Consider the following 144,179-nt stretch of genomic DNA (forward strand, 5'->3'; position numbering starts at 1 on the left):
TATTCGCCCGTCCTCGTCCCCTTTGGGTGCGGGGTTCTTTTTTGTGGCCAAGAAGGATGGTTCTCTGAGACCCTGTATAGATTATTGCCTTCTAAATAACATCACGGTCAAATTTCAGTATCATTTGCCACTGTTGTCTGATCTGTTTGCTCGGATTAGGGGGGCCAGTTGGTTCACCAAGATAGATCTTCGTGGAGCGTATAATCTTGTGCGTATAAAGCAGGGCGATGAATGGAAAACAGCATTCAATACGCCCAAAGGCCATTTTGAGTACTTGGTGATGCCTTTTGGGCTTTCTAATGCCCCTTCTGTGTTCCAGTCCTTCATGCACGACATCTTCCGAGAATATCTGGATAGGTTTATGATTGTGTACCTGGATGATATTTTGGTCTTTTCTGATGATTGGGAGTCTCATGTGAAGCAGGTCAGCATGGTATTTCAGGTCCTGCGAGCCAATGCCTTGTTTGTGAAGGGCTCTAAATGTCTTTTTGGAGTCCAGAAGGTTTCCTTTTTGGGCTTTATTTTTTCTCCTTCTACCATTGAGATGGATCCAGTCAAGGTCCAGGCTATTTATGACTGGATTAAGCCTACATTGGTAAAGAGTCTTCAGAAGTTCTTGGGTTTTGCTAATTTTTACCGTCGCTTCATCACTAATTTTTCCAGTGTGGTTAAGCCTTTGACGGATTTGACCAAGAAGGGTTCTGATGTGACGAATTGGTCTCCTGCGGCCGTGGAGGCCTTTCAGGAGCTCAAACGTCGGTTCTCTTCGGCTCCTGTCTTGCGTCAGCCGGATGTCTCTCTGCCCTTCCAGGTCGAGGTTGATGCTTCTGAGATTGGAGCTGGGGCTGTCTTGTCACAGAGAAGCTCTGATAGCTCTGTGATGAGGCCATGTGCTTTCTTTTCAAGAAAGTTTTCGCCTGCCGAGCGGAATTATGATGTTGGTAATCGGGAGTTGTTGGCAATGAAATGGGCATTTGAGGAGTGGCGACATTGGCTAGAGGGAGCCAAACATCGTGTGGTGGTCTTGACGGATCACAAGAATTTGACTTATCTCGAGTCTGCTAAACGGCTAGATCCTAGACAGGCTCGATGGTCGCCCGTTTCGATTTCGTGGTTTCATACCTTCCGGGTTCGAAGAACGTAAAGGCTGATGCTCTTTCTAGGAGCTTTGTGCCTGACTCTCCGGGAGTTTCTGAACCGGCTGGTGTCCTCAGAGAGGGGGTGATTTTGTCTGCCATCTCCCCTGATTTACGACGGGTACTGCAGGAATTTCAGGCCAATAGACCTGACCATTGTCCACCGGAGAGACTGTTTGTCCCGGATAGATGGACCAGTAGAGTCATTTCCGAGGTTCATTCTTCGGTGTTGGCGGGTCATCCTGGGACTTTTGGTACCAGGGATTTGGTGGCTAGGTCCTTTTGGTGGCCTTCCTTGTCGCGGGATGTGCGTTCCTTTGTGCAGTCCTGTGGGATTTGTGCTCGGGCCAAGCCTTGCTGTTCTCGTGCCAGTGGACTGCTTTTGCCTTTACCTGTCCCGAAGAGGCCCTGGATGCATATTTCCATGGATTTTATTTCGGATCTTCCAGTCTCTCAGAAGATGTCTGTTATCTGGGTGGTTTGTGATCGTTTTTCTAAAATGGTCCATTTGGTGCCCTTGCCTAAGCTGCCTTCCTCCTCCGATTTGGTTCCACTGTTTTTTCAGAATGTGGTTCGTTTGCATGGTATTCTGAATCCTGAGAATATTGTGTCTGACAGAGGATCCCAGTTTGTGTCCAGATTTTGGCGGTCCTTTTGTGCTAAGATGGGCATTGAATTATCTTTTTCATCGGCCTTCCATCCTCAGACGAATGGCCAAACCGAACGAACTAATCAGACCTTGGAGACTTATCTGAGATGTTTTGTTTCTGCGGATCAGGATGATTGGGTGACTTTTTTGCCATTGGCTGAGTTCGCCCTCAATAATCGGGCTAGTTCTGCTACTTTGGTTTCGCCTTTTTATTGCAATTCTGGTTTTCATCCTCGTTTTTCCTCAGGTCAGGTTGAGCCTTCTGACTGTCCTGGGGTGGATTCTGTGGTGGATAGGTTGCAGCAGATTTGGAACCATGTGGTGGACAATTTGACGTTGTCACAAGAGAAGGCTCAGCGCTTTGCTAACCGCCGTCGCTGTGTGGGTCCCCGACTTCGAGTGGGGGATTTGGTATGGTTGTCTTCTCGTTATGTTCCGATGAAGGTTTCCTCTCCTAAGTTCAAGCCTCGTTTCATCGTTCCTTATAAGATTTTGGAAATCCTCAACCCTGTGTCATTTCGTTTGGACCTTCCAGCATCATTTGCCATTCACAATGTGTTCCATAGGTCATTGTTGCGGAGATATGTGGTGCCTGTGGTTCCTTCTGTTGACCCTCCTGCTCCGGTCTTGGTCGAGGGAGAATTAGAGTATGTGGTGGAGAAGATCTTGGATTCTCGTGTTTCGAGACGGAAGCATCAGTACTTAGTTAAATGGAAGGGCTATGGTCAGAAGGATAATTCCTGGGTTGTCGCCTCTGATGTCCATGCGGCCGATTTGGTTCGTGCCTTTCATTCAGCTCGTCCTGATCGGCCTGGGGGCTCTGGTGAGGGTTCGGTGACCCCTCCTCAAGGGGGGGTACTGTTGTGAATTCCGTCTGGGTTCCCTCTGGTGGCCTTTAGCGATACTGTGGGTCTGGAGCTGGGCTCAGCTGCCTCATTTCCTGCTATGCTGGTTCCTATTTAACTCCACCTGGACCTTTACTTGTTGCCTGCTGTCGTTGTATTCAGTACTGGTTCTGACCTCTCCTGGATTTTCCTGGTGACCTGTTTATTTCTGAGAAGCTAAGTCTTGCTAGTTCTTTTTGCTCATTGTTTCCTTGAATATGTTTCTCAGTATATGATGTGTTCAGTCCAGCTTGCTTATATGTGATTTTTCGCTTGCTGGTAGCTCTGGGGAGCAGAGGTGCGCCCCTCACATCGTGAGTCGGTGTGGGGGTTCTTGTACTTTCTGCGTGGATAGTTTTTGATAGTTTTTGTACCGACCGCACAGATCCCTGCTATCTTCTGTCTATTTAGTGTTAGCGGGCCTCATTTGCTTAAACCTGTTTTTCATTCCTACGTTTGTATTTTCCCCTTAACTCACCGTTATTATTTGTGGGGGGCTGTCTAAACTTTGGGGTTATTTCTCTGAGGCAAGTGAGGCTTTGCTTTCTCTCTAGGGGTAGCTAGTTTCTCAGGCTGTGAAGAGGCGTCTAGGTTTTTAGGTAACGCTCCACGGCTGCCTTTAGTGTGTGTGGATAGGATCAGGATTGCGGTCGGTATAGTTCCACATTCCCGGAGCTTGTCCTACTATTCAGGTTTACCTATCAGGTCAGTTTGGTGATCCTACCACCGGATCATAACACCTATACTTGGGAAGCCCTGGGGACTCGCTTCACCTGTGGGAAGCGTCACCATCTTGCTGCATACCATCACCCCACAGGACCCCTTTAAGCAGCATCGGTCCTCACTGACCAAAAACCACAGGTGGCATCACGAACATAGACATTACAAATCCCCTTAAAGACCTTTCCCTTTAATTGGGTGCCCAGGGCCACGGACCGGGTCACAGCCACCGTGACATTCCCTTTAAGACCGGATCTGGTACCAAGTACCGCGCTGCCCTAGTAGGTCGACTCATTTGATTTATGTGTATGCTAGTATATATGTTCCGTATGGTTCTGCATGCTGTTCCCCTTCCTGATTTCCTATTCTTTGGCATGTATGTCACACTTAAATGTTTCAGATCACCAAACAAATGTAAATATTCGACAAAGAGAACAGAAGAAAACACAAAAAGCAGTTTTTAAATGAAGGTCTTTATTATTAAGAGAAAAAGAAATCCAAACCTACGGGGCCCTGTGTGAAAATGTGATTCCCCCTAAACCTAACAACTGGTTGGGCCGCCCTTAGCCGCAACAACTGCAATCAAGCATTTTCAATAACTGGCAATGAGTCTTTTACAACGCTCTGGAGGAATTTTGGCCACTCATCTTTACTGAATTGTTGTAATTCAGCCACATTGTAAATATGTCTGTGTGTACCATATGTGTATAAATATACGTGTATGTATATAAGTGGATGTATGAGTAAAATACATATCTACTGGTGATTTTCTTTTTGAAAATGTGCTGTATATGCATATATGTGTGTATAAGTATATGTATGTACAGTATGTATATACATGTGTGTGTATGTGTGTATATGTATGTATATGCATGAATGTATGTGTGTGTATATGTATATAGGACTTCCAGCCGCTGTCCCCGAATCCCATAAGGCACCACGGCAGTGTCACTTGCGCAGGCGCAGTTCATGGCTGCAAGGCCACGAACTACGACTGCGCAAGTAACATACAGGGTGTCCAGCGGTTGCTGGCTGGTGCTGCTGGTGTCTCCGATGCCCAGCAGGGCTGCGTGGGTGTCCGGCGCTGCCTGAGGCTCTGCTGACATTTGCGACAGGCCAGAGCCCCGTCACTTCTATGGTTCCATGTGCGGTGGTCTCCAGGAATATGGCCGCCGCTGGAGGCGGCGCATGCGCACATGGTGATCTCTGGACCAAGATCTGGAGAGATGAGATCTCAGCTCTGAAATGCATACAAGGACGGGGATAAGGAGCCATGCATACAGGGGCGAAGAGCCATGCATACAAGGACGGGGACGGGAGCAATGCATACAAGGACGGGGAGCCATGCATACAGGGACGAAGAGCCATGCATACAGGGACAAAGAGCCATGCATACAAGGATGGAGATGGGGAGCCATGCATACAAGGGTGGAGACGGAGAGCCAAGCATACAAGGATGGAGACGGGGAGCCATGCATACAAGGACAGGGATGGGGAGCCATACATACAAGGACAGGGATGGGGAGCCATGCATACAAGGACGGGGACCGGGAGCAATGGATACCAGGACAGGGATGGGGAGCCATACATACAAGGACAGGGATGGGGAGCCATGCATACAAGGACGGGGACCGGGAGCCATGCATACCAGGACAGGGATGGGGAGACATGCATACAAGGACGGGGAACCATGCGTAGAAGGACGGGGATGTGGAGCCATGCATACCAGGATAGATATATTTGTGTTTCCTCAGATACTTTGTTATACCGTGCCTGATGAAGGGACCTAAGTCGTCTCGATAGTTTGCTTTGTAACATTGCTTATCTTATTTTTCTTAGGTCTCGTAACTACAAATTCTTACTTTGTTTCTCCCACTGAGAACAATCAATGTTACGTAGTTTCACATCGTTCACTTGGATATCTCCAGTGGTCAGGTCGTTCCTATGATTACAAGAGGAATAACAGAGGAATGGTATAATGCAGAGTTTTAAGTAAAGAAATTCGGAAATTGTTATCTCAAGGGCGGCTCATACCGACCGGCACTGATGGTGCACAAACGATAAATGGTTGTCAGTGAGACTTATCAGACTAATGTAATTTACTCTTAAATCCAGTTGTATATTAAGATGTTCATTATAAATAATACAGTCTGTGATGTGCATTGTTGTAAAGCACTATAAAATCTAGTGAACGCATATATACACCTAATGCACTCACACATGCTACAAGCCTCTCTACGAGGACCTGCTAATGCCATTACTTGCCTTCCAATCACCATTAAAGCAATAATATGTCATAAAAGTAATATGCTCGTATAGTAAAGCGCAGGCTTAATCACACACGTGTCTTTAAAAGTTTTAGCACTTTAGTAGAACTTAATTGCACTTCGTGGAAGCAGCGTGACATCACATTGTAGCTTTCTGACCCAGTGATTATAGCTTTTAAACCTGATGGGCACATATTAAGAACTATTAAAATTATCCTTACATAGCAGTACACACGGATCTCATTTAATGACTGCTGTGTTACAGCATATAAACCATGTTTAGAGCATTGATTTGTTGTAATCTCATCCTAATACTTCAGCTGTTTCTTCATAGAGGTCATAGATGGTCAATTACATCTAAGATCTCCGCCAGTCTGAAAGAAAAACATTCTCCCCCTAACTTACATCTGTGTCCTTCCTTACCTTTGTTCTTGGCTTAACTTATCCTAAGCTGAGTGTCGAGAAATGACCATATTTTAATATAAAACACAATTTTGTTGATATTCTGTTGGGAGATGTTTATGCTACATGTGTCACTATGGGGCCACCCAGTGGTTACGATGTGAATCGCACATGTTAATTGCCAAATGTGTCTATGTGTCAACCCTTTTGTTAGACTGGGTGGGTTCAGGTTCAGGGACCTTACAGTTGACTAGCAAGTGCAAGACTATCTAGACATTAAGGATGCTCAGGCTCCTCCCTACAGGTGACGGTGCCTTATATTCCTAATGTGTCCCAGCTGTAGGCTGGGGACACTTAAGGAGTATGCATGCTGATCCTTTAAGAAGCGGGGAGGTCATGCGCACCCCAAGTGCATTGCCAGGAGAACTGTGCTGGAAGCTGGGAGCCAGAGCAGCGGGCATAGCAGAGTGGTCATGGTGGTGAGCATGTTGGCGTCCATGCCGAGATGAGTGAGAGGGGTCCTGTAGGGATGCTGGTGTTGCACTGCAAGGGTCGCTAGGATTAGGTGAGTATAAAGTTTATTTTTTGGAAGAGATGACACATAACCAGCACTATTACTTTTTCAGGGGGCATTAGTACTTTATTAAGTGGCACTCGGAGCATTAATACTGGGTTAGGGGTCTGTTATTCCTTCTTTCCTCGTTCAGGTGTTGGTTCTCGGTTTCATACCCTAGGGTCAATTTCCATTGTGCCAGTCCATGCTGGATTACTGTAGTGACCCAACAAACACAGTTGACATCACCACCAAACGCCTTTTAAGGCTGATTCAGAAAGCTATCGTTCAGTAAGCACACTAGGCATAACATAGAGTTCCACATTTACCATAGAAGTTTGCCTCATTATCCACTTCACGTAGCTGACTAATCATCTTTTCAGCAAACTTCAACTAGTTTATTAACTATCTACATTTACTTCCTAGCTCAAACTTGCAGTTAACCATTTGTCTGCTGTGTGCATAACAAGCTCTTCACTGCTTCAACAATGTCTAATCATTTTTTCCTGTTTGCTTGTCCATCACTGCTGCCTGAAGGTTAACATTTGTCTGATATTTGGATAAGTCTCTGCATTTGACCATCTGTCTGTTGATAGCATGCAATTATGCCTTTACCATTTGTCTGCTGCAAGTCCTAAATTGCAATTCATCTTCAGTTCTTGAGTTTATCCAGACTCCTGACTCTGTGTCTTATGGCATTTCCTACACTGCTTGTCTACTTGTTGTCCTGCAACCCCAAAGTCCTGGTCCTTGCTGATTCACGTGCCTTTCAGCTCTGCTGTGCCATCGACTTTGGTCTGAGCTGCACTCCTTGACCCACAGCTTAGAGAATCCACAACTCTATGGGAGCCATTAACAGTCTTTCTACAGGCACTGGCAACCCACACTACACAACTGCTTGTATGATAAATAGATTACATTGATGCAAAATCAGTTCCCATCAGTCATAATATGGCCACATCTTTATGCTTGACTGATAGACCTATATGGTCCACCTATATCTTACCCATCAGTCATCAATGTCTTTCTGAAAACAATAAAAAAACACTTAGGCTCTTAGGGGGCAGTTCATGACACAGGGATTCTCTCATTAGTGATTTTAGAATCAGTGTGTCAAGCTCCGCCCCTGCAGAACCTGACATTACACAGTGTATTCCCTAGAACGCTGCTTTAATTGTTGCAGTTTGATATACAATTAAAATGCATTTCTATCCCTTTTGTCTTAAAAATCTCAACTACGTAACATTTATTACACACAAATACTCGAAAGGGTTTCTGACATGTGCCGTACATCAGTTCCAGCTCCACTAACATCTGTTATAAAGAAACGGAAGAATACATATTTCACATGCAGCAAGTATGTTTTTCTCATAGAAAATGTAGAGGAAATGGAGCTTCTTCCGAGGGTGATGGTTAATACTTAAGTGAGGATTTATTGAACCTAGCGTTGTCTTATTTTTTTTTTGCATTGGATAATTGCAGTAGAATAACAGTGTACAGTACAGCGTGCTGTAAAGCAATCTGATAAACTGCAATTTAGTATCAATTTTAAAGAGTAAGAAGCAGATGTCTTCCATTCCCCAAAGGTTTAAGTGTGCTGCGTCTTCTGCTACCTACGGGTATATCCAGATGTTTCCGATGTTAACACCTGTACGTATCAGTCTTGTATCATTAGAAGGCTTTCTGATTGTGTAATAAAACTCGTGGGAATGTGAAACAAAAACTGGATTGTGACAATCTAGATCCTTACAGCAAAACATTCTCAGCTATTTACCGAACATGGTAGTCTATCAGATAGCAGGCACAAAACTACTACAAATGTAATGTGCACTTACCTACAATGACTAACAGGAGACACCTGGAGGTTTCACTTACATCACACAGATGTGTCCTCCCTTACTTTTACGTGAACTACAATATCTCACTAAATAAATTCTAGCAAATAACATCACAACTGTCCAGTCAAGAACTCTGAATCCTGCAGTTCACATCACAACCACTAGGAGGCCACAAAGAAGCACATAGATATAGCGGAAACTTCTCCAGACAAAGTATCACAAAATCATATATTTTTGTTTGTTTTTTTATAAATCTGGTCATCTTTTACCCCTCCTCAGGATATGTTGTCAAAAGCAAAAATAAAGAAAAACACATCTTTATATCATGAAAGGAACAGCAATAGGTAATGCAATTGGGCTCCACCCTAGTAACGGAGGAAATGGAGCTTTTTCCGAGGGAGGAGGATGATTAATACTTACGTGAGGATTTATTTAACCTAATGTTGTCTTATTTTTTATTTCAGAGAGTAGCTACTTTTCCATGTTATTCACCTTTTTAGAGCCAAACTGCACAAAAGGGGTCATTTAGTACCAACTATACTTTTGATGCGTATAGTCCCCAACGACATACTTCAAATCACAAAGCAGCCATGACTTGCGTACATATCCTTCATATTCATACTGCTTCTGAAACTGGAGTTCCTCTACCTATTAATGGCAGTCAGCCAGAAAAACTAGAAATGTCTCAGTGACTTTGTTAGTTTTACAGTGAAATTACTACTCAATTTAATGGAGCATTCTCAGCATCATAAACGGATACCATTGTAAAGTGCTTGTAAATACTCTGAAGCCATCTGGAATGCTACATCGTCCAGCTTTCGTGCACCTGTGCTCTTCTGATGCTGCCTCTGCTTGTAACATCCTCCTGATGCTACAAGCAGAGGCAGCATCAGTAGAGCATAATTCTAGCCAGTGGCTCAGAAACGCTTCTTTTCCAAATTGTCAGCCATCAGAAATGCACCACCCACTGGCAGGAAGTCAGGAGCCTGGGGAACGGTGCTTCACTCAACTGTAGACATAGACATGAGAATATCCCTTTAAGATCTTGGCTTAGGCATCAAATTGCTGCATAAGCTAAATCTGAAAGGTTTGAGCTCTGTATAGAAATCAATAAAAGTAATTTCTATTTTCTAGAGAGACCTTTTATTTTAGCGGAAGGTTGAATACAGAGGAAAAAATGGAAGCCATTTTTTAGTTTGGTTCCTATTAACAACACTTAATGGGCATGACCACACTCACCTGTGGAAAGTTGGCGACATAACCCTGAGGCATTTTCCATCATCCCTTACTTAATAGGGTAGTACTGCCATTTGTATGGGTTTATATCAGCCCTGAGACTGGTGGTGTTGTGCCTAATTGTGTTAGATTGGGGCAACCTTCTCTATGCACCCCAGTGAATCCTCAGGGGCAGGACACCTGGGTGATGTCCTGCCCCTGAGGATTCAGGGCCCAGATTTGTATGTGTGCATTGCATATGTACAGTGGAATCAGGAGCGGAAATCTAAAAAAAAATAAAAATATAAGAAAAAAATCCTATAAGTCTAAATCGCTCCTTTTTCTGTAACTTATTGAAAATCTAAAAAATTAACATATTTGATATCGCCGTATATGTAACTGTCCCGAATAACAAATTGTCATAATATTCATCCCATTTGGTGAACACTGAAATAAAAAAAGAAAAAACTAGCAAAATTGCAAAATCGCTATATCATGGTCATTTCACCTTCCCAAAAAATAGGACGAAAAGAAATCATAAAGTCTAAAGGTAGCCTGACAGTTGATACATGCTGCCCGATGTACGAGCAGAATGTTCCACCCTTTGGTTGTATGATTTTAGCCATATATGCTTAGACTAATTGGGCAGGTGAGTCCCTGGCGGCTTCTCCCTTCCCACTCCCTTGAGTGACAGGTCTCTCCCTGTGTCACTCCAGGCCAACGGTCACGGAGGAGCCACCGAAAACCCATCTGTCTGACTAGTCTCCCATATAACTCGGTCCCCGGTGGCTTTTTGGGTATGTGCACAATTCCATTGCGGATTTTTCCACGCGGATTCTGCGTTTTACCTGTGGATTCCTTGCAGGTTTTCAGTGGATTTTGTTCAGATTTTGTGCGGAATTCGTCTGCGTTTTTACACCTGTGGATTCCTATTATGGAACAGGTGTAAAACGCTGCGGAATCCGCACAAAGAATTGGCATGCTGTGGAATATAAACCGCAACGTTTCTCCATGGAATTTTCCGCAGCATGGGCACAACGGATTTGGTTTTCCACAGGTTTACATGGCACTGTACAATGCACGCAGATCCGCAGGGCCAAATCCGCAACGTGTGCACATACCCTTAAACTTTGAGACATCATAGTGCTTCATAGTTAAACATATACGGCCACAATCTGATACCGGCTTCCCATGGATCGGCAGTAATGTATCAGCTGTCGGGTTTGACCCCCCAAAAAACTATCAACTGGAGAATAAAAAAAAGTAATCGCTCAGGGAAAATTCTAAAATGAAGAAAGTCTGGCTGGTGGGATAAAGAACAACTTATAGATTTTAGGTTTCGTTCTTTTTGTGTTCCAGCCTTTTCCGAAGAACCCGCATCTTCAACCCAGCCAACTGCGCATAAAGAGAGATCGTCAAGTGTAATTTCCCCTCCTTACACAAGCTCCTCTCTGTGTATTCACTGCCAGAAGTATCTAACATGAATGCACCAAACTGCTGTAAGTTCCTGCCGGAATCATGACAAGATGAGACGGAAATAAGGAAACTTTCTACAATTTCCAGTGGCGGCACGGAGAGCTTTATGACTTATTTCTAATTTGTATTGATGGCCTTAAAGTCGCATGCTTTGCAGTTCTATGAAAGAAAAGATTATAAATGGAGATTAATTATAATTTTGCTAGCTCAGTACTTGTAAAACTAAAGCAATTTATATTCTTTCCCTTAATGATCTCCATTCCTGATTGCAGTAATGTAATCTAATTGTGATTATGATAGTATCTGAATCATGTGGGCCTCAATGTGATTGAAACTACTTTTTGCATTAAAAAGTAATTTTAGAGTAATGATGAAAAGTTACTGTGGAAAATTGGCAAGTAATATATTTTACTCAGTATCTTAAATTTCTGTTTTTACTTCTGATTGTATCTTCTACGCCGGCTGGGTCAACGATACCTTCGCAGGAGCGCCGCAGGCAGACATTAAAAGAATAAGATCCATAATTTACGCGTTCGTTTATAGCAGAGGAAATCTGTTTGCGGGAATCTAAATCTGAAAACGACTTAAAAAAAAAAAAAGACTAAAAAACAAAAGCATTTTGATATTACAAAAAACTCCGGAGTTTTTTTTTTTTTGTAAACGGCTCAAAAACTTGCAACTTAGAGTGATTCTCGAAGAATTATTTTTTTTTACTATTGAAACATTTGAAACTGTTTTATTGGGATTCGCGCTGTTACAATTGCCGGAGAATTCAAAGTCTGGCACGCTCGACATCATTTTGCTTTGGCAAAATGGCCATACATAAGCATTTTTAAACCTAGCTATTTAGGGAATGGTGTCATGAAAAAAAATTCATATTGCTTTACAGGGCAATAACCGTAAAATCAACTGTGGTTTCTCTGCAGTGTTTATATATTTAGTATAAAAATTCCGGGATATAAAACAGATTCTTCTTCTGGATGTATAGTGACTTTTTATGCAATGATAAATCATATCATATGTCTTAAAACAAATATTAGGATTATGTGTACCTCTACAGACTTACATGTCACATAAACATGTCTACGGAGAAGCGGCCAGCACCGTAATGTCTGTCTTTACGTTGCGATCGTGCAAAAAAACGAAAAAGGCTCTAAAAACAAATACATTTTTATTGTCCTTCAAAAACAAAGAAAAGCGATATACAAGGATGAGGAGATTACACAAATGCTGCTTTTAATTTAGCTGGATTTAAACAGAAAGGAACAAAAAAAAAGGAAACGTGTAGAACCGATTTGCACACTTTCCTCGTGGCAGATTTTCTTTTTTCTTCACTTTTCATGATGCCGAGAATTGTGAAAAATAAGAACTTCATCCTATAATTTTATTTCTAGAGCATTAAAGATATTAATTAAAATTAGTGGATAATTTTTGGATTTTTTTTTATCATGCCTACAGTTGCTTTAATTAAAATTATTGGATAATTTTTGGATTTTTTTTGCTTTAATTTTTGTCCGTGCCACAGATGACCGAGAAGGAAACAAAACACTGACAGAATCCCTCTTTTTTTAAGTTTTTCTATCCATTGCCAATGTATCTTTCATCATTGCTCTTTTTTAAAGGAATTGTTCATCGTTGACAACTTTGATTTTTAACTTAAATGTATGTGGGTTTTAGAATAATTTTGCATTTGTGTTTCATTAAAATTTTGCATCGTTTGGCTTTTACAAGTTCTTTGGTTCCTGCACATCAAACTTTGATGTGGTCCATGGTCAGCTGGGAGGAGCTCAGAAAATGACAGATAAAGGAGTTTCAAACGCCATGTAAGATCATTAGCATGAGTTCACTGATGGTCTCTTAGTTAACTCATTCTGCAGCCAGAATAAGGCAGTGCAACATAAAGGATAAAGAAGTCAAATAGTGCAACTTTTTTTTAATGAATCACCTAATTGCAAAAATTATTTTTGCTGCAAGTCCAAGCATTTAAGTTAACAATTGTTTCGAAAGGTGGACAACCCCTTTTAAGATTAAATTGGAACAGATAAATATGGAAAAGAACAAAAAATGTAACATGTAGTATCAATGGTGATACAAACACTTTCTAAGCAGAAATGGTTTTTTTTCCTTTCCACTTTCCATAACGGTTCATGCAGACATCTGTGCTAATCGGTCCGAGTATGGATCACTAATGCAAGGATTGGCCGGGGGTCTCCCGACCGGAGCACGACAGCTTTATGTATTTGTATGAGGCTGTCACGCTCCAGTTGGGAGAGCCATGGTCAGTCCAGGCATTGCCGGCCGATAATTCACGCGTGTGAATAAGAAACTATTTTTTGTTCTAGAGAATTTAAAATACTAATTAAAATTACTAGAACATTTTTGAATTTTGGACCTTTTTTTGTCCATTCCTTTTAATCATTGACCATTAAAAATTGGGCATGAATGGCAGAGAAAGCAAAAAAACTTACAAATTCTGACCGTAGCCCCTCTTATTTTGAGTTTTTCAGTCTATTCCTGACATGGCTTTCATCCATTTAAAAGGTTTAATTCAAGTAAAAATGGGCAGAAATGAACATAAAGGGAAACAGTATCCAAAATTTGGCACAGTTTTTTAACACTTTTTTTTAATACATTAACATATCTAAGATGATGACCAGGTGTGAGAAAGTATCTCAGCTCTTTCTCAAAAATACAGATCCTATTCACGAGGTCAGTAACGCAATCACCTTCCTGTTCCCTACACACGAAAGGGAAATATATAACCTACTGCCACAAATTACAGTGCGCACCACATTTGCACATTTTTCATTGATTTCTCTTGCAACTTTTGAAAAGTAATGAAAACAAGTTGATGGGGTTTTGTAAAAGCAGCCAGGACCACTGGTAACCCGAGAGGTTAACTTTAATTGACTCCATAAATTGGAATAAAAGCAGGCGCCTCTGGATAAATTTGGCACATCTTACTCCAGCATATTACTGTTTACGACTGGCATAGAAAATTCCAGCCTTAGGAAGTGTCCTTCAAGGAATTTATTAATACATGTTCACCAGGTTTCCTGGGTAAAAAGGTTGCAAACTTTGATGCGTTGTTCTCACAAATATTTGTGACTGTTTTTGCATTTTTGCACTCTGTGAAGAGATACGTGGGTGGGTTTCAGTGGAGGAGGACATGGCTTCTGCTTGACTGAGGTGGAGAATAGAGGGTCAGTGGGTGCTCTCGTCCTCCGGCCCAGATGTCTTTAGATAGACCGCATATACCAGGGATCATCCCATTGAATGCCCGCACTCCTTTCCCGTGGGCAGAACACTACTCAGACAACACAGGGTGAGGATAAAACAGCATGGTAATAATTTTTTTACTGAACCACGGACAATAATGTATAGAACAGTCCCAGCAAATACACAAGATGGTGCAAATTACAGAGTATCACTCTTCTGCTGGGTCATCGAGATTAGAGCAGCTACGACTTCGGGGCTTTGGGGGCCGACTACCCTCACCAGTGGCACCCCACTTTAGGCAGGCACCCACAGAGAAGAGGTAACGACAAGCTTAGGAAGCTGACAGTCCATTGAGGTATGTGGCTGGAGGGTCCCAACCAGGCATCTCCGAACATCTCCATGGGTTCGGTGATGGTCAATGGAGCAGATCTGCATTCCTCCAGCAAGGGCCATGGTACCTAAAGCTGGCTTCCTGTAGAATGTCAAATGTGTAATTGTCTTGATGGAACCATGGTGCCTTGGCTGTTGTTCCGTAGAGTGTCTTTACAGAAGAATAGAGATCCTTTTAATATCCACAGCTGTCCTACTGACCATCATCCACAAGTCAGGGGAAAGATGGGATGAGGTTAACTTTCATTGTTTGAGTAATTAATCAATCTGCATAATTTGTCCTTCACTGCTGCAGGTCAAGAAACTTCATGGACTTATACAACAGGTAATCAACATATTAGTAAACATTGATTGTTCAATGACCCTGCGTCCCTGTTCTCCAAAAATAGCAACGCAATAAACTGTAGGAGCTGATATAACAGGTACACAGCAGCCATTCAACAATTCACAAAGTTCAATTCAAGCGTCAACATTCAGACTCATATGAACTATAGTCTATGTCTCCTTGCCTACTGAAAATATATGCATGGCATGATTAAGATTAAATGCTGTGTCATCACAACTGCAAATATTGGAATTTAAAACAGAAAGGGCATATTTTTAGCAAAAATCTATGCCTGCTCAAACAAAATGTTAGCTGGCATATATTTTCTGTGCTCTAACCCTAACCCTAACCCCCTCTATAAATTTGCCATATTGCGGTCCATTGCACTTTAGGCTAACAATGGTATATAAAACTGGTAAATTACCCCCATGAAAATTTCCAAAAATATTTTTTTTACATACTGAAAACTTCATCTACCAATCAATAGTTACTGTTTCCACTCACGGCTGATTTTTGTGAGCACAGTGAAACCAATCAGCTTATTGTCATGGTATGCTAATGAGACCATCAAGGTGCCTTTATGCCCTGGAGATACTTTGCTGCACTGCAGCCAATCACAGAGCTCAGCGACTCTGAGCAACTGGCGCCGTCAATTCAGGAAGCGCTACTTAGCTCGGAACCAGTGCATCGGCAATAACAGACACCGGGAGCGGCGGTGGGAACTTAGTGCTTTTAACCCTCAAAAATTCCCCAAAATATTAAGGTAATTTTAATAGCTATCATTCCTAATTTTCCTATTATATCAATATAAATTATGATGTCACTTTGTACCACCAAGTGAATATTGCTCCATACCTCTCCCGTTTCTTCCTCGGCAGAGATTTGTTGACGAGTCTGCATCCATCATTCATTAAACCACAATAAACACCTTGGTCACCTTAGATCCTGACCCTTTACCCAAGATAAACCATAGGCATAATTAGATCATTTTTCTGTGCCACTTTTTGACAGGCTTTCACGTTGACTTTGAAATACAACAAACCTTTATTCTTCGAGTTAGAGGAAACTGAACTTTCACTCATCTCGTACAACAGTAAATACAACAGTAAATATTGGATATTGTTATTTCTCGTATTTCTCTCCATTTTGCCATAAATATATTATAGATCTCATATATATATATATATATATATATATATATATATATATATATGCATTCAATTTTTTCTTTCATACTATATATCTAAAATAAAAGAGCATAATAATGTATCCATATAACATTGAGGAAACATATGTCGTTTTGTGTATACAGCTCCTGTGCAGGCTAATGTATGTTTTACATCATCAATAAATCCTAGACCTGTAATCAGGTGTTATTCCTTCCCATCTGTAAAGCCTCGTATCTCCTGAAAATAAAAATGTGTGAATCATGCAGACATGTTATGTGCTTTGTGTTGCCCAAAATGTGGCGCACTTTGTTGGCCCTATGTATAGAGTGCTGGGGGAGCTGCACGGGACATTGTCTCCAGACCCTGCTGCTGTCATAGGAGTAAATTCCAGGCATCATTGCTGGATCATGCAGACATATTGTAGTTGCCAACAGTCCTAAATTTGCTGTGATTTCCATGATTTTTCAGATAACATTCTGGCTTTTTTGACAATTTTTTGTCAATCTCTAAATTATTATTTTTTGGGCAAATTTTGGTCAATTTGCAAAATTTAGTTTTTTTGTACATTTTTGGCAAAATTGGTTATTGCAGGGATTATATAGACAACACCCAAAAATGCGTATTCAGATGGGGTATTTCCACGTGGGGTTGGTTATCAGGGGCCAGATGTGACGACTACGTATTTACTCACTCTAGTTACACTCCTAAGTTGGTTCTCATATTAAAAAGCAAACATGTTTTTTGTTGGACACTATGGATTCAAATTTGCCACATCTCACCACTGCGTTAAGACTTACATGCAAAAATCTAGTCTTAAAGGGAATCTGTCAGGAAGATCATCCCCTCCCAAACTGCATTTATGGGCATGCAGGTCTTTGCAATGTAAATCCATTGACACCTTTACATCTTCTTTTTGTTACTGCTTACCCCAGTGATTAGCGCTTCAGTCCTATGCAAATGAGGCGTCAAGTGCTCAGAGTGGGACATAGCACTTCCCAAGCCAATACCTCCCTGAGGTTGTTTCCCCGCTCAGCACCAGCCGTTTTAGTTATGTCTGTATGATTTCAGTAGCCCGGAAAAGAAATCAGACAATCAGCTGTCAATCAAGCTAAAGAGGCTGGTGCTGGACGGAAAGACAACAAGTGGCTTCTTAAACGGAATAGGTCATCAGTGTTTTCCTATGTAATCTGACACCAGCATGATGTAAAGGTAGAGACCCTGATTCCAGTGATGTGTCACAGGGCTGCTTGCTGCAGTTTTAATAAAGTCACTGTTTTATCTGCTGCAGCTCTGGCAGTGCTCAGAATGCTGAGCTCTGAATAACCCCGCCCACACCACTGATTGGCAGCTTTCTGTGTACCAATCAGCAGTGAGGGCAGGGGTTATGCAGAGTTCATGAATATGAAGGACTTGATGGCTGCAGATTTACTAGTCCTCTAGTGATAATCTCCTGCTGATAAAACTGTGATTTTATCAAGACTACAGCAAACAGCCCAGTAAGTGATACATCGCTGGACTCAGGATCTTTGTCTCTACATTAAACTGCTCTCAGATTATGTGGCAAAAACCTAGTGACCAATTCCCTTTAAGTGCTCTGTCACACCCAGAGCACTTAACATCTCATTTGCATAAATAAAAATGCTTTTTTTCTAGGTAATGCAGCAACAGATAAAAGATATAAAAGTGTTGATGGATTTACATTTCAAAGACCTGCGTGCCCATATTTGCTGTTTGGGGAAGGGGGCAGGAGAGGACTGATCTTACTGATATATTTCCTTTAAGACATTTAATGTATGACAGTCTTGATCCAGAGAGGGCAGGGGTAAGATGGGGAAAATTAATGGGCGAGCATCTCTTTCCTGAATTTGTTGCATATTTCAGCTAGGTCTAGAAGTCTACTTTATGTTTTGGACTGAAGCACATTCCTGTCTGGATTTATGCCACTTTTGTGGTGTTAAAAAGTGAGTCTACTAGGCCACACTTGGCCATACTTTTCTTACTAAGCTTTGCCAAAAGTTGACAGAGCTATCAGAAAGCAGCAAAAGTGAAAGTTGGAGTTGCACAAAAAAATCAGACTATATATACCGTAGGTGCTTATTTCTTGCTTTTTTGCCACTTTTTTACTTGCCTTTTTTGGTGCAGATTTTTTCTCACAGGCATGGGACTTCAGGATTCTCTTTCACTTTGATGACATCAAGAAACCCTTCAGATTGTATGACCAATCTGTGCATAAAAAAACCACAACAAATCTGCATTGTGTGCACAGACCCTAAGGCTAAGTTCACACTGGACATTTTTTCAGCTTTTTTTATGCAAATTTTCAGCTGTGTTTTCACATTTCACAGATTTCAGAAATCTCATGCACACACCTTGAGTTTTATGTCATCAGTGTTTTGTGCTTTGCGTGACTTTCTGTTAGGCTGGTTTCACACGTCAGTGGCTCCGGTACGTGAGGTGACAGTTTCCTCACGTACCGGAGACACTGACACACGTAGACCCATAAAAATCAATGCATCTGTTCAGATGTCATTGATTTTTTGCGGACCGTGTCTCCGTGTGCCAAACACGGAGACATGTCAGTGTTCGTGGGAGCGCACGGATTACACGGACCCAATAGAGTCAATGGGTCCGTGTAAAACACGGACCTCACACGGACATTCTCTGTCTGGGGTCCGTGTGGCGTGCCGGAGACAGCGCTACAGTAAGCGCTGTCCCCCCCACATGGTGCTGAAGCCGCGATTCATATGTTCCCTGCAGCAGCGTTTGCTGCAGAGAAAATATGAAGAATAGTGTTTAAAATAAAGATCTATGTGTCCGCTGCCCCCCACCCCCTGTTCGCCCCCCCGCTGTTCAGAAAATACTCACCCGCTCCCTCGTTGGCTGTTGCTCCTTCCTGGTCTGGCCGCGGCTTTTACTGTATGCGATCACGTGGGGCCGCTCATTTACAATCATGAATAGTCTGCTCCGCCCCTATGGGAGGTGGAGCCACATATTCATGACTGTAAATGATCGGCCCCACGTGACAGCATAGACTAGAAGCCGCGGCCAGAGCAGGAAGCAGCGAGGGAGGCGGGTAAGTATTTTCTGAACAGCGGGGGGGGGGGGCGCATGGGGGGGGGCGCACAGGGGGTGGGGGGGCGGCGGACACATAGATCTTTATTTTAAACACTATTCTTCATATTTTCTCTGCAGCAAACGCTGCTGCAGGGAACATATGAATCGCGGCTTCAGCACCAGATGCAGGGGACCACACGCGTGGGTACCACACGCTCCGTGTGGTACCCACTCGCCATACGGGCGGGACACGTGTGCCGCACGTATGGCCTACGTGAGTTCCCAGGCACACGGACACGGATAACTCCGGTACCGATTTATTCCGGTACCGGAATTATCTGGACGTGTGGGACAGCCCTTATGGCTTTTCCAGTGTTTTTTACCCATGAGCATAAAAGGGTGGTGAAAAAACGCCTGGTGTGAACTTGTGAACTTAGCCTTAGGGTCTGTGCACAGGATGCAGATTTGTTGTGTTTTTTTAAGCACAGATTTGTCATAAAACCTGAAGGGTTTCTTGATGTCATCAAAGTGAATGAGAATCCTGATCAGGTATCAGGTTTTGCTGCGGTTTTTGTGCCAAAACCTGATTCTGTAGAAAAGGACTTTTTTTTTGCACTAAACTTTTATTTTTTTGCTGAATGTAGCATGTCAAAAAACACACACAAAAAAAGCAAAACTGCCACAAAAAATGCAAGAAAAACCAAGCAAAACCTGCTTATTTCCTGCCAAGAGATCAGGTTTTGCTGCAGAAAAAAATGCCTAGTGTGAAGTAAATTATGTTTTTTTCGGTCACTTAAGAAAACTTATTTTTTTCAGTTTATATCAGTCTGAAAATTTTTTTTTTTAATCTACGGCATTTTAATTTTCATAGTATTTTACCTTAATATTTTTTCCCCACTTTTTCTTTGTTCTCTTTTCACCATGATTTTTTGCACATTAGAACCGGCAGGAATAATTTAAAAAATAAATAAAATTCTCAGTGTGAAGAGTCTTTGGAAGATGTCACAAGTCGGAGTCCTTTTGGCTTCTGTTCGGGAAGTTCCGTCAGTGTCTTTTCCACATGGAGTGCATTGTGATAGTCCCCCGCCTGTCACCACTGTCCCTTTAGGGAACTTGACAGATTGGAAAAAAAAGAAAACAATTTTCAGCTCACATGCCCCAGCGGGCGCCATAGTCACTTCACACAGGCTGAAAGATGACCAAGCCGACAGGATTTGACTTCTTAAGGTAGAAAGGTGACAAACGCTATCATGTGAAAGGGGCGAGCGAAAGCCTCGGAGGCGTAACCTGCTCTCCGGATCTGGGGGGCCCTACTGTTCTATTGAAACCTATTTATCTCTTTCAGGGGTCTAGGTACCACAGGGGGAAAAAAAATGGTTAAAAAAAAATAAAAACTGCTGGCAGAATTCAGGGGTGTAAATGATGAATTACTTTTCATCAGCTGAAAGGAAACATACTCCGGAACAATACTGAAAGGGAGCAGGAGCGTCTGACCTCCTGTTTCAGAGCAGCCAATATCTTCATTCAAGAAGACAACCATGAAATTACACAGAAAATGGGATTGTCATGAACAGGCCCTTGAAATTTCAGTATACAGTCATTACTGCATGGGAAAAAAAAAAAAAAAAAGCTTCATCCACTAATCAAAATGTGAAACGGACAAGAAGGAAAATACAAACAGGCTTAAGAGTTACTCGTAAGAACATAAAAAATATTTGTCGATTCAAACTTTTACCCTCAAGTAGCTCCAAATCATTACACGGACAGAACAATGTACTTGCCATTGTGTCGTCTTTTGGGGATTTTGACAGAAACAATTATTTCTGACCTATTTTTGGAAAAGTCGGAATGAAAAAAAAAAGAGCAACAAAAAATGGCAAAAAAACTAAATAAAAAATGACGATGATAAAAAAGAATAAAAATAAAAAATAACTCACAATAAAATAATAATAATAACAACAACAAAGAGACTGACACTAGAAAAAAAATACAGAATAACAATAATAATCAGGATTTAATATTTAAATGAGTTTTCCAGGGATAAAAACAAAAACAATACAATTGTTTAAAATGTTAATGGTAGACTTCTTAAAGGGGCGGTACAGCTGTCTATTTATTTTAAGCCTCATAGTGCTATTTAACAAGTCAGACTGACACTTAAAGGAAACAGAGCAGGGGGAGCTAATCAGATTGACATAAGTTATTGTGGGAAAAGTTTCAATAACTTGTACTTAATTCATTAAAATCTCTGGTGTTTGAATTGGAGTCCAGTGGGTGGTCCTGTTGTCATGCAACATGTAGGAAAGGTTAACCCTGCTGTTCTGTTCGGGTCATAGTGACCCGAACAGACTTTTTGCGGCCCTGTAGATTTTTTTCTGTAAGTCAATAAAACTTGAGACTCCTTGACTTTTCCTCATTTGGGGGGACCTACCTATGAGTATTTTTTTTTTTTTTTTTCGTTTACTTTTTGCTACACGCAAAAAGTTACACTTGTTGTGTTCGGGTCATAGTGACCCGACATCGTTTTTTCCAGCTGTGAGGCCATATTTTCAGTGAAATAAAGGAGTTATAACCTCAGTTGGGTCTATTTATTGCATCTACTATTGTATATCAATTGATTTTTTTCCTAAATTATTTCAATGGGGTCGTACGCGCGCTCTACCGGGGGTATGCATTGAGATCTGCGCACCATAAAAATGGCTTTATATTGATTATTTTTGGTGCGCAGTCTATTCTAAAATGTAGAGTGCATCCGGAGAGATCACTAGGTGTGCACTACACGTGTATATTATGCGCAGAACGGACTGCTCAGAACGCGCTGTCTAAGACGGTTTTTTTTTGTAAATCTGAGCTGTAAAGTCTTGCAAATAATTTTTTTGGGCAAGTAAGTCTGTCTTCCTGGCTTATCTGCTTGTTTTCAGAAGTTTTCAAAATGTTTGATTTGATTGTTTTGATTTTTTTTTTTTTTTACAAAAATATGTGTATTTTTCTATTTTCGTTTTGCTCATTGATCTGTTTTTTTCAGCATAAAAACAAAAAAAAAAGATTTCTAGTTCATTTTTCTTTTTTTTTACTACCAAACATGTTCACAAACAGTCAAGTAAGCAAAAAGTATAAAAAAAATGGAGTTAGAATGTCTAAAATCAAGGTTTAAGATAAGCCGGGTCATAGTGACCCGGAACACTACAAGTGTATAGTAAATGCGAACAAAACAGCAGGGTTAAGTGCAACACATAGGGATAAGGGGAAGGGGGGGCCCAACACTAGGGAAGCGGGGCGTGGAGACCCCTAAGCAGATCTAACGTCATCCCGTCTGCCCGAAGAGACCCTAAATAGGTTCCGCACCTATCACAGAGAAGGATACCTAATCTCTGCCAGACCCTAGCGGTAAGCCCTGCTTAGGGAAAGAAGGGGTGAACTGGTCGAACCCCACTAACACTAAAGACAGCAAGGATAAATGAAACAAGAGAGAGACTAAGCTTGTGTAGACTCAGAGAGAAACACCAACACCCTCCAAACTCCAAAGAGGACACAAGCAGACTACAACAGCTCCAAACCTCAACAGGGAAGTGCAAATAGAAAATATCACTCGCAGCTACCAATAGCAAGTTATAAACACCCAGATCCAGGTGTGATTATTAGAGCCAAGGAAGGTGGCCACTGGGTCCTAGCATCAGAAGGACCAAGCAGAAGTCTGCAAAACAAACTGCGGAGACCTTCTGCAAGCAGATGTAGTGCAATGGACTGCCGCTTCTGACACATTCATGACACCTGTTCATGACAGTCTTCTCTTATCATTATGCATACAGAGATAGTGGTCAGTTACTGAGTAGCACCGCACACCGGACTGAAACACAAAAGATTTCAATGGTTAAAATATAAGTTATACAGAGTCTTTTCCAACAGTTCTGTATATCATTCTGCTCAGCTTCTTCCTCTGTTCTGTGCTGTCTACTGATTGGACTGCTCTCTACTGTATCAGACAGGTGCAAGATATTTGTGGGCTATGCACACCTCCTGACAGGCATCCGTAGGTGGGCTATCTTATCATTTACACTACAGATGAGCAGATCTGGTGGGATTCAAATTCCCCATTTTACCCCACTGCTCACCATCCCCGGCAGCACCAGTGTCTGGTGATCATTCATCCAGTCCTCAGGGCCTTTTTTCCAAAGTCATGTGTTTTCAGTCTTGTACAGGACTTCTGGCTGTGACCGGGCCTTAGAGGTCATGGCACATTGTGACGTCAAGTCCTCAAAGGCCTTAATTCTTCAGCTCCAAGACCTGGTTGTGGAGGAAGGCATGTTCTAGAGTGAAGGCACCAGCGCGCAACTCCAGAAAGAAGAGGCTTTTAGAACCTTACGAGAGAAAGCATCAGGGGTGCCGGAACAGGCAAGTGTTTTAAGGGCTCACCTTATAAGGTGGATCCTCTAAGCCCTGGTCCAGGTGTGCTCATGGATCCCTGGCATGGATGGAGAAAGGACATGAAGCACTGGAGGCAGCAGGCAGATAGCACACAGGAAAGCCCAAGACAACGCAGGCAGTGGCTGGCCAGGAGCAGGTGATGATGCACAGTGGAGAGTCTTAATGCCAAGGAACAGGTATGTGTCTCGGTGGGCCTTCTGTAGGCCTGGGCAGATAATGACATGGGAGTAACACAGACCACTTGTAAAGCTCAGCGTGTAGCACAGCGTAGGGCATCGGCCATTGAGGAAGGTGATGAAGCTGTGCCGACCTGAGGATAGGGAAAGAATTATGTTTTTTTTTATTTTTATTCTTTTGGCAGCCTTCTTCAGTTAAAAAAAAAACGGTGAATTCATGCAGAGAAAATTACAAAAAAACGTATTCTGGAAAATACACATTTTTGTCAAATTCTGGCAAAATTCAATTCCGCTGGAATAATTTCACCCATTTCTAATTTATGCTACTCATCTCTTGCTTAGGAAGAAAGCAATCCTTTCTCCTGCTTCTTCCTTTGTGGCGCTTCCTGCGACTACTGTTCCATCTGACCTGTGACCTCTGCTGCCAATCAATTTTTTTTTTAGACAGTGATGTCACTTGAGTTGAGCAGCTTGTGATTGGCTGGCTGTCTCATGCATCATCACCTAGTCATATAGGTGTCAATACATATGGCGGTGGACCCCCAACATAGGTAATGAGGGAACCATGAAGAGCAGGTGAGTATATTGCCAAATTTGAATTATTTTAACCTTTTTTTTTTTTTTTAGATATTTTTATTTGTTTTTTTTCAGTAGGAAAATCCTTTTAAGTAAAAATATTAATCATTTGACAAAATATAATAGTAAGATTACAATTTATTCTTACAAGAAAATAAATTTAAAAAGTATATATATATATATATATATATATATATAAAAAAAAGAAAATAAATATTTGTGCAGGCTGATGACAATTTTCTCCTGCAGAATACGTCTTGCAGGAGGAATCCTGTGTGTAAAACCATCACTTTTCATCCCGGAGCAGAATCTTGTAAAAGCCTCTCATGCATGTCTGCCGTGTTGTTTGTGTGTGCGACCTGATCTCACCAGGGGAATCAAGTTCACGATGGGGATGGATTTTGAGGATCTCGGAGGACTATTTATGCAATTTCCTAAGCTCTAGATTTTAAGGCAGGATATATGAGTTTAATTTGGGAAATAAAGGAAATTTCCCTTGTATCTACATCCATATCACCCAAATAAAGCAGAGGGTGAATAGTTTGGAAACTTCTGAAAATAGTGGAAGCAATCATAGAAACCTTTACCCTAAAAAAGTTAATTTTAACAACTTTTCTATTACTATACTATAAAGAAATACTAACAAAAGTAAAGCCAAAATATAAACCAAAATTTTAAACAATTTCTTCATTTCATTTTGTAAAGTAAATGAAGTTAAAGGGTTTGTACAAGATAACAAAATTAGATGCATTTTCACAAAAAACAGCGCCACCCCTGTTCACAGGATGTGTGTGGTATTGCAGCTCATTCCTATTTTCTTCACTGGAACTAATTGTAATAGCTGACACAAGAGTGACACTGTTTCTGTAAATATATGCAGTGAAACTTTATTAATTGAAGATTTGATAATTCAGAATTTCACTGCTGATCTGGAATTTAATATGGATTAAAAGCAGAAGTCATCTAATCAGGGAATTCAAGATTGAAGAAAAGCTATAAGAGGCATTTATCAAAAACTGAGTAATAAAAGAACTGGGCTTAGAAATTAAAACTGAGCTCTGTTTATTTTCTGGTGGTAATAAGGTTTTGTAATAGACAGTCTTGATCGATGTCCAGCACAAAATGTATTCCCTTCTATACATTAAAGAACAGCAGCAGAACGGGGGACATATACCGAGATGCGGAATATATACTTGGATGGGGCCCCGGATGAGTGTCATATAGTAGAATGGACAATGTATATACCAGGATGGGGCCGGGATGAAGGACATATAGACCAGGATGGAGAATGTTTACATACAGTGTATATATATATATATATATATATATATATATATATATATATATACATATATATATATATACATTTATTTAGGATGGGGAGTGCCCGGTCCAAAGTTTACATCGGGGCCCATCATACTCTACAGTGGCGTAACTACAAAGTTATGGGCCCCGGTGCGAACTTCCAAATGGGGCCCCCCCCCCTACCCCCCCCTACCCCCCCACCTTCCCCCGCCCCCGCAACCCCCCCACCTTCCCCCGCCCCGCTTCCCCTAGATACGCCTCGGACTGTTGCAGGAATCTCCTGCACTGCAACATGGTGTTGGGTGCCAGCACAGCCCGCACAGTGGTATATCCAGCACAGCCCGCACAGTGGTATATCCAGCACAGCCCGCACAGTGGTATATCCAGCACAGCCCGCACAGTGGTATATCCAGCACAGCCCTCACAGTGGTATATCCAGCACAGACCGCACAGTGGTATATCCAGCACAGACCGCACAGTGGTATATCCAGCACAGCCCGCACAGTGGTATATCCAGCACAGACCGCACAGTGGTATATACAGCACAGCCCGCACAGTGTTATATACAGCAGAGCCCGCACAGTGGTATATAGAGCACAGCCCGCACAGTGTTATATACAGCAGAGCCCGCACAGTGGTATATACAGCAGAGCCCGCACAGTGGTATATACAGCAGAGCCCGCACAGTGGTATATACAGCAGAGCCCGCACAGGGATATATACAGCAGAGCCCGCACAGGGATATATACAGCACAGCCCCCACAGGGGTATATACAGCACAGCCCGCACAGGGGTATATAGAGCACAGCCCGCATCTCATCTCATCCCCCCCCCGATAATGGCCCCACAGTCCGGTTAAAAAGAAAAAAAAAAAAAAACTCTCCTCACCTTTCCTTTTGCCCGCGCTGCTCCTGGCGGCTGCAGTCTGCCCAGGACACTGCAGGTGCGCGATGATATGACGTCATCGCGCACCCGCAGTGTACTGTCAGAGGCAGAGCGGGGAATGATGGGAGAGGAAGCGTCAGGTGACGCTCTCTCCTCCCATCATTGCATTGAACTATACCGGTGTCATAGACGCCGGTATAGTTAAATGCGGCGGCGGCGGCGGCACTGGGGGGGTTCCGGGGGAGGAACAGTGCAGCGGCCCACTACTGGCATCGGCTCTTCTGGCATTTGCCAGAAGTGCCCGATGGCCAGCCTGGCCCTGCTCAGACCTGCCGGCCCGGGGCCCCTGACCTGCGGGGCCCGGTCGCAATGGCGACCGCTGCGACCGCGGTAGTTACGCCCCTGATACTCTAGTTACGCCACTGCTTGTCACGTATCTCTAAAGGGCGTGAAAAACTTCTGGAAAAAGGGACACCTCTGAGACTCCCAGAAGAATCGGCAAAACTCCTGGACTCCTCCTTTGCCTCCTAACATTTTCCAGACTCTAGTGCTTTTTCATGTGTGACACCAAAACCTCTTATTATTGGAGCACATAGAATATATGCTGTTCTGACGTTAAAGGGCAGTCACCAAATATTGATGTGATTTAGCTTTTGTTCAATCACTTTTATTAAAGGGAACCTGTCAGCAGGTTTTCCCATTATGAAGTACGACCTTTAAGCCCTTTTTTACAGCATTCTAGTATACATGTCCCCAATCCCCTTTTCAGATCCCAAAAATACCTTTTATCACACTCAAAGACGGAGGGATCCGGTCCAATGGGCGTCTCTGGTCTTGATCCGGCACCTCCTCTCTTCTTGCGATCGCGGTCCTTCTTGCCTGCTTTGTGTGGATGACGCATCTTACATCATCCACACAGTGTCCCCCATCACGCTCCTGCACTGGCGTACTTCCGAGTGCAGAGCAAGGTACTGTAGTGCTCATGGGTGGAGGACGTAGGACACGTCATCCATATGAAGCAGGGATGGAGAGCGGTGATTGTAATAAAACAGGGGAAGCCGGATCAAGACCAGAGTCTCCCATCAGACCAGACTGTGGGTATAATATCAGGTCTGTTTAGGGATCTGCAAAGGGGATTGGGGAAATATATAGAACACGGTAAAAGAGGCATTAAAGATGGTGGCCTTACTATATATTGGGACAGGTTCCTTTATAGTGATACAAATAAACCATTAACACTTCCATTTTTGAATGCATTCTTAGTTTGCAGCATTTTTCCGCTCTTGCCTATAACTTTTGCTCAGTGCTGTACATGTATTTTCCAATTTTTTAATACTATAATAATTATATTTATGCAATCCTATAAATTCATCAGAAGCACATTTTCTTAATAACCCACTGCACATAATGATTGGTGCGCACATGTAAACCTCATACGGAGTAATCTCTGCACAGAGTCAGAGGTAAGCAGGCTGGCGTGTTGAATATCATGTTCGCCTTCAATCTCTGAGCTCAGCGGGTTCAGTAATTGGGCATCTGAAAAGTTCCTATATTTCTATTTCCAGCTGGTAATACACAAAAGGCAGGAAGTTATCTCATTAATGGGGCACCGGCTTTATGCAAATGATCCCACTAAGAAGCTTCTTTTCATACGTTTTCATAAATGACCTAATAAAGTTGGGATAAATGGCCATATTCACGGGTCTTTGTTGTATTTTTAGAACAAGTCTCTTTCTGTTACAGAAAATATGACTAAATGCGCCTTGTTGTAAAAAAAAAAAAAAAAGGGGTGTTTATCAAATCCGAAACACTCAGACCTTTTATTCCTCAAAGCCTTCGGTTAATTTTATTGCAGAAAATTATCATAATTAGTTACAGAAAACATAGTGGAGAGTCACGCAAAAAAAAAAAATGGACGCTATCTAAGGAAGGTGGTAGATCAGAAATGTTCAAAGTTCTGGACACAAGTTCGTTTTATGCCTTCAATGCCTTAAGACACGTTTTTTTTTTTTCTTTTTCTATTTTTTTTCTCGTAACCATGAAATTCCTATAATGAGATGCAGAGGATACAGATGACATTAGCAAGGCGCTGTAAGAAAGAGGTCAGTCTCCTCTGAAAGATAGTCAGTGTTCTTGGCCGTCATTAATTTACAGCTTCAAAGAGCCGAGCATATGATAGTCTGGTATGTTAAGCAAGATCTAGTTATCTTTAAATAGCCATTTTTCCAGTTATTAGGACCCAAAGATTTTTTTTTTCAACTTCTGACTAGCAGCAAAATTAAAGAACTCTGTTAAAAAATAATAATAATAAAAAAAAATCTACTTCCAGATTAGATAGAAGAAGATTGGTTTCGAAAATGAAGTCGGCTGCTTTATAACGAAGGGAAAAGCGTACTTTGAGCAAAGTTGCATAGAGGAAATCCAATCCGTGCAGGGTGAAGCATAAACTTAGCGCTCGCATGGGGACATTTATTTTTTAAATGCTTCTAATATTAATATAGATCTGTGATCTAAATTAAAGATACTGTGCTACAGACAAGAAAAAGTGCAGCAGTGCTCACTGCCATTATATGGGGATAAAACAGTCTCCAATCTTTCTGTAATACAAATTTTCTTTTTCTTATCTAAGTTTTTTAAAGTGGGTTTTAAACCCCACAAAAATGGAATATGGATTGAAGCCTCCCTGTCCTTTCACACAAAACCTGTAGAAATGCACAGATGTTTTGCTGTCATTCTCCACAACAAGATAAAACTTGTGTTATGGTGACAAAGACCAGCCCCACTTACTGCAAAGTGAAAAAGACCTACCCCCACTTACTGTAGAGTGACAATGGCCCTCCCCACTTCCTGTAGAGCTATAAAGATCCTCCCCCACTTACTGTAGGGTTATAAAGAGCCACCCCCACTTACTGTATGGTCATAAAGATCCACCCCACTTACTGTAGGGTTATAAAGAGCCATCCCCACTTACAGTAGGGTTGTTAAGAGCCACCCCCACTTACTGTAGGGTTATAAAGAGCCACCACCACTTACAGTAGGGTTATAAAGAGCCACCCCCACTTACAGTATGGTCATAAAGATCCACCCCACTTACTGTAGGGTTATAAAGAGCCACCACCACTTACTGTAGGGTTATAAAGAGCCATCCCCACTTACAGTAGGGTTATAAAGAGCCATCCCCACTTACAGTAGGGTTATTAAGAGCCACCCCCACTTACTGTAGGGTTATAAAGAGCCACCCCCACTTACTGTAGGGTTATAAATAGCCACCCCCACTTACTGTAGGGTTATAAAGAGCCATCCCCACTTACAGTAGGGTTATAAAGAGCCATCCTAACTTACTGTAGGGTTATAAAGAGCCACCCCCATTTACTGTAGAGTGACAAAGGCCCTCCCCACTTACTGTAGGGTTATAAAGATCCACCCCCACTTACTGTAGAGTTATAAACATCCATCCCCACTTACTGTATGGTCATAAAGATCCACCCCACTTACTGTAGGGTTATAAAGAGCCACCCCCACTTCCCATAGAGCTATAAAGATCCACCCTCACTTACCGTAGGGTTATAAAGATCTACCCTCATTTCCTGTAGAGCTATAAAGATCCACAGAAAAATTACTGTTGAGTTATAAAGATCCACCACCACTTACAGTAGAGAGACAGACCACCCTAACTTTCTGTCAAGAGACAAAGATCCACACCACTTACTTTATAGCAACAAAGACCAGCCCTCACTTACTGTAGAGTAAGAAAGACCCAACTTCCGGTAGAGTTACAAGACCCACTCTCACTTACTGTAGAGAAACAGACACAACTTAACTTGATGCAAAGACAATGACCTAACGCTTGTTCTTGCATTGTGACAAAGACACACTCCACTTTCTGTACAGTTGCAAAGACTAACCCCCACTTACTGTAGAGAGACCGATCCACAACATTCCTGCTGAGAGACAAAGACCCGCTCCCACTTCCTGTAGAGAGATATAGACCTATGTCCATCTTGTAGAGATATAAAGATGACAAAGACACACCCCAATTTCTGTGAAGTGATAGACTCAAGCCCCTTCTTGTAGAGTGACAATCACCCACCCCCACATCAAAGAGAGTGGCAGATACCCTCCCATTTTTGAAGAGCAACAATGATCCAATGACAATGATCATCTTCCTCTAGAGTGACATTGACCCTCCCCGTTTCCTATATAGTGACAATGACCCACCCTATTTCCTGTAGGGTGACAATGACCCTCCCTCACTTCCTGTAGAGTGACAATGACCCACCCCCACTTCATGTAGAGAAACAAATACCTGCCCCTTTTTGAAGAGTGACAAAGAACCACCTCCACTTTCTGTAGGGTAACAACCCTAAGTTCATGTAGCGAGACAAAGGCACACCCTCACTTTTTGTAGAATGACAATTTCTTGTAAAGTGACAAAGACCCATCCTTCTTTCCCATAGAGAGATGAAGACCTACCCTACTTCATGTAGAGAGACAAATATCCGCTCCTACTTACTGTAGCAAGGCAGAGACAGCCCTATTTCCTCTATGTTGTCTTGGTGGCTTTGTTGCTAGAGACAAATAATAATTGACAACACGCTGTTGATGGCAACTTAGAGGGCAGACACCTAGTGGCCGGTACTTTGGAGGGATTTTCAGGGATAAGACAACATAAGTTTTCAATTAATTAATTTGCAGATTGTATATTTACCACATTATCAAATTTAAACAAATTATATGAAAGTACAGGGAGCATTTAAAATTACAAACTACAATGATCCTTCAATTGGTCACTGTGGTGGCCAATTGTTTATTTGGAGAATTCATGTGTTGAGCTGATGATTTCATGTGTTGAGCTGATGATTTCTCACTGGGACAAAGTAAACAAATATTGTAGGGGAACAGTCCAATTTACAGATTTGTAGGCTCTATATAGGCCATCATATGGTGTCAACTGTACCACCAACCAGAATATGGATCATGCTACAATTTTTTCCAGGAAATGTTCATTTGATGGGGCTAAGCTGTCACATGTAAGAAGTGGCACTGTGGCTTGTACTACACAGGAAAGTCCAAGTACCAAAGCCCCTTCGATCTTGTGATTGATGGGATCCCGGGGGATTCTATATATGTAATGAAATAATAGCACTGAACCAGTTTCTTCACTGTTAGTCTCATTAGGACAATGAAGGATTCATTCAACGGTCAAAGTTGTCTGAGACTATGCAATATAATGCAGGAAATACGGACACATGGCAGGTGCATTGGCAGGCTGAAAAGCCGTGACTTCACTCAAAGTGTCCACAGGAAACTCCACACAATGTCATCCATTCATCTCTCATTATAAAGTCCTGACAAAGTTATAAGTGCAGTGACCATGAAGGGCATCTTTGAAAGAAAGAGAGGCCTTTCTTAAGTTACTGGGGGGCACAAAAAGGGGTTTCAAGTCTTCACTGTGATATTTGTTGTTTAGTGTAAGTAAATCAATATTATCCTCCTGCATACATGTACATCATCAAGTTACCCCTTAAAGGGTCGGGTGATTTTCCTACATATTAAGCTAATTGCCAATAATATATAAGTGACAATCCCATAACTTTACGTTAAAACTAGTTTGTGAGAAAAGGGGGTTACATAACCACAATGCCTACATTAAGGTGCAGCTGAGGAGTAGATGTAATAGATGGAAGGGTTGTATGGAAGTGATTACACCTGGATCCTGACCATTGAACCCTGGTGTTAATGACACCCAATATCAGACTTTTGGAAGTGTCTGTAGATGCTGGGGCTCCATCTGAAGACTAACTATCCAAGGAAAACCTTCCAAGAATAGTTACTTTCCAAGAAATTCTTGAAGGCTTATGCAACATCGATATTATCAATACCATGGATGGCAAGAAGAATAAGCAAATTAATTTTGGAACAAATCAAGCCAGACATGTCACTCGAAGCAAAGATCACCAAGCTACGACTTGCCTACTTTGGACATATCATACAAAGAGAGCAATCATTGGAGAAGGACATCATGGTCCGGAAGAATAGAAAAATCAAGGCAAAGAGGAAGACCAGCTTGATACTATCAAGATAACGGCAGAGAACACCATGGTGGAACTATCTAGACTTGTACAAGATTGATCTTCCTACAGGTCATTTATCCATCAAGTCGCCATGGCTCGAGATTGGGCCGAAAGCCGTTACATAGTAATAATATGCAACATCTCAGAGATTAGCCAACTCTTTAAAAAGGTCTTTCCTTCATCCGGGAGCCCTCGTGAAGATTTTTAATTTTGGCCCAGAAGTCTTTATCACGTCACGCAATGTAGATATACAACTGCTTTATCCCACCTGATATGCACAAATATATGAACACATAAATGTGGGGAATGGATATTATTATTATTATTATTTATTTATATAGCACCATTGATTCCATGGTACTGTACATCAGAAAGGAGTTACATGCAAAGTACATATGTCACAAACTAATATGTAAACAAACATATGTAAGCAAACTAATAAAGATAGACTGGTACAGAGGGGGGAGGACCTTGCCCTAGTGGGATTACATTCTACATGATTATGGGGAAGGCGACAGTAGGTTGGGGGTTGCAGTAGCTCTGGTGGTGTTGAGGTGGCAGCATGGTCATTGCAGACCTTTTCTGGGCAGCTGCGGGTTGCTATTTTTTGGCTGGGGGGGGCCAATATCCATGGCTCCTTATCAGCCTGAGAATACCAGTACCAGCTGTCTGCTTTAGCAATGCTGGTTGTCAAAAATTAGGGGGACCGCATGCCGTTTTTTAAATTATTTATTTAAATAATTAAAAAATATGGTCTATTCTTGATAACCAACCTTGTTGAATCTGACAGCTGGGGGTTGCAGCCCCCAGCTGAGAGTTTTGCCTGGTTGGTTATCAAAAATGCAGGGAAACCCATGGTGTTTTTTTTTAAATTATTTATTTACAGTGCAGGAGCCGGCTAATGAATACTCCCATCAGTCACTCCTGCTCTTGCTATTATTAGCAGCAGCAGGTGTCGGATGATGGGGCAGTAGTCCCATCAGCTGACACCAGTGACTGTAGGTAAACTTTATACCTCCAATCATAGATGAGCTCTCACGCTGTCTTTGACAGTGTGGGAACCATAGCTCTCTGACTGACGGGGATGAATTCACCGCCGATCAGAAGTGGTGTTTGCCGCGCTGTCATGCACATTACAGTACGACAGACACCCGGTGTTCGGGCAGCTGAACCAAAACAGTAACAAGGACTGGTGGAGTCCACGTTCAGTGTCCGTGCCTGAACAGAGGTGTTCGGTACGGACGCCGAACTTTACTGTTCGGGTTCGCCCATCTCTACTGAGTAACTTTTTATTGAAGATTATATGAAAGAGTTGGACATTCATCAGAGGTCACCCAATAATGAGCTGACCGCGGCAGTGTAAACCCGCTGCTGACAAATGGTGCAATAGTTTTAATTATACCTAATTTCAAAAAATAAGTTTAACCAGAAATATGTTGAATTAAATAAAAAAAAGAAAATTGTTCTCAAAGATAAACAACCCCTTTTAATTAACAACTTTTTTTTTAACAGAGTGGCTATATTACTCAACAAACGTGGATGAGGTTTTGGCAACATGGGGCTAGAACTTTGTAAAAAATCCAGTCTTGGGATATAATTACGGTACATAAGTGGCTTTTTTTAGTAATTTTTTATTTTTATTTTGCCAGCCTCTGCTGAGTTCACGTGATCTTCTGCTACCGCTATAAACCTTCAATAAAGGGATGATCAATCAGTCTGAGTAATAGTTGCCTGAAGTGAGATTGTGGATCTCCATAAAGGGAGCTTCTAAAAGAGATCCTTCAATTTTACATGCTTAGGTCATCTTCGTAGGGCATATGGATAAACTATTGCAGAGGAATAAGCGTCACAGACGCCAATAAATATTTTGCATCATGGGGGGAATTACTGTCCACTTTGCATAGGCAGATTGATCTCCCCCCACTAATGTACTGGGCTTATATGTATAATGCCAAGGTGGACAATGACATGTAAATAGAATTGTGCCCTTCACATCGCATGTATTTCTTCCATCAGACCTGCAGCGTAATCTACTTTTATCATTACAATTCCTCTGATTTTATGTATTGCCGTCATATGAGACTTGGAGATTCAGCCATTTATAGTCACTAATCTGTTTTGTAAAAAATGGGCAAAGGGGTATGAAGCCTGATGACATAATGGTACGATGGATGATGACCATTTTATGGAATGTAAAGAAATGATACAGAAAATATTGAAATATTGCAGAGCTGAATTGCTTTTTTTACACAGGTTTTTAGCTCGTGATAGTAACCTACTAATTGTAATAGTGGAGGGGGTACTACAAGGCCGGTGGAATATTTAAATGGAACCTGTCACCATATTTTGCCGATATGAAGTACGGCCATCACTTTTGAGGCCACATTTAAAGTATTCTAGTAGCTGTATGTAAGTCTCCCATCACCTCTGCAGAACCCAAAAATGAGCATTTATTATACCCACAGACGGCACAGTCCAGTCCGATGGTCATCTCTGGTCTTGATGCGGCGCCTCCTTTCTTCTTGAGATCACCATCCTCCTTCTTTGCTTTGTGTGGATGACGCATCCTACATCAGCCATATAAGACGCCTCTCAATTACTAACCCCATAGTCATATTCTCAATAAAAAAAAAACCCAGAATAAAGTGCTTTATTTGATATACAAATACACACCATTTTGAAAATGTATTTAAAAATAACAAACACAGTTATATTCACCTTACACTCATTCCATTTAAGCCCTGGTCTCCTGTAAAAAAAAAAAAAAGAAAATAATAAACAACAATAATACTCACCTAATGCCCATTCCATTAAAGCTCTGGTCTCTTGTAAAAAAAGCAAAAGTAACATTATCCCTCACCTGTTCGTTGCTCTGTCCCACACCGTAATCCATGCATGCGATAATTGTTTTTCAACCTGGATGGTGCCAAGATGCAAGACTGAAAACCACGGGAGAAAGAGCTGGTGCGAGCGTCAGTGACTAGTGGTGACATCATCGAGGTTACCACAGGTCACTGAGGCTTTGTTTCCAGCTCACTTCAGTGTGAGCTATGGCCGATGAGCTGCGGTGACCGCAGTGAGATCACTGTTGGCACAGTTAGAAAAAGTATCATGGTGCGCTGAACTCAGTGAGTTCACCGCAGTTCATTGTGAGAAATTTCTTATGATGAACTGTGATGAACTAACTGAGTTGCAGCCCACAGCTGTCAGTTTTGCCATACTGGGTATCAGAAATAGAAAAGACCCCATGTAATTTAAAAAAAAATGCATTTGCAGAGCAGGCACCTGCTGAAGAATACTGCCATCAGCTGCGTCTGCACTCACTGTTATTAGTGGTAGCAGGTGTAGACTGATGGGAGTAGTACTCACATCAACTGATGCTCTGTGATCGGAGGTAAACTTTTCACCTCCGGTCACAGCTACAGATGACAGCATGGGAACCGCAACTCTCTGACCACCGGTAGTAATGTTACCACTGATCACAGGCAGTGATTGCTGTGCTGTCATGCACATGACAGCATGGCAAACAACGGATGTTAGGGCCCAGAATGTTGTCCGAGTACTGTTCTGGTACCCGAATCAAGCTCTTTTTAAATGTTTGGCGTAACCCACCGAACCAGAACATCCAGGGGTTCACTCATCATTGTTCATCACCAATGCAGCAACTTTAAACTTCATTTCACTATCGGATTATTTAATATTTCCAGTGGAAATATTAAGGGGAGAATTTGTGGGATCATTTAGCTTATAAATAATGATCTTGTACGTCTGCATGGGGAAATATCTATTCCCATTGCACATTTGAAACAGCAATTAATATCAATAAATGCTGAAGAAAGCAAATTTCTCTGCACTTTGCTCTAGATCAGTGAGCATTACAAAAATTCCATAATTCCAGTCATATTTACTATATTCATGTGATTTAAAATAATTAACGGGACATTGTTAACGCACTTTTTTCTGTAATTGTCTAGTAATAAAACACCTTAAGGATCATTTGTGAGTGGAGGATAATATGGATGACAGCAGATTGGAAGTCATTTCATTGGAGGAGCGATCAGTACTCCATGAATATTAAACCTTAGGTATAAAAAAAAAGTTTGGAAACTGCCCTTGCCAACTAATTTTATATGCTTCATTTTCTGACCTATGCCACAAAAAAGAAATGGAAACGAATTGGTTGCAGTGGACATCTGCTCCACTTTTTGTCTACATTGGTGTTTATCGTTTATATGTAGGATATACTGTATGTATATGGAATACTGGGAATTATCTGTCTCCGCCCAGAAAAACAAGAACACCAAAAAGGACTGCTACTCAGGGGGCATATTAATATGGTAAAAGGAGGAGATTAAAGAACTTATCAAGGCAATAGAAAGACTAGACAGCCATATCTGGATGAGGATAAGCACCTCAATCCTCACCTTTCAGCAGGACATCTAACTCTGTTCAGCTTACATCCCTCCATCAGAATCCCCATACCTCAAGCCGGACATCTTCGAGGACGTACAGAGGGAGGCAGCTCAGTTCCAGTCCAAGGGCAGGGTTCTCATCTGTGGAGACCTCAACGCCAGGATGGGTACAGAGAAGAACTACACGGCACCTGCTGGAAACTCATACATAGTGGGAAATTAGACTTTTTACAGCGACTCAGTACAGACCGCAAGAAACAGCTATGACAGAATCGTGAACAAAAGTGGCAGAACACTGCTGAACCTGCGCTGGAGCCTTGGGCTCTATGCTACTCATTAGGGAGATATACACTAAACTCCCACATGGACAGCAGTGTGGTACATTATACCATAACAGCCATGGACCCAGCAAACATAAATGCCTTCATAGTCACCCCTGAAACACACTTGTCAGACCATAACCAGAGACTGCTGTACAAAAGATCCATGGGCAAGTCACCCACACAAAAGCCCAAGTTGACTGGTGTCCACAACTTGCCACTGTCCTTCAAGTGGCCCATCAGTTAGCCACTGAATACACCAATATGACCTACAGAACTGAGATTCAAGAGCTACTTGTGAACTTTAACACAAGACCCTATTCACCAAACCAGCAAAGGGTCAACCTAGCAGGGAACAACTTTAATAACATCCTATATGCCATGGCATAACTAGCAGGACTCAGAAGGACTAACCCCAAGAGACCAACAAATAAACAGTGCCAAAAATGGTACAACAAAGAATGCAAAGCAATATGCAATTCCTTGAGGATAGCCTCAAATAAAAAGCACAGAGACCCACCAACAACAGGGACCTAAGAGAGTCCCATGAAATCATACATAAGCAATACAAGTGCTGTTGTGAATTCTGCTCTTGGGCTCTCTCCGGTGGTTGTAAGTGGTAGCGCTGCTGTCTCTGAATCACAGCATTTATCAAGTGTTTTCACTTTTTGCAATTTGGAAAGGGCTATTTAGTCTTGCTTCACCCTTTAGTCAGTGCCAGTTGTCCATTGTTCCTGGAGGATTCACATCCCTGCCTGGTCTCTTCTGCTTTGCAGTTCTTTTCATCAAAGATAAGTTCTGGCCTTGATTTTGCTGTCCACATGCTGTGGTCTTATTGTTCAGTTATTTTCCATGTTTTGTCTTGTCCAGCTTGGTCTGTATAAGGATTTGTTTAGCCAAGCTGGTATCTCTGGAGATGCAGATATACCCTCCATGTCTTTAGTTAGCTGTGGAGTTTTTGTATTTTCTGTGGTGGATATTTTCTAGTGTTTTAATACTGACCGCATAGTACTCTGTCCTGTCCTTTCTATTTAGCTAGAAGTGGCCTCCTTTGCTAAATTCTCATTTCAGTCTGTGTATGTTTTTTCCCTCTCCTCTCACAGTCAATATATGTGGGGGGCTGCCTGTTCTTTGGGGATTTTCTCTGAGGCAAGATAGTTTTCCCTTTTCTATCTCTAGGGGTAATTAGTCCTCCGGCTGTGTCGAGATGTCTAGGGAGCGCTAGGTACATTCCACGGCTACTTTTAGTTGCGGTGTTAGGTTCAGGGTCTGCGGTCAGTACAGGTACCACCTTCTCCAGAGTACGTCATTATGCTCTTAGGCCACCAGATCATAACAAAGTGCATCCTCAAGCAGAAAACACAGAGGTACATCTCCCACAAACTACAGCAGCATGAAGACTCCCTCCAGGATAACTCATTCTGGGAGACCTGGAGTCATATCGGTACAAAGCCCAAGTAGAGCACCCTCCACATTCAGAACAGCAACATCTGGCACAGATACTTCCAGGGCCTCTACAGGAACATACCAGAAGAAGATGTAATCCCAGAACAGAAGCATCTAACCACAAAACTGAGAAACATGGAGGAAAATCATGGACTTCCAAAATCCTCTGGACACACCAATCAATGTAATGGAAATAAAATACAGAATCAAACTGATGAAATGCAAGAAGGCTGGGGGCAGCGATGGCATCTTGCCAGAGATTATCAAATACAGTTCCCCAGACATACATGCAGCACTGGCAAAACTATTCACCCACATTCTGAATGATTGCTACTTCCCCAAATATGGGAATCAAGGTCTCATAACACAGAAGGTCTCAAACGACAGAGGGATATATGTCAACAGTATTTTGGGAAAACTGTTCAACAGCAGGATCACCACCTTCGTCACCCAACATGACATCATCAGCAGAAACCAAGCTGGATTCATACCGAACCACCGCACCACCGATCACATCTACACTCTGCACAGCCTCACCAAGACCCACGTACACAGCAAAAAAACAAGGTAAATTATTTGCATGTTTCATGGACTTCAAGAACGCCTTTGACTCAGTGTGGTACCCTGGCTTGTTCTTGAAACTCCTGTATAGCGGAATGCGCAGCAGAACCAATGACATCATCAAGAGCTCATTCACTGAGAACCATTGCAGCGTGAAGGTGAAAAAGACAAGGTTGGCTTTCTTCAGGCAGGAGCGCAGAGTCAAACAGGGATGCAGCCTGAGAACAACCTATTCATCATCTACATAAATGAACTAGCTGCAGCTCTGGAATCCTCCTCCACCCCAGGCCTCAGTCTGCACCACCAGGAGGTGAAGTACTTCCTGTACATCCTGCAGATGACCTCCTGATACTCTCCCCAACTGAGAGAGCCCTCCAAGATAGACTGGCATTGCTGGAAACATTCAACAACACATGGACGCTGCCCATCAACCAAAAGAAGACCAAAGTCATGGTGTGTCAGAGAAGGAACCAGAACAAAACCCCCACTCCCTCCCTCCTTCACAATAAATGGCTCCATGCTAGAGAAGACCATCAACTATCTACCTTGGTCTGGAGCTAAGCCAAACCGGGAGCCTCAAGCAAGCAGCAAAGGCCCTGAAAAGAAAAGCTTGCAGAACTTTCAACACCATCAAAAGACAACTGTACCATCTCAAACCACCAGTGAGAGTCTGGATTAAGATATGTAACAGCGTCATCACCCCTATGCTGCTGTACGGCAGTGAGGTATGCGGCCCAGCAACCTACCCAGAACAGAAAACGTGGGATTTGAGCTGAAACAAAAAATTCCACCTGGAGTTCTGCAAGTATCTCCTCCAGGTCCATTGCAGCATGCATACATAAAGGGATGGAAAAGTGGATTAGAGAGGGCCCAGAAACTCACCATCTATCGGTCACTAGGGAGGGACTGCACTTTGACCCCATATAGGGAGAGGTTACGCCACCCCAAAGACAGGCAAGCCCTGAGTCTGTACAGACTGAGTACCCACAGGGCAGCACATACTGTGCCAGCACTGCCAGCAGGGGGCCCCAGAGGATGAGGTGCACTTCCTGCTGCACTGCAACAAATACTCAGCAGTGAAGGCCTCCCACTTCAAGAGACTCTCCACTCACATCCCATACTTCCCATCCATGGACGAGGAGAGGAGACACCTCATCCTACTAGGGAAAGAGGAATAAACGGTGGAGATCGCCACCCAATATGTCACCACATGTCTTAAGGTGAGAGGAACATAAAACCCCTGAATGAACTATTATTGCCCAAATTGTGCCCCCCAACATCCCATCCCCATAACCCCGGTCCCCTCCCCTATCACACTTATTTTTTCTTGCTTTACCAACACTAATTGTATTTTGATCTGGCCAATAAAGCCTATTTGAATTTGCCAGAGAGACAGAGAAAGAGAAAGAAACAGAGAGAAAAAGAGAAGTGAGAGAGAAAGAGAGAAAGCTAGACAAAGAGAGAGAGAAATAGGGAAAGAGAGAAAAAGCGAGATAAAGAGAGGAGAGAGAAAGCCTACAGCCTGCAGTGATCCTCAACCTACTGAACCGCCACACAACCAGCTCTACCCTCTCCTAGTGTATCCTCACCCATCCCCTGCGGACTGTGAGCCCTCGCGGGCAGGGTCCTCCCTCCTTATGTACCCGTGTGCCTTGTTTTTTGCTCATGTTTAATGTATTTGTCTATATTTTCACCGTATTCACACGTAAAGCGTCATGGAATAAATGGCGCTATAAAAATGTATAATAATAATAATAATACAAAAAGAGAGAGGGAAAGAGAAAAAGAGAGAGAGAAAAAGAGAGAAAAAGATAGAGAGAAAGAGAAAGAGAGAGGGAAAGACAGAGAAAGAGGATCATGTTGACCATAGAAGCTTACACTCTAGAAGAATTCAGGGAAAAACAAAAATATGGGCTAAAAAAAGAGCTGCCAAGGATACAAAAGAGAAGTTCCCTTATTTAAAAACTTGTTAAATTTATTGATCTACGAGTTACGGAGCCGGTCCAGCTCCTTCATCAGGTTTTTACAAACTGAATAATACATGCCGTCATTTATACTATCCATAGTGACATCATAACCTTAGTAATTGGTTGGTCTCTCGAATCACAATGATTAATTCACCTGTGATCAATATACATAAGCACTGATGCCCATGTGGGCTAAAATTTCCAAATTTTCTTAAAGGAATATACATACAAAAATTATATATACATACGAAACTTGTTTTAGTATTGCTACAGACAAAAAAATATACATATAAAAATAGTATATACATATGAAGTTTGTTTTAGTATTATTACAGACAAGAAACAAATATATAAAAACAAATAATATTCCTTTTTTATTTGTTTCTTGTCTGTAATAATACTAAAACAAACTTCATATGTTATGTTATTTACCACCTCCGCTTTTATAATGAAAAAAAAAAAAGCGGTAGAAAAAGTTAGTAAAGTCAGCCTCACTTTTTGGCAGATATAATAGATACATATATTGGTTTTACACCAGAAACCCTGTATGATTGCATTGATGAATGTCAGATAGTGTGTTCATGTTCACTAATGTATAGTCATTTTAGAAGAAAAACACATATTTCTAGAAGTGGACCAGGATTGGGTTTACATATGGGGCAAATAAAATCCACCTCTGTGACTCTGTTACGTTTTCACACTATGTAATATGCAGAACCTGGAAGGAAATATTCATTACTTTAGAACAAGAAAGTGTCACTGAAGTAAAACAGATATTCTTTCGACCATGTTTGTAATCTCATACTAAAGGGAGATCATGACCAAATATCTTTCCTCTGGGCTTAAGTAGTGTCAATGGGATTAAAGGTCTACTCTTGTTTTAGGATGTGGACAGAACTGTTCTCCTCTCCGTTTTGAAGTTTCTGATACATCTAATAAAAGGCTTATCAGTAGCAGGGTCATACAGTAACTTGAAAAAGTATTCATACCCCATGAACTTTTCCAAATTTTTTTCATGTTACACCCACAAACTTAAATATATTTTATTGGGATTTTATGTGATATAACAACACAAAGTAGCCAGTATTTGTGAAGTGTAAAAAGAAATGACACGTGATTTTCAAAATATTTTAAAAAATATGTAATTCTAAAAATTGTGATGTGCATTTATGTCCAGCCCTCTGTAGTCTGATGGCCCTACATAAAATCCTGAGTGACTAATTGCCTCCAGAAGTTAAATTAAGGCCCCCTGTGTGTAATTTCTTCTGAGTATCACTACAGCAGTTCTGTAAAGGTTTGTGCAAGAACATCAGGTATCAAATAGTATCATGAAAACAAAGGACCACACCAGACAGGTCAGGGATAAAGTTGCGGAGAAGAGTAAAGCAGGGTTAGGTTATAAAAAAAAGCTAAAGTTCTGAACATCTCATGGAGCACTGTTCAATCCATGCTCCAAAAATGGAAGGAGTATGGCATAACTGCAAACCTACGAAGACAAGATATTTTGGTTGGACGACTATACTGCCTTCTTTGCTGTTGGCGGAACATGTTCGATATTACTTTTACTGATGCATTTGCTTTCTCTAGAGATGGATCGGTGTAGCCGTATAAATAATCGGTTGCGATTGAGATACCACCTTCTTACCCAAGATAATTTTCCAGTAATTTGCTATTATATGCCATGGATTGAATCTTCTAAATAATTAAATTTATATAGCCTGATAAGGAAAGGCTGTAGGAAAAAAGTAAATGTAAAGTGATCATGTGGGCATTGCTGAAAGACCAACCAGTCTACAGTGGTCTTTCAGCACTGGAAGCGTTGGCCCATGTGAGCAGAAGGAAATGGAGGAAACGTTGGCCCGTGTGAGCAGAAGGAAATGGAGGAAACGTTGGCCCGTGTGAGCAGAAGGAAATGGAGGAAACGTTGACCCGAGTGAGCAGAAGGAATTTAGCTAGAAATTATCTGAAGACAATTCTGGTTGATTACTTTAAGGGAGCTGACCATAAAAAAGTCTGTTAGTAACTCAACACAGTAAACTAAATAAGTAAATTAGACTTTCAGATATTGAACTTTTGCTCTGTTTTGCGGTCGCACCAGCAATCCGTTCCCAATTGGCCCTGATTCATCAGCTGGAAGTAAACAGACAATTGTTTAATGTTTCTGTTTATCGAACGGAGATGAAGAATCTATTGGAGACCATCAAAATAAACAGAAAATCGTCGACAGAACGAAAACTGGCAGGTGAGAAACGCGAAAGTCTCTAAAGATGACTTTTGCTCAAATTTAAAAGAAATTTACTGGAAACAAGTGGAAAAATAGATATCTGGATAGTTGATACTAGACCAGGAAAGAAGATTTCGTGTAGGATGTTCTCCATATCAGCAGTGTTATATTATGGGTAAAGAAAACTTTAGAAGAAGAATAAGATACGTTAACCCCAATTTAGTTTTTTCATTTTCATTTTTTCCTCCCCTTCTTCCAAGAGTCATAGCTTTTATATTTTTCCTTCCTCATAGCCATACGATTGCTTGATTTTTGCAGGACAAGTTGTACTTTTGAATGACACCATTTATTTTATCATGTGATGCATTGGAAAGCGGTGCAAATAATTCCAAGTGTGTCAAAAGTGCAAAAAACCTGCAATTTCACAACTGTTTTTTGACTTATATTTACCATGTTGACTATGTGGTAAAATTGACCTGGTAATATGATTCTCCATGTCGGTACGAGTACGCAGATACCAAATATGTATAGTTTTTTTTATTTAAGTGGTGAAGAAAATTTATGAAGTTTATAAAAAATTTAAAATTTACCTGTGTCGCCACACTATTTTTTGACACCGGTAACGTTTTCCATTTTCGGGATATGGAGCTGTGTGAGGGCTTATTTTTTGCTCCCTGAACTGCCATTTTTACTGATACAATTTTGGGGTAGATATGATGTTTTGATCTCCTTGTATGGCATTTCTTATTGCTTATTATAGAGTATTATGATTGTTTATTATTTTCTGTTTTGTACAGGTGACATGGGCATCGGTGGATTAGGCATAAGGTGAGTATAAATGTGATTTTTTTTATTTATAAAAAAGGAGTGTTAAGGTTGGCGGAACGCACCGAGTATATATATACATATTGAGTAGTAGGTGCGTTCGCAACCCAGGGTCCACTGTGCAGGAGAGAACCTGCTGCTAGTAAAAGACAGTACTATATGGCAGTATAAGTGAACTCTGTTGCTTCACAGATTCGCTTGAGAAAGAAAACGCTGTGCCCTGTTAACCTCACAGGGGAACAGCTACCTAATAGAGCCGACAGTGGTCATGCAGTCAGCAACACACAAAACTCCTCACCGAAGGTGCCGGTATTCTAAGGGCTTATTTCAGCCAAACCCTGAATCCACATACACAAACTCCTCACCGGAGGTGCTGGTATTCTAGGGGCTTATTTCAGCCAAACCCTGACCACATGCAAGCATGACCACACTGGTGCTGAGCTCATAACTTAGGTTAATACTAGCGCTCGGCTGTGCGGCCATGCAAACCTTTTATAGCTGCAGCATCTTCAGGACCTTCCTAGAGGACCAATGGGAGCTGCTACAGTATCTGAGCAACTTCAGGACCTTCCTAGAGGACCAATGGGAGCTGCTGCAGTACCTGAGCATGTGACCCTCGATCTCCAATGAGAGGTCTTACCCTGGGCATGCTCAGAAGGGGAAAAGCAGGACTTAGTCCCAGAGATGTCTGCTCGCCGCTGGCCAGTACTGGCTACAATGGCTGGCCCTGGAAAGGCAGCAGTAATCATCCGCACAGTATCAGGCTGAGCCAGACGCTGGGACCGACATCTCCACTGAGCAGGTTCCACTGTGGAGAAGAATGGGAGACCGCAGCGGAGATGGCTCGAGATTCCCCCTGTGCAGAGGCGGGAACTCAACCCCTAACAAGGAGTCTGTGTCTTTCTTTCAATTAAATGATTTGATTCTGACGGTGTCATTTTTACAATCTAATTATGAGATTAGTAATGGGGACATTTTATAGACGCCTCTCCGTTACTAACCTGGGAGCTTGATGTCAGCAGCCATAAAAAAGCTGACATCAAACCCACAAATATGACACCACTTGCTGCCACACCAAGGCAAGTGAGAGGAGCCAGGCAATGCATCAGAATTGGTGCATCTAATGGACGGATTTTTTCTGGGGTGGCTCTGGGCCGGGAGGGTGCAATATCAATGACCCCTTACTAGTCAGAGAATATCAGTCTCCAGATGTTTGGTTTAGCTTGGCTGGTTGTCAAAAATGAAGGGGATCCCACTCTGTTTTTTTTTATTATTTATTTAAATAATTTTAAAAACGGCATGGGCATGCATCTATTGTTGATAACCAGCCATGATAAAGGTAACAGCTGAGGGTTGCAGCTCGCAGTTTTCAGTTTTGTCTACGCTGCTTATCAAAAATATAAAAGACCCCATGCCATTTTTTTTATTATTTATTTATAGCACAGGCGCTGGTTGATGAATATTCCCATCAGTGACACCTGCTCTCACTGTTATCAGGGACAGCAGGCATAGACTGATGGGAGTAGTACTTTCTCCTCAGCTGACGCCTTTGACCATTGGTAACTTTTTTACTTGATCTTACCACTAGTGTTGAGCATTCCGATACTGCAAATATCGGGTATCGGCCGATATTCGCTGTATTGGAATTCCGATACCGAGTTCCGATATTTTTGTGATATCGGAAATTGGAATTGGAAGTTCCCAGTGTATTGTTCCCAGGGTCTAGAGGAGAGGAGACTCTCCTTCAGGCCCTGGGATCCATATTCATGTAAAAAATAAAGAATAAAAGTAAAAAATATGGATATACTCACCCCTCCGGCGGAGCCTGGACCTTAGCAGTGTAACCGGCAGCCTCCGTTCCTAAGAATGCAGTGAGTGTAGGACCTGCGATGACGTCACGGCTTGTGATTGGTCGCGTGAGCGGTCACGCGAGCGGTCACGTGACCAATCACAAGCCGCGACGTCATCGAAGGTCCTTCACTCTGCATACTTAGGAACAGAGGCTGCCGGTTACACCGCTAAGGTCCAGGTTCCGCCGGAGGGGTGAGTATATCCATATTTTTTATTTTTATTCTTTATTTTTTACATGAATATGGATCCCAGGGCCTGAAGGAGAGTTTCCTCTCCTTCAGAACCTGGGAACCATCCAGGATATCTTCCGATATTTGTGTCCCATTGACTTGTATTGGTATCGGGTATCGGTATCGGCGAGATCCGATATTTTGCCGGTATCGGCCGATCCAATCCGATACCGATACTTTCGAATATCGGAAGGTAACGCTCAACACTACTTACCACCAATCAGAGCCCGTGTTTTCTGCGGATGTTCAAGTCCCGGTTTGAATTCGGATTTAGGTATCGTTCTGGTACTCAAACTCAACATTTTTTTGATGTTCAGCTGAACCCTCTGGGCACGAATATCCAGGGGTTCCAGTATCTCTAATTGCAATGTCTAATTATGTATATTTATATCCATGTTACACTGATTGCACAAAATTATCTTTTTGTCTCAATGATGTCTAGCTATTTGTCTAATTGGTATTCCTTTATATACATGGCTTGTGCACATCTATCTATCTATCTATCTATCTATCTATCTATCTATCTATCCATCTATTATCTATTCATCTATTATCTAATATTATAAGAGTGGCATGTACGGTAGAGTAGGACCCATCAGAGGGAGATCACTTTGCTGTGGTTGATGGGCACACATGAATTGGCCAATTTATGCGCTAAGAATCTTCATTACTGTAAGTTTTATGAAAAAAATTTTTTGAAGTATAATTCATATTGAATATTTGTCTGTGTTTTCACATGGCCTAGATTCATGTACATGTGCTGCTGTGTTTTTTTGTCTATATGATGCAGCTTGCAGCTTTGCACGTGTTCACATTAGGGGTGCTGGTTGGTTTTTTTCTCTATCTATCTATTATCTATCTATTATTTATTATCTATCTATCTATCTATCTATCTATCTATCTATCTATCTATCTATTTATCTATCAATCATCTATAATCTATTATCTATCTATCTATCTATCTATCTATCTATCTATCTATCTATCTATCTATCTATCTATCTATCATCTATCTATTATCTATCTATCTATCTATCTATCTATCTATCTATCATATATCTATCTATTATCTATCTATCTATCATCTACCTATCTATCATCTATCTATTATCTATCTTTCTATCTATCTATCCATCTATCTACCTAGCTATCATCTATTATCTATCTATCTATCTATCTATCTATCTATCTATCTATCTATCTATCTATCTATCTATCTATCTCTGTCTGTCTATCTATCTATAATCATATATCTATCTATCTATCTATCTATCTATCTATCTATCTATCTATCTACCTATCTATCATCTATCTACATATCTATTATCTATCTATCTATCTATCTATCTATCTATCTATCTATCTATCTATCTATCTATCTATCTTTCTAACTATCTATCATATTATCTATCTATCTATTATCTATATTTTGATCTATCTATTATCTATCTATCTATCTATCTATCTATCTATCTATCTATCTATCTATCTACCTGTCTGTCCATTCCTTTGCTGTATGTCTATCTATCATATAAAACATTTTTTCTGCAACTCCTTGGTAAATCATTAAATTCTCACCAGCCCGGGGGGATTGCACTCTGCCTCCCATGCCAACCTGCCCCTTCAATTAAACCCCTAAACTTCAAACCATGTTTGTTACGTTGAGTAAATAATTTTCCTGATGTGAAAAATCAAAGCTCCGTGCTACTTGCTCCTAGTAAAGCTGATTCCTGTTGAGCAGTAAGTCAGGACTTACAAGTCATTTCTGCAGCATTTCACTTTGCATGCAGTGATGTAAAAAGTTCTGTACAAATTCTTCTGATAATCCCTATCATAAGCAGCCACCATATTCCGGATAAATGTAGCAACAAAGTGACAAGACGGCCTGTAATAGATGTCATGTAACACGACTCACTATCTAATGCTGTGTGTGATCAATGTAACAAGCTGCCAAATTACTGTATCCAGACCAGAGGGGTTTGTGTACGTAACATGAACATGGACGGACACAGCGGCTCATATTTACTAAGCAGTTTAATGACAGTCTTTGGCATAAATTGTTCCAACAAACGTCACTAGTGCTAACATGGGAAAAATGTAAACTATTCATATTAGTAGCAAAAAAAGTGCGGTCACTAGGGTTGAAAGAAAGTCAAACTTTCCAGTTTTGTAGAATTTTTCTCAAAAATGTGATTTGCCGTGAATTGCAAGTACTGCTAAGCCTCCGTGAGGTCTCTAAGGACCATATTGAATACTTTTCAAGCTCTTTAACTCAAATAAAGCCATAATAATCTGAAAGTGTCATGTATTGATAAGCGTATGATAGTTGTTTTTTTACTGATGTCCTGTCACACACCATATATTATGTTTATTCAGCATTTTAAGGCTGTCTCTCCTTTTCTCTATTACTAAAATGTGAGCTATTACATCCTCTCACTATCCAGATTCACTACAAAGTGGCTGCTGCATTCCCTGCCTTGGCTTTTACACAGGCTATGATAGTCTCTCGAGATTGACTGTGTTATACCATGTGATAAGAAAGCTGCAAGGCATTAAACGGAAGCCAGTGTGTCTGCCTCTGAGGTCACGTGACCTTTGTCTTCCTCATGCACCCTTCTGCTTTATGGAAAATGGCGGCGGGCATTTTTTAGGACTAAATTATAAGACTTTTCTCAAATACATGTTGCTAGCAAATCAGATCATTTCTGTCAAAATTACAGTGATACTAGTGCTATATTCATCTTACCAGCATGAACACAAAATCTGGGGAGAATACAGTAAATATGGCAAATGGAGCTTTGTGCTCAGATACCAAAGGATTTGACCGCTTTTGCCATTTTGAATTTTTTTTTTATACATTTGACAAAATGAAAGTACAAATGGGGCAAATAAATTCATCAATGAATGTCAATGTGCTGTTAACCAGCAAAATGTAAATCAGGCTAAAATTTCCTCATCTCCTGCCAGAAACCTGAGTTTTTCTTTATCAAGATTTTTTTTTACATATCAACCATGATATAAGATGTTTCTGTGTATTATATAATCAAAATAGATGAGGAGCATGCAACTACTTCTAAAGGGTTCATTTGTAAACAATAGGAGAACACAGCTGCTTCTAAAGGGTCAATCTGCAAAAGGATATGCTTGTTTCTAAACTGTTAATCTACTATAAGAGATATCTACTTGTAAAGGGTTAAACTACTGTGGGGGGCAACAGAGCTGCTTCTAAAGAGTTAGGGCGCAGTCATACAGCCGTATAAATCGGACTGAGATCTGATCGCAATGCTCAGGTTGGCCACTGCTCTACCTACCCGAGCTTGATAGCTGCATAAAAATAAATGAAGTGTCATGCTCAGGATTGTGAGAGCCACCAGCCAGTGTGTGTATTGCCGTCCGATCTCTGTTGGATTTATACAGTAATTGGACTGAACCCAAAGTCTACAAAAGGAGGATATGATAGCTTCTAAAGGAAAATCTTCTAGAAGTAGAAATATCTGCTTTCAAAATGTTAAGCTACAGTGGGGAGACATGTCTGCTACTAAAGGGTTTATTTTTAAAGGAGGACATTATTGCATGTAAAGGGTTAATCTACTAGAAATAGAAATAGCTACATATTCTGATATGGAGTACCATATGAGAAAAGAAGTGATAAAGGGATTGATATTAAAAGGTTAATTTTATTACATAAATAAATAGATTTACATAGAAACAATAAAGTATAAGCTGAGGGGAAGGGGGAATAAAAAACCACCGGACTACAACGGGAGATAGCACAGGCACAAGGAGACTCCTAAAGTAAATAGATACAACCAGCCCTCAACAATACTGTGTGACAATGAGGGTTGTGTGGGTAGAAAACACTTAATGGCACAGCCTTATATGTGTGTGCACATATAATTGAAGAAGCTAGTGCGAAACGGCGCTCGTCGGGCATGGGAGCCTAGCCCTGGCAGTCCACATCACGCACGGCTTTTTTCCTCTGACTTACATCAGCACTACAGGTAATTAACCCTATGTTGTTAAGCTGTTCCTTTTTTATTGGCATTGCTGGGTATATATAGTGTATGCACTTACCAGTTCATTAACAACCTCGGTTGTATTCTCTGGATTCTCTGCCCCACTTTTTTGCCTTTACCTCTAGGAACCTTTTTTGCTTTGGGATATACTAATAGTTATCCTGTGCACACACATATAAGGCTGTGCCATTAAGCGGTAATTTATCAGGACTATGGGAATAATGAATTAGAAATAGAAATAGCCTCTTGTAAAGGGATAATCTACTATGGGGGGACATACAGTAGCTGCTTGTAAGAGTTTATTTCAAATATTGAGGATCTGTTAAATTTGTAACTATTTCTAACTTACTCCTCTAACTGCTGCTTCATAGTACACAGGAATCCATCTTACATTACTTCTTATATCAATACATTCAGTAACAAGAAGGACAGCAGCACAGATCTCTATTTTCACACAGTCCCTGTCCACAAAAATATATCTCATATCTTTGAGGCCAGATATTTTATTACGAAACTAATGAGGATATTTTTAACCCTATAAAGTTTCCCAAGAAGTGATAAGTCATCTTTAAGTTTCTGCAAGTGTTAGATTAGTCTCCTATAGGTGTTATGTGCTTGGTGTTCACACAGGCACAAAACTAGAATTCATAGGGTCCCATAGGATGTCAAAAATGAATTACTAGTGTTAAACATAAGAGACAGATAGGGCTAATGATACATTCAGACGTCTATACAAATTGGTCCTAGATAGGACTGCAATGCACGGACTGGCTGTTGGTCTCCCAATCCGAGTGTAACAGCTTCATATATTTCTTTGAGGCTCAAGCTCAGGTTGAGAGAGCCACAGCCAGTCCATGAATTGCAGTCCGATCTCGGACCGATTTGTACAGACATATGAATGAACTCTAAGACAGAATGGATTGGCTAATGTTTGTCCATTCATGCCCATTTCATTAGATCTGGGTCCATGTCTCAACTCTTTGTATGGTAAGAAGGAGTTCTTGTGCTGACAAAGCCCCACTTTCTTTGACCTGAGGCTAATAAATACCATATTTCGACAAATATTGCCTGTTGCTAACACCTAATCGGATGGTTTTCTGGTCCTGGACCTACAGCACACAGTTGATCGCTGGAATGGCGTCTATATTAAAAAAAGATGTTGGTGAGCCCGATCCCTTCAGTTCCATCAATGGGATTAGAGAAGTGGTCTCTTTTTAAAGAACAGAACTTTCAGGAATAAAGCAGACTTTTCGAAATATTGCATGCCAGATAAAAAATTAATTTCACTGTAAAAAAAATGCTTATACGAGAATTAAAGATTCGTATTAACAGCAAATAAGAGAAATTTATGCTGCTGATTTTATGTGTCTCCAATATATTTTTTTTAAGGCCGTTATTCATAATTTCCTTAAAATGAGAAAGAAACCTTTTGAACGTTCATACACATTTTCATGCTTCAATTAGTTTATATTAGATATGGAAATGCTAGGAAATGGCTGCAAATAACTGAATTATCAGACAATATCAATTTTCATGTACTGTAAATTCATGTAACTGGATCCATAGCGTTCTGCTGATAAGGTTTAAAGGAAATTTATAATCGAGATTAAATTATATGTAAAATGTCCCAAAAAATTCTCTGTACATTAAAAGTAAATGTTTGATTTTTATGATTATACATTAGCACTGAATCATAATTTTCTGTACAATTTGCAATATTTTAATTTGCTCTGTATTATGTGTATTTTTCTATTCTGGAAATTGGCATTATCTATCAATGGTCAGAAAGTAGAGACAAGCGGATCAATCCATGGACGATCAAGTTTGAGTGGAAATTCTAAATTCACAATTTCATGTGAATTCGAACACTTGCTCGGCAACTTGCCCACTACCATTTCCCACACTGCTGAAGCATCAGAGTGACATTTTGCATTGCTGCGTGCTTCTCCCCACAATATCCTGTAGCTATGACTAGGGTTGAGTGAAACAGATCGGCACTTTTCAAAAGTCGCCGAATTTTAGCAAAGTCGGGTTTCGTGAAACCCGACCCGATCCCACTCTGGGATCGGGTCGGCGGTACACGATCTGTAATCCAAAGTCAGGTTTCGTTTTATATATATATATATATATATATATATATATATATATATATATATATATATGTCATAGAGACACATATATATATATATTTATATTTACTTCAGCGCGATAATGTTGAAAAGCCGGTAATTCAATTGCCGGCTTTTCATTTCTCCTGCCTAAACCCGACATGATATGAGACATGGTTTACATACAGTAAACCATGTCATATAACCCTTTTTTTTGCATATTCCACACTACTAATGTTAGTAGTGTGTATGTGCAAAATGTCGGTGCTGTAGCTATTAAATTTAAGGGTTAAATCGTGGAAAAAATTGGTGCGGGCTCCCGCGCAATTTTCTCCGCCAGAGTGGTAAAGCCAGTGACTGAGGGCAGATATTAATAGCCAGGAGAGGGTCCATGGTTATTGGCCCCCCGTGGCTAAAAACATCTGCCCCCAGCCACCCCAGAAAAGGCACATCTGGAAGATGCGCCTATTCTGGCACTCTCTTCCCACTCCCGTGTAGCGGTGGGATATGGGGTAATGAAGGGTTAATGCCACCTTGCTATTGTAAGGTGACATTAAGCCAGATTAATAATGGAGAGGCGTCAATTATGTCACCTATCCATTATTAATCCAATTGTATGAAAGGGTTAAAAACACACACACATGATTAAAAAGTATTTTAATGAAATAAACACACAGGTTGTTTTAACTGCAGCCTGGGAACTTTTTCCCACGCTCCAGGTCATATGAGGACATCCACCAGGGGGCGCATCACCGCGACTGAAGGTAACTATAGGTCATTGACCTACATTTCCTTCATTCGCCGGGATTTACAGGCACGAGCACAGCTGCATTATAGCAGAGCTCCTGCCTGTAAACTATTTTAACCCCTTCAGATGGATTTACCTCATGGGACGTGACAGTTCATCAGAGGGTATGTATATTGTTGGTTTATTATTTTTCCCAGCGAGGGTCTTCAGGTGGATAGAGAGCAATAAAATGTTAAAACAACCTGTGTGTTTATTTCATTAAAATCCTTTTTAATCATGTGTGTGTGTGTTTTTTAACCCTTTCATACAATTGGATTAATAATGGATAGGTGTCAGAATTGACGCCTCTCCATTATTAATCTGGCTTAATGTCACCTTACAATAGCAAGGTGGCATTAACCCTTCATTACCCCATATCCCACCGCTACACGGGAGTGGGAAGAGAGTGGCTAAGTGCCAGAATAGGCGCATCTTCCAGATGTGCCTTTTCTGGGGTGGCTGGGGCAGATGTTTTTAGCCACTGGGGGGCCAATAACCATGGACACTCTCCTGGCTATTAATATCTGCCCTCAGTCACTGGCTTTACCACTCTTGCGGAGAAAATTGCGCGGGAGCCCACGCCAATTTATTCCGCGATTTAACCCTTAAATTTAATAGCTACAGCGCCAAAATTTTGCACATACACACTACTAACATTAGTAGTGTGGAATATGCAAAAAAAAGGGGGATATGACATGGTTTACTGTATGTAAACCATGTCTCATATCATGTCGGGTTTAGGCAGGAGAAATGAAAAGCCGGCAATTGAATTACCGGCTTTTCAACATTATCGCGCTGAAGCAAATATTAAAAAAGTATGCTTCCCCATTGAATTGCATTGGGTTTCGTGTTTTGGCCGATCCCCGACCCCGTCTTTTCAATAAGATTGGCCGATTTCACTCGACCCGACTTTTGAGAAAGTCTTGAAACCCGACTCGATCTCAAAAAATGAAAAGTCGCTCAACCCTAGCTATGACATCTAACGAATTATCATAGCTTGTGCAGTAGTGGTCAATACCGGGGCCATCACAGATTAGTGGCTCCTAGTGGAACAGAGATTGTGCGACAGAGACGTTTTCATTCTCCAGAGTCACTAGGTAAGTCTCTGTCTCCTGTAGAGTGTAAGCTGTTATGATCAGCATGTTACTCCCTTTCTCTCTTACTCTCCTTTAGAGTGTAACCTCTTATGGTCAGTGGGGTCCTTTTAATCTCTTCTGGAGAGTGTAAGCTCTTATGATAAGAAGGGTCCTCTCTCTCCTGTAGCGTGTAAGCTCTTATGGTCAGTGGGTCTTCTCTCAGCCGGGTCCTCTCTCTCTCCTGTAGTGTTTAAGATCTTATGATCAGCGGGGTCCTCTCTCTTTCTCTCCTGTAGAGTGTAAGCTCTTATGATCAGTGGGGTCCTCTTTCTCCTGTAGAGTGCAAGCTCTTATGGTCAGCGAGGTCCTCTCTCTTTCTCTCCTATAGAGTATAAGCTCTTATGGTCAGTGGGGTCCTCTTTCTCCTGTAGAGTGCAAGCTCTTATGGTCAGCGGAGTCCCCTCTCTCACCTGTATAGTGTAAGCTCTTATGGTCAGCGAAGTCCTCTCTCTCTCTCCTGTTAAGTATAAGCTCTTATGGTCAGCGGGGTCCTCTCTCTCTCCTGTAGAGTGTAAGCTCTTATGGTCAGCGAGGTCCTCTCTCTTTCTCTCCTATAGAGTATAAGCTCTTATGGTCAGTGGGGTCCTCTTTCTCCTGTAGAGTGCAAGCTCTTATGGTCAGCGGAGTCCCCTCTCTCTCACCTGTATAGTGTAAGCTCTTATGGTCAGTGAGGTCCTCTCTCTCCTGTAGAGTGCAAGCTCTTATGGTCAGCGAGGTCCTCTCTCTTTCTCTCCTACAGAGTATAAGCTCTTATGGTCAGTGGGGTCCTCTCTCTCCTGTAGAGCATAAGCTCTTATGGTCAGCAGGGTCCTCTCTCTCTCCTGTAGAGCGTAAGCTCTTATGGTCAGCGGGGTCCTCTCTCTTTCTCTCCTATAGAGTATAAGCTCCTATGGTCAGTGGGGCCCTCTCTCCTGTAGAGTATAAGCTCTTATGGTCAGCAGGGTCCTCTCTCTCTCCTGTAGAGCGTAAGCTCTTATGGTCAGCGGGGTCCTCTCTCTCATGTAGAGTGTAAGCTCTTATGGTCAGCGGGGTCCTCTCTCCTGTAGAGTATAAGCTCTTATGGTCAGCAGGGTCCTCTCTCTCTCCTGTAGAGCGTAAGCTCTTATGGTCAGCGGGGTCCTCTCTCTCATGTAGAGTGTAAGCTCTTATGGTCAGCGGGGTCCTCTCTCCTGTAGAGTATAAGCTCTTATGGTCAGCATGGTCCTCTCTCTCTCCTGTAGAGCGTAAGCTCTTATGGTCAGCGGGGTCCTCTCTCTTTCTCTCCTATAAAGTATAAGCTCCTATGGTCAGTGGGGTCCTCTCTCTCCTGTAGAGTATAAGCTCTTATGGTCAGCAGGGTCCTCTCTCTCTCATGTAGAGTGTAAGCTCTTATGGTCAGCGGGGTCCTCTCTCCTGTAGAGTATAAGCTTTTATCGTCAGCAGGGTCCTGTATCTCTCCTGTAGAGCGTAAGCTCTTATGGTCAGCGAGGTCCTCTCTCTTTCTCTCCTATAGAGTATAAGCTCCTATGGTCAGTGGGGTCCTCTCTCTCCTGTAGAGTGCAAGCTCTTATGGTCAGCGGAGTCCCCTCTCTCACCTGTATAGTGTAAGCTCTTATGGTCAGCGAAGTCCTCTCTCTCTCTCCTGTTAAGTATAAGCTCTTATGGTCAGCGGGGTCCTCTCTCTCTCCTGTAGTGTAAGCTCTTATGGTCAGCGGGGTCCTCTCTCTTTCTCTCCTGTAGAGTGTAAGCTCTTATGATCAGTGGGGTCCTCTTTCTCCTGTAGAGTGCAAGCTCTTATGGTCAGCGAGGTCCTCTCTCTTTCTCTCCTATAGAGTATAAGCTCTTATGGTCAGTGGGGTCCTCTTTCTCCTGTAGAGTGCAAGCTCTTATGGTCTGCGGAGTCCCCTCTCTCACCTGTATAGTGTAAGCTCTTATGGTCAGCGAAGTCCTCTCTCTCTCTCCTGTTAAGTATAAGCTCTTATGGTCAGCGGGGTCCTCTCTCTCTCCTGTAGAGTGTAAGCTCTTATGGTCAGCGAGGTCCTCTCTCTTTCTCTCCTATAGAGTATAAGCTCTTATGGTCAGTGGGGTCCTCTTTCTCCTGTAGAGTGCAAGCTCTTATGGTCAGCGGAGTCCCCTCTCTCTCACCTGTATAGTGTAAGCTCTTATGGTCAGCGAAGTCCTCTCTCTCTATCCTGTAGAGTATAAGCTCTTATGGTCAGTGAGGTCCTCTCTCTCCTGTAGAGTGCAAGCTCTTATGGTCAGCGAGGTCCTCTCTCTTTCTCTCCTACAGAGTATAAGCTCTTATGGTCAGTGGGGTCCTCTCTCTCCTGTAGAGCATAAGCTCTTATGGTCAGCAGGGTCCTCTCTCTCTCCTGTAGAGCGTAAGCTCTTATGGTCAGCGGGGTCCTCTCTCTTTCTCTCCTATAGAGTATAAGCTCCTATGGTCAGTGGGGCCCTCTCTCCTGTAGAGTATAAGCTCTTATGGTCAGCAGGGTCCTCTCTCTCTCCTGTAGAGCGTAAGCTCTTATGGTCAGCGGGGTCCTCTCTCTCATGTAGAGTGTAAGCTCTTATGGTCAGCGGGGTCCTCTCTCCTGTAGAGTATAAGCTCTTATGGTCAGCAGGGTCCTCTCTCTCTCCTGTAGAGCGTAAGCTCTTATGGTCAGCGGGGTCCTCTCTCTCATGTAGAGTGTAAGCTCTTATGGTCAGCGGGGTCCTCTCTCCTGTAGAGTATAAGCTCTTATGGTCAGCATGGTCCTCTCTCTCTCCTGTAGAGCGTAAGCTCTTATGGTCAGCGGGGTCCTCTCTCTTTCTCTCCTATAAAGTATAAGCTCCTATGGTCAGTGGGGTCCTCTCTCTCCTGTAGAGTATAAGCTCTTATGGTCAGCAGGGTCCTCTCTCTCTCATGTAGAGTGTAAGCTCTTATGGTCAGCGGGGTCCTCTCTCCTGTAGAGTATAAGCTTTTATCGTCAGCAGGGTCCTGTATCTCTCCTGTAGAGCGTAAGCTCTTATGGTCAGCGAGGTCCTCTCTCTTTCTCTCCTATAGAGTATAAGCTCCTATGGTCAGTGGGGTCCTCTCTCTCATGTAGAGTGTAAGATCTTATGGTCAGCGGGGTCCTCTCTCCTGTAGAGTGTAAGCTCTTATGGTCAGTGGGGTCCTCTCTCTCTCCTCTGTAGAGTCTAAGCTCTCTTGGTCTGTAGGGTCCTCTCTCTTTCTCTCTCTTTCTTTTCTGTAATGTGTGAATTTCAGGGGAAAATTCAGATAAGTCATCAAATTTCGAATTTCAACAGATCGGCTCATCTCTAGTCATAATGTTTTAGCCATATCTTCTCGATAAATTCAGATGATGGAAGATAGCAATTTGTTTGCCTCAATTTTTGTAGCAAAAACTGGTGCAAAAGCAATGTGTGAACAAAATTATGAAAACATTTTTATATTATAATTTTTTCTCTTGACAGAATTAAAGTAAGCAAATGTGACTATTTTGGTCTACGTATTTCCAACAAATGGCTACCATTTGAATGGTCAGATTGCAATGTTATGTTTCCTCTCAATTGCCACTATAGGGTCTAAAACCATGAGTATCTGATGAGGTGCTTCAGCCTCTCAAATGGTTTTCTTCGCAATCCATACGTCAAAAAATGAAACAAAGATGCCTGCATTCGTCATGTAGTATTTACTTAATCGGAAATTGAGCTGCAAATACAAAGCAACACAAGTTCTAAATTAGCAATGTGGAGCCAAGGTTCATCAATATGTAAAAGGCAATTAGAAAGTACAACATTTCATTAAAAATATACTGTCTCCAGGCAACTGAGCCTGATTACAGAAGAACAATTCGCAACAGAAGTTGGTTATTTCATGACAGCCTCTACCATTGCTGGACTTCGTAAATCCCCTGCTCGATGGACTGCTGGAGGCCAGCTGACAACAGTTCCATCCACACTTTCCTTCTGGCTTGGCCTTACTCTCTTTAGCATGTGTAATGCGTTCTTGACCATAAGCATTGAATATCCCACAATGGCATGGACTTCATTAGTAGAAACATTGTTATTCCAAAATTATTTATTTAGAAACCTTGGAAGCAAAAGAATAAAAACAAAGTGAATTCAGAATACGGCAAAAGTGATATCAATTGGAAGTAACAAGGACATTTGCATGAGCGACGATACATTAAAATGGGCATGGACAGTTCATACCCCAACGGCTGAGTGGCTACATGTAGACACATAGTATAAACAACTCCTGACAGAGTATCGCAAAATTATCTTTGTTTTTCAAAGCTGCTCTTCTCAGGATATGCAAGGATAAGGATACACCTGCGGTCAATTGTTTTAAGGCCTGGATCACACGAGAGAGAATCGGGCTGGTTAAGGTAATGACACTCGGCTCAAACTCTGATCACAGTTTGAGTCGAGTGTCAGTTTACTGTGATCCAATTCTCTCATGTGAAAGAATCGTATCACAGGTGTGGAGAAGATGGAGAATTTAACTTCTCCATCTTCTCTATTGTTTGTATCCTCATAAATCAGACTGTGATCAGATGACGTCCGAGCGCAGTCCAATGTTTAACATGCACCCATAGTCTTCATTGAGTGCCAGTGATCTGATTTGTGGAGCCACTAGCAATATGCTGCTATTTTTTTTTCACGACAGAAAAAATAACAGATCTGCTCTGCCCCATAGTATAGCATTGGGCCAAGTGCTATCCGATAAAACATTGGATAGTACTGGTCAGTTCTATGCTTGTGTGAGTGAGCCCTAAAAGGAACATGTCATCACTCTATTAAATATGGATGTAGCAGTATGGCTGAGTAGGCATTTGTTCCCCCATAAAAATGATACTATTTTTGTAGAGATATGATGTGCCCATCATGAGAAATCTAGAATAGAAGATATATGCAAATTAGGTCGGATGTGCATTGGAGTTGGGTCAATGCACTTGGAGGAAGCAATGAAAGTGCACTGTTACCCCCAATGCACTATATGTCTCATTTGAATATGGTTTCTGTGTTACATTTCTCAATACTAGAACATCAGATCTGTACAAACGAGATGTGTCATTTTTACGGAGGACATGTGCCTATAAAGCCATACCATTACCCCCACATGTAAAAGCATTCCTGCTGATTGGTTCCCTTTAAGAAGAACCCTCAAGATCTGAAATGGATAGGTCTATCAGAAGCTATTCAAAGTCTTCAAATATGGGAAGAATTGCCACTTTTTGCCCAAGCATGCTTCATGTTATTCCCAGCCATTTTGAACTATTTGACTTCTATTCCATTCATGGATAAGTTCTCAGGGATTAATCGTATAAACTTCTCAAATGCATTCTATTAGATATATATTTTATATCTGTTACTCGCACACCATGGCCTTCAAATCGATTGGCATAATGGATCAATTACCTCCATGAGACCATGTAACCATTCCAGTAGCACAGTGCTCCCCATATGTTACCCTTTCTATGTTCAATATGTCCTTTAAGGATGCCTACAAGCAAAAACTTTGGCTGAAGGACATTAAAAGTCACTAAATGAGACCACGCAATTTGATTCAGGAACCCCAAAACTAGGAAGCCCAATGTTCGGAAAGGTTATATAGCAATAATAATATTAATATAAAATGGCAATTAGTTTAACAGTTACAAAATGTATTAGATAAAAGTCTTATTCAGTGTTGAGAAGCCCCATTTTGTTGCAAGTTTCCCCAATCCTAAGTTGATCACAGGGTTCTTCATTGGTTGGATGAGTAACCAGCTGTAGAGTAACACTGCTGCAGGTGTTGCATTTCCCTACAGCACTCCCGCAGGTGTAATGAAGAATTGCACAGCTTCAGTTACAATCAATGGATGGACAAGTTATGTAGGCATGTGTTGGATCCTCCAGAGTAAGAGACCCTTTTAATAGCCACTCTCTACTCTGACAATTAGATAAATGTCCCAAATGTAGAACTTTCCTTCATTAACTGGAAATTCTCTCAGCATCTAAATGAGTTTTCTAAACCTGACTGGCTCTTTAATATTAGGTAACGGAACTGTGAATAGATAAGTGCGTGCATGTCGCCATGTGCTGCCAAGTCTTTTCTGCTGCATGACGTTGTGGTTCCAAATTCCATTGCATTTCGAGTGTATTAAATAAATATACAGGAAGGTTTAAATATTTATAATGTCTAAATAATTAAGTCTCGTGCACAAATCAAAGACACAAATTAAGGTTGAATGAATCGGCTGTCAATTTCAGGTTCACAGAAGACAGTGGCATTTCTTTCGCACAGAGATTTCAGTTATGGGCAAGAAAAACATTTTGTTTCCCAAAATGACCACTTTCCAAGAACAAGCATGGATTAGCTTCAGTTGGTCATAGAAAGCTGAAACTTGGCATTGTTATACCATAAATATGAAGATTACCATAACCATACAGAATAAATATTCCTTCCTTAATTTCTTCTTTAGGAGAGAGACACAAAAAATGTTTTCCCTACCCAACTGATGAACAATTCCGCAGTCAGACCATCACCGCAATACCATACTAACATTTTGGAACCCTTTCTTCCAGAATGCATTTATGTTAGGAGAATAGGAGCTGATATACCATTTCTAAAAGTGGCCAGTGCACATTGTATGACGCTGTGATTACTGTTTGCAGCCGGAGCTGATAACAGCTGATCAGTTGAGGTGCCAGTTGTCAGACCCCCCACCGGTGTGATATTGATGACCTATCCCAAGAATAAGTAATTTTATCATTAGCCTGGAAAACCCCTTTAAATCTATATAATAATAAGAGACGGTTCATTAAACAAGTCAGAGATTCGCAGTAAATCAAGTAGATTTGAAATTTGAAGAATCAATTATAAAAAAAATATGATTTTTTTAAATATATAATAATGTTTTTTTTCCCGTGGCATCGACTTCTAATATTCATCATTGTAGATTTTGCTTCTTCGCCATAGTCGGACATTTTGAATACCTTTTGTTAGGGCTTACCTGCAGGTAAGGTTAAGCAGAAGGACTGAAAGCGATGGTACAGCATGCAGGACTTGCTGGATGGATGTGGAACAGCAAGGACTAGGAAAACAGGGTAAGCTGGACGGTACGCAGTCAATCAAAGCAGGATACACCAGAAGGCACAGAGCTTGGGGAGCGGGTAAATGTAGAAACTGAAGATGCACAGTAAGTTCTGGAATTAAAGCAGCTTTTGCAGTGTGAACAAGTTCAGTGGAGAGTACATAATGCTTACAGCAAACGAAGGGTTAGTCAGAAAACAAATTGATAGATGCTGGCAGCAAAGGTGAACTTTTTTACAGAGAAGATACGCTCTGAGGGTATGTGCACACGTCCGGATTTCTTGCAGAAATTTCCTGAAGAAAACTGGAAATTTTCTGCAAGAAATCCGCATTTTTTTTTGGCGGTTTTTTTCCATTTTTTCCCGCGTTTTTTTAGCATTCTGCAAGCGTAATTAGCTTGCAGATTGCTAGCGTTTTCCAAGCGATCTGTAGCATCGCTTGGAAAACTGACTGACAGGTTGGTCACACTTGTCAAACATAGCGTTTGACAAGTGTGACCATCTTTTTACTAGACATGCTGCCTATGCAGCATCTATAGTAAAAGATAGAATGTTTAAAAATAATAAAAAAAATTAAAAAAAATGGTTATACTCACCTGCAGGCGTCCGTTCCTATAGATGCCGGTGTGGTTCAGGACCTTCCATGACGTCGCGGTCACGTGAGCGGTCACATGACCGGTCTCGACCAATCACAAGACAGTGACGTCATCGAGAATTTTAATTCTTTTTTTTGGACCAATTATATGGTGCCCAGTCCGTGGAGGAGAGTCTCCTCTCCTCCACCCTGGGTACCAACCGCACATAATCTGCTTACTTCCCGCATGGTGTGCACAGCCCCGTGCGGGAAGTAAGCAGATCAATGCACTTCCAGGTGTGCGGAATCCCCTGCAATTCCGCATTTTAATGAACATGTTGCTTTTTTTTCCGCGATGCGATTTTTTCGCGGAAAAAAAGGCTACATTTTCACAAAAAATGCGGAATACACTGAAAATAATGGGAGGCATATGTTAGCGTTTTTTTTGCGTTTTTATCACGTTTTTATAGCGAAAAAACGCGAAAAAAACACGAACAAATACTGAACGTGTGCACATGGCCTGATGCTCCAGCGTTTGAAGTGTTACCTAGTCCAGATAACACTTTGTAATGCTTACAGCAGACGAAGGGTGAATCAGCAGGTCCTAGCCAGGAAATAGATGCAGGTTGTAAAACCCACAGGAGTTTTCAGGGAAAATAAGGCAGCTGGGAACACTGAGGAGGCAGCTTCCGAAACATAGAGTAACTGAATACTCAGACACACATGAGTGAGAGTCAGTTTTAAAAGACCTTGTGGGATAATGTCACTGGAGTCTGCCAGGCTGCCTATGTGGACACAAGAAGAAAGGTGGCCGTGGGGGGGAGGTAGCCAGGATTGGTGTGTAACAAGCTCACACTTTGTCTTTATACTTGGCACTCTCAGTGTCTCACTTTTGCTGCACCATCTCTATGCATTCTCGTTTTTCCACCAATTATATATATTAAATCTATTATATTTTTTATAATGATTTTCATTAGCTAACTACATTCTATTGTTAAAACCTTAAAAGATATGGACATCTTTGGGAAACATTTTTTTTTACTTAAATGTATATATTTTGGGCTAAAAAAAACTTTTGCAATTGGTTTTCATTCAGGTTTGACCTCTGTAGCCTCTATCTGGCTTTGGTTATTGCTGGCTACAGAATGCGTTACGGTAACTAAGTATCCAAGGGTAATGCAGAGATTTCACAACTGAAACAAATGAATTGCATTTTTTCCTAATTTTGAGACTAGACTTCATGTACATTTTATGCGAGGGAATTTTTTATCTGCAAAGTTGGTTAAGTCGTGTGAACAAGCCCTATAGTACTCTGCACATTTTAAAAGGGTATTTTCATCTTAGATACATTTTGCATGTCCTCAGTCTAGAACCTGCATCTATCTCCACAAAAAGACACAACAGGTGGGACAGTGGGGTTCCCCATTTTGGACATTGATTTCGGTGACTCCTTTAACTGTAATCATGCATTTAAAATAACAAGTATAAAAATGCAAAGGAAAAAAAATCTTCCCTGCTTAATATACGTTTTAAGAAAAAATATATAAATGATACTCTTTTGTCTGAAGAAAACACAGACCCATGTCCTTAAGAAAGTCAATCTCTACAAAAGACCAGATCACTTTCATTTAAGTGTGTAATACATCCTTTGAGATGTCATTACTTCATAGAACAATTGTTTAAAAAGTCTTCCTTTAAAAAGCAGGTTCAACTTATTGTGCTAAGGGGCCTCATCAATATCCGCACAGCCGCGCAGGCAGCTAGGAGGCCAGTCCATTAATGAAATGTTAATGACTGAATTAGACCTGGAATCACTGATGTGGGATGAACTGCTGTGAGTCCATTAGCATCAGACGAGCCTGCTGGGGAGAGAGTAAACACAAAGCCAAGGAAAAGCCAAATTGTGAGTGCTGTCAAGTTTACGTCAAGTACTGTAGGTGCCTCACACATTGTGAAATGTAAGAGAAAAATCCATGATACTGTCTATCTGTCTTGTAATCAAAATCTATCTATCTATTATCTGTCATCTATCTATCTATCTATCTATCTATCTATCTATCTATCTATCTATATATTATCTATCTATCTATTATCTATCTATCTATTATCTATCTATCTATTCTTTATTATCTATTATCTATCTATCTATTATGTATCTATCTATCTATCTATCTATCTATCTATCTATCTATCTATCTATTATGTATCTATCTATCTATCTATCTCTTTCTATCTATCTATCTATTGTCTGTCTATCTACTCTAATATCTATCCATGTATCCATCACTAGCACCCACACTGTTATATGGGGCACAATGTATGTTATTTTCGTGTGTCACACCGTGTACAATCACATGGGGCCTATTAATTGGCTGGAATACAGACCGTATAAGGAAGATAGAAGACTGAAGATAGGAGAGCCGATAGGAATTCCATCAACAGCAGGTGGATCAAGGAGAAGAGAACATAAGATTTTTTTTTTAAACCCCTTCCTGGCACTCTACAATCCTCAAAAAAATGGCAATCTTATTCTGATGGATCAACATTTTTGTAACAAAATAGCCTCTAATTATTTTCCTATTTTCAAAACCTTTCTATTCTGGGCAAATGTACTTACCTCCAGTGTCGAAACTAGAGTCCAATGGGCCCCGATGCAAAATTTGGACATTGGCTCAACCTCAATTTCCCTATCCTGGGCCCCTTCCTGGCATAATGTCCTCCAACCTGTTATAATGTCCCCAATTTTAGTATAAGGCCTCCAATGTGGGCCCCTTTTCTTTCTTCTCCATTACATTTTAAAAAGAAGCAAACAATTCTACTCACCTTCCCCCGCTCCCACGTCATGCTGCGTTCTCTTCTGCAGGAGCCGACAACTGATATCGGCATGCCGGCATGGGCAACACTTGACGTCTCTGGCATGTGCTGTTTATCGCTTGCCCATGTTTGCTTCTGGCTTTTGCTTGGCCGTCAAGGTGTATTGCAATGCAGGAATTAGGCGGGATTCTGTGTCGCAATACGGTTAACTTGGACGCACATCCAGGTGAAATTGGTGTTGGTGGGGCCGATCACACTTTCACACTCTGTGACTGCATTCATTGTGCCCCTGCTTCTCTTTCTTACAATTTGCTTTAGAAAATTGATAACAATTTTGTAAAAACTTTCAAAGCAAAAATTTCAACTTTCCCATTTCTGTGAGAATAAATTTCCTATGAACCTCTACAGTGTATCTGTCATTACAGAAAGACATTTCACATAAATACTAATTTGGGTAAATAAACAATAAAGAAGAAACAAGGGAGGCCAAATGTCAGCTCCCTGCCTTGTTTTAAATATCGAGATTTCCCCTGTGATTTCCACAGTGACATGTGTATGTCATATTAAAGAAGCCGTGGGTGCTTAAATATCATTTTAAGTTTTCGAATAATATACAAATGAGCCTTTACCATGTCAACATTTCACCTCGGATGACTTTTCACCATAAACTGCTATTTGCAAATATTGTGATGTTGCTAATATTTATGTCAAAGTCGAGCGCCATCATGCTAATGAGGCGTAATGGAATGAGTCAGACCGGGCGATGTATTTCCTTCATGCGGACAGAACGTACAGTGCTTATATTCCCGGACACAGGGATAATGTCACAAAGAAAAAGGGATTTCTACAAATGAGATTGATGAACAATTTACAAGTAAACTCCATGTAAGAGACTCTATGTCATATTTCCCGGAGTTAATGATTAACTACGAAATTTAGCAAAGTTCAAACTCATATAAAAATCAATGAATGCCTGTTGGCAGAAAGGACAACCATTGATTGATATTGCTTTTATTTTATTAAACTTTTTAAAGATATTTTTTAAATAACATTTATTCATAATTTTAGATTAATTAACTCGTTTGCTAAAGTTAAAAGATATTCAATGAGTATGCATGGATTAATGCTGACGTAATCTAGGAAAAAGAAGATACGATGAAACGTTAATGGTGAAAAGTATATAGCACGATGACTGTCTCTGCAAGCCTGCCCTCCATTTGATGATTTTAGTAGAAAGTATAGGTAAAGAACCTATTGTTTAGTTTTGGGTGTAGATGGATATTATTTAATATTAAAGGGTTCTGCGAAATAAATAAATGCTATGATCGTGCTCACACACTCTCACGGGTAACAGAGGAGAGAAAAATCTACCAAAGAGAGAAGATGCACCTGTACCTAACTGGTCTCTTACAGACTAGAAAAGGCCCTAGCTGCACAATTAAATACGCATCCTGGGACCTGGCTCCCTAAAAAGGCCATCAGGGGATTTCTCGTTCCTTCTGAGGAACCACAGGGGGACCACAACAGAAATCCAACAAAGGTAGAGGAAAGTGTGCAGGGAGACACGAGAACCCAGGATGAGATAGTAAAACACGTTCACAGAGGATTAACAGAGAGAACCAAACAACAAACAGGATAAGTAGTATCTCCCAGACCCCCAAACATGGGGAAGGAAAAGTTGCTTTGGAGAAAAATTTACAGACTTGCAGCAGGAAAAACAACTGGGGCTTTCCAGATAATGTAAACCCCTAGCTGAGGAGCTCAAACTCCAAACACCTATCTAAATAGAAGTATAACCAGCAAGTGAGATAAGTGAAAGGTGAACATATCAAGCCCATTACAAAATGTGATAGGGCAGAGCCAAAAAGGAAAGCACAAAACACCTGGAGAAAAGCCAACCAAGAAAGTAAAACCAAGACAAAAGAAACCATCAGCATTTGGATTGAGACGAAAAGGACTGTAGCCCAGCAGAGAGGGAAACTGACCAGGCAGCAAAAGGTCTCCAGATCAGACCTCAAAACCGAGCTATGACAATAAAATCCACTATATCCTAAGTCTATAGAAGGGGTGGAAGATCCTCATGTCTTTGACATAGTTGAGAGCCATTGCAAAGAGCGTCTCTTGCTCTGGAGGACCTGTTCTGTTGTGCATTAATACAAACAATCGATTGATTTGAATGAGCACCGTGTAATGCTTTGTTCCTCTCCTGGTGGCACTGCAAGATTTTCATTTTTATATACCTAATTTCTTTGAGTCTCAATAAGCAAAAACTTTGTGTTGAGCTTATTATTATTGGACCATTCTATGAAATGTTGTTAGTTCAAAGCAGAAAGTAAATTTTCAATGATATTATTCAATTATTACTATATCATTGGAAGACCCCAGCAACAAAGAAGTTTGCCCTTATTATAATAGTTCGGTCACAAACCTTGGAATTGACTGCTTTTCTAGCAACAAATATTGATTATAATGGTCAAACATGACTAATGGGCAAACTAGTAGCCCAGTGAATAGCGCTGTTCTGATTTATCCACAGGCAAACAAGCAGTTCTCCTACAGCAGAAGTAGCATAGAAATCACAGGGTCTCATAGCAAAAGTTCTAATTGATCACCCCTCCTTTCTCCCCCCCCAAAAAAAAACCCATATGGAAGCCCCTTAGTGTTCTCACCAGCGATACCTCTTTTATGGCCATTTTAGAGTATAATGCTTTAAAAAATGCCACCATCCACACACGCACTGAGTATGGTATGCCCACAGGGAGTCATCCCTACATAGTTTCACCCCACATATACAATGTAGTCGTGGTAACTGTCAGTATGATGACCCCACCCAGTATAAGAGCCTCCACAGCCCACTAATAAGTAAGAGGGTCCCCACAGCTACTCACACAGAAAGAGAGCCTCGAAAACCTCCACACCAAATGAGGGTACCCACAGCCCTTCTGCACAGAATGAGGGTCCCTACTGCCCTCCATACAGAATGAGGGCCCCCACAGTCCCTCACTGAGCCCTACACTTAGTATGAGAGCCCCACAGTCCCCTTTTCAGTATGATGGTGCCGACAACCCCCTCACTAATGGACCTTACAATGGCTCACAGGGGAAGGGGCTCAGGGACCCATGATGTTGTAATAGGTCATATGGATGGGGGTTGTCATCATAAGACAACTCTTTCAAACCACGATTGAGAATAAAATTTATTTTATTTCCAAATGATGTAAACGATCTAGTTTGTTGGGAAAAATACAGAAAGTAAAAGGGCGGATGACCAGCTATGATTCTGTTACAAAGGATTTATGATCGATCTGTCAAATCTGTAAAAGCTCTTGTGTTACATGAAACTAATAAAAATAGATAAGAATCACAGAAATCAGGAAAATGTAATTATCAATGCTACTGTTTTGTAAAGTGAAATGTTATTGATGACGACCACCAAAAATGTAAGAGTGAAATGGTTGTCCTGTAGGGTGGTCAACTGGCCATCTAAAAGTGGAGGGTCATTGCAAATAGGATATAGGAAAACTAAAAGATAAAACCTATTTGAAAATCCATTGCGAAAAGTCTAGTCTAGACTGCGGGTTGTCCTTTGCAAAGTTCTGCTGAGTGTTGGATAGAGTCTCCTTGGGCTTTGCGGAAGAAAATATTTTGAGGACAACCCTCTGACAATACAAACTTGTGTACAATCAATTATAATTCCACTGAAATATCCATATTGTTAACATTAAACACACAAGACATATCATCGAAAAGGTCTAATTTGTGAATAATGTCATAGGGAATAAACCATAGTATCAAGTGATTCATTCAAAAGTCTCCTTCAAATGGAGTTGTCTTCTCCTGGACCTTTGGGGCTTATTGGTGTAAGTCCAACCATGGTTCTGCTGATCCAAACTGCACCACCATAAGGTTGTATAGATATCTGTGGATGTTTGTTTTGTAGAACCGGTATGAAGTCCACAGAGATGACTTGGATGTTCTTTTACAGAACTTCATCATTTTGTGCTACAGAGATAATAAGCAAGTGACAGAAGTATAGTTTCTGTAGGGTTAGGTTAATTAGTGACACAGCCTTTCAAATCTCCAGTTTTGAGGTCTAGAAATTATATAAATATGTTCACATGAGAGAGTAACTCAGTAGTAAGGAAATATGGGTGATGATGATCTCATATGTATATATCACATATTTATCCTTCATAAAGTGACCTACCAATCATATCTTCTAGCTTGTAAGACTTAGACATGTAGTTTTATATCATTATTCATTTTGTTTAGAAATAATATAATAATAAAATGTGGAAAATGAAAACTAACAAAATGTTTCATCAAATAATCATTACAATTTTTTTTAAAATAAATATTTATCCCTGAAATTAATGCCTTCATATGTTCAACCTGCTCTGGAAACCACCGAAGAAAACAATATGTACAAACTTGTAGTTAAGCAATGCAATGTGTTTGCTTTGTTACTTGGCAACCGCAAGACTTTTGTAAACAAGTTTACCGATTGCCAAAATTCCAACTTTTTGAGGCAAGAAAGCTGTTTGATCTGCTGCATGTGAACCGAGTTTTGTTTTGTCTCCTGGTTTATTTCACATCAATATAACACAACAAGGTATTTTAGGAAAGTGATGTTTGTAGAAGGATTATTTTATTAAATTCCAAATCGAAATGGCTAATAAATGTGATTAAAGAAGTTTCGCACTTGTAGCTTTTTTACTCGAGTTGATTTAGGATGACTTTAGAATTACTTATGTTTCTGATACGAGTGGTTCCAAAACAAACGAATGTTGAAGGAATGCATGCAAGTCCCTGGCTCGGATTGGAATGGTTTGACTTTACTTACAGTTGAACAGATTTTTTGAAAGTCAGATAAGTTCAGAAACTTCAGTTCTAAAAATGGCTAATATTTAAAAGGAGCTTGTCAAATATTCAACCTGGTCAAATCAGAGGCAAAATAATAAGAGAGCAGCTCCTCTTCCCAAACCGTGTATGTTTCACTCTGAAACTCAGTGGCGTTTTAGAAAAAAACACAGCTGAAAACAGTGCTGGGGAATAAGAGACTATTCACAAAGGCAGGTCTCTGCTGGCTTCCAGAGATGAGAGAATCAATTAGATGCAATTTAAATTTGTGTAGAATTTTAGGAAATTTGCTAGACCGTATTTATTCATTTATTATGCTTACTTATATAGCGCCATTAAATTCTACACCTCTTTAACCCCTTCATGACCCAGCCTATTTTGGCCTTAATGACCTTGCCGTTTTTTGAAATTCTGACCAGTGTCCCTTTATGAGGTAATAACTCAGGAACGCTTCAACGGATCCTAGCGATTCTGAGATTGTTTTTTCGTGACATATTGGGCTTCATGTTAGTGGTAAATTTAGGTCGATAATTTCTGAGTTTATTTGTGAAAAAAACGGAAATTTGGCAAAAAATTTGAAAATTTCGCAATTTTCACATTTTGAATTTTTATTCTGTTAAACCAGAGTTATGTGACACAAAATAGTTAATAAATAACGTTTCCCACATGTCTACTTTACATCAGCACAATTTTGGAAACAATTTTTTTTTTTGCTAGGAAGTTATAAGGGTTAAAATTTGACCAGTGATTTCTCATTTTTACAACAAAATTTACAAAACCATTTTTTTTAGGGACCACCTCACATTTGAAGTCATTTTGAGGGTTCTATATGGCTGAAAATACCCAAAAGTGACACCATTCTAAAAACTGCACCCCTCAAGGTGCTCAAAACCACATTCAAGAAGTTTATTAACCCTTCAGGTGTTTCACAGCAGCAGAAGCAACATGGAAGAAAAAAATGAACATTTAACTTTTTAGTCACAAAAATGATCTTTTAGCAACAATTTTTTTATTTTCCCAGCGGTAAAAGGAGAAACTGGACCACGGACGTTGTTGTCCAATTTGTCCTGAGTACGCTGATACCTCATATGTGGGGGTAAACCACTGTTTGGGCGCACGGCAGGGCTCGGAAGGGAAGGAGCGCCATTTGACTTTTTGAATGAAAAATTGGCTCCAATCTTTAGCGGACACCATGTCACGTTTGGAGAGCCCCCGTGTGCCTAAACATTGGAGCTCCCCCACAAGTGACCCCATTTTGGAAACTAGACCCCCCAAGGAACTTATCTAGAAGCATAGTGAGCACTTTAAACCCCCAGGTGCTTCACAAATTGATCCGTAAAAATGAAAAAGTACTTTTTTTTCACAAAAAAATTATTTTAGCCTCAATTTTTTCATTTTCACATGGGCAACAGGATAAAATGGATCCTAAATTTTGTTGGGCAATTTCTCCTGAGTACACCAATACCTCACATGTGGGGGTAAACCACTGTTTGGGCACATGGTAAGGCTCGGAAGGGAAGGAGCGCCATTTGACTTTTTGAATGAAAAATTATCTCCATCGTTAGCGGACACCATGTCGCGTTTGGAAAGCCCCTGTGTGCCTAAACATTGGAGCTCCTCCACAAGTGACCCCATTTTGGAAACTAGACCCCCCAAGGAACTCATCTAGAGGCATAGTGAGCACTTTAAACCCCCAGGTGCTTCACAAATTGATCCGCAAAAATGAAAAAGTACTTTTTTTTCACACAAAATTTCTTTTAGCCTCAATTCTTTCATTTTCACATGGGCAACAGGATAAAATGGATCCTAAAATTTGTTGGGCAATTTCTCCTGAGTATGCCGATACCTCATATGTGGGGGTAAACCACTGTTTGGGTGCACGGCAAGGCTCGGAAGGGGAGGCGTGCCATTTGACTTTTTGAATGGAAAATTAGCTCCAATCGTTAGCGGACACCATGTCGCGTTTGGAGAGCCCCTGTGTGCCTAAACATTGGAGCTCCCCTACAAGTGACCCCATTTTGGAAACTAGACCCCCCAAGGAACTTATCTAGATGCATAGTGAGCACTTATAACCCCCAGGTGCTTCACAGAAGTTTATAACGCAGAGCCGTGAAAATAAAAAAATAATTTTTCTTTCCTCAAAAATGATTTTTAGCCTAGAATTTTTTATTTTCCCAAGGGTAATAGGAGAAATTGGACCCCAAATTTTGTTGTCCAGTTTGTCCTGAGTACGGTGATACCCCATATGTGGGGGTAAACCACTGTTTGGGCGCACGGCAGGGCTCGGAAGGGAAGGCACGCCATTTGGCTTTTTGAATGGAAAATTAGCTCCAATCATTAGCGGACACCATGTCGCGTTTGGAGAGCCCCTGTGTGCCTAAACATTGGAGCTCCCGCACAAGTGACCCCATTTTGGAAACTAGACCTCCCAAGGAACTAATATACATGTGTGGTGAGCACTTTGAACCCCCAAGTGCTTCACAGAAGTTTATAACGCAGAGCCGTGAAAATAAAAAATGTGTTTCCTTTCCTCAAAAATATTTTTTAGCCCAGAATTTTTTTATTTTTGCAAGAGTAACAGGAGAAATTGGACCCCAAAAGTTGTTGTCCAGTTTCTCCTGAGTACGCTGATACCCCATATGTGGGGGTAAACCACTGTTTTGGCACACGTCGGGGTTCGGAAGGGAAGTAGTGACGTTTTGAAATGCAGACTTTGATGGAATGCTCTGCGGGCATCAGGTTGCGTTTGCAGAGCCCCTGATGTGCCTAAACAGTAGGAACTCCCCACAAGTGACTCCATTTTGGAAACTAGACCCCCAAGGGAACTTATCTAGATGTGTGGTGAGCACTTTGAACCCCCAAATGCTTCACAGAAGTTTATAACGCAGAGCCGTGAAAATAATAAATGTGTTTCCTTTCCTCAAAAATATTTTTTTAGCCCAGAATTTTTTATTTTTGCAAGAGTAACAGGAGAAATTGGACCCCAAAAGTTGTTGTCCAGTTTCTCCTGAGTACGCTGATACCCCATATGTGGGGGTAAACCACTGTTTGGGCACATGCCGGGGCTCGGAAGGGAAGTAGTGACGTTTTGGAATGCAGACTTTGATGGAATGGTCTGCGGGCATCATGTTACGTTTGCAGAGCCCCTGATATGCCTAAACAGTAGAAACCCCCCACAAGTGACCCCATTTTGGAAACTAGACCCCCCAAGGAACTTATCTAGATGTGTGGTGAGCACGTTCAACCCCCAAGTGCTTCACAGAAGTTTACAACGCAGAGCCGTGAAAATAAAAAATCATTTTTCTTTCCTCAAAAAAGAAGTTTTAGCAAGCAATTTTTTATTTTCACAAGGGTAACAGAAGAATTTGGACCCCAATATTTGTTGCCCAGTTTGTTGTGAGTATGCTGATACCCCATATGTGGGGGTAAACGACTGTTTGGGCGCACGTCAGGGCTCGGAAGGGAAGTAGTGACATTTGAAATGCAGACTTTGATGGAATGGTCTGCGGGCGTCACATTGCATTTGCAGAGCCCCTGATGTGCCTAAACAGTAGAAACACCCCACAAGTGACCCCATTTTGGAAACTAGACCCCCGAAGGAACTTATCTAGATGTGTGGTGAGCACTTTCAACCCCAAGTGCTTCACAGAAGTTTATAACGCAGAGCCGTGAAAATAAAAAATAATTGTTCTTTCCTCAAAAATTATGTTTTAGCAAGTAATTTTTTATTTTTGCAAGGGTAACAGGAGAAATTGGACCCCAACAGTTGTTGCCCAGTTTGTCCTGAGTACGCTGGTACCCCAAATGTGGGGGTAAACCACTGTTTGGGCGCACGTCGGGGCTTGGAAGGGAGGGAGCACCATTTGACTTTTTGAATGCAAGATTGGCTGGAATCAATGGTGGCGCCATGTTGCGTTTGGAGACCCCTGATGTGCCTAAACAGTGGAAACCCCTCAATTCTAACTTCAACACTAACCCCAACACAACCCTAATCCTAATCCCAACTGTAGCCATAACCCTAATCACAACCCTAACCCCAACACACCCCTAACCACAACCCTAACCGCAACACACCCGTAACCCTAATTCCAACCCTAATCCTAACCCTAATCCCAACCGTAGCCCTAATCCCAACCCTAACCACAACTGTAACCCCAACACACCCCTAACCCTATCCGTAACCCTAACCACAAGCCTAATCTTAACCCTATTTCAAACCCTAGCCCTAATTCCAACCCTAACTCTAATTCCAACCCTAACCCTAAGGCTATGTGCCCACGTTGCGGATTCGTGTGAGATTTTTCCGCACGATTTTTGAAAAATCTGCAGGTAAAAGGCACTGCGTTTTACCTGCGGATTTACAGCAGATTTCCAGTGTTTTTTTGTGCGGATTTCACCTGCGGATTCCTATTGAGGAACAGGTGTAAAACGCTGCGGAATCCGCACAAAGAATTGACATGCTGCGGAAAATACAACGCAGCGTTTCTGCACGGAATTTTCCGCACCATGGGCACAGCGGATTTGGTTTTCCTTAGGTGTACATGGTACTGTAAACCTGATGGAAAACTGCTTCGAATTCGCAGCGGCCAATCCGCTGCGGATCCGCGGCCAATCCGCTGCGGATCCGCGGCCAATCCGCTGCGGATCCGCTGCGGATCCGCGGCCGATCCGCTGCGGATCTGCGGCCAATCCGCTGCGGATCCGCTGCCAATCTGCTGCGGATCCGCTGCCGATTCGCGGCCGATCCGCTGCGGATCCGCTGCCAATCCGCTGCGGATCCGCTGCGGATCCGCTGCCGATCCGCTGCGGATCCGCGGCCGATCCGCTGCGGATCCGTGGCCGATCCGCTGCGGATCCGCGGCCGATCCGCTGCCGATCCGCTGCGGATCCGCGGCCGATCCGCTGCGGATCCGCGGCCGATCCGCTGCCGATCCGCTGCGGATCCGCGGCCGATCCGCTGCGGATCCGCGGCCGATCCGCTCTGTGTGCACATGCCATAACCCTACCCCTAACCCTACCCGTAACCCTAACCCTACCCCTAACCCTACCCCTAGTTCTAACCCTAGTTCTAACCCTAACCCTAGTGGAAAAAAAAAAAAAAATTATTTATTTTATTATTGTCCCTATGGGGGTGATAAAGGGGGGGGGGGTTATTTATTATTTTTTTTATTTTGATCGCTGTGATAGAACCTACCACAGCGATCAAAATGTACCTGTAAGGAATCTGCCGACTGGCAGATTCGGCGGGCGCACTGAGCATGCGCCCGCCATTTTCCAAGATGGCGGCGCCCAGCGAGGAGACGGCCGGACACCGGGAGGATCGGTAAGTATGAAGGGGTGGTGGGGGGGTGGATCGGAGCACGGGGGGGGGGGGGGGAATGGAGCACAGGGGGGGTGGGTCTGAGCAAGGAGGGAGCGGACAGGAGGACGGGGGAGCCGGCAGGCGGACGGAGGGGACCGGACCCCATAACGGAGGACGGGGGGGGCGATCGGTGGGCGTGGGGGGGGGCACTTCAGTATTTCCAGCCATGGCCGATGATATTGCAGCATCGGCCATGGCTGGATTGTAATATTTCACCAGTTTTTTAGGTGAAATATTACAAATCGCTCTGATTGGCAGTTTCACTTTCAACAGCCAATCAGAGCGATCGTAGCCACGGGGGGGTGAAGCCACCCCCCCTGGGCTGAAGCACCACTCCCCCTCTCCCTGCAGATCGGGTAAAATAGGAGTTAACCCCTTCACCCGATCTGCAGGGACGCGATCATTCCATGACGCCACATAGGCGTCATGGGTCGGATTGGCACGGGTTTTCATGACGCCTACGTGGCGTCATGGGTCGGGAAGGGGTTAAGGACATCATCATCACTGTCCCCATTGGGGCTCACAATGTACATTCCCTATCAGTATTGTTTTTGGAATGAGGGAGGAAACCGGAGAACCCGGAGGAAACCCATGCAAACACGAGGAAAACATACAAACTCCTTTCAGATGTTGTCCTTGGTGGGATTTGAACGCAGGACCACAGCGCTGCAAAGAAACAGTGCTAACCATTGAGTCACTGATACCATACCATAAAAAAAGTGAGCTAACATTTTATAGAAAGCAGAAAATTGCATGAGTCAGAGAAGGTTCAGGCGCAACTGCAGAGTCTCCATAATGCTTTGCAGCTATCATATCACATGGTAGAGCACAACAATCAGGAGTGACTAGCAGAGCCTGTATAAAAGCCAAGGTAGGGAATGCAACAGTCATTTTGTGGTGAATCTGGATAGTGAGAGGACTTCTCAGCTCCCAGCTAGTACTTAGAGAAAAGAGAAAACCATAAAATACTGAATAAACATTACAGATAGTGTGAGACTGCACAGCAGTTTGCATTTACCAATAGCCAGACGTGCTAAGGCCACTTTGATTCCTTGCAATAAAAAAAGCTTGACAATTTTCAATTCAGCCCTAGGAGATCTCAGAGTCTTACACGCATCTTTACAGGGCAATTAGTTGTGATGCTTCTGTTCTCCGGAATCCAGCATTGTTTTTCTTCTCAATTCCCCCAGACACAAAATGAGTCTTTATAGCCAAGTGGGCATGGTCCTCAATTCTTCAATAACATATGGAAGACCACACCCCTTTGGATAACAGGAATACGTTTATACATTTATACACAGATGAGAGGAACGGAGACATGCAGGAACAAAATATAAACAATTTAAGAATTAAGAGAACAGCGGCATTTACACCAGATTGTTTAAAAATGACATTAATGCAAGTTACAGGTCCTCTTTAATGGCAACCTCCTCCTTGATATGATACGAAAGGCCCTTGGTGTCAAGCCTTGCAATAGCTCATGTGTCCGGAATGGTTTCTGTACATATTTGCATGTCAATTTCTTATTAATAAATATTCTTTTTACCAACTGGTGGCTAACGATCCTTCCTTCTATCTACACAAACTCTGCTGAAGTCATAATTATTACCCATTGTTTATTTTCCGCAGACAGGATATGCAGGGAACGCTTCTATTCATATTAGCCCCTGCCCCAGTAGAGCTTACAATCTAATTTCTCTACCACGAAAAGACACCAAGGCCATCTTCATAGGAAGCCAATTAACCTACAAGTATCAGACTCCATCCCAAGGCCCCGGTGCTACAAGACGGCAACGCTACCAACTGCGGCAGCGTGCCGCCCCAATAATGTACAATTTTGTATCTTGTTATAGAATAATGAGGCAAAATCCCTTCAATTATTTCATATTCCGCCGTCTGTTTATGGATGATACATTGTCTATAGGTTCCATTTATCTGCTGAAATCTTTGTTCTTAAATAAGGAGCAAACAAAAAAAGGAAAAGAAAATCTTGGCAATCATTTTTCTTTGATTCATTCACTTATTATAAAGAAATATATAATATATATAAAAAAGAATGTCTCGGCTATTTGTTATATTGATTATTACATTATAAAACAGGTTGGAGACTGATTTGTGAATAATGTAGCACTCAGTAATACAGTGAATTGTGAATAGATCAGTGGTTTTTCAAAGGCAGACATCAAATAGAAGGAAAAAGGTTATGTCACCTTCACCCCGTCGGTCTTGTCATTTATACGCTATCAGCTCATTAAATTCACATTAGGATACTCCGTGGGACTTTAGGAACCATTAATGCACCTAAAATGGCATAACAAAATCTCAGTTCACTTTAAAGGAGATGGCATTGCGACATTTTGTATTTCATCACTGAATTATTATACTCTCAGATGTATTCTGCTGTGATGGTAATGGAAGGACGGACGCTGGAGACAAAAAGATGTCCATTTGTTTATCCCTGGAGAGAAAGAACGAAGAAAAAAAAGAGAAAAAAAAAGTGAAAAAAAAAATAATATAAAGCTTTAACAATTTAACCCTGCAACAAAAGAAAAATCATTGTACTTGACATACAATAGTTATGAGATGATCACATGGACGGGGTGACATTTTTTAAGGGAGATTAGGGTAGGATATAAATTGCTATGATGCAGTATTGTAATTGTGCGTGCATTACAATATAGATTGCTTTGTGTGTAAAACAATCATAGGATCTACATGGAAGGGACAAAATAATGAAAACACTACAAATTGAGTAGTTTGATCCATATTTATTAAAACCGCATAAGAGAAAACAATGTGTTACCCATAGCAACCAATTAGAATGTTGCATTATTCCATGAGTTTAAAAAAATATAAGCTGTGCTTTGATTGGTTTCTATGGGTAACAAGGACAACTGGATAAATGTATGCAGCAGTATGTGATCACCGGGTGTCTTATCATGTAACGCTATGCTTCCTACTTATTAATGTTGTTATGGGGGACGTATACCTTAATAATTTGCTTGGTAAAATATGGATGTTTAAAAAGGACTTGTCACTTGCTGATAAAATTGAGTTAAATATCTTGTAAAAATCTCCGAGCTCCTCTGACTCTAATGCTCTTTTCCGTTTTGCTTTACGTCACTCCATTGGGAAGATATTCACATTTGTTTCTTCATGAGCACACTATGTGAAATCTCTGCTTGCAGACCAACTGATCGTTTCTTCAGAGGCTTTCCTGGGGTGTGCACTTTCACATATCCTTACCAGATGCTACCAAACACCGCTCGGCAGTGTCTTAAACTTATAGACTATTAGGTCAGCTGCTGAGCTGTGATTGGCAGCATCTGGGAGGAAGGTTTAAAAGTACACTCCATAGAAAAGACTCTGAAAAAACAGACAATTGAACTACAAACAGAAATTTCACATATAGGTGCTTCTCCCAAAATTAGAATATCATCAAAAAGTTAATTTATTTCAGTTTTTGAATACAAAAAGTGAATCTCATATGTTATATAGAGTGATTACAAACAGTGTGTTTAATTTCAAGCATTTCTGTTAATGTTGATGATTATGGCTTACAGCCATTGAAAACCCAAAAGTCATTATCTCAGTAAATTAGAATACTTTATAACACCAGCTTGAAAAATGATTTTAAAATCCGAAATGTTGGCCTCCTGAAATGTATGATCAGTGAATGCACTCAATACTTGGTCAGGGCTCCTTTTGCATCAATTACTGCATCAATGCGGCGTGTGGAGGCGATCAGCCTGTGGCACTGCTGAGGGGTTATGGAAGCCCAGGTTGCTTTGATAGCAGCCTTCAGCTCCTCTGCATTGTTGGGTCCGGTGTCTCATCTTCCTCTTGACAATACCCCATAGATTCTCTATGGGGTTAAGGTCAGGTGAGTTTGCTGCCAATCAAGCACAGTGATACTGTTGTTTGTAAACCAGGTATTGGTACTTTTGGCAGTGTGGACAGGGGCCAAGTCCTGCTGGAGAATGACATTTCCATCTCCAAAAAGCTTGTCGGTAGAGGGAAGCATGAAGTGCTCTAAAATTTCCTGGTAGATGGCTGCGCTGACTTTGATCTTGATAAAATACAGTGGACCTACACCAGCAGATGACATGGCTCCCCTTAGCCTACGGTAAGTGTTCACATTTGGACAGGAAGGTCAGGGACCCATCAGATTAATGAGGCCACATTGACGATGGTTGATGGGCTCACACTATTTGGCCAAATTTTGTGCAAAGCGTCTCATAAATATTTTTCCTAATGTTCAAAAGCCATTTTGCTATTCCTATTTCATGTATTTCCTATTCGACATGCTTTGGCAAGATAGAGTGCAACTTTTTTTGCATATTGTATTTGGAGGTAGCTGCTCCTGGTATGCACCTATTCACACTAGTTTAGCCTGCCTTCTGGACATCTGTCACATCAGCAGTCTTCCCCATGATTGTGGAGCTACTGAAACAGACTAAGGGACCTTTTTAAATGCTTAGGAAGCCTTTGTAGGTGTTTTTTTTTTTAATTTTTCTAATTTACTGAGATAATGACTTTTGGGTTTTCATTGGCTATAAGCCATAATCATCAACATTAACAGAAATAAACACGTGAAATAGATCACTCTGTTTGTAATGACTCTATATAATATATGAGATTCACTTTTTGTATTGAAGAACTGAAATAAATTAACTTTTTGATGATATTCTAATTTTGTGAGAAGCACCTGTATATATAATTTAGCCTGAAATACAAAGGAAATGTGTCACCTTTAACTTTAGACCTTTTAGAGATTATTTCTTCTTCAACTTGCTTAACTGTTCACAATAATAGTAATGTTGACCAAGGGTGCCCAAACTTTTACATGCCGCTGTATGAAGGTGTTAATTAATTACAAACAATATATAACAAATATATATTGTTGCAGAAGCAATAACATTTAATAAAATAAAATATTTTTTGTAATGATGTTATTTTTATGTATTATAATATGCAATAGCTTGTGAATCTTAAATAGAGGAAGTATACACGCAGTCTTGATTCACGGTATTGCATATATTTTTGCTGCATTTATTGAAAGTAATTAAGATTCCAGCTTATTTAAGACTCAATTATAAGAGCATTTGTTCTCCGGATAAGGTTTGGCATTTTAAAACCATGTAACTATTGGCAACTCCTCCTGTAATTACCTCCACAACCTGTCCAGAACAAGTGACTTAATTACTGCACAGTCCGCTCAGGGAAAGGTAGATCATGCGGGCAGCTCTGTAATATCTCCGGCAAAAAAAACACTCTTATCCATCCATATCTCCACATTCCTATAGTCATTATTACTAATCTTTATCATTTTTCGCATTATGTATAGACCTTTTTTTTTGATTATTTGCTCTTGAGAATCACAGTAAAGATTTTAAGGCTAATTGGGCAAAATGTAGTTCTTCGTGTTATCCTTATATCATGCTGTTCTTGTGGATTGCACATCAGTGCCTTCAAATCTTCCAAATCCAAGCAGGGTAGACACATGTACCAAAATGGGAAGGGGGGGTTGTGTATGTGTTACTCTAGTATTTTATTCCCTATAGTTTAAAGAGATCCTTGTTACCAGGAAAAAGATGTCCAACCTAACTTGTAGCTTATTGATTGAAATCCCTGTTTTTTCTCTGTTAAGGTGTCCAGTGGGCGGGCTAATCTAAAGATTGGCATTCTGTCTGCCAATCACTGACTAGGACCACCCACTGGACAATAGGCATAGAGAGTGCAGAGTTAAAAGGGCCCTGGAAATAATAGTCTAGGGGCATGACACCAGTCTTTAAACATACCCTTTGTTATTATTTTTTTCCTTTTTCTTACGAATTAAGGTTTTTACGTATTTCGGCACCAGACTGGCACCTTTCCCAAGGTAAAAAAAAAACAAATGTTTTGACAAAAAGTGCCGGTCTGGTGCCGAAACACTTAACTTTATATCATTCCCGCAAGGAGCGCAACCCATAGGGAATTACTATCTGAAAGGTTTTCTCCTCCAGCCATGAGGCTGTACCTGCGGGTTTTAAGGTTCTTATAGCTGTTGTGTCCATATACAAGTCACCCGGTGAGAACTACCATCACATTCACCCTACATTGCCCTGCTGTGTGCTTCTGTCCCAACCAGATCGCAGCAAACTACAATACCAGACATTGCCCATTGATTAAATTAGCACTGATTTTGTCCAATATTGCTCCAGTGCAACTACAATTAAAAGAAAAGGTTTGCCAATAGCCTTTAATAAAATTGCCTCACGTTGTGTGCCTACAGCTGTTATTACTACTTATATGTCTCCATAGTAACAGACTACTGAAAACCCAATGTAGTCTGATCCCTTCAATCTGTCCCCTACTTCTTCCTAGCATACATTTGGTATATAAGATACATTATCCTACTTTGCCAATTTATAATCGGGTGGTCTATGAGCGTGTGATTACGCCGCATCATAACCATAACCCTGATTAACATACCATGCCCCTTCTACACTCATTTTTCACCCCTGAATATTCAGTCAGACATTAGGGTTTCCTCTGACAATGGAGAATCCCAGCATCATCTACAAGCAAACCTTCCAGAAGCGATGGTGTTGGGGAGGCAGAACCCAAAGAATTTGCCAGCAAGAACTGAACATCTCTTCCAGGAGGGCTACACTGGTTTTGAGATCATCCTGATGTTCTGGGATAGTTGTCAAGTATGAGCTAGATAGTAATGATAGGAAAATGTGCTCAGATAAGGTGTTATCTGAGCATGCTCAGGTGCTATATGCACTCGAAAAATACGTTTGAGTCCCCATGTCTGCATATTTACCTGTTTGTTAGGAAATCCCTGCATGCGTTGCAGCTGTCGAACAGCGCCGAGACCTGTAGCCACAGCACTGTAACATATTATTACAGTACGGCGAAGTCACTTGGTTAGCACCTGAGCATGCTGAGATAACACCTTATCCTAGCACATTCACTTATCACTGTCACTAATAGATACAGTAGACAGATAAATAGATAGATAGATGATAGATAGATAGATAGATAGATAGATAGATAGATAGATAGATAGATAGATGATAGATTGATAATAGATAGATAGATAGATAGATAGATAGATAGATAGATAGATAGATAGATAGATAATAGAAAGGTAGATAATAGATAGATAGATAGATAGATAGATAGATAATAGATAGATAGATAGTAGATAGATACAGTAGATGATAGATAGATAGATAGATAGATAGATTAGTAAATAATAGATAGATAATAGATAGATAGAGATATAATAAATAGATAGATAGATATATAATGATAGATAGATAGATAGATAGATAGATAGATAGATAGATAGAGAGAGATAGATAGATATAATAGATAAATAATAGATAGCTAGATATAATAGATAAATAATAGATAGATAAATACTGTAGATAGATAGATAATAGATAGATAAGATAGATAGATGATAGATAGATAGATAGATAGATAGATAGATAGATAGATAGATATAGATAGATAAATAGATATAATAGATAAATAATAGATAGATACTGTAGATAGATAGATGATAGATAGATAGATAATAGATAGATAGATAATACATAGATAGATAGAATATATAAATAGATAGATAATAGATAGAATAGATAGAATAGATAAATAATAGATAGATGATAGATAGATAGATAGATAGATAGATAGATAGAGTAGATAAATAATAGATGATAGATAGATAGATAGATAGATAATAGATAGATAGATAGATAGATAGATAGATAGATAGATAGATAGATGGACATAAGGATGGATAGATAGATAGATAGATAGATAGATAGATAGATAATAGATAGATAATAGATAGATACTGTAGATAGATAGATAATAGATAGATAATGATAGATAGATAATAGATAGATATAATAGATAGATAGATAGATAGATAGATAGATAGATAGATAGATAGACAGATGATAGATATAATAGATAGATAATAGATAGATAGATAGACAGATGATAGATATAATAGATAGATAATAGATAGCTATACACTGTAGATAGGAATGTACAAGCTGTACTATATGAAGCCATACACACATATACATAAACATCTGGAAGCAGCTTGTGTTCCCCCCACAACACAGCAGATTTTCTGTACCTTTTTCATTCCTCCCTGTGAAAACATTTGGTTTACCATGTTCGTTCTGGTGGTTGTTAGGGTTAACTTTGATGTTTTGTTCTAAATGAATTTCAGAGACCATTTATCCAGTTAATCACGAGAACAGGAACAGATTGAAACTTTTATCCTAGCTGGTAAACTGCCATCTCCTACTTTTATCCAAGTTTTCACATGAAAATGTCAGTGGGGAATAAAGCTGACAAATATATTCAATCAAAGATGGAATATTTTTGCTCTTAAGTTGCAAATGGCTTCATTAAAACAAAAACATCACCGCGGGGACCGCACAGAGTGGAGCCCTGGTACCTAAATGGTGTTTATGACTCGGCGTAATGTAACGCAAATTAAATTTTAAAGGATTATAGTCAGGTAGGTCACAGATATCAGTAAGGCAGAGTCCATTAAGAAGATGAAAGGACCTAGAAAGTCCCCGATGGCAGAACATGTTATATCGGTACCTACTGTACAGGACGCATACATAATGTCACATAAAATGTCAGTGCCAAACAGGAGCCTAAAAGACATTAGTATTATGTATGAACATAGACCTCAGCCTACGGTGGAGAATCCGGAGGCAACCGTACTGCTAGGTCTGACTGCAAGTACTGAGTACTGAGAACATGGCGCTGTATGGGTTAAATGTACACATATGTGCCAATGGGCACACAATCATTGTTTTACATAAGCATACACGGATGGTTGTTGATAATGATACGAGAATCTGTCAAAATTCGAATTCGGCAATTTGCTTAAATTTGGTCCGAAATTTTGATTGGTATTGAATTTATTGGATGTCAATCAAGTGTACAATATTGACTGGAGATGCACGAGTTTGTTTGCCGGCCTAGAAGACACCAAAGATATCGGGTGCTGGAAGACATCAACGATGACCAAGTGGAAACCACACCGGTGAGCGAAAAAAAGAAGACAAGTGAGGTCTGGGTGAGTATTAATTAATACAAAAAGCCCTTTCTAGCCTGTTTTAATTGCCACCATTTTGCTAGCTTTGCCCAAATCAAGCACCAAAATAATACAAAGTTTTAGGGAAATTGGGGGTAAATTTGATTCTCATGGCGATTCAATCATCTCTAATGATTGCCATACATTCCCATCATTTAGAGGTAAAGAAATGTGGCACAAATTGGCACATATGGCATTATAATTTGGCACATTAAATTGGCGGCTTAGCGCCTTTTATTAGTTCTTTCACCTTTTGATTGGAAACCTACAAAACTAATTTTTAAATCGAGTGCAACATATGCGCTATTTGTTGTCATGTCATGTCCCGTTCCTTCCTGAAAAGGCATAGTTAGGAGGTGCAACCATTTGGGTATCAGTGGAGGCACCAACAAGCCACTTAGTCTGGTCAGGTTATTAAAAATGGATTTACAACAGTTTTGTAAAATATTTTTTCTTTCCAGAGAGAAAAGAAAACGTTCAGAACATTTTTTGAAACGATTGTCCTCTAATGTAAGCTCATAATACTGCATATAAAAAACCAAGACCAAAACCAAGAACGTCCAATCTCCTTTTTTCCTTTTTTATATATGTATTTTTTTAATTGGAGAAGACATTTTTCCTATACAATATAGGATATAAATAAAAAACACAATGAAAAGTTGCTTGGCAGCTTTTGCTATGTATTGTGGTTTCTGGTATATACATGGTATAATGAGATATAGGGGCAGCACGGTGGCTCAGTGGTTAGCACTGCAGCCTTGCAGCGCTGGAGTCCTGGGTTTAAATCCCACCAAGGACAACATCTGAAAGGAGTTTGTATGTTCTCCCCGTGTTTGCGTGGGTTTCCTCCGGGTGCTCCGGTTTCCTCCCACATTCCAGAGACATACTGATAGGAAATTTAGATTGTGAGCCCCATTGGGGACAGCGATGATAATGTGTGCAAAACACTGTAAGGCTACTTTCACACTAGCGTCGGGCTTAGTCCGTCGCAGTGCGTCGGGCCGAGGTCACCGACGCTAGCGTTGTCTCCGCCGCACAACGGGGGCAGCGGATGCATTTTTCCAGCGCATCCGCTGCCCCATTGTGAGGTGCGGGGAAGTGCGGGGAGGTGGGGGCGGAGTTCCGGCCGCGCATGCGCGGTCGGAAAAAGCCAACCATCATGAGCAAAAAACATTACATGTAACGTTTTTTGCTCCCGAGGGTCCGCCACAACACGGCGCAACCGTCGCACGACGGTTGCGACGTGTGTCAATGCGTTGCAAATGCGTCGCTAATGTAAGTCAATGCAGAAAAAACGCATCCTGCAAGCACTTTTGCAGGATGCGTTTTTTCGGCAAAACGACGCATTGCGACGTATTGCAGTTAACGCTAGTGTGAAAGTAGCCTTAAGCGCTGCGGAATATGTTAGCGCTATATAAAAATAAATAAATAAAGATAAATAAATAAATATAGATTGATAGTATGGTATATAATGCATAGATAATGCTGCTGATGTACAAGTTCCTTAAAGGTAATGCCTAGTGTAAGTAATGTACAATGCTGAATAAGTATAGGTAGAATATGGAATACGATTTAGGACATAAGATGGTACCTGCAGTGAAATGATGACGATGGAGTAACGTATAGTATAAGTATTATTAGTATAATGTTAATGTAGGAAAGTAATGCAAGCTGTGTGCTAGAATGCAGGTGAAAGGTTACATCTGCCCAGCAACAGACAGCAGGGACAGATACAGTTAGTGTTAGGGACTAGTCCATAGGATAAGAGCTAGCCTTCAGGGAAAGGAGAGCACTTCCTCATAGTGAGATATGAGTTTGTTGATGACAGTGACAAGGTCAAGTGCAAGCTGCAGTGGACTTATAGCAAGGACGAGTATGTTGGTTTGGTGCAGTATGAGACCTTACAAAATTCCCTGCGGACAGACAGCACCTTCACCTCTTCCGTACAGAGGAAGATGGACTTGGAAACAAGTGAGGGAAAGGTAACTGATCTTGGCAATGCTGCGGAGCTAGACAGGAATCTCTGGCGCTAAAAGGAACAGCAGATATAAGGATAGTCCTGGTTGAACAGTATGGAAATTTGCAAGTCTCCAGTGTTACAAACTGTCCAGTAAACGTTAATTTACTCACCAAGTGTCCCCTGATCTGTGTGCAACTGTTCTGGAAAGTTGGAGAACCGGAGACAGGTGAGGCCTGTGGGCCACAAGTGAGCGTAATGGACCCTACACATGACAGCACTTTGGGACTGGGACAGGATTTTCCTATAAAATGCCGGGTCGTTATAGAGCAACAACTCAACCATGGCTACCACCCGCCTTCACTTTACACATCAGCACCTACTTTCTCTACGAATGCAGCAAAATAGGGTAAAGAAACCTATAACAAAATGTGTGCAAATGACTTTCTAGATTTAAATATGAAAATAAACAAATGAAAGTTTAGTTACTCATCTTCTCTAATTTTTTTCTAACTCCAATTAGTTTTTTCTATTTCAAGTTGACAATTTTTTTCCCCAAGGTTAACTAAATATCCGATGAACACATCAGTTCTGTACCGTGCAGTGCCAGGAAGCATGAGAGGCACGTTTAAACATTTGGCTAAAGAGTAGAGGTTTGGTTTTCATGTATGGAATTGTGGTCGCGTGTCCCGGTGGTCTGGAAGCAGATTAGAGACTTTGGCTCACTCCATGTTTTTGGCACACACTTAAAAATGTTACTGGAGTCCTGCAATTGTTTAATGTGACAGATGTACTGAAAAGTGGAACCGAAGACGCAGAAAAACTATTTATCCCACAACTATCATTACAGATCTCAGAGATTATTGTCTATCTGTGGAACAGGTCACCATTATTTGATTGTTGGGACTCTAACTCTTGGGACCCCAACTGATCAGGGGGTCGGATGCTCTGACATTTTGAGTTAGTAAATGGGAGGTCTTGCGTTTGTACAATCACAAAAGTCACATTTTTGCTTTACATCATAAAATTGGTGCAAATGCCTTCGTAAATTCCCTTATAGTATCAGCTTATTGTCAAGAAACCCTTCCAACAAATTGTGATTGCCAAAAAAAAAGATGAATGGCGCATTGATAGAGCCAGTCAGTCTGGAGAGTTCCTGATCATCTGGTATACTGATCGCAAGTGATGATGTTACAACCAATAGTGACGGCTGTGGCCACTGATTGGCTGCAGGGTTTAGAGATTGTTGGTCAGGATGTCATCTCTCACGGTCCATTGGAGATCATCAGAGCAGCAAAACTGTGGAGAGGAGTGATTACAACTTCTTTTTATCTAGCTAGTTTACCAATAAAAGTTATTGAAAAAAAAAGTTGAAGTATTTATAATGAGCATATGTTCTCATTTTGATGATATGTATAATTATAGCCAACAAAGAAAAAGTGTAGTGAGCCTCGAATCCAGGGTGAAGTTTAAAAAACATGAAGTTTTATTCCGCCATAGAAAATGCACCATTTCAACCACAAGTGAAAAAGGCCCACTGGAGGTCAAAACATTGTATTTTCTATGGAGGAATAAAACGTCATCTTTTTTACACTTCACCTTGGACTGGATGCTGTCTACACTTTTTCTTTGTTTGCGGCATGAATCACCCAAGTGGGTTCCTTGGCCAGTGTGGACATGTGTCCTACACAGTGAGTGCTGCCAGCTGTAATGCAACTGCAAGACAGTTGCATGCAACCTCCACCAGGGGGCGCAGGTAAGGGGAAACAGGTAACACTCACAGTGTAGCGCCACAGTGCAAAGCGCGGAGCGCCACTAGGAGGCGGCAAAGTAGTCAGTCAGGCCGATCAGCAACAAACAGGAAAACAAAGTACCAGAGTTCACAGCAATGCACGTGGTCAGAGACAAGCTAGAAATCAGAACCAGACGGGAGTGCAGGATCCAAAACATGAGACAGAAGACGTAGTCGGTATACGAGCCAGAGAGTCAAAGCCAGACGGGAAAGGTAGTAACAGAGATGGAAAGCAGGAGGCAGGGTTCAGAATTCAAGCCGAGTCACACACTGTAGGGAACCATCAAACACACACTAAGTCAGGGACAGTGAACGGGACAGGCACAGGTATGTGTCATGATCTCAATGGCAAGAGAACATAGCATAAGCATATATAGGAACTAGCTCTTGGAAGATGGGAACTGAGCTGACCATGAACTAAACCTAACGCACAACTAGCAGTGGCCGGGTAGCATGCCTACGTTGATTCTAGATGCCCAGCACCAGCCGGAGGACTAAATAAAACTAGCAGAGGAAAATATTAGTCCTAGCTCACCTCTAGAGAAATACCCCGAAAGGAGACAGAGGCCCCCCACATGTATTGGCGGTGAGTTGAGATGAAATAACAAACGTAGTATGAAAATAGGTTTAGCAAATTTGAGGTCCACTTACTACATAGCAGAAGACAGAAAGGACACTTTCATGGTCAGCTGAAAACCCTATCAAAAACACCATCCGGAAATTACTTTAAAACTCTGGCATTAACTCATAACACCAGAGTGGCAATTCCTGTTCACAAGAGCTTTCCAGACACAGTAACGAAACTACAGCTGTGAACTGGAACAAAAATGCAAAAACAAACATGGACAAGAGTCCAACTTATCTAGTAGTTGTCTAGGAGCAGGAACAAGCACAGAGAGGCTTCTGATAACATTGTTGACCGGCAAGCAACTAACAGAGCAGCAAGGTTATATAGCGACTCCCACATCTTGATGGGAACAGGTGAACAGAGAAGATGAAGACACCAGTTCAATTCCACCAGTAGCCACCGGGGGAGCCCAGAATCCAAATTCACAACAGTACCCCCCCCTCAAGGAGGGGGCACCGAACCCTCACCAGAACCACCAGGGCGATCAGGATGGGCCCTATGAAAGGCACGAACCAGATCGGAGGCATGAACATCAGATGCATTCACCCAAGAATTATCCTCCTGGCCGTATCCCTTCCACTTGACCAGATACTGGAGTCTCCGTCTGGAAACACGAGAGTCCAAGATTTTCTCCACAACGTACTCCAACTCACCCTCAACCAACACCGGAGCAGGAGGCTCAACGGAAGGCACAACCGGTACCTCATACCTGCGCAATAATGACCGATGAAAAACGTTATGAATAGAAAAGGATGCAGGGAGGTCCAAACGGAAGGAAACAGGGTTAAGAATCTCCAATATCTTATACGGGCCGATAAACCGAGGCTTAAACTTAGGAGAAGAGACCCTCATAGGGACAAAACGAGAAGACAACCACACCAAATCCCCAACAGAAAGCCGAGGACCAACACGACGGTGGCGGTTGGCAAAAAGCTGAGTCTTCTCCTGGGACAACCTCAAATTGTCCACCACCTGCCCCCAGATCTGATGCAATCTCTCCACCACAGCATCCACTCCAGGACAATCCGAAGATTCCACCTGACCAGAGGAAAATCGAGGATGAAACCCCGAATTACAGAAAAACGGGGACACCAAAGTGGCAGAGCTGGCCCGATTATTGAGAGCGAACTCCGCCAATGGCAAAAAAGCAACCCAATCATCCTGGTCAGCAGACACAAAACACCTCAGATATGTCTCCAGGGTCTGATTAATCCGCTCGGTCTGGCCATTCGTCTGAGGATGGAAAGCGGACGAAAAAGATAAATCTATGCCCATCCTAGCACAGAATGCCCGCCAAAATCTAGACACGAATTGGGTCCCTCTGTCAGAAACGATATTCTCAGGAATACCATGCAAACGAACAACATTTTGAAAAAACAGAGGAACCAACTCGGAAGAAGAAGGTAACTTGGGCAGAGGAACCAAATGGACCATCTTAGAAAAACGGTCACACACCACCCAGATGACAGACATCTTCTGAGAAACAGGCAGATCTGAAATAAAATCCATCGAGATGTGCGTCCAAGGCCTCTTAGGAATAGGCAAGGGCAACAATAATCCACTAGCCCGAGAACAACAAGGCTTGGCCCGAGCACAAACGTCACAAGACTGCACAAAGCCTCGCACATCTCGTGACAGGGAAGGCCACCAGAAGGACCTTGCCACCAAATCCCTGGTACCAAAAATGCCAGGATGACCTGCCAACGCAGAAGAATGAACCTCAGAGATGACTCTACTGGTCCAATCATCAGGAACAAACAGTTTATCAGGTGGGCAACGATCAGGTCTATCCGCCTGAAACTCCTGCAAGGCCCGCCGCAGGTCTGGAGAAACGGCTGACAATACCACTCCATCCTTAAGGATACCTGTGGGCTCAGAGTTACCAGGCGAGTCAGGCTCAAAACTCCTAGAAAGGGCATCCACCTTAACATTCTTAGAACCCGGTAGGTATGACACCACAAAATTAAACCGAGAGAAAAAAAACGACCAGCGCGCCTGTCTAGGATTCAGGCGCCTGGCGGTCTCAAGATAAATCAAATTTTTGTGGTCAGTCAATACCACCACCTGATGTCTGGCCCCCTCAAGCCAATGGCGCCACTCCTCAAAAGCCCACTTCATGGCCAAAAGCTCCCGATTCCCAACATCATAATTCCGCTCAGCGGGCGAAAATTTACGGGAAAAGAAGGCACAAGGCCTCATCACGGAGCAGTCAGAACTTTTCTGCGACAACACTGCCCCAGCTCCGATCTCAGAAGCGTCGACCTCAACCTGAAAAGGTAGAGCAACATCAGGCTGACGCAACACAGGGGCAGAGGAAAAACGGCGCTTAAGCTCCCGAAAGGCCTCCACAGCATCAGGGGACCAATCAGCAACATCAGCACCCTTCTTAGTCAAATCGGTCAATGGTTTAGCAATATCCGAAAAACCAGCAATAAATCGACGATAAAAGTTAGCAAAGCCCAAAAATTTCTGAAGACTCTTAAGAGAAGAGGGCTGCGTCCAATCACAAATAGCTTGAACCTTGACAGGATCCATTTCAATGGAAGAGGGGGAAAAAATATATCCCAAAAAGGAAATCCTCTGTACCCCAAAAACACACTTAGAACCCTTCACACACAAAGAATTAGACCGCAAAACCTGAAAAACCCTCCTGACTTGCTGGACATGAGAGTCCCAGTCATCCGAAAAAATCAGAATATCATCCAGATACACAATCATAAATTTATCCAAATAATCGCGAAAAATATCATGCATAAAGGACTGGAAAACTGACGGAGCATTAGAAAGACCAAAAGGCATCACTAAATACTCAAAGTGGCCCTCGGGCGTATTAAATGCGGTTTTCCACTCATCCCCCTGCCTGATTCGCACCAAATTATACGCCCCACGAAGGTCAATCTTAGAGAACCACTTGGCCCCCTTTATGCAAGCAAACAAATCAGTCAGCAACGGCAATGGGTATTGATATTTAACAGTGATTTTATTCAAAAGCCGATAATCAATACATGGTCTCAAAGAGCCGTCTTTTTTTGACACAAAGAAAAAACCGGCTCCTAAGGGAGATGACGATGGACGAATATGTCCCTTTTCCAAGGACTCCTTTATATATTCTCGCATAGCAGCATGTTCAGGCACAGACAGATTAAATAAACGACCCTTTGGGTATTTACTACCCGGGATTAAATCTATGGCACAATCGCACTCTCGGTGCGGAGGTAACGAACCAAGCTTGGATTCTTCAAAGACGTCACGATAGTCAGACAGGAACTCAGGAATTTCAGAGGGAATGGATGATGAAATGGAAACCACAGGTACATCCCCATGAGCCCCCTTACATCCCCAGCTCAACACAGACATAGCTCTCCAGTCGAGGACTGGGTTGTGAGATTGCAGCCAAGGCAATCCTAGCACCAAATCATCATGTAGATTATACAGCACCAGAAAGCGAATAATCTCCTGGTGATCCGGATTAATACGCATAGTTACTTGTGTCCAGTATTGTGGTTTATTATTAGCCAATGGGGTGGAGTCAATCCCCTTCAGAGGAATAGGAGTCTCCAAAGGCTCTAAATCATACCCACAGCGTTTGGCAAAGGACCAATCCATAAGACTCAAAGCGGCGCCAGAGTCGACATAGGCGTCCGTGGTAATAGATGACAAAGAGCAAATCAGGGTCACAGATAGAATAAATTTAGACGGTAAGGTGCAAATGGAAACAGATTTACCAAGCTTTTTAGTGCGCTTAGAGCATGCTGATATAACATGAGTAGAATCACCACAATAGAAACACAACCCATTTTTCCGTCTAAAATTCTGCCGCTCGCTTCGGGACAGAATTCTATCACACTGCATACTCTCTGGCGACTTCTCAGTGGACACCGCCAGATGGTGCACTGGTTTGCGCTCCCGCAAACGCCTATCGATCTGAATAGCCATTGTCATGGACTCATTCAGACCCGCAGGCACAGGGAACCCCACCATAACATCCTTAATGGCATCAGAGAGACCCTCTCTGAAAGTCGCCGCCAGGGCGCACTCATTCCACTGAGTAAGCACAGACCATTTACGGAATCTTTGGCAGTAAATTTCCGCTTCATCTTGCCCCTGAGATAGGGACATCAAAGTTTTTTCTGCCTGAAGCTCCAAATGAGGTTCGTCATAAAGCAACCCCAAGGCCAGAAAAAACGCATCCACATTGAGCAACGCAGGATCCCCTGGTGTCAATGAAAAAGCCCAGTCTTGAGGGTCGCCCCGGAGCAAGGAAATCACAATCCTGACCTGCTGTGCAGGGTCTCCGGCAGAGCGAGATTTCAGGGACAAAAATAATTTGCAATTATTTCGAAAATTCTGAAACCCGGATCTATTCCCCGAGAAAAATTCCAGCAAAGGAATTCTCGGCTCAGATACAGGTGCATGACAAACAAAATCTTGCAAATTTTGTACCTTCGTGGCGAGATTATTCAAACCTGCAGTTACACTCTGAAGATCCATTACAAACAGGTGGACACAGAGCCATTCAAGGGTAAAGAGGAGGTAAGAAGCAGCTAGACAGCAATTAAGGGCTAGGCAGCAAAACTCTGAGGGGAAAAAAAAAAAAAAAAAAAATTTCCCTTCAACACTTCTTTTTCTCCTGCTTCAGCCCAAACAATTAACACTTTGATGGCCGGTCAAACTGTCATGATCTCAATGGCAAGAGAACATAGCATAAGCATATATAGGAACTAGCTCTTGGAAGATGGGAACTGAGCTGACCATGAACTAAACCTAACGCACAACTAGCAGTGGCCGGGTAGCATGCCTACGTTGATTCTAGATGCCCAGCACCAGCCGGAGGACTAAATAAAACTAGCAGAGGAAAATATTAGTCCTAGCTCACCTCTAGAGAAATACCCCGAAAGGAGACAGAGGCCCCCCACATGTATTGGCGGTGAGTTGAGATGAAATAACAAACGTAGTATGAAAATAGGTTTAGCAAATTTGAGGTCCACTTACTACATAGCAGAAGACAGAAAGGACACTTTCATGGTCAGCTGAAAACCCTATCAAAAACACCATCCGGAAATTACTTTAAAACTCTGGCATTAACTCATAACACCAGAGTGGCAATTCCTGTTCACAAGAGCTTTCCAGACACAGTAACGAAACTACAGCTGTGAACTGGAACAAAAATGCAAAAACAAACATGGACAAGAGTCCAACTTATCTAGTAGTTGTCTAGGAGCAGGAACAAGCACAGAGAGGCTTCTGATAACATTGTTGACCGGCAAGCAACTAACAGAGCAGCAAGGTTATATAGCGACTCCCACATCTTGATGGGAACAGGTGAACAGAGAAGATGAAGACACCAGTTCAATTCCACCAGTAGCCACCGGGGGAGCCCAGAATCCAAATTCACAACAGGTATGGCTAATCAGAGGCAGAAGGATCACCAGGGTATACGGGTCAGCTGCTCAAGCCAAAGACTGGAACTATCACTGACAAATGCTACCAGAAATGGCACCAAAAAATGGCCACCCACAAATCAAGATAGGAAGGAAAAGCTGACCCCACCATAACCAGGCCCAGGAAGGAAAACCAAGAAGCAAACCCCAAACTGGATCATGACACCAGCCATTTGTTCTTTTGTGATATGTATAATTATGTCATGAAGGAAGGAAGTGTAATAATTATAGGGGATAACTCAGGAGACTCTTTGCGTGGAACAAGACAACTGCAGGACACAGTTTTATAAGTGGTAAAGTCTATATTATCACACAGTGATTCAAACAGGTGCAGAGAGAAACTCAAGTCCACAACACTTGGTGCAAATAATAAACACAGCTTAGCAGTCTATAGGAAACTTCAGAGGAAAATGCAATCACGCAGAAAGTCTATGAAGCACGATTATTCTTCAGGATACTTGACACGAATAAGTCCTTGCTTAGTCCAAAACACAGATAGATATGCTTATTAGGCAGTTCAAATAATATCTTAGCTCAACCAGGGAGGCCTGGTTAATAGTCTCAGGTTATTGCAGCAGCAGCAGCTTACATGTCCAGCAAATGCAGATGGAAGTAAACACGAGCAGCAGATGAAGGAGGATTACTGGAAACTTGTGTATGCAGCAGGAACTCAGAGCAAAGTAGCAGGATCACCACACAGGTTCACAGGAGCAGGTGTATAGCCAGGGAGTCACCAGAGGTCAGGAGCTGGATGCAAGGCAGAATACTCTAGCACAGACTGAAGGCTGGGGTGGAGTTTTATAGCAGGAAGACGCAGTGCACATGAGACCAAAGACGCCATCTTGGAAAAGGGCAGTAATGCACAAAAAGGTAATAAAAAATGTTCAGAGTCCTGACAGGAAGCAAAGAAAGAAGGAAGGAAAAGAGAAAAAAGAAAGATGAAGCAGAAAACAGGAAAAGAAGAAAAGAAAGAAAGAAAAAAGAAAGAAAGAAAGAGGAAGAAGGAAATTAAAAAGAGAAATAAAGTAGAAGATACAAAGAATCAAAGAACAGATAAAGATAAAAAGGAGAGAAATAATTACAAAAAGGAAGAAACAGCAAAAAATCTAGAAAGAATGAAAGAAAGGAAAGAAAGAAAAAAGAAAGAAGAAAATAAAAAAGAGGAATAAAGAAAAATAATGAAAGAAGAAGGAAGAAAAGAAGGAACAGATAAAGATAGAAAGAAGAAAGGAGGAGATAATGAAATGTAAAATAGAAGAAAGAAGGAAAGAAAGAAATACAAAAAGAAGAAAGAAGGAAACAAAGAAAACGTCAGATTTCTGCTGTACTTCCAACGAATGGAGCAGAAACTCTTCAAAAACCACGAGTTTTGATAAGAGAGTTGGAGAAAGGATAAAAAGATGGAAACTTAGATAACCGGGGGGGGAAGAAGGAAGGGAGGAAGAATGGAAAGAAGGTTATGAAGAAAATAAGAAAGCAGAAATCATAAGTGATGGGAGCAGAAGAAAGATCAATGTTTGCACTGAGCACTTGTCAGCTGCTCCCCGGTGGGGGTGCTGAGGGTTGAACCCCACCGATCTGATTTTGACGACTTATCCTAAGTAAAGGTCGTCAATATTCGCGCTTTGGAAACCTCCTTAACAAACCAAATAAATACAATCTATGGAAATTCGCCCTGACATAATGAGCGTTTTACTAAACGTATAATGCAATGTTTTCTCTTCCCAAACCTGCACCACAAGACTTCCCTATTGCTTTAAATTATTTAATCTATGGAATTCAAAGCAGATGAATTTATTAAAATACATGCGGCCTCGCATTTTCCTTAAAAGTGTTTTTGTGGTGATGGATTTTTACAGTCCCGTGTTACAGGGCATTGCAGAAACAGGGAAATAAAACATATTGCCTGAAGGGATAGCAGTGAAATGAATGCGCTCCTAGTTACTTTCTTGGCTATGTGTTTTTAGAATATGAGAATGCTAAATTATAGATGATGGTCAAAATAAAAAAAGAAAGCTCATTTATTAAAAAAAAAAAGTTAGAATGACACCACTGTAATATGTGCCAAGATGCGGGGGAATGACTTGTTTGGCAGGTACCACGTGACAGGTCCGTGCTGACAAAGCCTATGGGATGTGATAAGAATAATTAGCGCAATTTACATATAGAGGACCGTAACTTTCCCAGAGAAACAAATGATATAGATATGTGCAACAATGGCCTCTCAAAATCTCAAAATTTATCAATGATAAGGGAGTTGGGTTCACAATGTTTCCTGCAGACACTCAGATTGATCTCGTAGACAAAAATTGCAAAAATTTTCAACTTAATTTTGGTTTTATTAGTATACTTTTATTGTGTTCAAGTTGTGTAAGAAGTGACATAACATAAGATAGTAATGTGTGAAGGTAAAAATATAATTAAGAGAATATTTCAGGGATATTTCCTATCACCACAAGTCTTTTAAGTTGCATATGGAACCTAACAGAATGCAATAGTCTACATTTTTTGAATATATATCACTTTAAATTTCCAAGTTTTTTTAAACATTCATATGGGTTTTTCTATTTTTTTTTATGGACAAGAAAGAAACGGGGGGTGTGGCTCTCAGGATACTCTGGGGCGTGTCCTTAGGCTGCACTGCAATATGCCACACCCCAATTGCCAAAGATTGTAAAAATTAGCAGTACATAATAAGGCTCATATATCTGGTACCGCATGTCTGATTAATAAAAAAAAAAAAAAAAGAATACTCAGGGGAACAGTGAGAATAAAGAAGGAGCAAAAACTGGACACTTCTGACCTGGTGATTGGTTCCCTTTAAATAGGGCAGTTGGTCACACATGCACACTACTGTTTCATTCAAAGTCTATGGGACTGATGGAGATGAGTGTGTATTTAGCGATCGCCATTATTCTCTTAGTCATCTAATAACCACTACTCCAGTCAAGCGGGGGAGATGCGGTTCCGCTGTTCTCACCATAAGGGAACAGCTATCATACATATCACCTATCCTAAGGCTAAGTAATAAGTATTTGTTGGGGACAATTCTTTAAAGGGAATCTGTCACCCCCAGGATGTATATGACCTATTAATATGGGCATACAGGTAATAGAAATGTTACACTAGTCCTACCTGTATGCCTTATATTAATGGACTTGTTGATGAGAAATTTTATTTTATTTCCTTATGGTAATGATTTCTTCCAGGCTCCGGGTGGTGCGGTGGCTGTAGGAAATCCCTGCCTCCTGTAGTCATAGTAATTAGTGATGAGCGAGTGTAGTTGTTGCTCGGGTGACCTCCGAGTATTTGTTAGTGTTCGGAGATTAAGTTTTCATCACAGCAGCTGAATGATTTACAGCTACTAGCCAGCTTGATTACGTGTGGGAATTCCCTAGCAACCAGGCAACCCCCACATGTACTCAGGCTGGCTAGTAGCTGTAAATCATTCAGCTGAGGCAATGAAAACATAATCTCTGAACACTAACAAATACTCGGAGGTCACCCGAGCAATGAGTAGAATCGCTCATCACTAATAGTAATACTACATCACACCCATGCACGTCAGTTGTGGCACCGGTATCCCGTGCCTGTGCCCTGCACTCTCTCAAAAATCCATACCTCTTCCTCCTTTCTATTGGCGCTGCATTCTGCGCAGGTGCTGGCAAGTCACTGTGCCCTCCGGGGTGTGCGCCGATAAGATGCTCTCCCCTCTTCCTCCCTGCATAGTCATCGCTATGTAAACATGGTTCCTAGCAATGACTATGAGGGAGGAAGTGGGGAGAGCACCTTATCGGCGCACATACCAGAGGTCACTGGAGTGGAAGTCGCTGGCGCCTGCGCAGAAGATCCCTGAATACAATGTCCATAGAAGGGAGGAAGAGGTACATATTGTGGAGGGAGTGCGGGGTGCAGGTGCGAGATTCCGGGGCCATAACTGATGCTGGTGGGAGTGGGGTAATATTGTAATGAGGACAGGAGGCAGGGATTTCTTCCAGGCACTGCACGCACCGGAGCCTGGAAGAAATCATTAGCATAAAGACAGAACATAAAATTTCTCAGCAACAAGACTACAGACATGAGGCATACAGGTAGGACTAATGTAATATTTCTATTACCTGTATGCCCATATTAATATGTCATATATACGTCTTGGGGGGTGACAGATTCCCTTTAAGGTATGCTCAAGCGTTCACGGCCAGAATGGACTCATGGCTCTTAAAAAAAGTTACCATATTTTTAATGTAAAAAACGGGGCTTGAAGCTGAGTGTATCATGACTGTAGGGGTTGAGACCAATGATCTTTGATTACTCTTTGCCCCCCACCTCTGATAATGGTATGGTCCATACTCAACTACTTGCTTATTTGAAAGCACTAAATTAAGGCTATTTTGAAGAGGGAGCACAATTTTGAAAGATTTTATCCTTGCCAGTCTTAATCACATACATCTACACATATCTTACTTTTTTTTCCTGTCCTTAATATTTCTTTTGTAGTTTAAGGGGCAAAATAAAGCAAATCCAAGGGCTAAATAAGTGAAGCTTTAGGGGAAAATCTGTTCTAGATGTTATGTTAGACTGTAAAGTCAATCCATCGATGCTTTCAGGCAGTCTGGAGGACATGGAAACGCGCAGATATAGATCATACAAGGCTTCTACAAAGACAATTTCAGGTCCTACAGCCTCTCTTAGTCCTAGACCACCTAGTGGCACCCGGCCCTGAGCGCCGGCCTCTGTTGACTTGTGGGTTACCCAACTTTGATAACAATCGTGAACTACTTTACATTTTGGTTCTTTTCTGTGCTGCAGATTGACGATAATTGATGCATTTCGACAACGGCACAGGCAATTATATACTTATACTATACATTTTTTTGCATCAAAAGGAATATTAAAGGGAATCTTTCAGGCCACTGAATATATACGAGTCTAATCCAGAAGTGTCATTGACATATAAGATACATATATAAAGTGTATTTCTACTGCAGATTAACTTTTATTCCTATGTTTCCAGGGAAATTATCATAAAATGTTGTTAATTAGAAGTGTTTCTGACCGTAATGTTAATTTTCTCCTGCTCTCAGAAGCACTGCACCATGTCTCCTAGCCCACAAGTCCATGCCTTCTCCTTATGAACCAGTGGAGATCCTGATAGGATGGACTCCTCATGGTTTAGCTCCACTGAAAGAAACTGTAAAGGTGCGGAAATAAATGTCCCATGTACCGTGTACCGTGTTAGCCAATGGATAGAAAAATATTTAGAATTCAGAGTCTTCAGTGGTTGATACCTTTTCATGGCTAACTGAAAAGATGGTAACAAATTGCAAACTTTTGAGACTACTCAGGTCCCTTCATCAGGCATAGACTAATAGAAATTCTGAAGAATCACATATTTATACACAACACAGCACAGAAAAATGCCATAGATAAGGTGATGTGAAGCAGAACTATCATTATGTGAGTGATAAACAAACAGTTGCGTCCATAAATATTGGAACAGTTCATAGATAAGGAGTGTGAATGTTTTATGGTCCTCTGATTGGGGTCTTGAAATTGTCAGAAAAAAAGCAAAAAAATGTCTCTGATAAGTGGAAAAAAGGGATTTTTTTACAATAGGTATAAAGTTTATTATTTGATTTTATTTGTATGATCTGTCTTTAAAAAAATGATTTTGACTTTCACAGCTTTTCAGTGAGCGCAGTGTTTCTGAGCAGTTGCAATGCAATTGTCAGTAAGCAAAAGTTGCCTCAATTAAGTAGAAAAAGAAGGGATGTTTTACAAAACTTATCAAGTTTATTATTTTATGTTATTTGTGTGATTTGTCTGCAAGAAATTTCATTTGATTTTCATGGCTTTTCGGTGAGCGCAGTGTTTCTGAGCAGTTATAGTGCAATTGTCAGTAAAAAGAGAAAAGAGAAAGGTGCCTCTGATAAATAGAAAAGAAGGAGGTTTTTTTTGCAATTATTATAAAGTTCATTATTTCATTTTATTAATAGATTCTGTCTGTAAAAAAAAAAAATCTCCTATGACTTTCATGGCTTTTCAGTGAGTGCAGTGCTTTTGAGCAGTTACAGTGCAATTGTCAGTAAAAAGAGAACAAGTACGGAAAATGGATTTTTCCGCAATAATTACAAAGTTTATTATTTTTCAGAACGCGTGTCTTTAAGTCTTTAAATCAAAAGTATAAAACTGTTTTATAATCCTAGAAGTGCATTGAGGGCGTGTCGTTGCACTCCGAGTACATCGATACATCCCTATTGCACTTCCAGGCTCATTTGCATGTGGCTCCAGAGCTTGATTTCCCAGCACTGGCTCATCAGATTACTATAAGACAGGTATGATGTTATTTTCTTGTACTAGGACCAATAAAGCCGTAAGTCTAGATTCAGTGATTAATTGATCCTGAGTCTGACAGATTCCCTTTGTGATCAAACGTGATCGAGTCATAAAGGCAGCATATAGGGCTGAGCTCACATGTGCATTGTCTCATTGATTTTCTGATCTGTCAGCAGAAAAAAAAAGCTGCTGATGATAAAGTGCCGAGTCCGTCAGTCCAGAGACACCAATGGGGTCCACCTGCCCAATAGTCCTCTAATAGGGTTTGTCTGGGTCTATCACAGTTTTTGTTACTTTTTCTGGAATAATAAAGTTGCACAACGCTCTACTCTTAGCATCAAATACATTGGAATCCGCCATGATCAGAGTTTCCGAGCAGGTGTGAACGTAGCCTTATATTGGCATGTCTATTGAGCCTTTATTCCTGGATACAATTATTTACATTTATTCTTGCAGTCTTATATCATAGTATAGCTCAGCCCTGTGCTGCTGATTATTGGGGATCCCAAGGGTTTGGACACCTACTGACCACATATTGAGAGTCCATTGGGTCATGACAAGTTCCGAAAAACCTCCATTAAGATCCTGAAAATTGCATCTAAGTGCAATATCCTCTGTCAAGTGATTCTACTGTTCCTAAGTGATAAGGAAAAAAAATCCTTGTAAGCTTTCATCTGCACTAAAAGCATTTTTTGATCATTGAAAGACATGCTTGACTCGGCTGTTGGACGCTCAACTCACCTGAGACCTCCACCACTGTTTGCTGTCCGCTCTTCTCATGCATGGCTGTTTTTACAGAGTATAAAAATATTTATGGGACCTCGGCTGCATGATTTATGGATGTACCTGTCCTAACATAATTCAGCGTGTTATATATTAATGTGGTGTAATATTAACATCGGAGGAGCTTTCGCCGTTCCTGTAGAGAAAGTTTGTGTTCTTGACTGATCATTTACAAGAACAGAATGTAGAATATAAAGCAAGGAGAGAAATGAGCTCTGAGACAATGGCCTTGTCATTTCTCAAGAAAATTACATATTAAATAAATATGTGTTATCTGAGACTGTAGGCAATCAGAATCCATCCATAGAACATGGACATATATGGATACAGTATATGGGAAAAAGTATCAGAACACGTTTTATTAATTGAACTCAGGGTTTTCATACATTCCTATTGTTCCCCGGTATATAATATCCAGCCCTTCACCCCAGTTGTATAATATCCAGCCCTTCACCCCAGATGTGTAAAATCCAGCCCTTCACCCCTGGTGTATAATATCCAGCCCTTCACCCCAGGTGTATAATATCTAGCCCTTCAACCCAGGTACAAAATATCTAGCCCTTCTCTCCAGGTGTATAATATTCAGGCCTTCACTCCAGGTATATATTAACCAGCCCTTCACCCCTGGTGTATAATATCCAGGCCTTCACTCCAGGTATATAATATCCAGCCCTTCACCCCCGGTGTATAATATCCACCTCTTCACCCCTCAGTGTAAAATATCCAGTCTTTCACCCCAGGTGTATAATATTCAGTCCTTCATCCCCAGTGTATAATATCCACCCCTTCACCCCAGGTGTATAATATCCACCCCTTCGCCCAAAGGTGTAAAATATCCAGCCCTTCACCCAGGTGTATAATATCCAGCCCTTCACCCCAGGTGTATAATATCCAGCCCTTCACCCCAGGTGTATAATATCCAGCCCTTCACCCCGGTGTATAATATCCAGCCCTTCACCCCAGGTATATAATATTCAGTCCTTCACCCCCAGTATATAATATCCAGCCCTTCACCCCAGGTGTATAATATGCAGCCCTTCACCCCAGGTGTATAATATCCAGTCCTTCACCCCAGGTGTATAATATCCAGCCCTTCACTCCACGTGTATAATATCCAGGCCTTCACTCCAGGTATATAATATCCAGCCCTTCACCCCAGGTGTATAATATCTAGCCCTTCCCCAGGTGTATAATATCTAGCCCTTCCCCCCAGGTGTATAATATCCAGCCCTTCACTCCCGATGTATAATATCCAGCCCTTCACTCCAGGTGTATAATATCCAGCCCTAAACCCCAGGTGTATAATATCCAGCCATTTGTCCCAGGTGTATAATATCCAGCCCTTCACCCCTGGTGTATAATATCCAGCCCTTCACCCCAGGTATATAATATCCAGTACTTCACCCCTGGTGTATAATATCCAGCCCTTCACGCCAGGTGTATAATATCCACCCCTTCGCCCTCCAGTGTATAATATCCAGTCCTTCACCCCAGTGTATAATATGCAGCCCTTCACCCCAGGTGTATAATATTCAGTCATTCACCCCCAGTGTATAATATCCACCCCTTCACCCCAGGTGTATAATATCCACCCCTTCGCCCCAAGGTGTATAATATCCAGCCCTTCACCCAGGTGTATAATATCCAGCCCTTCACCCCAGGTGTATAATATCCAGTCCTTCACCCCAGGTGTATAATATCCAGCCCTTCACTCCACGTGTATAATATCCAGGCCTTCACTCCAGGTATATAATATCCAGCCCTTCACCCCAGGTGTATAATATCTAGCCCTTCCCCAGGTGTATAATATCTAGCCCTTCCCCCCAGGTGTATAATATCCAGCCCTTCACTCCCGATGTATAATATCCAGCCCTTCACTCCAGGTGTATAATATCCAGCCCTAAACCCCAGGTGTATAATATCCAGCCATTTGTCCCAGGTGTATAATATCCAGCCCTTCACCCCTGGTGTATAATATCCAGCCCTTCACCCCAGGTATATAATATCCAGTACTTCACCCCTGGTGTATAATATCCAGCCCTTCACGCCAGGTGTATAATATCCACCCCTTCGCCCTCCAGTGTATAATATCCAGTCCTTCACCCCAGTGTATAATATGCAGCCCTTCACCCCAGGTGTATAATATTCAGTCATTCACCCCCAGTGTATAATATCCACCCCTTCACCCCAGGTGTATAATATCCACCCCTTCGCCCCAAGGTGTATAATATCCAGCCCTTCACCCAGGTGTATAATATCCAGCCCTTCACCCCAGGTGTATAATATCCAGCCCTTCACCCGAGGTGTATAATATCCAGCCCTTCACCCCAGGTGTATAATATCGAGCCCTTCACTCCAGGTGTATAATGTCCAGGTCTTCACTCCAGGTATATATTAACCAGCCCTTCACCCCCGGTGTATAATATCCAGGCCTTCACTCCAGGTATATAATATCCAGCCCTTCACCCCCGGTGTATAATATCCAGCCCTTCACGCCCGGTGTATGATATCCAGCCCTTCACTCCAGGTATATAATATCCAGCCCTTCACCCCCGGTGTATAATATCCAGCCCTTCTCTCCTGGTGTATAACATCCAGCCCCTTACCCCTGATGTATAATATCCAACCCTGTTGCCCCCTTGTTGTAATACATACGGCCCCCAAACATGCTCTCTACCTTTACCAACATGTGACTGACTGGCCGGTGGTGCTGAGCTCACTGATACCAGCGCTGTCCTGTATTAGCAGCCACCGGGGTAACAAGTCCATCCATGACATTTCTTCCCCATGGATCTCCCCCCATCATCAACAGAGTGGGGGGACAAGTGCTGAGGAGCAAAGGACAGAAAAGTCACCACCTCTCTACTGATTCCAGAACTGCATAGTACAGATCTCCTCCAGTATTAACATCAGCAGAAAAACTGCAACCCCGTGGCAGCTTAGTGTCCATTGAGCCATACATCACCAAACGCAATGCTGAGTGTCGGATGGAGTGGTGTAAGCCACCACCACTGGACTCTGGAGGAGACATGTTCTGTGCAGTGACGGATCACACTTCTCTATCTGCTTCTGATGGAGGAGTATTGGTTTGGTGAATGCCAAGAGAACATTATCCCCTGACTGCATTGTGCCCGCTGTACAGTTGGTGGAGGAGGATAACGCTCTTGGCTTGTTATTGAGGAGATTGTTTGGGCTTCTTAGTTCCAATGAAGGGAAATCCTAAAGCTTCAGCACAAGACATTGTGGACAACTATAGTCTCCAGCTTTGTGGGAACAAATGGGTAAGGCCATTTTCTGTTTCTCATGACTGCACGCAGTTCACAAGGTTCATAAGGGTGTGGTTGGAGGAGTTTGGTTGGAATATCATGACGGCTGTACAGAGCCCGGACCCTAACCCTATCAAATTCCTTTGAGGTGAAACATTCCACTCCAAAAATTTGTAGAAATCCTTCCCATAAGACTGGAAGTCTTTACATCTGCAAAGGAACCGATTTTATATTAATGGTTATGACTGTAGAATGGGAGGTCAGAAAAGCACTTGTTGTGGAATGTGAAGGTGTCCCAATACGTTTGTCCATACAGTGTCTCTAGATGTAGCCTTGTTCCAGAAACCTTTGGAATACATGGAAGTTGGAATTGAGAACAAGATCGGTGGAGTTGGAGCGCCCCCAGACGCAGGGCCGTGGGGTACTCGGTACCGGGCCTCTCTCTGTCTCGGTCCTAGGGTTGTCACGGTGGCTAGACCCTGTCCATGACCCTGCTAAGGGGCGTCCAATGAAAGATGTGATGATGGTGCGTGGTGCTAGGCGCGATGAATAACGAGGACACAGGGTTGCAGTCTCTTTACCTTTTTACTGAAAGCTTCAGGGTCCGCAATCCAGAGCACTGCTAACAGGGCTGGCTGAGACCGGCCGGTCTGAAGGCACATCCAGTTTCCTTTGCAGGTGGAAATCAGTGCCTACCTTCTAGCGCCTGTGTGTTGTAGTACCTCCCTGCTGAGCACCACGGGATAGTCCTCACAACTGTTGTGTCTGTTTCTGATGTTCTTCCTCACAACTATCGTTTCTGTTCTCATGTTCTTCTCCGTCCCCCAGATGATATGGCTAGGACGCACCCATATGACGGGTAGGCCTGGAGTTATTCTGGGACCCTAGAGACGCCCCTCTCCCACAATTGCCTCCTATGTTTGCTTAGGTGATTTAGGTGAGACAGCCAACCTATAATTAACTGTCCTGCCGCTGTTTGAAGTAATGCTTGGAGCCCAATACTTCCTCGGCATTCTGGCCACCGGCTATGCGGCTCAGTAGGATGTTGCCACGATCTTAAGGCATGACTCCTACTGGTTCTATTCTCCTTTGTGCTGTGATCTCGTTTCTCACTTCTCCACAATAAACCTCGCTTCGTGTCCTTTCTTAGGATGCCACCGCAACGGGTGCAGGCGCGGCTCCGTAACGTTCTGTCCTTTTCGCTAGGCGGCTGTCAGGATCCCACCCCTGACAGAGACCTCCCTGAATCTTCCCCGCAACACCCTCTGCCACAGGATGTTGCCTGGGCAAAACCCAGTCAGCTTCTCTCTAACTTCCTATCCAACCCCCAGTTTTACCAGATTGTGAGGAGTGGCCTAATACATAGAACCCTTTGCTCCCCCTGGTGGCCAGAGTGTGAAGTGTAATGTGTGACTGTGATACCTGGTCAGGTGAACTCCTTTAGTGCCATCAGACGTACCATCACTCCCCTTAGTGGCGGAGCGTCAGTACTGCAACGACCAGGACTCTGGTGCGCTGCAGACTTGTCCTGACAAATGAATAAACAACATTCACGTGTTGAAAGGATGAAGCCAGGCATAGACAGGTGTGATTTTTTTATGGACTTTTTAACACCTTCAAGGCTCACATGAATCCTGCAAAATGGCATCCTAGTTTTTTTTTATTGATTTTTTAACCCCTTCCTTGCTCACATGAATTTAGTTGGTCATCACATTGCTGGATTTGGGCAAACTGAATTCGTCAAAAATTCGGCTTTTCCAGAATCTGAAAATTTCAGGAAATTCTAAACGAGTCAGATTCATTTGGGATCGATTCTTTCATCCTTCATGGAAAACGTCATTCCTGACGGATCAACTCGATAATAGGACTTTTATCAATAAAACCCGTGCGAGCGATGGAGGAGAGAAGCCGAGATTTCCCCGTCTGCGTGATGCGTCCCGTCTGATGATTTCCACCTTTAATCATTGTGCATAATTCAGGATGGAGAAGTTGTTGCTGACATTATGGCAGATTGGTCTGGCAGGTTGTGTCTTTAATTAAAACCTGCTGCAGATGCTAATCCATTAATGCGTGTTCAGTTGTTATATTATAAAAACTAATTATCTGCCAATAGACATTACAGTTAGGGGTGGGGATATTTTGGTCAACTTTCTATCTGATTATGAATTTACATTTTTAATTTCAATCTCAAGCCCTGGAAAGATCCGAGCGCCCGTCCCCCCGCTCACCGGCGATACAAAGTAACGAAGCTGCATTATAAATTAAAATGATTACACCTACTTATTATTCCGGCATCTAATTCACATTAAATAATAGTGTAATACATTCTCCCAAGCCCCTTATTAATGACTCGTCTTGTGCTGAGCATTCGCAGTAACGATGAGGAGGGTTAGGGAGACGATTCAGCTGTTTCCTAGGGATGATAATAAACTAATAGATGTGCTTGTTAAACAGAACAGACTTCTGGGAAATGTTATTTGCATACCTGCATTGAAGAGGAGGAGCCTATTAAAATTGTGACATTTAATGGAAAACTCTACTTTTATTTTAGGCCCCATGCAGATAAAGTACTATATGGTCTCCATGTGCCGTCATACAGACGCCATAAGTATGATATTCCAAGTGTATAAGTCCTAATCTCAAAGGAGTAAATTGAAGCTCATGGGCCCCAATGCAAAATCCCTAACAGGGCCCCAGCTAGTACGAGTGTTTATAATTATTGGTTCTCTCCTATGCTCCAAAGGGACCTGAAACCCCTGTACCCACTATGGTTATGGTAAGGGGGACTCCCAACTCACTTCCAAGCCGGCCGGACCCTACCTGTCCTGTGATCTGGTACCCTGGACTGTGGCTACCTGAATTCTTCAGTAAACCAGGTAAAGAGACTGCAAACCTGTGTCCTCCATTTCTCTCCACACTACCCATCATCTCTATCTACACACCGGGAGCCCTGGGGAACCAGCTTCATCGCCCCATAACATCACCCCAGAGGACCCCTTTAAGCAGCGTCTGTCCCCTCTGACAGAATACCACAGGTGGCGTCACGAACAAACTTTATACATAAAACCCCTTTTAAAGACTTTCCCTTTAACAAGGACGCCCACGACCACAGACCAGGTCGTGGCCAGCGTGACACATCCCTTTAAGTACCAGACCCTGTACTGAGTACCCCACGGCCCTGGCGGGCGTTCCACTAGCGAGAAAGTTTTCATTCCTTTTGGGCGAGAGTAATTTGCATATTAGAAATGGTAGACTTTTCTTTCTCTCTAGGAGAAATGTGCAAACTTTCTTCCCCATGAAACATTGGCAATAAAACTCCATAATCAGATTATCTTCTTATGAGTATCCAGGCTTAGAATACTGATGAAATATCCTTAGGATGGTACAACATCTGAATGGAAGCTGAGCTGCAGCAGCAAAGAAAGGCCACTGCACAGTGTATGGAGCTCTGCTGTTCCAGCTCAGCACAGTATATGAAGCTCAGCTGTCCCAGTTCTACACAGATTATACAGCCCTGCTGTTCCAGCTCTGCACAGTGTATGGAGCTCCGCTGTTCCAGCTCTGCACAGTGTATGAAGCTCAGCTGTTCCAGTTCTACACAGATTATACAGCCCTGCTGTTCCAGCTCTGCACAGTGCATGGAGCTCTGCTGTTCCAGCTCTGCACAGTGTATGAAGCTCAGCTGTTCCAGTTCTACACAGATTATACAGCCCTGCTGTTCCAGCTCTGCACAGTGTATGGAGCTCTGCTGTTCCAGCTCTCCACAGTGTATGAAGCTCAGCTGTTCCAGTTCTACACAGATTATACAGCCCTGCTGTTCCAGCTCTGCACAGTGTATGGAGCTCTGCTGTTCCAGCTCTGCACAGTGTATGAAGCTCAGCTGTTCCAGTTCTACACAGATTATACAGCCCTTCTGTTCCAGCTCTGCACAATGTATGAAGCTCAGGTGTTCCAGTTCTACACAGATTATACAGCCCTGCTGTTCCAGCTCTGCCCAGTGTATGGAGCTCTGCTTTTCCAGCTCTGCACAGTGTATGGAGCTTTGCTGTTCCAGCTCTGCACAGTGCATGGAGCTCTGCTGTTACAGCTCTGCACAATGTTTGAAGCTCAGGTGTTCCAGTTCTACACAGATTATACAGCCCTGCTGTTCCAGCTCTGCCCAGTGTATGGAGCTCCGCTGTTCCAGCTATGCACAGTGTATGAAGCTCAGCTGTTCCAGTTCTACACAGATTATACAGCCCTGCTGTTCCAGCTCTGCACAGTGTATGGAGCTCTGCTGTTCCAGCTCTGCTGTTCCAGCTCTGCACAATGTATGAAGCTCACGTGTTCCAGTTCTACACAGATTATACAGCCCTGCTGTTCCAGCTCTGCCCAGTGTATGGAGCTCCGCTTTTCCAGCTCTGCACAGTGTATGGAGCTCTGCTGTTCCAGCTCTGCACAGTGTATGGAGCTCTGCTGTTACAGCTCTGCACAGTGTATGAAGCTCAGGTGTTCCAGTTCTACACAGATTATACAGCCCTGCTGTTCCAGCTCTGCCAAGTGTATGGAGCTCCGCTGTTCCAGCTCTGCACAATGTATGAAGCTCAGGTGTTCTAGTTCTACACAGATTATACAGCCCTGCTGTTCCAGCTCTGCACAGTGTATGTAGCTCTGCTGATTCTGCTCTATACAGTGTACTCAGCTCCGCTGTTCCAGCTCTGCACAGTGTATGGAGCTCCGCTGTTCCAGTTCTACACAGTGTATACAGCTAGGCTGCTCCAGCTCTACACAGTGTATGCAGTTCTGCTGCTCCAGCTCTACACAGTGTATGCAACATTGTACACTGTCTACATCCGACCATTATCCGAGCTGAATACAACAGATTAGTTGGGAAGTCGGTTTTTGGATTTCCACTAATCACCTATCATGAAGATAAGCCATCCATATCATAAGCCTATTGCCTAATGTTGCTAGGTAACGTCTTTTATCTGACATCTATCTATCTATCTATCTATCTATCTATCTATCTATCTATCTATCTATCTATCTATCATCTATCTATTAGCTATCATGTATTATCTATCTACAGTATCTATCTATCTATCTATCTATCATCTATCGATCTATCTGTTATCTATCTATCTATTATCTATATATCTATCTATTATCTATCTGTTATCTATCTATCTATTATCTATATATCTATCTATTATCTATCTATCATCTATCTATCTATTATCTATGTATCTATCTATCTACAGTATCTATCTATGATAAATGAGAAAAAAGTTTCATAGCTGTAGGTAAGGAATCTAGAGTAGAGGATATATGCAAATCAGCCTGGACGTGCCCTGGGGGCGTGGCAGTGTACTTGGACTGTTTCTTCCAAGAATACTAACACGCCCTCAGTGCACTAATATCCTGATTTGCATATCTGACATACCGCTGCTTGAGACAACATAATAAACATTTGCAGACCCTTTTTTATAAAATTCAATCAATGGACAGAAAATCCTCCTCTATTTTTCAAAAAGAGGTTCTGCAGCAGCTGTGGTGTGTATATTAAGTAACAATGAACAACCTACTGTAAATTTAATGCACAGAAATGCACGTAGTCTCCGGACTCCGATCCGATACGGTTATGGTACTTACTCCTCGGTGACTTCGAATATCTGATGTTATAACCTACAGCAGCACTTGAACAATATATTGCATCACATAAAATACTGTTTTTTAACACATATTTTATCCTAATCCAAAATCTATAAAATCCCTGAAAATAAAATTCCATGTTCTTTTTATTCTGCCAGTATTTTCTTAGCAGTCTCTTTCTGTGAACCGAATCTATTACTTACTGTCAAGGGCCTGCGAGAAGTAATTCAGGAAAACCAATAAATGCGTGACCCCTGATGTCCTCTAGATGGCGCTGTACTCTGCGATTCCTTCCACCTGCAACAATGAAGCGATTGTTTCTAGCTCCTCACTTTAATCTCTCGCTTTTGTCTTTGCGTTGTTTCGGGGGTCGCTCATTTTAGCTATTTACCTTTTTTTTTTTAGGACCCTAAGTGCTTCAATGCTGTTTTGATATGTGGCCTTCAAGGAAAAAAAGGAGGAGGACGTCCTGTTCCCATGACACACTGTGACTTTGAAGTGTCCGTACAAAAAAATAAAATAAAATAATGAAATTCCCAGGAACACCTAATCCTTGGGATACATCCAAGTACTGTACCACGCTCACTACGTAATTCACAAGCGTCCCCCTGAGACGTGTGAGAAGCCGGGCAGATGGCCACATTCAGCCTCCATTTCTTAGCCCTGACATTAAAGAGCCACTGAGTCAAAGCTAGAAAGCTTATAAGATAAAATAGTAATACATAGTATCCCTAAGAAAAGTTGTAAATGTACACAGAAGTTTTGCGATCATTGTGGACTTCCAGCACCAGCTTTGCAAAGAGAATAACAGATTACTGGCAGCAAAGAAAGAAAAGGCAGATTGTCGGGATACTTATGGTCACTATAAACTTTTCCCCATTATTTCTCTTCTACGCATTGTGCCGCCATAAAGAAACATCAGATGGGGCCACAAGCCCAGAGGCATATCTTCTCTTGGGGAGCCCCCATGTCCTGCACATAATTCTTCGTCCCGTAATTGCTCCCTACTTTGTGCCGCAGATAGTAATAGTACCTCTCTTAGTACTTAGTGCTCTCTCACTATATTAGTGTCCTTCTTTGACTCAAAAAGTAATAGTCCCTCTTAGTGCCCCCTTAGTGCTTTCATTCTATATTATTGCCCATCTTTGACCCCTTGTAGCAGTGTCGGACTGGGGAGCCAAGGGCCCACCAGTAACATTGACTTTGAGGGTCCACTTTTCACCTGCATGCAAATTTTACACGACTCTGGTTCACAAATGTACCTATGTCTCTATAAAACAAACTGGGTAGTTTGGTTAATGAATGAGAAGCTGCTTTTTTCTGTACAGAGTGAAGCAAGTGAATTATGACCAGTACTGCCCATACAGTATGGTTGAGGGCCCAGATCCGCACAGGGGCCTACCGGGGTATTCCCCTGTAACCCTATGGGCCAGTCCGAGCCTGTCTTGTAATAATGTAACATCCCAGGGTCCTGGTTGTTACAGTGGCATTGCTTTCCTCATGGGGAAAGTGATGTCACGCTTGGAAGCAACGGAAGATCTCTTATATCAGGTAATCACAAAGCACACAACATGTTCACACTCCAGGCCAGAAGGGGGAGCTCTGATCCTGCTATGGGTGGCTCCCTTATATATACATTCTGGTCTGGAGGGAAAGCTAGGGAGTTCGTGCCAGACAGCAGACTGGAGCAGTCTGAGGCAGAACGATTGAAGGGGCCGTGCAGCCAGAGGTGCTGCAGCTCCAGGAACTTGAGAGAATACAGAAGGAAGGACAGCGTTTAGTGAGCATGAAGGAGAGCAAGCACAGGAGAGTGACATCTGGGGAGGACAGCTGCGACTGGGCTGCCTCCCTGGCAGAGCGCAGATACCGGTAGCCAGAAGTCCGAGCAGCAGAAACCAGCAGGACAGCTGAACTACAAGTTACCATTCTGCTCTAATACCCAGGAGACACAGTAGTGCATAGAGCCCGGGTCGTGATAGAGACCCTGTAAAAAGGCTCGAGCCACCAGTCATACGGGTTTGTGTCCCACCTTTATGGAGGACAGAGAAGAACTGTGAGGACCTTAACAGAAGCCATAGGCAGTAAGGAATTACATTACCACCACGCTATGAGGAAGGCTTTCATCTCCTCCTGGTAAAGGAGAATCTGAACTTGCTTCCAAGCCAGCCAGATCCTGCCTGCCTTTTTAAAAAATATAAAAAACATAAAGGGAACACTTAAACAACACAATTTATACAGTAACTCCAATTCAATCACACTTCTATTAAATCAACCTGTCCATGATTTTAATTCTTGATGGTATAATGTGTTGCTATCCATAATGTTTGAGACTCTGGTCCCAACTTTCTTCAGGTCATTGATCATCTTATTACCTCTCATAATAGTTACCCATGATGCCCCTTAGTGTGCCCCCTATAATAGTTACCCATGATGCCCCTTAGTGTCCCCCATATAATAGTTACCCATGATGCCCCTTAGTGTCCCCCGTATAATAGTTACCCATGATGCCCCTTAGTGTCCCCCCTATAATAGTTACCCATGATTCCCCTTAGTGTGCCCCCTATAATAGTTACCCATGATGCCCCTTAGTGTCCCCCCTATAATAGTTACCCATGATGCCCCTTAGTGTCCCCCCTATAATAGTTACCCATGATGCCCCTTAGTGTCCCCCCTATAATAGTTACCCATGATGCCCCTTAGTGTCCCCCATATAATAGTTACCCATGATGCCCCTTAGTGTCCCCCATATAATAGTTACCCATGATGCCCCTTAGTGTCCCCCCTATAATAGTTACCCATGATGCCCCTTAGTGTCCCCCGTATAATAGTTGCCCATGATGCCCCTTAGTGTCCCCGTATAATAGTTACGCATGATGCCCCTTAGTGTCCCACCTATAATAGTTAGCCATGATGCCCCTTAGTGTCCCCCCTATAATAGTTACCCATGATGCCCCTTAGTGTCCCCCCTATAATAGTTACCCATGATGCCCCTTAGTGTCCCATGTATAATAGTTACCTATGATGCCCCTTAGTGTCCCCCCTATAATAGTTACCCATGATGCCCCTTAGTGTCCCCCCTATAATAGTTACCCATGATTCCCCTTAGTGTCCCCCCTATAATAGTTACCCATGATGCCCCTTAGTGTCCCCCGTATAATAGTTACCCATGATGCCCCTTAGTGTCCACCGTATAATAGTTACCCATGATGCCCCTTAGTGTCCCACCTATAATAGTTAGCCATGATGCCCCTTAGTGTCCCCTGTATAATAGTTACCTATGATGCCCCTTAGTGTCCCCCCTATAATAGTTACCCATGATGCCCCTTAGTGTCCCCTGTATAATAGTTACTCATGATGCCCCTTAGTGTCCCCCATATAATAGTTACCCATGATGCCCCTTAGTGTCCCCCATATAATAGTTACCCATGATGCCCCTTAGTGTCCCCCCTATAATAGTTACCCATGATGCCCCTTAGTGTCCCCCCTATAATAGTTACCCATGATGCCCCTTAGTGTCCCCCGTATAATAGTTGCCCATGATGCCCCTTAGTGTCCCCCGTATAATAGTTACGCATGATGCCCCTTAGTGTCCCACCTATAATAGTTAGCCATGATGCCCCTTAGTGTCCCCCCTATAATAGTTACCCATGATGCCCCTTAGTGTCCCCCCTATAATAGTTACCCATGATGCCCCTTAGTGTCCCATGTATAATAGTTACCTATGATGCCCCTTAGTGTCCCCCCTATAATAGTTACCCATGATGCCCCTTAGTGTCCCCCCTATAATAGTTACCCATGATTCCCCTTAGTGTCCCCCCTATAATAGTTACCCATGATGCCCCTTAGTGTCCCCCGTATAATAGTTACCCATGATGCCCCTTAGTGTCCACCGTATAATAGTTACCCATGATGCCCCTTAGTGTCCCACCTATAATAGTTAGCCATGATGCCCCTTAGTGTCCCCTGTATAATAGTTACCTATGATGCCCCTTAGTGTCCCCCCTATAATAGTTACCCATGATGCCCCTTAGTGTCCCCTGTATAATAGTTACTCATGATGCCCCTTAGTGTCCCCCCTATAATAGTTACCCATGATGCCCCTTAGTGTCCCCCCTATAATAGTTACCCATGATGCCCCTAAGTGTCCCCCGTATAATAGTTACCCATGATGCCCCTTAGTGTCCACCGTATAATAGTTACCTATGATGCCCCTTAGTGTCCCCCCTATAATAGTTACCCATGATGCCCCTTAGTGTCCCCCGTATAATAGTTACTCATGATGCCCCTTAGTGTCCCCCCTATAATAGTTACCCATGATGCCCCTTAGTGTCCCCCCTATAATAGTTAGCCATGATGCCCCTTAGTGTCCCCCCTATAATAGTTACCCATGATGCCCCTTAGTGTCCCATGTATAATAGTTACCTATGATGCCCCTTAGTGTCCCCCCTATAATAGTTACCCATGATGCCCCTTAGTGTCCCCCCTATAATAGTTACCCATGATTCCCCTTAGTGTCCCCCCTATAATTGTTACCCATGATGCCCCTTAGTGTCCCCCCTATAATAGTTACCCATGATTCCCCTTAGTGTGCCCCCTATAATAGTTACCCATGATGCCCCTTAGTGTCCCACCTATAATAGTTACCCATGATGCCCCTTAGTGTCCCCTGTATAATAGTTACCCATGATGCCCCTTAGTGTCCACCGTATAATAGTTACCCATGATGCCCCTTAGTGTCCCACCTATAATAGTTAGCCATGATGCCCCTTAGTGTCCCCCCTATAATAGTTACCCATGATGCCCCTTAGTGTCCCCCCTATAATAGTTACCCATGATGCCCCTTAGTGTCCCCCGTATAATAGTTACCCATGATGCTGCAGCGCCCCAGAGTCCTGGTCGTTGCAGTACTGTGGCTCCGCCACTAAGGGGAGCCATGGTGCGTTCGATGGCACTGAAGGAGTTCCTCCAATCAGGTATCACAGACACCAATATGTTTCACAGCTGGGCCTCCGGGGGGAGCTAAGGGTGCTATTCATTAGGCCACTCCCCACCATAGTGGGTAAACTGGGGGTCAGGCAGGAAGTTAGTAGAGAACGCTGACTGGATTGAACGAAGCAACACCTAGTGAGAGAGGGTGTTGTGGAGGAAGAGACAGTAGGGTCTCTGCCAGGGGTGGTATCCTGGCAGAGGCTTGGCATTGGAAAGAACGTAACGGGACCGTGCCTGCTCAGCATAGCGGCGGTGCCCAAGAAAGGACTAGAAGCGAGATAGATTGTGCTGAGTGAGAAACGAGATCAAGCAGAAGGAGAATACCAGCAGGGGTTTTGTTGAAAGAGGCAGCACCTTGCTGAGGCGCATTACCGGTGGCCGGAACGCCAAGGGAGTGGAATAAGATACAGCTTTAAGCCATACTCCAAACAGCGGCAGGACAGTCAGTCTCAGGCGGGCTGTCTACCACATATCACCTATGAAGTCTTGGGGGGCAATTGCGGGAGAGGGGCGTCACTAGGGTCCCGGAAGAACTCCAGGCCTACCTGACAAACGGGTGCCGTTCCAACCTGAATACCAGGGAGGGACGGAATAAGAGAGGAACATCTAATCGAGTTGTGAGGGAACTTAAGAAACAGACACAACAGTTGTGGGGTACTTTCCGTGAGCACAGCAGGGAAGGACTACAACACACAGCGCTAAGAAGGAAGGCACTGATTTCCACCTGTGAGGAGAACTCTGGAGGTGCCATTGGACCGGCCGGACTTGCGCAGCCTGGTGGGCCGGATTACGGACTGAGGACCGAGAGATCTCCAGTAAAGAGGTAAAGAGACTGCAACCTGGTGTCCTCGTTATTTACCGCGACCTGCACCCCACAACTGCACCGTTACCACACCACTTATTGCACCGGACGTCCCCCACTGACGGACAGGGCCACGGACCGGGTCTAGCCACCGTGACAACCCCAGGACTGAGATCCCAGAGGCCCGGCTCCGGGTACCCCTTGGCCCTGCGGCGGTGTGGGGGCGCTCCAACTTGGCGTCACGAACAGGATCTACTTAAGCCTGAAGAATCAGGTCATGTGTGCCTAGAGACTGTGATTTATTGTGCTTGAACTGTACTTTATTGAAAAGACTGTGCCGTGCCAGTTGCCGCCAAAATCCGCCGCCATTGCAGCGCTAAGGAGAGCGCAGGAAGAGAAGAGGGGCGTGAAGTGGGCGTAGGCAAGCTGGAGAGCGCGAACAGCAATGGCCGCCCAGTCTAAGTATTTCTGTGTCCTGAGGACGTGCTCGTCAACAGCCGAAGTCCGCCTCCTGATCCTGGTCGGAGGGTGGAGACCATGGGGACGGGGCCGCCCACGAAAGAGACCGCGAAAAGAGGACATTGGAGGACAAATAAAGATGGCGACACCAGGAGCACCACGCGGAGCTGACCCGGTCCGGCCCGAGGCTGCGCAACCCGAGACAGCCTCCGAGACGCCAACGCTGCGGGGCCTGACCCTCGCAGAGCCACCAATGGGTCGACCTCCTTTGCCGCTGTCTGCAGAACGTGTGGCTGCGGCCGAGGCCCGACAGCTAGCCCGCCGGCTGAGGGCCGATGCCCACGTACTTACACGGCTAGGCCAGCCCACAGAGATCCGTCTGTCCCCAGTGTCCCCTGTCGCCACCCACCCGGCCGTGGCTGGAGGCATGTCACCGACGCCGGACTTGAAGATTTTACCAGATGCTGAACATCTGCGGCGTCTGATGGCCGCATGGAGGAGCCGACCCCAGCCTGCGGAACAGGTTGACTTGACCAGCGCTCCAGAGATCCCGTCCTCACACTGGGGTGTAGTGGTGGCCTTTAACCCCCGGTATGGAAGAGGGGTGATTCAGGAAATTGGAGAGCCGCTGCAGGTCCGCGTGGATCGGGAGGAGGTGGAGCCTTGCAGCGGGAGGATCGCTCGCGATCTGGAGCCAGGTGATGCCGTCACCTACACTCGTTGGAGGAGGGACACTGGCGAGACGGGCTGGTTTGCCCGAGGTGTCCAACGATGCGTTGCCCTCCAGGCTGCTGGAACGCCAGAAGGGGATGATCCCGTAGGAAAGGCAGCGGGACCAGGCCCCGCGGAATCACGAGAAGCACAGCCTCGCCGCACCCCAGAGGGACGGGTGCACCTGCCGACAAGGAGGACCTCCCGGCGAGGGATTTTATCATTACTGGGACCGGAACGGCGTCCTGGCTCACCGGTGCGATCTGTTGGCCTGGTGAGGCCGGATAAGAGGTCGCCTTCTGCAGAACCCCAGTAAGATTTTATTGCTTTATGAAAATGTAAATAGTTACTGTTTGTTCTTTTGTTCCTGTTGCTGCTAAACCCGTCCAGGGTAAACTTTAAAAGGTGACCCCTTTGTTGACCCGGGGTCACTATTGTTGTTTTCCAGAAGTTTTGCACAAAGTTACACAAACTGCAGTAATCATGGACTGTGCATGATTCGAACTTTCCTGTAAATAGTTTGCACCTTCTTAAAGGTGCTTCCTACTGGTTTTAGTTAAAGACACTTTGCGAAGATGCCATTCCGGAGCTCTGGTATGGACTGGTAGGCTGAGAAGAAGAGCTACCTCAGAAAGACTTGATCTCCTCTTAAAGGGGAGGTGGGAATTGAACCTGAAAGTGATACTGTCTTGGAACAGTAATGTCATGATGATGCTTTGCAAGAAATGTAACCGTTTTACATGAAAAGTTATATGTGTTTAATATGTTTGAAATGTGAAGTTTGAATAATGTTCTTCAAAAGGAAAGATGCAGAAAGCCTGTTGAGGTGGACTAGAGTTCTGCATGGATAGAAACGTAAGAAAGTAATAATGAAGGTGAGGATAGAAGGTAAACCCTGCGTCCCCATAGAAAGTTAGTTCGTTACTAAGGACAGAAAGTAGACCCGTAGGGGTTAGTGAGTGAGTCCTTATAGGAGCCAGGCAGAGTGGGCTCCATGTTCTCAAACTGAAAGGAATGTTATGTCTATACTATGTATAGTAGAGAAAGGCAGTAGGCCCTGGCTGAACGGGGCGGTCCTGTAAAAGAAAGGAGAGGCAGTAGGTCTGGTGCCATAGGGACAGGCGGTCCTGCAGGTTCAAAAGTAGGAGAATGAAGAGTTACCTTGCACTGTAATGTGATTATAGGAAGGCCTTTGGTAAACTAAGAGTGTATGTTTCTTAAAGGCAAAGTTAATTTATTGTTCCAGCATTTGCACTGAGTAGAATACCCGGTTGGGTAGCAGGAGTTATGTATAGCCTGAAATTTACAATGTTGACTATGTTTGTAACGTTAAAGTGTCCTCACCTCCCATAAAGGGAAGCCTGTTCAAGTATGCTTATTGTTTTGCACTCAACAAATTTGTATGTCTTTTTGCTAACCTGTATTGTTGTTTTCTTCCCAGTCCCGGAGTACTGTGTTTAACCAGGGGGGAGTGCAGCGCCCCAGAGTCCTGGTCGTTGCAGTACTGTGGCTCCGCCACTAAGGGGAGCCATGGTGCGTTCGATGGCACTGAAGGAGTTCCTCCAATCAGGTATCACAGACACCAATATGTTTCACAGCTGGGCCTCCGGGGGGAGCTAAGGGTGCTATTCATTAGGCCACTCCCCACCATAGTGGGTAAACTGGGGGTCAGGCAGGAAGTTAGTAGAGAACGCTGACTGGATTGAACGAAGCAACACCTAGTGAGAGAGGGTGTTGTGGAGGAAGAGACAGTAGGGTCTCTGCCAGGGGTGGTATCCTGGCAGAGGCTTGGCATTGGAAAGAACGTAACGGGACCGTGCCTGCTCAGCATAGCGGCGGTGCCCAAGAAAGGACTAGAAGCGAGATAGATTGTGCTGAGTGAGAAACGAGATCAAGCAGAAGGAGAATACCAGCAGGGGTTTTGTTGAAAGAGGCAGCACCTTGCTGAGGCGCATTACCGGTGGCCGGAACGCCAAGGGAGTGGAATAAGATACAGCTTTAAGCCATACTCCAAACAGCGGCAGGACAGTCAGTCTCAGGCGGGCTGTCTACCACATATCACCTATGAAGTCTTGGGGGGCAATTGCGGGAGAGGGGCGTCACTAGGGTCCCGGAAGAACTCCAGGCCTACCTGACAAACGGGTGCCGTTCCAACCTGAATACCAGGGAGGGACGGAATAAGAGAGGAACATCTAATCGAGTTGTGAGGGAACTTAAGAAACAGACACAACAGTTGTGGGGTACTTTCCGTGAGCACAGCAGGGAAGGACTACAACACACAGCGCTAAGAAGGAAGGCACTGATTTCCACCTGTGAGGAGAACTCTGGAGGTGCCATTGGACCGGCCGGACTTGCGCAGCCTGGTGGGCCGGATTACGGACTGAGGACCGAGAGATCTCCAGTAAAGAGGTAAAGAGACTGCAACCTGGTGTCCTCGTTATTTACCGCGACCTGCACCCCACAACTGCACCGTTACCACACCACTTATTGCACCGGACGTCCCCCACTGACGGACAGGGCCACGGACCGGGTCTAGCCACCGTGACAACCCCAGGACTGAGATCCCAGAGGCCCGGCTCCGGGTACCCCTTGGCCCTGCGGCGGTGTGGGGGCGCTCCAACTTGGCGTCACGAACAGGATCTACTTAAGCCTGAAGAATCAGGTCATGTGTGCCTAGAGACTGTGATTTATTGTGCTTGAACTGTACTTTATTGAAAAGACTGTGCCGTGCCAGTTGCCGCCAAAATCCGCCGCCATTGCAGCGCTAAGGAGAGCGCAGGAAGAGAAGAGGGGCGTGAAGTGGGCGTAGGCAAGCTGGAGAGCGCGAACAGCAATGGCCGCCCAGTCTAAGTATTTCTGTGTCCTGAGGACGTGCTCGTCAACAGCCGAAGTCCGCCTCCTGATCCTGGTCGGAGGGTGGAGACCATGGGGACGGGGCCGCCCACGAAAGAGACCGCGAAAAGAGGACATTGGAGGACAAATAAAGATGGCGACACCAGGAGCACCACGCGGAGCTGACCCGGTCCGGCCCGAGGCTGCGCAACCCGAGACAGCCTCCGAGACGCCAACGCTGCGGGGCCTGACCCTCGCAGAGCCACCAATGGGTCGACCTCCTTTGCCGCTGTCTGCAGAACGTGTGGCTGCGGCCGAGGCCCGACAGCTAGCCCGCCGGCTGAGGGCCGATGCCCACGTACTTACACGGCTAGGCCAGCCCACAGAGATCCGTCTGTCCCCAGTGTCCCCTGTCGCCACCCACCCGGCCGTGGCTGGAGGCATGTCACCGACGCCGGACTTGAAGATTTTACCAGATGCTGAACATCTGCGGCGTCTGATGGCCGCATGGAGGAGCCGACCCCAGCCTGCGGAACAGGTTGACTTGACCAGCGCTCCAGAGATCCCGTCCTCACACTGGGGTGTAGTGGTGGCCTTTAACCCCCGGTATGGAAGAGGGGTGATTCAGGAAATTGGAGAGCCGCTGCAGGTCCGCGTGGATCGGGAGGAGGTGGAGCCTTGCAGCGGGAGGATCGCTCGCGATCTGGAGCCAGGTGATGCCGTCACCTACACTCGTTGGAGGAGGGACACTGGCGAGACGGGCTGGTTTGCCCGAGGTGTCCAACGATGCGTTGCCCTCCAGGCTGCTGGAACGCCAGAAGGGGATGATCCCGTAGGAAAGGCAGCGGGACCAGGCCCCGCGGAATCACGAGAAGCACAGCCTCGCCGCACCCCAGAGGGACGGGTGCACCTGCCGACAAGGAGGACCTCCCGGCGAGGGATTTTATCATTACTGGGACCGGAACGGCGTCCTGGCTCACCGGTGCGATCTGTTGGCCTGGTGAGGCCGGATAAGAGGTCGCCTTCTGCAGAACCCCAGTAAGATTTTATTGCTTTATGAAAATGTAAATAGTTACTGTTTGTTCTTTTGTTCCTGTTGCTGCTAAACCCGTCCAGGGTAAACTTTAAAAGGTGACCCCTTTGTTGACCCGGGGTCACTATTGTTGTTTTCCAGAAGTTTTGCACAAAGTTACACAAACTGCAGTAATCATGGACTGTGCATGATTCGAACTTTCCTGTAAATAGTTTGCACCTTCTTAAAGGTGCTTCCTACTGGTTTTAGTTAAAGACACTTTGCGAAGATGCCATTCCGGAGCTCTGGTATGGACTGGTAGGCTGAGAAGAAGAGCTACCTCAGAAAGACTTGATCTCCTCTTAAAGGGGAGGTGGGAATTGAACCTGAAAGTGATACTGTCTTGGAACAGTAATGTCATGATGATGCTTTGCAAGAAATGTAACCGTTTTACATGAAAAGTTATATGTGTTTAATATGTTTGAAATGTGAAGTTTGAATAATGTTCTTCAAAAGGAAAGATGCAGAAAGCCTGTTGAGGTGGACTAGAGTTCTGCATGGATAGAAACGTAAGAAAGTAATAATGAAGGTGAGGATAGAAGGTAAACCCTGCGTCCCCATAGAAAGTTAGTTCGTTACTAAGGACAGAAAGTAGACCCGTAGGGGTTAGTGAGTGAGTCCTTATAGGAGCCAGGCAGAGTGGGCTCCATGTTCTCAAACTGAAAGGAATGTTATGTCTATACTATGTATAGTAGAGAAAGGCAGTAGGCCCTGGCTGAACGGGGCGGTCCTGTAAAAGAAAGGAGAGGCAGTAGGTCTGGTGCCATAGGGACAGGCGGTCCTGCAGGTTCAAAAGTAGGAGAATGAAGAGTTACCTTGCACTGTAATGTGATTATAGGAAGGCCTTTGGTAAACTAAGAGTGTATGTTTCTTAAAGGCAAAGTTAATTTATTGTTCCAGCATTTGCACTGAGTAGAATACCCGGTTGGGTAGCAGGAGTTATGTATAGCCTGAAATTTACAATGTTGACTATGTTTGTAACGTTAAAGTGTCCTCACCTCCCATAAAGGGAAGCCTGTTCAAGTATGCTTATTGTTTTGCACTCAACAAATTTGTATGTCTTTTTGCTAACCTGTATTGTTGTTTTCTTCCCAGTCCCGGAGTACTGTGTTTAACCAGGGGGGAGTGCAGCGCCCCAGAGTCCTGGTCGTTGCAGTACTGTGGCTCCGCCACTAAGGGGAGCCATGGTGCGTTCGATGGCACTGAAGGAGTTCCTCCAATCAGGTATCACAGACACCAATATGTTTCACAGCTGGACCTCCGGGGGGAGCTAAGGGTGCTATTCATTAGGCCACTCCCCACCATAGTGGGTAAACTGGGGGTCAGGCAGGAAGTTAGTAGAGAACGCTGACTGGATTGAACGAAGCAACACCTAGTGAGAGAGGGTGTTGTGGAGGAAGAGACAGTAGGGTCTCTGCCAGGGGTGGGATCCTGGCAGAGGCTTGGCATTGGAAAGAACGTAACGGGACCGTGCCTGCTCAGCATAGCGGCGGTGCCCAAGAAAGGACTAGAAGCGAGATAGATTGTGCTGAGTGAGAAACGAGATCAAGCAGAAGGAGAATACCAGCAGGGGTTTTGTTGAAAGAGGCAGCACCTTGCTGAGGCGCATTACCGGTGGCCGGAACGCCGAGGGAGTGGAATAAGATACAGCTTTAAGCCATACTCCAAACAGCGGCAGGACAGTCAGTCTCAGGCGGGCTGTCTACCACATATCACCTATGAAGTCTTGGGGGGCAATTGCGGGAGAGGGGCGTCACTAGGGTCCCGGAAGAACTCCAGGCCTACCTGACAAACGGGTGCCGTTCCAACCTGAATACCAGGGAGGGACGGAATAAGAGAGGAACATCTAATCGAGTTGTGAGGGAACTTAAGAAACAGACACAACAGTTGTGGGGTACTTTCCGTGAGCACAGCAGGGAAGGACTACAACACACAGCGCTAAGAAGGAAGGCACTGATTTCCACCTGTGAGGAGAACTCTGGAGGTGCCATTGGACCGGCCGGACTTGTGCAGCCTGGTGGGCCGGATTCCGGACTGAGGACCGAGAGATCTCCAGTAAAGAGGTAAAGAGACTGCAACCTGGTGTCCTCGTTATTTACCGCGACCTGCACCCCACAACTGCACCGTTACCACACCACTTATTGCACCGGACGTCCCCCACTGACGGACAGGGCCACGGACCGGGTCTAGCCACCGTGACAACCCCAGGACTGAGATCCCAGAGGCCCGGCTCCGGGTACCCCTCGGCCCTGCGGCGGTGTGGGGGCGCTCCAATGCCCCTTAGTGTCCCCCATATAATAGTTACCCATGATGCCCCTTAGTGTCCCCCCTATAATAGTTACCCATGATGCCCCTTAGTGTCCCCCATATAATAGTTACCCATGATGCCCCTTAGTGTCCCCCCTATAATAGTTACCCATGATGCCCCTTAGTGTCCCACCACGCACAGTAGCAGCGCTCCAGCTGTTACCACGTCTAGTGATGTCACTGTTTTAGACTAGTCCATGTTTTCTTTCATCCGGCCATCTTGTGTACTACAGGCCAGTTTTGAGCTGCTGCTTATAACACATCACAGAGCCGCCGATAGCAGAGGTCGTACATAATCCAAAGGCATTGCTTCTAGAAGAGAATATTATCTATATACCGAGTGCCATACACCAGCACATGGAGCCCTAAAGTAGTACAAAGCCACCGCGGCCGCTGTATCCAGACTCTCGGCCTTGTTGCTTGGCTTGTGACACTCCTGAGAGTCCGTTGCCAGGAGACAATGACGCCAGCCATGTAAAGGGGCCTTAAGTGTCCCTTTATACGATACATGAAACTGGTTTCCCTACTCTAAGGCCATTAACCTAAAGACCACTGTTGAACAAATCATAAACCCTCAGCACATGCTGCGTACATCTCATTATTATGTGCACATTGTGGTGGAAAGCAGGAAACATCCTGAACAATTAACAGAATAAACTTCCAGTAAGTTATTACTGATGTCTCGGGAGACATGGCATCTCATTGTCACACACAGTGACTTCACATCACATGGGGCATCTGCAAAGAGTTTGCGTGGGTTTCCTCCGGGTTCTCCGGTTTCCTCCCACATTCCAAAGACATACTGATAGGGAACATAGATTGTGAGCCCCAATGGGGACAGTGATGATAATGTGTGCAACCTGTAAAGCTCTGCGGAATATGTTAGCGCTATATAAAAATAAAGATTATTATTATCTGTGTAGACTGACTGACACCCGGTCATATATGGGGAAATTTTGGAAAATAAGCGACATTCCAATACAGGAGGGTCACCGAATTTATACCTAATGTATATTACCCATGACTAGAAAGGGTCAACGAGGTGCCCACTTCTTTAAGTGTAAAAAAAAAAAATTTAGCTCTGGTAAAATGTTCAGTTTGTCTGATTTTTCTCTTTATAGGAATATTTTTGAGTAAACTGTAAATTGTTCAATTATTCTATAAACTTTTGACAACATGTCTCCGAATTTCCAAGTAATACATTTTGTGGGATTTTTTTCTGAAAAGGAGAAATGGTCAAAATATAAAAAACAGTGCTTTCAGACAGGGCCGGCTCCAGGTTTTTGAGGGCCCCGGGCGAAAGAGTCTCAGTGGGCCCCCCCTTTAACACATACCACGATTCATGATCGCATATACATAGCCATGTAGTATATAACACAGCCCACGTAGTATATAGCACAGCCACGTAGCATATAACACAGCCATGTAGTATATAACAGCCCACATAGCATATAACACAGCCAAATAGTATATAGCACAGCCCACGTAGCATATAACAGCCCATATAGTATATAGCACAGCCACATATTATATAACACAGCCCATGTAGTATATAGAACAGCCATGTAGTATATAGCACAGCCCACGTAGCATATAACAGCCCACGTAGTATATAGAACAGCCATGTAGTATATAGCACAGCCCACGTAGTATATAACAGCCCATATAGTATATAGCACAGCCACATATTATATAACACAGCCCACGTAGTATATAACATGGCCCACATAGTATATAGAACAGCCATGTAGTATATAGCACCGCCCACGTAGCATATAACAGCCCACATAGTATATAGAACAGCCATGTAGTATATAGCACAGCCCACGTAGCATATAACAGCCCATATAGTATATAGCACAGCCACATATTATATAACACAGCCCAAGTAGTATATAGAACAGCCATGTAGTATATAGCACAGCCCACGTAGTACATAACAGCCCACGTAGTATATAACACGGCCCACGTAGTATATAGCACAGCCATGTAGTATATAGAACAGCCATGTAGTATATAGAACAGCCTTGTAGTATATAGCACAGACATGTAGTACACAGCACAGCCCCCCTCCCCCCAAGAATGGCCCCATAGTCCAGTCCAGTATAGTTACCCCCCCAAAAAAACACTCCTCACCTCTCAACGTTCCCGCTCCGCGCTGCTCCCTCCCTGCTCCCGTCTCAGCGGCTGCCGCTGCACTGCCTGACACACAGTGAGTGCGTGATGATGTCATCGCGCACCCACAGCGGCAGTGTCAGAGGCAGAGTGGGGAATGATGGGAGAGGGAGCGTCAGGTGACGCTCTCTCCTCCATCATTTGCTTTGAACTTTACTGGCAGACGCCGGTAAAGTTCAAAGCGGCGGGGGAGTTGGCACTTGTGACAGGCAGGCCCCCCTGCCTCACAGGGGCCCCATAGCAGCTGCGTGATGTGCCGCTAGCTGAGGGCCCCTGGGGGAGCGGGGGCCCTAGGCACTGGCAGTTGCCTGCCCCTAACGCCAGCCCTGAATGGGCCCCCCTGTCTCGCCAGGGCCCCCGGCACTTGCCCGGGTACGCCGGGTGCTGACGCCGACCCTGCTTTCAGACCTCAAATAATGCAAAGAAAACAAGTTCATAATCATTTAGAAACAACAATACTAATGTTTTATCTCAGAAAGAGTTCAGAAATCAATATTTTGTGGAATAACCATGATTTTTAATTACAGCTTTCATGCGTCTTGACATGCTTTCCACCAGTCTTTCACACTGCTTTTGGGTGCCCTTATGCCACTCCTGGTACAAAAATGTAAGCAGTTCTTCTCTGTTTTATGGTTTGTGACTATCCATTATCCTCCTGATTACATTCCAGAGGTTTTCAATGGGGTTCAGGTCTGGAGATTGGGCTGCCCATGGCAGGGTTTTGATGTGGTGGTCTCTTAATTTTTGCCAGAGCTGTATATATAAGTACACAAGTGCTTCTCACCAAATTAGAATATCATAATAAAGTTAATTTATTTCAGTTCTTCAATACAACAAGTGAAACTCATATTTTATATAGAGCCAATACACACAGAGTGATCTATTTCAAGTGTTTATTTCTGATAATATTGATGATTATGGCTAACAGCCACTGAAAACCCAACATTCATTATCTCAGTAAATGTTACCGATATCCTGCTCATTCCCACCTAAGGATGATGCCCAAGGTGTAATTATTACAGGTTGGGATATAGTACGCGCTAAGTGAAATGTCAGTACGTTATTTGCGCTGTACATATTACATCTATGGAATGTGAAAGCGTAGAGTATTGGCTCTTGCTATATCTATATTTGTTATATGGAACCTATAAAGGTCCATGGGGTCGTACTGCAGCTTTGCATGCCTACAATTTCTTTTTTACGTAGATCTATATTGCAGAGATAAAACATTGCATAACTTCATAATACGGAGACAGACGCACTATGTGGCTTCACATGGAGTGTCTGCGATTCAGTTATCATTGGGATGGAACAATAGTGAGTCTTATATTTTTCCTAAATTCTCATTCCTTGTGGCTGGCTACTTAAAGAAGTTGACCAATACTTGGATAACAGCTTGTCATACCCCATGCTTGGCCCCAATAAAATAAAAAAGCTTAATCTCACCTCCTGTGCCGGCTCGGTTATCTCAGTGTCGGCACTCGCTCTCCCAGGGGCTCCTGTGCGGTTGTTGAGACAGGTGACTCAAGCCCCCAGTTAGTGCTGGCCTCACTGTCCCTGCCTTCTGTCAAAATGAACAGGAAGAGGAAGTCAGAGATCAACTGCAGTCAAGACTTCCTCTTCATGTTCAATTTCTTCAAAGGCGCTAAATGGGCACCGGGGTCACGTGCCACAACAACCACACGACAGCCCAGAGGAGAGCGAGTGCTGACACCACGGGAACGGTGCCTACATGAGAGGTGAGTATAGGCTTTTTTATTTTATCGGGGCCAAGAGTGGGATATGAGAAGGGGTTGTCCTAGTAGTGGACAACCCCTTTAACCATGCCATTCGACATCACATCTAGCACTCTAAGCTAATCCATGTTCCTCCATGCTACTAATTACCATGTGATCCACACCTCCATGGTAAAGACCATAAAAAGTAGTACTAAATAAAAAAAAACATTTTTCTATAATTTTTTTTAAAGAAAACCTGAACACCCGATCCTTACACTATGGCTGGTCCGAACAATGAAAGCAATTGTTACCATCCACCTTTCATGTCTCCCCTTTTTCCTCATAGATTGTAAGCTTGCGAGCAGGGCCCTCATTCCTCTTGGTATCTGTTTTGATCTATGTGTTTATTGTTATGCTGTAATGTCTATTGTCTGTACAAGTCCCCTCTAAAATGTAAAGTGCTACGGAATATGTTGGCGCTATAAAAATAAAATAATTATTATTAAACACAACAATTAAATTAATTACATTAAGAACAAAAATTGCACTTTTTGTACCTGGTGACAGGTTCTTATAAAGGGTATTTGCAAACTTATAGTCATCACTCGAGGGACCCCCTATGGTCTTGAAAGCAGATCTTTTCATTCTAGGATCTAAGCATTGTCTTGAAAGTGAGTAAGTCAGCATCCCTGATGGGGGAGGGAGGAAGCGTGCAATGATGCCAGCTCCTTCTCTTTTTCAGGCCTGCAAGAAATCCCTCCAGGAGGAAAGGGGCATGGATGTTCTTCCTGGGTTCCCATGACCACTCCTCAAGACCTGACTCCTTACAATCAACAAGAAAAAATGTTTTCCTGCTCACCCTCTTGATGGCTAGGATATTCTCTACCTCCAAAAAATCTTCAGTGCTGACAGGAGGAGTGGTACCTGGGTCCTTGAAGAAGTGACTGAAGACCACAGGTTTGAGAGAGACATGTGAAATAAATTTGAGATTCGTAGAAAGGCAGGAAGGTTCAGCTTGTAAGCCACACCATTAATCTGTTTGAGAACCTCAAATGGATTGATGAAGCGAGGACCCAATTATACGAGGGTAGCTTGAGACTGACATATTTTGACGATAGCCAAACCTTATCCCCAGGGCAAAAGAGAGACATATCCAGATGTCTCGAGCCCGCATGTCTCTTCATCTGTTCGGAAGATTTCATTAAAGAGTTCTTTGTGTCTTCCCAGATCTTGGAGAAGCCCTTTAGGAGATTTTGCAGGAATATCAGTGGTAGCAGACACAGGAAACGGAATATTAGGGTTGTTGACCGTACACCACAAAAAACGGGGATTTAGCTGAGGATTCATTCACATGGTTGTTGTTTGAGAATTCCGCCCAGGAATCCAGAATTCCGCAGGAGTTCGGCCCAATCATTTGGTTAATATTGATAAAATGCTGCAGGTAGTTGGTCAGTAACTGATTAACCTGCTCTACCTGGACATTGGACTGCGGAAAGTAGGCAGAAGAGAAGTTCAAGGCAACATTCAGTAGTTTGCAGGTAGCCCTCTAGAAGCAAGTTGTAAATTTGACACCTTTATCAGAGACAATATGTAGAGGTACCCCATGGGGATGAAAAATATGTTGAATGAACTTCTCCACAAGCACAGGAGCAGACGAAAGACTGGACATTGGAGTAAGATGGGCCATCTTAGAGAAGTGATCCACAATTACCAAGATGACCGTATTTCCAGGCTGATACTGCAAGATTGGTGATAAACTCCATTCCATTATGCTGCCAGGGAGCTGATTGTATGGACAATGGAAGTAAACGGATGGTCGGAAGCTCTTTTGATATCTTATTCTGTGCACAGAGGGAACAGGCAGAGAAGAAATCCTCAATATCCTTGTACAGTGATTGCCACCAATAATACCATGAAATGAGATGAGCTGTTTTCTTCTGTTTGGCATGACCAAGTAATTTGGACAAGGGACCCCATTGAGGCACCCACTTCCTGTCCGTTTCAGAGACAAAGGTTTTTCCAGGTGGAACCAAAGACAAGTCTACTGGAGCGACTGTAAGCATCTTGGAGGGTTTAACAATGTTCTGTGGTTCCACTTCATGGATAGAAGACAGAAAGGACCTGGAAACCTGGAAATCACATCCACTTTGATGTTTTTGCCTGCCGGACAGAAGTGGAGGGCAAAACCAAAATGGTCGAAGAACAAAAGACCACTTGGTTTGGCGCAGATTTAGGCACTGTGTGGACTGCAAGTAAGCCAAGTTCTTGTGGTCCTATAGATAATTACAGAATTAACTGCTCCTTCAAGTAGAAAGCACCACTTCTCCAGAGCCAGTTTTATTGGCAAGAGTTCTCAATCGTCTATCGAGTAGTTGTGTTCTGGGGCTGAGAAGGCCTTAGAGAAGAAACCACTGGTCACCATATGGCCAGAAGGAGATTTAAGTTCTGGGTGAGGACAGCTCTGGCGCTGGAAGAAGAAGCATCCAATAAGCGGGAGGCAGGCCAGGTAAATTTGATGGAGCAAGCAGAGGTCTGGCAGGACGAATAGGGACAAGGCACCTCTTGTGACAGGCCTGGCCCGATTGGAGTACTTCTCCAGATCTCTAGTCGAAGACAGTTTCATGCTTTTATAACCATGGCAGGCCCAGGAGCAGGGGGTAAGACAGACCAGACAGTACATAAAGAGAGATTCTCTCCAAGTGCAACATTCTGACCAAAACCTCCACAGGTTCAGAAATTAAGAGAAAAGCCTCGGAAAGAGGTTTTCCATCCACCAATGATGCCACCAATGGATGCTATAGATATTAGATCGGGATGTGATACCGTTCCACAACAGCCTCATGAATAAAATTTCCTGTGGAACCAGAGTCCAGATGGGCCTATTCTACAAAATGTATGTTTCCACAGGAAATGAATACTGATAGAGTCATCTAAGGAGAGGAGTGGTCCTCACCCAGGATAGCCATTCCAAAAGATCCTAAATGTTCGAGACTGCAGGAATAGAAACACCTTTGGTTGGCACAATGGGACTCCTGATGAAGCTTGGCCATCTCATGGGGTCGATTTGCATGGACTCTGAGGAGGATAAAAGAGAAATAAACCTGCTCACCCGTGATGCATTAGTTGAACTTCGGGAGCACGGACCCGCTGTGACCAAACATGTAAATTCCAAAAAAAGAAGAATGTCCAGCTCCATCGAATCCGTGAAGATTCCGTGAAGGTAAAATTTCTTTATTCACAAACTTGTAGCATAGAGGATACAAACTTCAGCACAAACCATGTAGGTGTGAATCTCAACGTGTTTCTGGAGACTAAGCTCCCTTAGTCATGATTAAGGCTACGTTCACATTTGCGTTGTTGGGCGCGGCGACGCGACGCAACCAACAACGCATGTACACAACGCAGCGTTTTGTGACGCATGCGTTGTCATAAGATCCTACAGATCGGGACTTTCGGCGCAGGGAAAATGCTACAAGTAGCGTCCCATGCGCCCTGTCTTGTCTTGTGTGTCTATCTGACGCATGCATCGTAAAACGCAGTACAACGCATACCGGCGCATGTCCATGCGCCCCCCATGTTAAAGATAGGGGCACATGACGCATGCGTCGGTATGCGTCGACGACGCTGCGCCCAACAACGCAAATGTGAACGTAGCCTTAGGGAGCTTAGTCTCCAGAAACACGTTGAGATTCACACCCACATGGTTTGTGCTGAAGTTTGTATCCTCTATGCTACAAGTTTGTGAATAAAGAAATTTTATCTTCACGGATTCGGTGGAGCTGGACATTCTTCTTTCTTTGGACTCTGAGGAGGATGCCCAAGCTGAGGTTTGTGCATGATTGGCCTTTGAAAGGTTGGAGCCAAGCTCACAGGTTTTCTTTCGTGGGTCACCTCCTTGGAGCACTTCTGAAACCTTATGTAAATCTGAATTGCTAGGGATATTAGGTCATCCAGCGAGGTGCGTATATCATGACCGTCTTTGATTTGCTCAGAAAGGTGTTCCCAGAAGGCGGTCACCAGTGCCTCGTTGTTCTAGGCAAGCTCGGAGGACAGAATACAGAATCAGACAGAGTACTCAATGTCTAAAAAGGTCTGGAGGTTCTAAAACAAAAGAATTCCTTCTTTCCCATATGGGATTTTGCCATGCCAGAGCTTTGCCAGAAAGGTGGGACGTGATGAATTATACATTTGCTCGATCAGAAGTGAACTGCTGTGCCAAAAGTTCAAAGTGCAGCGTGCATTGATTGATGAACCCCGGAATAAAGAAGGATCACTGTCATAGTGTGATGGAGCCTACACACGGGGTCCAGAATTGGGAACATAGATGAATTCTGGTGAGTCACGACTGAGGTTGTTGCAGCTTGAGTAGTGGTGGATGCAGCAGCAGAAGTCAGAGTGTCTAAATGGGTGGTCACTGGTCACTGTTCGCAGATAGGGGAAGATTTTGTCCTGCTGGTCTTTCTGGCAGGAGACTTCCTGGTTCAGGTCGGAGATAGAGGAAGCTTGAGAGCCAGCGAATTCCAAGACATGAGAAAACTATAATGGGAGTGATGGAATCACTGTGCTATGGTCCGAGGAGAGCCTGGAGGGGCATGACTAGGTGCATACCTGACTCTTCGCTAGAGCTCCTAATGGTGGGGTTAGACTTGGCTCTAAATGGACACCAGGATGGACCTCTGGCACACGGCAGCTGAACCCCAAGGAACAGGAAGCTGGAATGGCTGGTAGGCAGACAGGCACTGGCAGGTATAGGCAGGAACGGCTGGTATACTGGCAGCCAAAGGCAGATGCAAGAAGGTACAGCTGGTATACAGACTGGCACTGGCAAGTTCAGACAGGTACGGCTGGTATGCAGGTGAGCACAGGCAGGCGCAGGCAGGCAGGTGGGGCTGGTTTCCAGATAGGCACAGGCAGATGCAGGCAGGTACGTTGGGGGCACAAGTAGTGACAAGCAGAAACTAGCAGAGCAAGCAGGCACAGGCAGGAACTAGTGGGTACTTGTGGGTACACACAAACAGGGAACTGGCAGGCGTGCAGATTACCTGACTAAACACATTGCTCTGGCAACTCCAATCAGGTGGCGGTGCCTTAAATAATAAGTATCTCTCAGCCATTGGCAGGGGACACTTTAGGACAACACATGCTGTCCCATTAATTGGGCGGGAGCACGCGTGCCCTAAGCACAGTGCCCGGGAATCTGCGAGCTGTGTGCAGATCTGAGGCAGCATTAGGAGCATGAGAGAGTGCAGGACAGGGGCCATGGTGGTGAGTAAGTCGGCGTCCTTTCCAGGGTATAGAGGAAGTATGCAGGGACGCCGGCAATACAGTATACAGGGAAGTAGGTGTATGGTACACAATAATTTATGATGTAATCTTTTTATATTAGATACTGCTTCTCTAAAAATGGAGCTTCCCTTTAAGGCAATGCCTAATGGCTTCTTCAGCACTTTTGTAAGTGACTTCTTCATTTGGAATTTGGGAAGTGGTAAAATTACAATTATAATTACACCGAATAACCCCAAGAAAGTGGACTTCGTTCTACTGGATTTCCATATTATTTTCCTTATTTTTATCTTTTACCAAAGTCTGGTTTATAGTCATATATAGCAGTGTTATTATCTGCAGGATGCACTGAGACAGGAGAGTATTTGTGACAAGTGTCATTACACTCTGACCCTCTTACAGGACTCGGTAGCTTTTCACACATTTGATTCTCTGTGGTCATGGCTAAAGCTGTAGGTACTGTGATAACGATACATTTCTCATGGATAGTTTACATGGAAACAGTTCAGTTCCCTTGCTATTTTGTCACTATTTAAGTTTTCGTTTTCTTAAATGTATCTAAAAAAGGAGAAAATATTAACTTTGCAAATAGCTTTTATTAAAAATCACATAAAATTTTGTGTCTATTACAAATTTGTATGTCTGCATTGTAACAGACTACAACTAAACCTTGTGTGATCTGATGCTGCAGTCTTACTCCCGTCCACCAATTTGTTCATAAGTAGATTCACAAAAAGTATTGAAGAGTTGGATGGAAATATGGTTGCAGGACCAAACCACTCTGGGTATGTTTGTTCTTTGTTTCCATGGACATGCATAGTTCTGGACAGAAGCCTTACACATAACACGATACATTTTGCAACATTGCGTCTGACAATGATATTAAATCATACAGCACCTGAATTTTATTCTGCCTTTGATATATGTCCATTCACAGGTGTAGCAGTTGAAAACTATCCATGTATCTATTATCTATTGATATATCTATCTATCTATTTATCTATCTATTATATATATATATATATATATATATATATATATATATATATATATATATATATATATATATATATATATATACACTCACCGGCCACTTTATTAGGTACACCATGCTAGTATGCTAGTAACGGGTTGGACCCCCTTTTGCCTTCAGAACTGCCTCAATTCTTCGTGGCATAGATTCAACAAGGTGCTGGAAGCATTCCTCAGAGATTTTGGTCCATATTGACATGATGGCATCACACAATTGCCGCAGATTTGTCGGCTGCACATCCCAAAGATGCTCCATACAAGGCAGGATGGATCCATGCTTTCATGTTGTTTACGCCAAATTCTGACCCTACCATCCGAATGTCGCAGCAGAAATCGAGACTCATCAGACCAAGCAACGTTTTTCCAATCTTCTACTGTCCAATTTCGATGAGCTTGTACAAATTGTAGCCTCAGTTTCCTGTTCTTAGCTGAAAGGAGTGGTACCCGGTGTGGTCTTCTGCTGCTGTAGCCCATCTGCCTCAAAGTTCGACGCACTGTGCGTTCAGAGATGCTCTTAGGCCTACCTTGGTTGTAACGGGTGGCGATTTGAGTCACTGTTGCCTTTCTATCAGCTCGAACCAGTCTGCCCATTCTCCTCTGACCTCTGGCATCAACAAGGCATTTCCGCCCACAGAACTGCCGCTCACTGGATTTTTTTTCTTTTTCGGACCATTCTCTGTAAACCCTAGAGATGGTTGTGCGTGAAAATCCCAGTAGATCAGCAGTTTCTGAAATACTCAGACCAGCCCTTCTGGCACCAACAACCATGCCACGTTCAAAGGCACTCAAACCACCTTTCTTCCCCATACTGATGCTCGGTTTGAACTGCAGGAGATTGTCTTGACCATGTCTACATGCCTAAATGCACTGAGTTGCCGCCATGTGATTGGCTGATTAGAAATTAAGTGTTAACAAGAAGTTGGACAGGTGTACCTAATAAAGTGGCCGGTGAGTGTATATCTATCTATTATGTATCTATCTATTTCTCTATCCGGGATTTGGATGTTTCGCCCCCAGAAGATCGCCCCCAGCAGTTCGTCCCTGGGTACATTTCGCCCCCAGCAGTTCGCCCCCAGCAGTTCGCCCCCAGCAGTTCGTCCCTGAGTACATTTCGCCCCCAGCAGTTCGCCCCCGTTTGTCCTTGAGGTTCATGAATTCCCATCCGTCATCTATCCAAATGTCACAAAAGTACTGTACAGAGTGCTGCACTTTTGTGACATGTTAAATCAACTGTTTCCATCTGACGTCACGGGAAACCCGGGGCAAACTGCTGGGGCGAAACATCCTATAACCCTGTCTATTAGTGTTGAGCGATACCATCCGATACTTGAAAGTAACGGTATCGGAAAGTATCGGTTGATACCGGCAAAGTATCGGATCCAATCCGATACCGATACCCGATACCAATACAAGTCAATGGGACTCATGTATCGGACGGTATTCCTGATGGTTCCCAGGGTCTGAAGGAGAGGAAACTCTCCTTCAGGCCCTGGGAACCATATCAATGTGTAAAATAAAGAATTAAAATAAAAAATATTGCTATACTCACCTCTCCGACGCAGCCTGCACCTTACCGAGGGAACCGGCAGCGTTGTTTGCTTAAAATTCGCGCTTTAACTTCCTTACGCGAAGTCCCGGCTTGTGATTGGTCGCGCGCCGCCCATGTGGCCGGGACGCAACCAATCACAGCAAGCCGTGACGTAGTTTCAGGTCCTTCAGGATTTTAAAATTACGTTCCGGCGTTGTGATTGGTTGCGTCGCGGTCACATGGGCGACGCGACCAATCACAAGCCGTGACGTCACGGGAGGCTGGACACGCGCGCATTTTAAAATGCGCGCGTCTCCTGCCTCCCGTGACGTCACGGCTTGTGATTGGTCGCGTCGCCCATGTGACCGCGACGCAACCAATCACAACGCCGGAACGTAATTTTAAAATCCTGAAGGACCTGAAATTACGTCACGGCTTGCTGTGATTGGTTGCGTCCCGGCCACATGGGCGGCACGCGACCAATCACAAGCCGGGACTTCGCGTAAGGAAGTTAAAGCGCGAATTTTAAGCAAACAACGCTGCCGGTTCCCTCGGTAAGGTGCAGGCTGCGTCGGAGAGGTGAGTATAGCAATATTTTTTATTTTAATTCTTTATTTTACACATTAATGTTGTTTCGATACCGATACCCGATACCACAAAAGTATCGGATCTCGGTATCGGAATTCCGATACAGCAAATATCGGCCGATACCCGATACTTGCGGTATCGGAATGCTCAACACTACTGTCTATCCATCCATTTGTTTATTTATTTATCATCTATCGATCCATCTGTCTATCTATCCATCTGTCTACCTATTCATTTATCATCTATCTATCTGCAGCGCCCCAGAGTCCTGGTCGTTGCAGTATTGTCGCTCTGCCGCTAAGGAGAGTGATGTTACGTCTGATGGCACTAAAGGAGTTCACCTGACCAGGTATCACAGTCACACATTACACTTCACACTCCGGCCACCAGGGGGAGCAAAAGGTTCTATGTATTAGGCCACTCCTCACACTCTGGTAATACTGGGGGCTGGATAGGAAGTTAGGGAGAAGCTGACTGGGTTTTGCCCAGGTAACATCTAGTGAGAGGAGAGCATTACTTGGGAAGATTCAGGGGGGTCCCTGTCAGGGGTGGGATCCTGGCAGAGGCCTAGCACGAGACAGATCGTTACGGAGCCGTGCCTGCACCTCATTGCGGTGGCATCTTAAGAAAGGACACGAAGCGAAGTATATTGTGGAGAAGCGAGAAACGAGATCACAGCACAAAGGCCATAGAACCAGTAGGAGTCGTGCCCCGAGATCGGCAACATCCTACTGAGGCGCGTAGCCGGCGGCCGGAACGCCGAGGAAGTAATAGACTCTACGCATTACTTTGAACTACGGCAGGGCAGTTAACTTTAGGTTGGCTGTCTCACCTTTTCACCTAATGAAGACAACGGAGGCAATTGTGGGAGAGGGGCATCTCTAGGGTCCCTATAAAATAACTCCAGGCCTACCCCGTTATACGGGTGCGTCCTATCCATACCATCTGGGGGACGGAGAGAGAAAGAACAGAAACATACACGACAGTTGTGAGGACTATCCCGTGGTGCTCAGCAGGGAAGTACTACAACACCCAGGTGCTAGTAGGTAGGCCACTGATTTCCACCTGCAAAGGGAACTCTGGATGTGCCTTCGGACCAGCCGGATTCAGCCAGCCCTGTTAGCAGTGCTCTGGACTGCGGATGCCGAAGCCTTCAGTAAAGAGGTAAAGAGACTGCAACCCTGTGTCCTCGTTATTTACTGTGACCTACACCGTCATCTACATCTTTAATTGGGCGCCCCTTAGCAGGGCCACGGACCGGGTCAGGCCACCGTGACATCCCCAGAACCGAGAGAGACCCGGTACCAAGTACCCTGCTGCCCTGCGCTTGGGGGCCGCTCCATATCCATCTATCTTACCACAAAGTGATAAGGGAAAGGGAACCAAGCACTAGAGAAGGGGGAGTGGAGACCCCTAGACAGATCTAACGTCACCCTGTCTGCCCTATCATCCCTATATAGGTTCCGCATGTATCGCCGAGCAGTATACCTAATCCCTGCCTGACCCTGGCGATAAGCCCAGCATCGGGAAGGACAGGATGACACTAGTCAATCCCCACTACCGCTAAAGACAGATGGGATACACAAACAAAGGGGAACTCTTAGCTTAGGTAGACTCAGAGAGGAACACAGACGTCCTGCAAACACCAGAGAGCAGACTGCTATAGCTCCAAGCCGCAACAGGGAACTGGAAATAGAAAAGAAATATCACCCTCACCTACCAGCAGCCAGCCGTAAGTAAAAAACAACAGGTGTGTCAACTAAAGCCTTGGGAAGGCTCCACTAGGTCCTACAGTCAGAAGGCCTTGGAAGAAGTCTGCAAAGGAAACTGCTGAGACCTTCTGCAGTCAGATGCAGTGTTACTGTCTGCAGCCTCTGACACACCCGTGACACCATCCTTCTGTCCGTCTATCTATCTATCTATCTATCTATCTATCTATCTATCTATCTATCTATCTATCTCTATCCATCCCTCTATCCGTCTGGCTGTCTATCTATCTATCTATCTATCTATCTATCTATCTATCTATCTATCTTCTATCTATCCATCTATCTATCCATCCTTCTATCTATCTATCTATCTATCTATCCATCCAACTGTCTATCTACTGTATCTATTTATCGTCTATCTATCCATCCGTCTATCTATCTATCTATCTATCTATCTATCTATCTATCTATCTATCTATCTATCATCTAGTTATTGTCTATCATCTATCTATCTATCATCTATCTATCCATCCCTCTGTCTATCTATCTATCTATCTATCTATCTATCTATCTATCTATCTATCTATCTATCCATCCTTATGTCCATCTATCTATCTATCTATCTATCTATCTATCTATCTATCTATCTATCTATCTATCTATCCATCCAACTGTCTATCTACTGTATCTATTTATCATCTATCTATCCATCCGTCTATCTATCCACTATCTATCTATCTATCTATCTATCTATCTATCTATCTATCTATCTATCTATCTATCCATGTACATTTCCATTTAGAAAGTATAGCTCTATCTTAAGTCTGGACTGGAACTTATTGTAATTACCATGTTAAAATATGCTACCGTTATATGAGGAATGGCGTTTGTAGCTTTGCCATCACAAAACAATCAGTGCACAGGACGACATTTGTTACAACTGAGAGGCCTAGTTGAACCTTTTGGATAAGCAGTATCACTGCCAGCTACCCAGTGGCATTAGTTAATGAAATGATTGCATGCTTGATAAGTCATGCAAGGCTTTGATGAATGTATCACAAACGGAGTTTACATGGACTGACGAGACCCAAGGCACATTTAAAAGAAAAAAAAAACAGCATTGGCAGCCCATATAAAACTTGCTTGATGATGTATTTCAAAACTTTCATCTTTATCTGAGTTTCTTCTTTTGCATTTCTAGACTGTGTTTCTCTTGTTTATGTATTTTTGGAGAATTTTTAAAAGTTTCTAATTAACAGTCAATTTGATTTTGGCATTTTCAATGAAGTGTCTTCCAAAAATAATTTTAAAAAATCTGAATAGGGCACTGCGCAAGTGACCAAATGGAATAAAGAATTTTTATAGCTTTATATACCTTTTAGAAACAGCTGTTTTTAGATCTAACATTAGGTCCTGGATAATTTAGAAATATCTATCTGGAGAGGTCGGCACTCTGTTTTCCTGAAAAAGAGCGCTCCAAATACATCTGGTTTGCCATAAGTTACCCTTTTATAATCTTACATTCCAATTTGTAAAATGAAATGGATTCCTGAAGGTTCACCGTGCTGTCTTCTAGGGATATACGTGCATATCTACCCTGTGGGAAGTCTTGCTTAAAAAAAATAAATCTCCCATTTTGTCTCCTCAGCCCATCAAAGATTACAGACTCCTACTTTGAAAAGTAAGGAGCTGAATAGGAGTAACGATATAGTTTCTAGAGGGTTTGTTTGGAGTTCGTAAAAATGAAGACACATCACTTTGCATAGGAGATCTATACTCAAAAAAGTAGAATATATATTTTTTAAATTAGAAATATTTGCAAAATTGCCTATTTTTATATTTTAGATACATTATACTGATGAAAAAAGAAATATTTGAAAAGTCAACATACCCTATCAAGGGAATCAGCTGGATTTACTCCAGATGCCTACACGCTGGCTTAGACTGGCCCACAAGAGAACAGGAGAATCCTTCGGTGAGTCCCTGTGTAGGAGTGGGCCACCACTCTCTTATAGGAGCAGAACTTCTCACAATATACTTGAATCACTATGCACAGACAAAGGAAGCATTTTATTCATTTAACAATCTACCCAGTTCATTGTTATATAAATTTGTGATAGAAGATAATGACACATTTGCATGTAGTTAAAAAGTGGGGCCCTGGAGTTGGCTACTGGTGGACCCTTGGCAACCCAGTCTAACCCTATCTGATTACATGCTTCATATATTTGTGCCAGCTTAGATGGTCTAGGTAAACCCAGAAGACACTTGAGTCTTCTTAGCCTGTCTTGATAACCCAACAAATGCTTGAGCCTTCTTTGACACTCTGGAAACACCCGGTGGACTCTTAAACTTTCTTAGATGGTCTGCATACATCCAGCAGACTCTTAAGCCTTCTTAGATGGTCTGGATACAACCAATGGACTATTGAGCCTTCTTAGATGGTCTGTTAATACCCTGTGGACTATTGAACCTCCTTAGATGGTCTGTTTACATCCAACAGACTCTTAAGCCTTCTTAGATGGTATGTATACATCTAATGGACTCTTGAGCCTTCTTAGATGGTCTGGTACATCCTGTAGACAGGTTAGCTTTCTTATATGGTCCAAATACACCTGTGCCCTCTTAGATGGTCTACAAATGCATGAGTCACTTGAATCTTATTAGGCAGTCTAATTACACTTAGCGTAAATGTGATCTTTTTTAGGCTATCTGATTACACCCTTCAGATACTTGTGCCAGTTTAGACAAGCTAGGTGAACCCAGAATACACTTGAGCCTTGTTAGACATTCTTGATGAACCCAACAAACACTTGAGCCTTCTTAGAAGCTCTGGAAACACATAATGGACTCTTGAACCTTCTTAGATGGTCTGGATACATCCAGTTGACACTTAAGCCTTCTTATATGGTATGGATAAATCTACTGGACTCTTGAATCTTCTTAGATGGTCTGGATACATCCAGCATATGCCTTAGCCTACGTAGATGGCCTGGATACAGCCAATAGACTCTTGAGCCTTCTTAGGTGGTCTGAACATTCCCAGCGGACACTTGAGCCTTCTTAAATGGTTTGATTACACCTAGCGGACATTTGAGGACATTTAGATAATTTAGATGCACCAAATAAACACATGTGCCCTCTTAGATGGTCTAGATATGTCTAAAAGTCACTTAATAGGCAGTCTAGTTACACTCAACAGAAACTTGATCTTTCCTAGACTATCTGATTACACCCTTCAGATATTTGTGCTAGTTTAGATTGTCTAGATAAACCCAGAAGACATTTAAGCCTTCTTAGACAGTCTTGATAGACCCAACAAACATTTGAGCCTTCTTAGATGCTCTGGAAACAATTAATGGACTCTTGAACTTTCTTAGATGGTCTGGTTACATCCAGTGGACTTTTAAGCCTTCTAAGATGATGTGAATATATCCAATAGATTCTTGAGCTTTCTTAGATGGTCAGGATACACCCATTGGACCCTTGAGCCATCGTAGATGGTTAGGAAACACTCAATGGACTCTATAGCCTTCTTAGAGGGCCTGGATACACCCAACAGACACTTGAGCCTTCTCAGATGCTCTGGAAACACCCTGTGGATTATTGAACCTCCTTAGATGGTCTGTTTACATCCAGTGGATTCTTAAGCCTTCTTAGATGGTCTGGATATGCCCATCAAATGTGTGAGCCTCCTTAGATATTCTGGATACAGCCAATAGACTCTTGAACCTTCATAGATAGTCTGTATACATCCAGTAGACAGGTTTGCCTTCTTAGATGGCTTAGATATAACCAATGGACTCTTGAGTCTTCTTAGATGGTATGGATATGGATCGCCCCCCAGGGCTAAGGGAACTCGATACCGGGCCCTTCGGTTCTCGATGGGGGATGTCACGGTGGCTGACCCAGTCCGTGGCCCTAGGGACGTCCGTATTAAAAGGGGAAGTGTTTGTGACGCCACCTGTGGTATTTGGTCAGGGTGACCGACGCTGCTTAGGGGTCCGCTGGGGTGATGTTATGGCAGCAAGATGGTATACCTTCCCACAGGTGAAGTGTATCCCCAGGGCTTCCCAGAAGTGTAGATGGTGGTGGTGGAGGTTGCCAGACGCAGGAAATAACGAGGACGCAAGGTTGCAGTCTCTTTACCTTTTACTGGAAGCTTCAGCATCCACAGCCCAGGGCACAGATCACAGGGTAGGCAGAGTCCGGCCGGTCCGAAGGCAAATCCAGAGTCCCCTTATCCAGGTGGAAATCAGTAGCCTTCCTACTAGCACCTGTGTGTTGTAGTACCTCCCTGCTGAGCAACTCGGTAACGTCCTCACAACTTTCGGAGATGTTCTAGATGTTATTTCTTCCTCTCTGTCCCCCAGATGGTGTGGATAGGACAAATCCGTATGACTGATGGCCTGAGGCTTGCTTATAGGGACCCTAGAGACGCCCCGACCCCCACAATTTGCCACTGTGTCCTCTTAGGTATTACGGTCGGGCAGCCAACTGGGAATTGACTGTCCTGCCGGTCTCTGAAGTAATGCGTAGAGTCAATTACTCCCTCGGTGTTCAGGCCACCGGCTACGTGCCTCAGAAGGAGGCAGCCTTTAAAGGGAACCTGTCACCCCCAAAATCGCTGGTGAGGTAAGTGTTATGATTGAACTGGTGGTTAGGAGCACTAGAAATGACCAGATGAGCAAACTAGTAATACAGGATGAGCTCTGGGAAGTGGGAGCTCTGCTGACCGCAAGCCCTAATCCTATCACAAAAACTAGAAATAGCCGTGGAGCATTCCTGACTCTGCCTAAACGCCTCTTCACAGCCTAAGAGCTAACTCCCCCTAAAGATAGAAAATACAGCCTACCTTGCCTCAGAGAAATCCCCCAAAGAAATAGGCAGCCCCCACATATATTGACTGTGAGTTAAGATGGAAGTCACAAACACAGAAATTAAACAGGTTTCAGCATAGGAGGCCAGGCTTAACTAAACAGACTGAGGATAGAAAAGGTATCTTTGCGGTCAGCATAAAACACTAACAAAAAAACCACGCAGAGTGTGCAAAAGAAACCACCGCACCGACTCACGGCGCGGTGGTGCCACTCTGCACCCCAGAGCTTCCAGCTAACAGAACAAAATCATGATAGCAAGCTGGACAAAAAAACAATGATAACAAATAAGCTAGCAGAAACTTAGCTTTTGCTGAAGTAGACAGGTCATCTGAAAGATCCAAGAGAACTGAACCAGTACTAGGACATTGACAGCTGGCATCAAGTAACGATCTGAGTGGAGTTAAATAGAGCAGCCAGCCAAGGCCTCAACGAGATCAGCTGGAGAATGAATCTCAGAACCAGCAGCTCCACTCACAGCCACCAGAGGGAGTCCATGAACAGAACTCGCCGAAGTACCATTCATAACCACAGGAGGGAGCTCGAGAACAGAATTCACAACAGGTAAGCTCACCGGCATCAGGGGCTTATCTACAGCATTCTGTAATGCTGTAGATAAGCCGCCGATGTTACCTGAAAGAGGAGAAAAAGACGTTAGATTATACTCACCCAGGGGCGGTCCCGCTGCGGTCTAGTCGGATGGGTGTCTTCGGTCCGCTCCGGCGCCTCCCATCTTCGTTCCATGACGTCCTCTTCGGGTCCTTACGCCGCGGCTCCGGCGCAGGCATACTTTGTCTGCCCTGTTGAGGGCAGAGCAAAGTACTGCAGTGCGCAGGCGCCGGGCCTCTCTGACCTTTCCGGCGCCTGCGCACTGCAGTACTTTGCTCTGCCCTCAATAGGGCAGACAAAGTACGCCTGCGCCGGAGCCGCGGCGTGAATACCCGAAGAGGACGTCATGGAACGAAGATGGGAGGCGCCGGAGCGGACCGGAGACACCCATCCGACCGGACCGCAGCGGGACCGCCCCTGGGTGAGTATAATCTAACGTCTTTTTCTCCTCTTTCAGGTAACATCGGCGGCTTATCTACAGCATTACAGAATGCTGTAGATAAGCCCCTGATGCCGGTGAGCTTACCTCACCAGCGATTTTGGGGGTGACAGGTTCCCCTTAAAGGGCAGAACTCCCTCTGGTGTTATCTCCTTGTGCTGTGACTTCGTTTCTCACCCTCTACAACACAGTTCTCTTCGTGTCCTTTCTTAGGATGCTGCCGCACGTGGGGCAGGCGCAGCTCTGTAGCTTTCTATCCCGCTAGGCCTCTGTCAGGATCCCACCCCTGACAGGGACCCTCTGCAGCTTAGATGTTCCTCCTTTCCCCCTGTCTGCCTGACAGGAACTCACTGGGTCAAAACCAGGCAGTTTCTGACTAACTTTCTATCCAAACCACCAGTTTTACCCTTCTGTGAGGAGTGCCCTACTAGATAGGAGCGTAGCTCCCCCTGGTGGATTGGAGTGTGAAGTGTGGTTTATTGTTTGTGATACCTGGAAAGATGAACTCCTTTATTACCTTCAGATGTAATATCACTCCCCCTGGTGGAAGAATGACATTACTGCAATGACCAGGACTCTGGGGCGCTGCAGATATATCCAGTAATCAAGTTAGCTTTCTTAGATGGTCCGGATACTCCCAGAAGACACTTGGGCCTTCTTAAATGTTTTGCTTACATTCAGTGATCACTTGTGCCCCATGAGATGGTTTAGATACACCACGTAAACACCTGTGCCCTCTTAGGCTACTTTCACACTAGCGTCGGGAAAGACCCGTCGCTGTGCGTCGGGCCGACGTTCCCGACGCTAGCGTGGTCTC

The sequence above is a fragment of the Ranitomeya variabilis genome, chromosome 7 (assembly GCF_051348905.1).
Source record: "Ranitomeya variabilis isolate aRanVar5 chromosome 7, aRanVar5.hap1, whole genome shotgun sequence".
NCBI lineage: Eukaryota > Metazoa > Chordata > Amphibia > Anura > Dendrobatidae > Ranitomeya > Ranitomeya variabilis.